Genomic DNA, 144,179 nt, shown 5'->3' with positions numbered 1-144,179 from the left:
CCAGCCTATTGGCTCAGGGTGTCTGACACTCCGAGGGAGAAATTGAAAAGTTTGATGGCCACAGGCAGGAATGACTTCCTATGTCGCTCAGTGTTGCATCTCGGTGGAATAACCGATAATAATAGGAAGGATCTCGAGGCTTTGGAGAGAGCACAGAAGAGGTTTACCAGGACACAGTCTGGATTGGAGAGCACGTGCTTTAACTAAAAGTTGGGCAGACTCAGGTTCTTTTCTCTGGAGTGGCGGAGCCTGAGGGAAGATTGGATAGAGTTTTGTAAGAAGGGCAAGTGCTTTCATACTGAGTGATGAGTGCTACTGTCTGGGATTGTAGTGGAGGCAGGTGAATAAGGACATTTTGAGAGACAATTTGTTAGGCACATGTGTTTGAGAGAATTAGAGGGATAAGAACATTGTGTAGGCAGAAGAGATTAGTTGGCCATTTGATTACTAATTTGGATGTTTCAGCATAACATTATGGACTGAAGGGCCTCTGTTCCTGAGCTGTACCTTCCTATGTTCCAAGTCAGAGTTCTAAATAGCTCACAAAAGCTACCAGAGTGAGTTAGTTAACAGAATAAGTGTAGCAATGGATTTTATCTGGATGGCAATTTAAAACGCTTACAGTGCGCGAGATTAACATTGCTGAATTTTAGCTCTGAAGATCTAGATACAGTTGATAATATTACAAGAGGAATCTGCAATGGTTCATTGATTCTGCTGAATTAAGTGCTGATGTACTTGCTTGGCATTATCGAATATCTCCATTAAATGTGCAGAAATCTTAATGATTATATTTTCATTGATGAACAGATAATTACATGATTGGTGAGTCAGGAACACTATTGATCCCTCTTTCTTGATGTCAGCAAATAACACTGAAAGATTTAACCCTGCGTTGCTTTCATACCCGTGCTCACCTGCCATCGCAGAAGGATGCAAAATATCTTTCATTACTACTTAAAAGAGGGCAGAGTTACTTTATTCGCAAGGCTTGTACTAAAGATAATGATTAGCTTTATTTTTTGTATGTATATTGAAACATACAGTGAACTGTACTGCATGCGTCAAAACAAATCAGCGAGGATTGTGCTGGGGCAGCCCGCAAGTGTCGCCATGCTTCTGACGCCACCATAGCGTGCCCACAACTCACTGATCCTAACCCATATGTCTTCGGACTGTGGGAGGAAACAGGGGCACCTGGAGGAAACCCACACAGTCATGGAGAAAATGTATAAACTCCTTGAAGACAGGAGTGGAATTGTGCCCTAATTTTACAGCTCTTAATCTATTTGCCATTTATATTTATCTTTCTATCAGAGCATGAAACAGATTGTTATTTCTAAGATATAAGTTAGCTGCAAAGCATTACCCTGAAGTATAAGAGTGAATTTGTCAGCAGGTTTTGACTAATGTACACTCAGTTAAAGTCTGTCCCAAGCCTTATGGGCCCATCAGGCCGGTGCTTATGCTGGTTGAGTGTACATGAGTGAGACTGAGTACAAGACTCCCCCACCAGATAGGATACAAGTCTATCGCGGTTAACCCCCAGCATTTTGTCGGTACCCATTTTTAGCTGGGTGCTCTGGAGCAATGTGTGAGCAGTAAGACACAACATGCTGCCTTGGTTGGGGCTCAAAATCATGACCTTCAGATCGCTAGTCCAACCCCTTAACCACTTGGCCACGTGTCACACTCATGTAAACTAAATGGACACTTTATTAGATACTTCCTCTATCTAGTAAAGTGGTCATTGAGGGTATGTTTGTGATCTTCTGCTGCTGTAGCCTATCCACTTCAAGGTTCAAAATGTTGTGCATTCCGAGATATTCTGCACAGCACTGTTGTAATGGGCGCTTATATGAGTTACTGACAATTTGAACCAGGTTGGCTATTCTCCTCTGACCTCTCTTGTCAACAAGGCATTTTCATCCACAGACATGCCCCTTCACTGGATACTTTTTTGTTTTTCGCACCATTTTGTGTAATCTCTGGAGATAGCTGTTTATGAAAATCTCTGCAGTTTCTGGCACCAACTATTATTTCTTTGTCAAAATCACTTAGATCACATTTCTTCCCCATTATGATGTTTGGTCTGAACAATATCTGAACCTCTTAATGATGCATTGAGTTGCTGCTACATGATTGGCTGATTAGATATTTGCATTAACAAGCAGGTGCACAGGTGTACCTGATAAAGAGCTCACTGAGTGTAAATGCAAGATGCTGTGAGGATGCTGGAATTAGTGATGACATTAGCAGGGCATCTTCGGGTTGTTTCATTTATTAATGAAAAAGACACTTTTCACTCACTGATTCAATGTACATGTGATTAATAAATAGATTTAATCTATGGTAGCAGGCTACAGTTCCATCTCTACCAAAGGAGGTGTAAGGTGCTCTTTCCTCTGCTAGCCTGCAGGTCACTCTAGGGTGGGGGTCGGCAACCCGCGGCTCCGGAGCCGCATGCGTCTCTTTCATCTCTGTGCTGCGGCTCCCCGTGGTTTGTTAGTTTTTGAAATGTAATTTGAAATTTGAAGATTATGGTGATCTTGCACAATCTAAATAAAACGTTGTGGCGACCCATTTCCTGACACATCCGAACTGGCTCAGAATTAGCCAGCGTTCAAGCTAAGGGAGATAGCCTACGGGGGTTGGTGAGTACGTGTCTTTTGGAGCATCCGCGCCCATGGGGGGTGGGTTGAGGGAGGCTTAAAAACAAGGCTGTTTAGTTTGAATAAAGTTATCTTTTTTTTTTGACTGCAGTTTACTGACTGCGTGTAGCACACCGCTACAACGTGTTTTTATCGCTGGCTGGCCAGAGGGGAGGTGCTGAAACACTTTGTCGCGTATCTGGAAGAAGTGAAAACTTTCCTGGGCAGCAAAGGGCTCACCTTTCCTGAGCTGGAACAGCCAGAGTGGCTGGAAAATCTACACTTCATGGTGGACATGACAGCGCACCTGAACACGCTGAACACAGCTCTTCAGGGGAAAGGACGTACAGCCCTACACATGTTGGAGGATGTTTTGGCATTCGAGCGCAAGTTGACAGTGCTTGCCAGAGATTTACAGAAAGGCACATTGTCTCACTTCCCCAATTTGAGAGAGTTCAAATAAGGTCACGACATGATAAATTCGGAGTATTTACATTCTGCAATCATCGCAATGCAAACATCGTTTGGAAAACGCTTCTGTGAGTTCAGAGAGGAAAAAAAACACATTATCCTTCCTGGTCACTCCCCTAAGCATCGCTCCATCCCTACTGAATACGACTGCATTGGCAGGTGTGAGTCAACCTGATCTTGAGATGGAACCGGCCGACATAGCCGACAAGGACATATGGGTGTCCAAGTTTAGACGCTTAATAGCAGACCTTGAAGATGTTGCCCGTCAGAAGGCCGTTCTTGCTCAGAATCACAAATGGAGTAATATTGAAAACCTCCTCTAACCGGACAAACTTGTGTTCAAAACATGGAATGCTATCCCCAACATTTATGTAAACATTAAAAAGTATGCGCTTGGAGTCCTGTCGATCTTTGTATCCACATATGTATGTGAGCAGGTGTCCTCCAACATGAACTTTATTAAAAACAAACATCGCGCACGCCTCACAGATGACAGCTTGCGATCCTGTGTAAAGATGAAGGTGACGTCATACAGCCCTAATGTGCAGACGCTGTGCGCTGAGGTCCAGGAGCAGAAATCCCATTAACCAAGTATGATAAATATTTTAATTGCCTATTATTTTAGGTATATATTCATATTTTTTCATTGTTCAGTGAAATAGTCCTTTTATTTTTCAGGTTGACAGCTGGCTGACGTTATTTTTGATTTGTTGCTGGCGAAAAATTTAAGTTCGGCGTTTTTCATAAATACAAGAAGGACTCAAATAGACATTGAGTATTTTACTTAATAGTAACCTTCAACCCAACGTCTTTTTGTCTTTTTTTTGGAGTTCAAAATGTTTTTGTTGCATGCAGAAATGTAATTTTGTTTTCTCTGCAGGAGTTCATCAATTTCATAAATGCAACACATTATAGTTTGTTTATACATAGCATAAAGGCAAAAAAAACGTTGTATGCAGTGTTATTTCATTTTAAATGTCAAACGGGTTTTGTGGCTCCCAGTGTTTTCTTTTCTGTGGGAAACGGGTCCAAATGGCTCTTTCAGTGGTAAAGGTTGCTGACCCCTGCCCTAGAGAAAAGTGTAGCACCTGCTTAGCTCCCTGATCAGGGTCACATGAAGCCATGGGATCTGGTGGTGAATGGTCATAGGAGTAGCTGTGGCACATCACAAGTCCTGTTTGTGCAGCCACTGACCCCAGGGAGGCAATCTCTGAAGAGTATTGATAATGGCTGGGGTCACCCATCTTGTAAAGATATTGCGCAGAAGAAGGCAATGACAAACCACTTCTGTAGAAAAATTTGCCTCAAACAATCATGGTCATGAAACCATGATCACCCACATCATATGACACAGCAGATAATGATGATGATAAATCTAATATAATCTAATCTTTTTAGCAATTATTTTTAAAAAGAAGCATTTTGGTTTGTCAAAATCCAGAAGGGTCTTGAAAGAAAATACATGGTTATGCTCCACACTACCCCTCCATCTCTATCCTGCTCACCCATAGTGCACAGTGTTGTGGTGTATTGGACAGTGAGGAAGTCTTTTCAAAGCTTGCAGAGGGATTTGGACCAGTTGGAGGAATGGGCTGAAAAATGGTAGATAGAGTTTAATGTGGACAAGTGTGAGGTATTGCACTTCGGAAGGTCAAACCAAGGTAGAACATACAAGGTAAATGGTAGGACACTGAGGAGTGCAGTAGAGCAGAGGGATCTGGGAAAACAGATACATAATTCCCTAAAAGTGGTGTCACAGGTGAATAGGGTCGTAAAGAGTGCTTCTGGTACATTGGCCTTTATAAATCAAAGTATTGAGTATAAGAGTTGGAATGTAATGGCGAGGTTATATAAGACATTGATGAGACCGAATTTGGAGTATTGTGTGCAGTTTTGGTCACCTAATTACAGGAAGGATATTAATAAGGTCAAAAGAGTGCAGAGAAGGTTTACAAGGATGTTGCCAGGACTTGAGAAACTGAGTTAAAGAGAAAGGTTGAATAGGTTAGGACTTTATTCCCTGGAGTGTAGGTGAATGAGGGGTGATTTGATAGAGGTGTATAAAATTATGATGGGTATAGAATGAATGCAAGTAGGCTTTTTCCACTGAGGCTACGGGAGAGAAAAAAAGAGGTCATAGGTTAAGGGTGAAGGGGTAAAGGTTTAAAGGGAACATTAGGGAGGGGCTTCTTCACACAGAGAGTGGTGGGAGTGTGGAATGAGCTGCCAGACGAAGCGGTGAATGCGGGCTCACTTTTGACATTTAAGAAAAACTTGGACAGGTATATGGATGGATGAGAGGGGTTTGGAGGGATATGACCCAGGTGCAGAAAAAAGTTTCGGGCCGAGACGTTGACTGCTCATTTCAATGGATGCTGCCCGATCTGCTGAGTTCATCCAGCTTTTGTACGTGTTGATCAGGTCAGTGGTGATTTTCAATCCCTAGAGAGATCATTTGTAGAATGCCAATGAGATGTCTTTTTGGAGTAGCTTGTGGTTGAACCCATTAGGGGATTCATTATTCTGGATTGGGTGTTATGTATTGAAACAGATTTGATTAGGGAGCTTAAGATAAAAGAACCATTAGGAATGTAAGCATTGACTATTATCTAAGAGGAGAGAAAATTCAAAAATCTGAGGTGCAAAGGGGCGTGAGAGTCCTCATGCAGGATTTCCTAAAGGTAAACTTGCAGGTTGAGTCAGCGGTGTGGAAGCGTTCATGTTAGCATTCATTTTAAGAGGACTAGAATGTCAGAGCAAAGGTATAATGCAGAAGCTTTATAAGCTTTATAAGGCACTGATGAGGCCTTTCTTGGAGTATTGTCAGCAGTTTAGTGATATTGTGGGGACTGTAGTACCAGAGAGCTTGACCAGAGACCAGAGGGACATCCATTTAGAATGGACATGAGGAGGAATTTCTTGAGCCAGGTGGTAGTGATTCTGTGGACTTATTGCCACAAATGGTTGTGGAGTCAGGTCACTGAGTTTATTTAAGGCGGGGGTTGATAGATTTTTGCTAAGTCAGGATGTGTAAAGTTATGGGGAGATACCAGGTGAAAGGAAAATAGATTAACCATGATCAAATGGTGGAGCAGACTTAATGGTCCAATTGGCCAAATTCAGCTCCAATGTATTACGGCCTTATAGTCTTGTGTTCTGGCAGCTTCACTCACCTCAACAATGACTTCACAACCTGTGGACTCCATTTTAATGATTGCACAACTCACTCCAAGTATTATATGATGGAGCTAGATAGCTACTTCTTCAAACTCATCTGCAGAAACAGATTAATTTCTACCTGTAATGTTTTTATTTGTCCTTTTCGAAGTGGATGGAGCTCTGTCAAGGACCCTGACCTAGAGCTATGTTCAATTTTCAGTTCTTTGTGGCAATGGGACTAACTCCTGGGGCTCACCAACAGGTCATTTCTTAATATTGCAAGGACACAACCTGGAAGATGACTTGCCTTTAGGGTCACGGGGCTTTGCAGCCCTGGGGACAGGTTGACTCTATGCCACCAACTGAAGCGATGCAGGAGAAAATGGAATATCAAGAACAGAGGTTCAGCTGTCGGGGGGGCTCTGTACATGGCGAATGGCTCCCTCTTTCTCTTGTCGGTGGAGGTGAGTTTGCTGCCAATTCTCGAGCGGGAGAATTCAGAAAAAAAGTGACGCAGCAGATTTTAACACCGTAAAACAGCGAGTGTTTTTTTTTGTATTGTTAGTTTCCACTCTCGCTGTATGACACCTGTGTGATACTTCTCTGTCCCTTCGTTAGGGAGAGAGAGCCTGAGGTGTGTGAAATTGTCAGGTGAACTGTTAGTTTTTGTTGTACAGCAATTCATTGCCTTTCTTGGGGGCTTTGTTATTGCTTGCCTGGTGGGTGGAAGGTGCTGACGTTTTTTTTTGCTGAAATAAATGGTGGGGATCTGAGGTAATTGCTCTGTTGCTGCTTGCGTGTGGGAGGGGGGAGTAGGGGGCTTTGGGGTTCTAGCAGTTTTACTGTCACTCAATCTTTTTGGTTCGCTTCTGTTTTTGTAGATGTCTGTGAACAAGAATTTCAGGTTGTATATCGTATACATTTTCTGATATTTAATGGAACTGTTGAACTACAAGACTATGCATTTATTTATGTGTTAGCTTGCTTGCTTATTTATTATTCACCTGTTCATTTATTAATTTTTGTATTTACACAGTGCGTCTTTTGTACATTGGCTGTTTGTCAGTCTTTGTGCATAGCTGTTCCTTGATTCTATTGTATTTCTTTGTTTCATTGTGAATGCCTGCAACGAATTTAATCTCAGGGTGGCATATGTGACATATAGGTGTTTTGATAATAAATTCACTTCGAACTTTTGAACTTTGAACAGCCCTCCAATACTGGATCACCACCACCGCCTGGACTACAGCAACAGATGAGGAGATCCAACATCATCTGCTTGACGGTAGCCCAGGGAGTGCAGCCAATTCTGGCTCAGCCTGTGCCCCCCACACACACACCTGAAGAATATATGTTCATGTCTTCCCACATGTTAACTTATTGCCCTACAATTGATTCCAGCAGTTTTTTTCAATGTCTTGTGTTAAACATTTCAACTGAAAAATCCCTGTCTGTTTCAGTGAAAAGAGCTTAAGTGTAATGTGTATAATATCCACACAGTCCCTTACATCCTTTGATAGTTATTCAGCACTTTGACACAACTGACTTATGAAAAGAGGCTTGGATCAACTGGATAGCCAGAGACTTTTTCTCAGGGCAGAAATGGTTCATATCTCGGGGGCATAATTTTTTCCGATTATTGGAGGGAAGTGTAGGGAGGAGATATCAGATCTAAGATCTTCACACAGAGTGTGGTAAGTATATGGAACATAGTGGCTCATATGAGGTGGCATCGTTTAAGATGATTGGATGGAGGTGGGGGTGATGTCCGAGGTAAGTTCTTTACACAGAGAATGATAGATGCATGGAACACCTTGCAAGGACTGCTGGAAGAACAAGTACATTAGGGGCATTTAGGAAAATCTTAGATATGCACATGGATAATAGAAAAATGGAGGGTTAAGTAGGAGAGAAGGGTTAAATTGATCTTAGAGTAGGTTAAAAGGTCAGGATATCATTGTGGGCTGAAGGGCTGTAAAGTTCTATGTTCTGTGTTCTACAATATGTTCTATATTCTATGTTCTATGTATTACATAGTACTTCACCAGTCTTTACATTATTATCTATTGCCCTATTCCATTTCCCTAAATACGTCAAATGAGTAATTCATCTTGTAATGTCAGCCAAAAAGTGAGGAACAATATCTTTTTCTTTGTTGAGTTTCATTTTTAAAGGCTCTACGTATAAGTAGCAATTAATGGCCACAGTCTCTCCCTGATGTAAACTCTATTTCTCATTTGCAGTAAGTAGGTCAAGTTAAAAACCTCATCTTTCTTTAACAGTTTGTTCTTCCATCATTAGAGCATCTAAACTCCGTAAAGCTTTCTCACTTGTCATAGCATCATAGACTCATATAGCACAGAGGAAGGTCCTTTGGCCCAATACATCCAAAGCCAAACCTTTTCTGATCTTCACTAATCCCATTTACCCATAGAAGGACAATGTTCATCTATGCCTTGCCTGTTTAAGTGTCCATTTAAGTGCCTCTTAAATGTCGCACTTGTATCATGTTCCACCATCTTCTCTAAAAAGCTCATTTCAGATATCACCCATACTCTGTTTTAAAAAAAAACTTGCCCTTCAGACCTGCAGATAGACTCTCCTATCAGATTCCTTCTTCTCCAGCCCTTTACCATTTCCACTTATCACTTCCCAGCTTCTTGCTTCACCCCCCTCCCCACCACCTATCTGGCTTCCCTTATCAGTTATTTTGTCCTCTTACCCTTTCCTCCCATCTTCTTATTTTGGAGTCTTCCATTTCAGCCCCGCTGAAGGGTCTTGGCACAAAACTTGACTGTTCATTAATTTCCATAGATGCTGCCTGACCTGCTGAGCTCCACTGGCATTTTGTGTGTCACTGGCACTGACTCTGGATTTCGAGGTAGCTGGACAATTATTTTTATTTACCTTTCAGACCATTTTCTTTCCACTTCAAACCTGTGCCCTCTCGTTTCTGTTTCCCCTACCAATATGAGTGGGTGGTGCATTGCAGATACATCTCACCAAAGAGGTTGATGGGTTCCTTCCCTCTGATACCCTGTAGGACACTCTTGGGAAAGGTGTAGCACCTGCTGAGCCCCTGATCAGGGTCACATGAAGCCGTGGCAGAAGGTGGTGGATGGTCGTACTAGCAGATGGTGCATATAACAATTCCTGGTTATATGACCATTGATGCCAGGCAGACTCTGAAGAGTATCGACAATGGCTGAGATCAGCCGTCTTGTAAAGACACTGCCCAGAAGAAGGCAATGGCAAATCACTTCTGTCGAAAAAATTGCCAAGCCAATCATGGTCATGAGAACATGATCACCTATGCCATACGACACAGCACATACGATAATGCTGATGATAACGAAGAGAAAATGATTTTGACTATCTTAAATCTATCTATACCTGTCATAATTTTATCTGTTTCTACCAGCTTATCCCTCACCTTCCTCCCCTCCAGGGAAAACAAGCCTACCACATCCAATATCTTCCCATAACTAAAGTCCTCCAATCAAGGCAACACCCTCAGCAACCTCTACAGTTAAGATTAAGATTAGTTTTACCTGTCATACGAACAGGACAAAACAGAGTGAAATTCATTGTTTGAGTCAACGACCAACACATTCCGGAAGATATGGTGGAGGAAGCCTATTGGTGATGCTCTGCTTCTGATGTCAACACAGCACACCCACAAATTACTAACCCCACCACGTACACGCTTTTAGAATGTGAGAGGAAACCAGAGCCTCGGGAGGAAATCCACGTGGACATGGAGAGAATGTACAGCCTCCTTACAGACAGTATCAGCAATTGAACTCCAATCTTCTGAAGGCTGGTGCTGCAAAGCATAATGCTAACCGTATCGCAATGCCACTGTACCATCTCTGCAGCACAATTGTGTTCTTTCTATTGTCTGGTAATCGGGCTGTAAAGTTTTAACGTAACATTCCAACTCGTATTCCATGACTCAACCTGTAAAGACAAGCATGCCACAGGACGTTTTCACCAACCTATCCACCTGTTTTGCCACTTTCAGGAAACTATAGATTTGAACCCCTAAGTCTCTCTGTTCTTCAACTTTCTTAGTGTTGAAGAACGACACAGTAACAAAACAAAAACAGCAGCGAAACAACCAACCACCCCACCTCCGCCATTTCATCTACCCAATTACTTCCACACACAGACAGGCCTCCAAACCCAGGACAGACTGCCCCTGGTCCTTTGACCATCATTCTTGACCCCGGACTCTGAGCTTCACAGACTTTGGGCCTCCTACCTCCAGTTCATGTCCTGGACTTGCAGACTCACAGACATTAGGCCTCAGACATTCCATCCAAGGGGCTTCAACACAGGCAGAGAACTTTCATCAGGACTACTAAATCATGTTCCTTCAAATTTTCTCCAATAGCTTCCCTTCAATTAACATAAAGGCTCACTAGCCTGTAGTGTCTGGGCTTATCACTATTCATAAGTTTTCCATTCTCACATCTTTTGGTAATTCACCTGTGGTTGACAAAGATACAAAGATTTCTGTCATGATCCCAGCTATGTTCTCCTTTCTTTCCTAAATCAACCTGGGAGAGACGGTCCATTGGTGGGAATTTATTTGTTCCTTGACACCTAACACCTCTACCTTCTTAATACTGACATGCTCAGTCCTGTCAACTTACCCTTCCATGGACTCATTATCCTTCCCACCCTTCTGCTTGCTGAATACAGATGAGAAGTATTCATGAATGACATTGACCACACTCCCTGGCTCCACACCTAGATTGAAACACAAGATTTCTGCAAACCTCCAATGCAGCCCAAGGATATGGTGGGGACAGCCTGCAGATGTCTCTATGCTTCTGGCATCTACGTAGCGTGCCCACAATATACTAACACTAACATCTATAAGTTTTTTTGTATGTCTGACTCATGGGGATGACTCTTGCCCTCTCTTATTAGCCATTACTGCCTTGGGAGAAAGGTACTGGTTGTCCACTCTGTCAATGCCTCTTATCATCCTATGCATTTCTATCAATTCACCTCTCATCCTCCCTAGCTCCAAGGAGAAAAGCCTTAGCACGATCAATCGTATCTCTTAGGACATGCACTCCATGTTTTCCTTTTTCAGATCAAGCCTTCAGAATCAGAATCAGACATTTTGCTGACGGACATTTGTTCCCAGTTGAATTTAACCAGTTCTTCTTCTGTACTATCAATTTTTGTTTTTCCCTTGTATAGGACTGACCCTTTCTAAAATGACCTTGCAACTACCTTGTACTTTACCGAACTCTGGTCACACTTGTACATGTGACAACAAACTTGAGTTTGACTTTGAGTTTGAGGTTGAAGAACCAACAACAATGACCAGACAGTGGACAAGAAACTCATCTGCTCTTACTCTCTCTCTGTCTCTCTCACAGAATGTAGTTGTCAAACATCATGTTTTTAAAAAGGGCAGGTCTGTGGCATAATAGTTATTGGTGCACAATACAAAGCAGAATTCAATCTGTGAAATAAAAACAGAAAATGTTGGAAACACCCAACCTATAAGGTAAAATCGGAGGTGTTAATGAGTTCACCATTGGGACCACTATCAGTTGAATCATAATCTCTCAATATCGGCACTACCACCTTCACTATGTTCTTCATTCTTGCCTTCTCTGTAAAATACTGCAACACATTCTTGATTACTAACTTTATAATTTTTTATTGAATTTTCAAATAGGTTACAGAAGGGAAAAAAATCATTTAAAAAATTTATCAACCCTTCCCCCCTCCCCTTAACCCCTCCCCCCTAACATATCCCTATAGAAAGAAACAAAAGAGAGAAGAAAAAAGAAAGAAAGAAAGAAAGAATGCCTGGATATTGGAAGATCCCCACATGCTCCATGGAGTTCATAATAGCTTTAGTATATATATTTATTTGTTTCCCCAGATAACCAATAATTTGATCTTTGGAGCACCTATATATTTAATCCTATCTTTTGTAAATAAGGGTGCCAAATTTTCAGAAATATTTCATATTTATCTCTTAAATTATAAGTAATTTTTTCAAGTGGAATGCAGCTAAAATTTTCATTCTTCCAATGATCTATACTTATATGAATCTGATTTCCAAGTAACTGCAATACCCTTTTTGGCTACTGGCAATGCAATTTTTATGAATTCTTTCTGATATTTATTCAGTTTGGATTTCGGTTTTATCCCTTCAATATCACCTAGTAACAATAATGTTGGATTATGTGGAAGTTGTGTTCCAATAATTTGTTCCAATAAAATTCTTAAGTTTGTCCAAAAAGGTTGAATTTTAAAACAAGACAAAGTAGAATGTAAAAAAGTACCAATTTCTTGATTACATCGGAAACATGAATCAGGTAAATTTGGGTTTAATTTATTTATTTTTTGTGTAACAACCTTTGTTGATCTATCTAAAACTGGGTCTAGACAAAAATTAAAATCTCCACCTATTAATATTTTGTCATGTGCATCAGCCAATTTCAAAAAGGCCTCTTGTATAAATTTTACATCATTTTTATTTGGTGCATAAATATTCATAAGAGTCCATAGTTCTGAAAAAAATTTGACAATGTATAATTACATATCTCCCCACAGAATCAATTAATACATTTTGTATTTTAATTGGTAAAGTTTTATTAACCAAAATTGCAACTCCCCTCGCCTTTGAATTAAATGAAGCTGCAATAACATTTCCGGCCAAATCTCTCTTTAATTTCTGATGTTCTATCTTTGTTAAGTGTGTTTCTTGTAAAAAAGCGATATCTATTTTCATTTTCTTAATGTATGTTAAAATTCTTTTTCTTTTCACCGGTCCAATAAGCCCATTAACATTAGAACTTTTAAAATTCAGTAAATTAGTCATTATTTTTAACAGGGTTACTCCAATCTACAGTAATACCAAACCTTTCAACTTTTGTAGTACCTGGGGGAATCTTATTAAAATTCTCCATGTTGCTATGTGTCTCCTCCCCCCCCCCCCGCCCCGATTGTCCAGGCAAAGAAAGAAAGATAAAAGAAAAATAGATTATAAAGAAAAAATACCCCCCACTAATGTTGTGAATAAAAAAAACACAACATTACCCCCCTCCATTGTACGGGTCATGGCAATCTCCATGATTACACATGTGAGTCCCGTAGCAATCAATCCAAAGTTCCCCCAGCTCCCCATAACATACAAAAGTATATATAAGGAAGGAAAAAATAATATCACTACTCTCGATTAATATTTCTCAAATTTTTACCTTTCTCCCCCTGTTTCATATAATTAAGAATATATTTAAATATTCTTCTGTCCTTAAACATCCATCAACTCCATTCACTGTCCCTGTCTTGGTCTTTAATCCATTTCACTTTTAAATCTTTGGCTGTGGTTAGCGAATATTTGGGAGTTCTTGTGTAAATTCTTCCGCATCCCGATAATCAGTAAAATCTCTTCTTTTTCCATCATCCAAAAAAATTATCAGGGTTGCCAGGTGGTGCAATATAAATTTATAACCTTTTTCCCATAAAACTTTTTTCGCTGGGTTAAATTCCTTCTTTCTCTTCAAAAGGTCATGACTTATATCAGGATAGAAAAGAACTATTTTCCCTTCTATCATCAATGGCCCATTTCTCTTTCTGGCACGTTGGGCAGCCTTTTTCAGGATCTTTTCTTTATCTTGATATCTTAAGCATTTTATCAAGATTGATCATGGGTTTTGTTCAATTTGAGGTCTTGGTCTTAAGGCTCTGTGAGCCCTTTCAATTTCAATTAACTGGGTTCCTTCTTCCATTTCCAAAATTTCCAGAATCCATTTTTGAAAAAAAATTATTGGATCCTCTCCCTTTATACCTTCTTTAAGTCCAACAATCATAATATATTATTTTGTCTGCTAAAATTTTCAAGTACATCCACTTTTTCCAACAACCGTTTTCTTTCTGATGTCCAGGCAGAAATATTATCTTCCATTTTATTCACTCTATCAATGGTGTCTCCAGTTGTTTCTTCCAAGTTTTTAATTTTCTTGTCCATTTTGTCCTGTTTCTTCAGCATTTTATCAAACATAATCTTCATATTGTTAATATCTTTTTTATTACTTTTAATGCTTTTAATTCATGCATTATTTGCACCAAAGTTTTTTTTAATATCTCCAATATCACCTCCAACTTCTTCCTGTCACTCTTCTTTGTTTGTCTCTTCATCTTCCTCTGATTTATCCAGAGAATCTGATTCCACCTCATATTCACTTTCACTTTCAGTTCCGATCATAGCTGGGATTTGTAGTTTGGGTTGCTCATGTTTGCGCATGCCCCTTCCTTCATGCATGCGCAATTCCTGTTGCTCTTTTTTTTTGGAAACGGTTGATGTTGCCGCAGTTTCCTGTTCTGTATCGCTGGAGGTAAAATGCACTTAAGCCCGAGGCTCTTTCATGGCGGCCGGCCTTGATTCTTTTCCAACTTGTGTTATCTTCAAAGTAGTAGTTTTCTTCGGCTTCTGTTTAGGAGGCATATCTTAAGACAATCCTGAGTAGTTTATAAGTAATTTTTAAAAGGTATTTACTAACTTTTCTTCACTTAAACATTGTTTTACTGTTTTTTTACAGGAGAGCTGGATTTCCACGTCTCGAACTTACGTCATCACGTGACATCACCCTGGTTTCTAACGTTATGAGTTCTGATAAAAATGCTCTGATCTGCAATGTTAAATCTGCTCCCTGCCTCGCCATGGATGTTGCCTTACTTGCTGAATATTTCATTGATTTTCTGTTTTTATTTTTATTTGGAGATACAGCATGTAACAGGCCATTCTGACCTAACAAGTCACACCACCCAGCAACCCACCTACTTAATGCTAGCCTAATCACAGGACAACTTAGAACCAATTAACCTACTAGCTGGTACGTCTTTGGAATGTGGGAGGGAACAGGAGCCCACGGAAGAAACCCATGCAGGGAGGGGGAGAAGGTACAAACTCTTTACAGAGGATGCTAGAAGTGAACTGCAACTTGAAGAATGCTCCAAGCTGTAATAGTGTCGCAGTAACCGCGACACTACCATGGCGCCAAGATTTCCTTTGGATTTCCAGCATCTGCAGATCTTTCTTGGTGTTTTTTTGTTCAATATTCATATATTCCTACTTCATACATTTAGCACACACAGCAGAGGGTAATGCAGCATCCTATAACCTAGTCATTATCACTTTTGCAAACGGCGGAAGCTTGCTGTGTCCAAATTGGCTGCTGCATTTCATATATTTATGTAGTAACTGGGCTGCAATAAATACTCTGTTATCTCTGTAAATCGCAGTTAAATATCATGATTTCAGAAGCTATATAAATACAATTCCTCCTCAAAGTAAATAGGATACGTTACAAAATCAAAAATTATAAGTAGACAGACAGCATATCTTTCCCTGGGTTGTATTATCTAATACCAAAGGGCATACATTTAAGATGATAGGGAGTAAGTTCAAAGGAGATGGAAGGGGTAAGTTTTATACTCAGAGAGTGGTGGGTCCCTAGAATATGCTGCTTCGGGTGATGGTGGAGAACATTGTTTCGGCAGAGGGTGTTAGTTTAGTTTGCCATTTCATTACTAATTTAATTGATTCAGTGCACCATTGTGGGCAGAAGGGCCTATGGCTGTGTTGCACTCTTCTGTGTTTTATGTTATCTGTTTGTTCATTGTGACAAGACAGCTCAGAAAAGGGAAAACATAAAGAATGGAGCATTCTTAGAAAGTTTACAAGTAAAGATCATTGTCAAGAAGCAGCAGCTTCTTTAAAGGTTTTGGTGCATAGTTTCAGTCTCTGTAACTCTTTTATTCTTTTCATTTCTTTGAGAATCTTGAGCTACAATGCGATGCAAGTCGTCCTGCAGAGCAAGTTTTGCACTCCAAAGAAAAAGAAAGAACATTTATCATTTATGCGTTGTTTTCACAAATTCTATCTCCCTGCTGCATTCTTGTCATTTATATCAAATTAGGTACAAGCTTTGCATTTTATTGTGTACATTTGGAATAACGTAATGTGACAGTCCCCCTCCAATTAGCTGAGTGTATTTTACATATTTGACAGCTTTGCATAGTTTGATTCAAACAGGAGGCATTCCAAGCATTTATCAACACCGTTGGGTTAAGATCTGTTGGGAAAAATCTCGAGTTCATTAAAGAAAATGGCTTCTTTCATTTTCATTAAGTGTTGCTGAGATGTTGTACTGGGGCACCAACTACTGTTTGTTAAAGCAGAAACTCTAACGACAGGCAGAGGCTATTAATCTCCAGAAGGTTTTCCACAGTGTGCTCGGTGTCTGTGTTCCTCTGCTGAGCACTGCGGGCATGCTTTGCTGGTGCAAGAATGTGTGGCGACGCTTGTGAGCATTGCGGACATGCTGTGTTAGTGCCAGCATGTGTGATGACACTTGCTGGCTGCCCTCAGCACATCCTTAGCTGTCATCGGTTGTTAATGCAAACAACGCATTTCAACCTTTGAATCCGTGTATGTGAGACAAGTAAACCTGAATCTGATCAGAGGTATAGGTTGAGTGGCCAATGCAATCTTAGCTTTCTTTTCAAGAGGACAGAAACATAAAACCAGAGATGTAATGTAAACTTAGAGCATTGTGAGTAAACCTTATCTAATAAAAGATGTGCTGACATTGCGGGGGGTTCAAATGAGATTCATGAAAATGATTCTGGGATTGAAAAGCTTATCATACGAAGAATGTTTGATGCGTCCGAGCCTATACTCAATGGAATTCAGAAAAATGAGCCATTGAAACCTATCAAATGTTGAAAAGCCTCAATAGAGTGGATGTGTAGAAGATGTTTCCTACAGTGGGGGAGTCTAAGATCAGAGGACACAGACTTAGAATAGAGGGATGTTCATTTGGAATGAAGATGAGCAACAATTTATTTAACCAGATGTGATGAATCTGTGGAATTTGTTGCCACAGGTGGCTGTGGACACCAAATCATTGGGTACATTTAAGGCGGAGGTTAAAAGATTCTTAATTAGTCGGGGTCTTATGGCTTTATGTATATATAAACTCACAGAACACTTAATTCACTGATTCTACAGATTTGCTGAGTATGCCCGCAGGAAAAGGACTCTCAGGGTTGTATGTAGTGACATGTATGTACTCTGAAAATAAATTTTACTTTGAACTTTGAACTTTGATCAATCCCATCATCCAAATCATTGACAAACAATGTAAAAAGAGGCTGACCCAACACTGACTGCTGTGGAACTCCACTAGTCACCCAAAGCAAACTAGAAAAAGCTCCCTTTATTCCCACTTCTTGACTCCTGCCCATCAGCAACAGCTTTTTCCATGCTGATATCTTTCCTGTAATACCATGTGTTCTTAACTTGTTAAGCAGCCTCTTGTGTGGCACCTTTTCAAAGGTCTTCTCAGATTCCAACTACACAATATCCATAATTCTATTTTGTCTATTGTGCTTATTCCTCAAAGAATTCCAATTGATTTGTCAGGCAAGATTTTCCTTTAAGGAAACTTTGCTGACTTTATCCTATTTTATCATAGGTCTCCAAGTACCCAGAGACCTCATCCTTAACAATTGACTCCAACATCTCCCCAGCTATGAGGTCAGGCTAATTGGTCTATAATTCCCTTTTTTCTACCTCGCTGTCTTTTTGAAGAATGAGGATTTGCAATTTTCCAGTCCTTTGGAACCCTGCCAGAATATAGTGATTCTTAAAAGGTCATTATCAATGCCATCACAATCTCCCCAACCACCTCTTTCAGACCTTTGGTTTGTAGTCCATTTGGTCCACTTGACTTATCTACCTTTACACCTTTCAGGGTCTCAAGCACTTTCTCCCTAGTAATGCAAATTGCACTCACCTCTGCCCCCAGCCCTCTCAAACTTCCAACATACTGGTAGTGTCTACAGTAAAGACAATCATTTCGGAAGACTTCCCCTGGGCTCAGTGTGTAAGTGTAATTAAAGCAAGGCAGTGCCTTTATTTCCTTATTATGAAGATTTAGCATGACATCTAAAACTTTGACAACCTTCTATTGATGTGTAAAGGACAGTATATTGACTGGCTGCATCTCAGCCTGATATGAAGGCTTAGCTTGAGGAGGGTTAAGGCACCGGTGACCCCTGTTTCCATCCAAGGGGTTAGTGTGGACATGGTGGAGGATTACAAATACCTGGGGATATGAATTGACAATAAACTGGACTGGTCAAAGAACACTGAGGCTGTCTACAAGAAGGGTCAGAGCCATCTCTATTTGCTGAGGAAACTGAGGTCCTTTAACATGATGCTGAGGATGTTCTACGAGTCTGTGGTGGTCAGTGCTATCATGTTTACTGTTGTGTGCTGGGGCAGCAGGCTGAGGGTAGCAGACACCAACAGAATCAACAAACTCATTTGTAAGGCCAGTGATGTTGTGGGGGTGGAACTAGACTCTCTGACGGTGATGTCTGAAAAGAGGATGCTGTCCATGCCATCTTGGACAATGACTCCCATCCACTCCATAATGTACTGGTTAGGCACAGGAGTACATTCAGCCGGAGACTCATTCCACCGAGATGTAACACTGAGCATCATAGGAAGTCATTCCTGCCTGTGGCCATCGAACTTTACAACTCCTCCCTCGGAGTGTCAGACACCCTGAGCCAATAGGCTGGTCCTGGACTTATTTTCACTTGGCATAATTTACCAATTATTATTATTTAATTATTTGTGGATTTATATTGCTATATTTCTACACTATTCTTGGTTGGTGCGAATGTAACGAAACCCAATTTCCCTCGGGATCATTAAAGTATGTCTGTCTGCCTGAAAACACCAATGCCCTTGATCAGAAAATCCTACAAAAAGTAGTGGTCGTGGCTCAATCATAGGGAAAGCCCTATCCTCCATTGAGCACATCTCAATAGCGTGTTGTTGCAGGAAAGCAGCATCCACCACCACCCGGTCATGGTTTCTTCTCACTGCTGCCATCAAGAAGAAAATACAGGAGTCTCAAGACTCATGGTACTGAGTTTAGGAACACTTATTACCCCACAGCCATCAGGTTCTTGATCCAAAGGAAATAACTTCACTCAACTTCACAAATCACTGAAATGTTCCCACAACCAATAGACTCACTTTCAATGACTCTGCATCTCATGTTCTCGACATTGATTCCGCTCCCTTGTACTAGCCAGCTCCACCCTGGGAAAATATATCTCTCCACTCAACTTATGTCTCCCATGTTGAACCTCACTTTGCCCACACAGAGCAGTTTCAGTCACCATATAATTAAAAGGATCTAGGAACACTGCATACAGTACAAAGAAGATTTAAAAAGATGATGCCAAAAATTTGAAGGAAAGAGTAATCTGCCCAGATCTCTTGGGAAAAGAAGGCATAGCAATAAATGAACAAAGGTCTTTAAAATTATGATCTTCTCTACAGAGTGAAGACAGAACTAATGGTTCCATCAGGGAAAAATCAAAACCACAAAGGCTGGAAATCTAAATGGTGGCTCTCTGACTTGAAACGTTGATTCTGCTTCTCTGCCCACAGTTGTTTGCCTAACCTGCTGAGTAAATGTAGCATTTTGTGATATTGTTTTGACTGTTTCTGTCACTTGTGGAAAAAGCATAATCAACGACTGACAACGTAAGCTGGTCATCAAGAAACCCAACCGGGAATTTAGAGGAAATATTTTTACCGAAAAAGATCAGTAAGAATGTCAAACATATTCCCATTAGAAAGGGATTGAAGTCTATGGTGCACATGCATTTAACGGAGACAGAGCAAGCATATGAGAGAGAGTGGAAATAAGGGCTACAATAATGGACGTAGGTAAGTGGAGTTAATATGAAACAGTTAGGATGAGTGACCTGCTTCAGCAGAAAACACCCTGCATAATTGTTTATCTCTTTCCATAAAGAATATTTTGACTCAGATCTGAAATTGTTAGTTGGCTCCAACCTCAATGGTTTTGAAAAGGAGTGAATCACAAACCTATACCAACCATGTGTGAAAGCCTGCACTCAGGCACAGACAGGCACCATGTCTGAATGTCCTGCTGCCCCCCTCCCTGCTTCCAACTCCCCAACTGCCAGACACATTCTCATCCTACACTGGGCACATTTCATCTTTCAGTGCTGCTGTTTCATATATTTATACTATTACTTGTTGTATTATATTGCTATACACAGGGAGAAGGTATAGGAGCCCAAAGGCACACACTCAATGATTTAGAAACAGCTACTTCCTCTCTGCCATCAGGTTCCAGAATGGACATTGAACCTATTGACACTACCTCACTGCTTCTTTTTTCTCTGCTTGGAACTATTTAACTTTTAAAGTTGTATATACATATATATTTACTGTAATTTACAGTTTTAATTATTATGTATTGCAACATACTGCTGCTGTAGGGCAACAAATTTTACAGCATATGCCAGTGATAGTGAATCTGATTCTGACACTTTAGCAAATAATTAGGTAATAGAAGTGCAATCACTGGAGCGGAGTGTAATGTTCTCCTCAGGGATGGTCTGTTGGTGGATACTCAGGTGGCTGTGAGGCCGATCCAGGATCCACATACTGTGGTGCAGTGTGGGAAAGAGTAAGTGAGATTAGTGGTTGGGTCTTCTGATTTTTCGGTATCTCCTTTCACAGCTGCTAGATCATCAAAGATAAAACTTTTCAAATTAAGCATTAGACCAAGATCTAATCTGCCTTCTTGCTCACAGAGTAAAATAGCACAGAAATATGCCCTTTGGTCTAACTTGACCGTGCTGACCAAGCTGTCTACTTGAGCTACTTGGCTCAAGTCTACTTGTTCTATAACTGATGTCGGACTCACCAGCCCTGGACTAGACATGACAATCCCCTTCATCAATGGTGTTACCCTTCCCTGGATATCCCAGGTTTGATGCACAACAATATGCCTAGATATGAACAGTAATTCACAGTCAGTCATTTTCATGGTGGAATAGATAAATGTCCAGAGACTCGGGGAGGGAAGGGAGAAGGTAATGGCAAGGATTTAGAGATTTAGGGTTCCCCCCCACCCCACCCCTATCAGGGACATATTCAAAAGATGGTTCCTCAAGAATGTGCATCCATCACTAAGGTCCCTCGTTATCCAATACATGCCGCTTCTCATTACCACCATCAGGGAGGAGGCATAGGAGCCTGAAGATCCATTTCAGTGTTGTAGATACAGCTTCTTTCTGTCTGTCATCAGATTTCTGAACAGTCCATGAACCCATGAACACTACCTTGTTCATCCTCCTTTGCATGATTTATTTTTTATTGTAACTTAAAGTAATTTATTTTGTTTGCATGGTACTACTGCCACCAAATAACAAGTTTCCTGGTGTATGTCAGTGATAAAAAACAAGATTCTGATTTTGATGCAGATTTAGATTTAGATTCTGATTCCGATTCTGATTTAGATTCTGTTGCTGATTTAGAATTTGATTCTGATTTAGATTCTGATTCTGAAAGTGTGACAAAAGAGCACCATGTTAGTTGAGTAGTAGGTGTGATGTTATTACAGCTCAGGGCATTGGAGTTCAGATTTCAATCCTGGTATCCTCTGTACAGAGTCTTTGAACGTCCTTCCTGTGGAATGCATGGGTTTCCTCTGGGTGGTTTGGTTTCTTCCCAGTCAAGAGACCTACTGGTCAGTAAGTTAATTGCTCATTGTAAATTGTCCCATGATTAGGCTAGGGTTAAATTGCTTGGTTGCTGTCAGAACAGCGCAAAGGTCTGCAAGGGCATATTCCAGGCTGTATCCTGTACCTCCATTTATAACAAATTAAAAAAAAAGCAGGACTTAAGTGTCAGAACTTTGGCTGCATCTTCAAGCATGCAACTTCACCAAGAAGGATAAGGAATTCAGACACACGGAAGCTCCAGGACTTGCCAAGTCTCATGCCCACCCCGCCCCGATTTGGAAATGTGTCACTGCTCCTTCGTCATCATTATATCAGATTCAGGATCAGAATTAGATTTAGTATCTGTGACATAGGTTGTGAAATTGGTTGCTTTGTGGCAGCAGTACAGTGCAATACAATAAAAAATATAAGTTACAATTGGAAATATCTTAAAAAATAAATAAGTAGTGTAAAAAAGAGTAAAATAACAAGATAGCTGTTTTTCCTGTATATTTATATACATTTTTCCAGCTCTGTTGAAAAGCTACTGGTGTTAATTCAATAATGCACACAAAATGCTGGTAGAACCCAGCAGGCCAGGCAGCAGCGATAGGGAGAAGCGCTGTCAACGTTTCGGGCCGAGACCCCGAAACGTCGACAGCGCTTCTCCCTATCAATGCTGCCTGGCCTGCTGGGTTCTACCAGCATTTTGTGTGTGTTGTTGTTTGAATTTCCGGCATCTGCAGATTTCCTCATGTTTGATGTTAATTCAGTTTCTCTAATCATATCTGTCTCTGTCCGGCACTTTGTGCATACATTTCAGACTTACACGCCTCCACGCAGTACTTCACTCTTAGAGGAACAGCACATCATATTTCATGTTGGCAGCCTCCAAGCTGATTGCGTGAACATCAATTTCTCTAACTTCAGGTCACTGTTTCCCTCTGTCCCTTCCCCCTCTTTTCCATCCTGGTCCAACTGGCCCATATCATCCCATCTCTTTTGCCTCTCCCACCCTCTCTATCTGCTTACCATCCACACACTCCTCTATCTCCATTTCTTTCTCATCATGACTGATCCAATTTTCCTCTCAGCCCCAATCTCTGCCTTCTCTCCCTATATCTCTTCATCCCCTGACCGGTCAAGAACCTATCAACCTCTGCTTTAAATATAGTCAATAACTTCGCCTACACAGCCGCTTGTGGCAATTATTTCTGCAGATTCATGACCCACCAGCTAAAGAAATTCTTCCATATCTCTGTTCTAAAGGGATGTCCCTAAATTCAGAGGTTATGCACTATGGTCCTCCACTATAAGAACAATCCTCTCCACATCCAGTCTATCTAGGTCTTTCAATATTCGACAGGTTTCAATGAGATCCACCCCTCATTCTTCCAAACCCCAATGACTAGAGGGTCAGAGCAATCAACCGCTCATCATACATCAACTTGTTCATTTAGGGAATCATTCTTGTGACCCTCCTCTGGACCCTCTCCAATGTCAGCAAATCTTTCCTTCGGTTAGGGGCCCAAAACTGCTCACAATTCTCCAAGTGGTATCTGACTAATGCCTTATAAATCCTAGTATCATACCTTTGATTTTATATTCTAATTCCACTGGAAATGAATGCGAATTTTGCATATACCATCTCCTTTTTCATTTCTACCTACCACCTCTTAAACACTAACATCATTCCCACTTTTCTCCCTTCTCACCTGCCCGTCAAACCCTCACCTGGATTCACCTATCACTTGCCAGCTCTTGTTCCACCTCTTCTACCCACCTTATACACTGCCAATGCAGATCAGCTGTCCATTTCCCTCCAAAAAGTCCACCTGGCCCACCGAGCTCCTTCAGCACTTTTTGTGTGTTGCTCCAGATTACCAGCATCTGTGGTCTCCTGTGTCTCAGCATTTCACTGTTGTCTCAGTTTGAAAATATTCATTTCTCATTTTGATACTTGGCAGCTAACTTAGTCGATGAGGCTTTGGGGTTCTGGGTGGATGAAGAGTAATTCTCCACTTGTAACTCCTCACAATACCGGAAGGAATAGCAGATTTTCATCCCAAGGGTTTGAACAGATTCAAAGCCAGATCTCCGAGGCAAGAATGTGTTAGTGTGTAATTGCTCACCCAATCTGCTTCCAAGCAAACTGACAGGTACACACAATTTTCCACTCTGGCATTTCATTTATCAGCCAACCTTCAGTATAAGTTCTCATAACAATTCCCATGGTCAAGGCAAGATATTTTCTCCTAAGCAGAGTGGATTAGACACGTTACATTGCCAGTTGTATTCTGCACGCTTTAGGCTGCTGCATAGTAAAGGAGCAATTAAACAAAATGTTAAATGTACATACAGTAATATTTCACAGTGGAATGTTCCAAATTCCATCTGAAATGATTCTGATAATCCACTATCAGTGCAGGTGGTGATAGGTTGTCCAAAACTATATGCAGGAATGGTCAAATGAGAATGTGAAAAAGGGGGTGGAGAGAGAAAAAAAAAGAGTGATGAGAAAGTGCAGGACAGAGTAGAAAAGACAAAGAGAGTGAAGGAGGAAGAGAAGAAAAAAACCAGTGAAAAAGAATGGAGGAAAAAGGAAGGAAATGGGGGCAAAGGTGAAGAGGATAGAGAGAATGGAAATGAAAGAAAATGACAGGAATGAGAGAGGGTGTAAATTAATGAGAGAGACAGGAAGAGAGAAACAGAGAGAGAGAGAGTGAGAGAGGGGGTGTTGAAGTGATGGTAAGACATGAATTCTCTTGTACACGAATTACTTGCTTGTGGAAATTTCCAGATCACTTCAAGTTTCAAGATTGTTAATTTCATTCTTCAGTACACGAGTGTAAAGGAGATTGAAATAATTGTTACTCTGGATCCGATGTAGTATTTAAAAGAAATCATAAGCATAAAGAACACAATAAGAAATGACAGATAAACACAACAAATAATATGATTGAAGTCTCCTGAAATTAGGAAGAGTGCACTTGGATGTAGAGAGCTGATGAGGGGAATAAAGGATCAGCCATGATTGTATGATGGAGCACACGAGGAGGGTCAAATGGCCTAAATCTGCTCCTATGTTTTATGGTTATGGTAAAGCTCTCCGATTTTGCAGTTCCCAGATTTATGTCACTGTATCAGTCACTGCAGAATTAAACAAGACCAAAGGATGATTTCCTGTTTCAGGAGTGAATGGCTTGGTTGAGTTTAACACTAATGAGATCTATTTAATAAAAACACAAAATGCTGGCAGAACTCAGCAGGCCAGACAGCATCTATCGGAGGAGGTAGTGACAATGTTTTGGGCCGAAACGCTTCATCAGGAGTGAAGTAACATGGGATGGTCGAGGGGGGATAAGAAGTGGGGGGAGGGATGAAGTAGAGAGCTGGGAAGTGATAGGCTGAAGGGAAATGGGCTGGGGGAACGTGGAGAATTATGGGAAATAAAAGAGAAAGAAAGGTAGGGCTGGGGGGAGATTATAGTGAGGGGGGAAAAAAGAGAGAGAAAGAGAACCAGACTAAAATAATAGATAGGGATGGGGGTAAGGGGGGGCAGGGGTATCAATGGAGGTCTGTGAGTTGAATGTTCATGCCGGCAGGAAGGAGGCTACCTAGGCGGGAGATAAGGTATTGCTCCCTTGACCTGCGTGTGGCCTCACCTTGACAGTAGAGGAGGCCATGGACAGACATGTTGGAGTGGGAGTGGTCTGTGGAATTGAAGTTTGTAGCCACAGGGAGATCCCGCCACTGCTGGAGGACTGAGCGCCGGTGTTCAACAAAACGGTCTCCCAGTCTGCGGCGGGTCTCCCCAATGTATAAATGGCCACATCGGGAGCACCGGATACAGTTTATCACCCCAGTGGTGCCTCACCTGAAAGGACTGTCTGGGGCCTGGGATGGTGGTGAGGGAAGAAGTGTGGGGGTAGGTATAGCACTTCTTCCATTTGCAGGGATGAGTGCCCGGAGGGAGGTCGGCGGGGAGGGATGGGGGGGGGGATGAATGGACAAGGGAGGGGCCAAAGGAGAAATTGTTAAGGGTGAGGACTAATTCCACGAGGCAGAGAAGAGTGGTGGTAGAAGGTGACTGGCTGGGTCTGGAATCAAGGAAGAAACAGAAAGCTTGGAGACCTTTCTGGTGGGGGATAGAAATATATAGGGACTGGACATCCATGGTGAAAATGAGACGGTGCAGGGAACTTCAAATCTTTGAGAAGATGTAAAGCATGGGAAGTATCATGGACATAGGTGGGAAGGGATTGAACAAGGGGAGATAAAACAGAGTTGAGATAGGCAGAAATGAGTTCAGTGGGGCAGGAACAAGCAGAGACAATGGGTCTGCCTGGATAGGCAGGTTTGTGAATCTTAGGTAGGAGGTAGAAACGAGAAGTGCAGGGTGTGGCAGCTATAAGTTTGGTGGCCGTGGATGGGAGATCTTCCGAGCTGATGAGATCGGAAATGGTTTGGGAGACAGTGGACTGGTGCTCCCTAGTGAGGTCGTTGTCCAGGAGTAGATAAGAGGAGGTGTCAGTGAGTTGTCGTCGTGCCTCCACTATGTACAGGTCAGTGCGCCAGACGACAACAGCACCCCCCCTTAGCAGCGGGTTTGATGGTAAGGTTGGGATGGTTGCGGAGGGAATGGAGAGCAGAGTGTTCAGAGCGGGTAAGGTTGGAATTGCAGCAAGGAGTGGTGAAGTTGAGACGGTTAATGTCCCGACGGCAATTAGAGATTAACAGATCCAGGGCCAGTAGAAGTCCTGGGCAGGGAGTCCATGGGGAGAAGGGTTGGAGACGGGAGAACGGGTCATCGGTGGGGGTGGGAGAGTCCCTACCAAAGAAGTGGGCTTGAAGACGGAGCCGGCGGAAGAAGAGTTCCACGTCCTGGCGCACGCGGAACTCACTGAGGTGAGGGCGAAGGGGGACAAAGGTGAGACATAGAAACAGAGACAGACAGAAAAAAGAAAGGATGAGACAAAGAGAAAAGGGAAGATAGCTTGCATACTCATGTACTAAGGAAAAAGGAAAGTATGCAATTATATGTGAGAAACAAGCAGAAAGACATAAAGATGAGAACAGATGCAGAGAGGACAAAAAGGGAAAATAAGGATCTCAGCAAGTGAGACATCATCAATGGAGAGGAATAAACAGTCTGTGTGTTGTGCTGAGACACTTCAACAGGACTGGAATGAAGGAATAAGAATAAGGGGTAGGCCATTTAGAATGGAGTTCAGGAAAAACTTCTTCATCCAGAGAGTTGTGGATCTATGGAATGCTCTGCCTCAGAAGTCAGTGGAGGTCAATTCTCTAGATGCTTTCAAGAAAGAGTCAGATAGAGCTCTTAAAGATGGAGAGAAGGCAGGAACGGGGTACTGATTGTGGATGATCAGCCATGATCACATTGACTGGCGGTGCTGGCTTGAAGAGTCGAATGGCCTACTCCTGCACCTACTGTCTGTTGTCTATTGAAAGACAGCAGATGCCAGAATAAGGTGGCGGTGTAGGAAGGAGCACAAGCAGGCAGGTAATAGGCGGATCACTTGAGGAGAGGTGGGTTGGTGAGGGTAGGGGAGATGAAGAGGGAAGTTCGGAAGAGATAGGTGGAAGAGATAAAGGAATGAAGAAGACGGAATGTAATAGGAGAGGCAGCTGGTCCATGGAAGAAAGGGAAGGAGGAAGAGAAATAGGTGGAACTGATGTGTAAGTGAGAAGATGAGAAGGGATGACAGGGAAACCAGAATGTGGAATGGGAAAAGAGAGAAGGGGAAAGGGTGGGAGTAATTACCAAAATGTAGAGAAATCAGTAATCATGCCATCAGATTGGAAGTTTCTCACAAAGAATATGAGGTGTTTCTCCTTCAACCTGAGATTGGCTTCTTCCCCCTTTCCTTCCAATCCAGATAAGGGTTTTGGTCCAAAACATTGACTGTTTATTCCTTTCCATAGATGCTGCCTGACTTGTTGGGTTCCTCCAGCATTTGCTGTGTGTTGCTCAGGATTTCGAGCATCTGCAGGATATTTTGTGTTTAGGAGGAGAAAAAATAAATGGGAATGGAGAGAAGGGGAAAGAAATTAAATGAAAGGAGAGTGAAATCATTCAATATTTGTGTGTTTACTTCTATTTTTCCATTGGATCAATTACCTTGGTTATACAGTAGGTATTAAAGTTACTTGAGTTAATTCACATTGCAGTGGATTTGCAAGAAATTTATGTTATTCTTCCAATCACTTTTCAGACATATGAGCAGCATTTGGCCTATCAAGTCTGCTCTGCTATTCTAACATGGCTGATGTCAACACCATTCACCTGCCTTCTCCCTATAAACTTTGATGCCCTTACTAATCAAGCACCCATCAACTCAGTTACTGAGCCTCCACAGCCATCTATGGCAATAAATTCCACAGATTCACTATGTTCCAGCTAAAGAAATCCCTACTCATTTCTGTTCCAAATAGACCTCCCTTTATTTTGAAGCAGAGCCCTTTGGCCGTCAACTGCCCCCACTATAGGAAACATCCTCACCGATGTTGTCCAAGGGAAGGGCACCAGGACCCATGCAGCTTGGCACCGGTTACGTCGCAGAGCAATGTGTTGTTAAGTGCCTTGCTCAAGGACACAAACATGCTGCCTCAGCTGAGGCTCGAACCAGTGACCTTCAGGTTACTAGTCTGATGCCTTGCCCACTAGGCCATGCGCCAACCTATCCATAGCATATCAGACACAAAAACAATCATACAAACGATGCATCTAAATGTATGTTTCAATGTTTCGATGTACCTGTGACAAAATAAAGTTAACCTTTTAATATTTTCAATAGTTAATACAGGTTTGTGGGCCGAAGGGTCTGATCCTGTGATGCTTCTCTCTCTCTATCATCCACAATAGAGAACACCTGCTAAATCTTTTTGCTCATTTTCTATTCAATGGAATTGGACAGAGAGTCAATAATACATGGGTAACACACACTACTAATGAACTAACCAACCAGAAGATAATAAATCCTCACTGGTAATTTGGAGAAACTTAGAGAGGTGACAGGATGGAGTGAGATGCAGTTTTGGGTCAGAATTATAATAGAGAGATACGCATTAGAGCATCTCCAGGGCACAGGGAGACGGACATAAGGGTGCCTAAATTTGTGACTTGTAGGAAAGCAATTTTATATTAATTCTGTCCCCAAACTGCATCTCACCCCATGCCACCAAGGTCTATTTTTTTTTTACGGACCTATTCAGTAGTTGCTGGCTGTGTCTGTCCCAGAATGTGACAGACTATTTTCAGTTAATGGAAAGCATGATTATAACTGTCTTAGACTCAGCTCGTGTGGGACCCTGACCTCTTGACAGAGAACGAAAGAGAAAGGAGAATTTCATTCTCTCAGTTTGGACTGACTTGAACTTGTGTCCCAAGGTACTGGGATTATGGGGAAAGCAATTATACTGCTCAATGCCCTGCAGGTTTTCAATTATTACCAGAATACTGGAGTAGTAGGAACTGTTAGGCATTCCTTAGCATGCTTCGAAGTCTTTAAGTGAACCTTACGACCGTTCAGTGTTTAGTGACCTTTTAGGGAACCAGAATCACAAGAGTTCCTGTAACTTTCACTGCATAAGGGAGAGATAGAAAATTTCATTGTCAAACTAAGCCAATTAAATTTGTACTGTGAAGTAGAAGAATTTAGAAACACACTACCCGAATCCATATCAGAATCCGGTTTATTATCACTGACATATGTTGTGAAATCTGTTGCTGCGGCAGCAGTACAGTGCAAGACATAAAAATTGCTATATTACAATAAGATCTGCTGTATATTTATATAGAAAAATAAATAAATAGTGCAGAAATAGAGCAAACTAATGAAATAGTGTTCATGGCTTCATTTTGGAGCAGTAATACAGAGCAATGCATTAAAAAATTACTATAATTATGGCAAGAAATATATAAAATACAAATAAATAGTGCAAAATGAGAGTAAAATAATGAGCTAGTGTTCATGGGTTATTCTGTTGTTTTGAGGCAGCAGTACAGTGCAAGGACATAAAATTATTAACTGTTGCAAAGATAAATAAATAGTCCAAACAAAAAGGATTAGCCAGGTACCATTTATAGGTTCATGGACCATTCAGAGACCTGATGGCAGAAGGGAAGAAACTGCTCCTAAATCATCAACTGTGAGTCTTCAGGCTCCTCTAAGATTCCTCTATGGTATAGAACAGCTGTGAATAACTAGGATCTTGTTAACAATTTATCGATGAAACAATATTGGTTCTGCACATCAGATTTAGGTGAATGCAGGAATCAACAAATGTTCACATTTCTGACTGAAACAGTGCATTTACATTCTATCTGAAAGCACTAAAGCAGAAAGCTGCACGGGCATACGTAGCTTCTTTAACATGAAACCTTAAATGGAAACTATTCTTCCTTCTCTCACCAAAATCAATGTTCAGGAGATAAGGGGTAGAATAAGGGGCATTAATATTGTCTTTGAACTACAATTAATCTTCACTCAGTACTCTAAAACAAAATAGGTCAACACAGAGTCACCCACCCTGGATATTCTCTTTTCTTGCTCCTCTCATTGGACGGAAGATACAAAAGCCTGAAGGCATGTACCACCAATTCATGGGTAGTTTCTATCTCATTTCCATAAGACACTTGAATAAACCTCTTCAATGATCAGGTCGACTCTTCACCTCACAATCTACCTTGTCATGTCCTCACACCTGTTGTCAGCCTACACTGCTCTTTCTCTGTAACTGTAACACTATATTCTGCAATCTGTTATTACTTTTCCCTCACACTGCCTCAATATACTGATGGGATGAAATGATTTGAATGGATAGCATGCAAAACAGTTTCTCACTGTGCCTCAGACATGTGACAATCATAAACCAATTTACTAATTTACCAATATTGACAGTGTCAGCAGAAATAAGTGTTAATATACACACAGTGGCCACTATTTTAGATATTCCTGTACACCGGCTTGTTATTGCAAATCTACTCAGTCAATTAAGTGGCAGCAATTAACTGCACATTTTCACACCAGCAGTCTTTAGAATTTACAAAGAATAGTGAGAAATGCAAGAAATATGAAACACCCTGGTTTCCTTGCTTAAGTCTAGGGAAGACAACCTCTGGCTCCTCCAAACTCGTGAGATTGAGGCACGCCTGATCTCACCCCAAACCACAGTTTGTGTGGATGCTGTGCCATTTGCTGCCCTGTTACAAATTAATGCCATGAAATAACCAGATGAGAGGAATTATATTTATGAGTTTTATCTAAAGAGTTAGTAAAGAATAACAAAAAGAGAAAGGCCCGCTCTAATTAAACAGTCAAACGTGCACAAGTTGGAGCTCATCTTGAACTTCTCTATCACTCTCACGTTGAGCCCTTGGTCAACGTAAAAGCACACGCCATCTTCCGAATGTCACCGGCAATCATCTCCAACAAAGAGGACTCCCACCAGATCGTATGCTATGGCTGGTTCTCCCCAGCGTCTTCTCTCTTCATTTCCTTGCAAACAAGAGCTCCAAGCCCAAATCCAGAGTGGATCGAATTGTAGGTACATTTTATTATTTACTTGCAAGGGAAATCTACCTCCACATTAGTCATTCAATGGCTTCAATCTTATAGCTCAAACCAACTACTTTAATGCTTTTTACAAAGAACATAACAATTGCAGAGTTACAGATATATTTCCACAGACACAAGGGACTAAGTTATGAAGAGAGGTTAAGTAAGTTGGGATTCCTTTCTGTCCTGAGTGGTTTTAATATGGAATGAACTGTCAGAGGAAGCATTTGAGCCTGGTTCATTAACGATATTTAATAGGTATATGTTGGAAAGGTTTGGAGGGATATGGGACTAAGTTATATGGGAATGGACCAATCGGTTTGAAGGGCCTTCTTTCATGGTATACAACTCCATAGCTCTACAATGCTATGGAAGGAACAATAATCAGGATGAAGGGAGGATCCATGTTTGAGAGATAATCTAACAACAGCTTCCGTAGTTGAAGTTCTTCCCTATTCATCTGTATGTTATGCTAAATAGGAGAAATTCTTTGATAAATGAATTTTGTCTCACTGGCCCTCTGTGAGTACAGTGTGAGCTTTAAGTGAGACATGGCCTCCTGCAGTTTGCCGATTTCATCATTACCAGAATGCCTATGGAACTCAACAAGTCTCAGTGGCTGGAAAATCAACACATTGGTATATTCTAGAGAAATTTATGGGAAACTCATCAAACACGATTTGAAGGAGCCAGACAGTTTTTAAAGGTCAAATTACAGCTGCACGGTTCTGTAGCAGTTAAGTGTATTGCTATTACAATACCAGCTCAACAAGTCAGGCAGCATCTATGGAGGGGAATAAGCATTACTAACTCACCTGCTGGGTACCTCCAGTGCTTTGTGTGTTTCACTGTAATTTTAACTCAAGGGATTTTAAGAGCCCTGTCAATCTATATCCTAACATACACATGAGAAATTCTTCATATGCTGGAAATTAAAATAATCATTTTAATTCCAGACCCATTCCTGTTTTGACTTGTCAGACCATGGCCTCCTCTTGTGCTAAGCTGAGGCCACAAATAGGGTGGAGGAGCAATAACTTATATTCCATCTGGGTATCCTCCATCCTTGTGGCAAGAATATCTATTTCTCCTTTGGCAGAAAGACATCCCCTCTCCCTCCTCTCTTCTTCTATTCCCCAAGCTCGGCCTCTTTCCTCTTCTCACATACTTATCACCTCCTCCTGAGTCCCCTCCTTCTTCCCCTTCTCTGACAAACTACTCTCCTCTCCTATCACATTCCTTCATCTTCAGCCCTTTACCTTTCCTATCCTCCTGGCTTCGCTATCACTTTCAAGCTATCCTCCTTCCCCTGCCCCACGACCCTTTTAATATGGCATCTTCCCCGCTCCCTTCAAGTTCTGAAGAAGGATCTTGGCCTGAAACGTTGACTGTTTATGCATTTCCATAGATGCTGCCTGATTTGGAGAGTTGCTCCAGCATTGTGTGTGCCCCACTTCCTAATATTGTGCTTGCTGAATATTTGGAAATAAATTTTAAAAGTGCCAGCATACAGAAAAAAATGAGAGACATCTCTCACTTCTAGCAACGGCATTCTGTTATTCAGTGACTAAAGCCTGCTTACCAATTAACTGATGAATACACTCTCGAGGACATATGTCAAGGACTGAAGTACTTGTTATTGCAGTATCTGTTTCCAAGCACTTGTATTCCAGACAGAAAGGCATAATCTGTTTTGAAGCTTAATCTTTCAACCAGATCTTTCTCTTTTTTTGGCACATTTTGAATGCTGAAAACTGCATTGTTTTCATCATTTGAAGAACACTGTACCTGGAGGAATAAAAGAAACTCCAGAACAATTAAAGAAAAAGAATCATCTTTGAGAGATGTTGTTTTGCAAATGACTACAGAGAGACACATTTAAAAATGCTGGAAAAACTCGGCAGGTCATTATCTATGGAGAGGAATAACCAGTCTATGTTTTGGGCCAAAACCATTCATCAGGATTGGAAAGGAAAAGGGAAGAAGCCAGAATTAGAAGGGTGGGGGTGCGCTGTATGGGAAGGGGAGGTGACAGGTGAAAAAATCTTCTCCTATGAGATTCCTTTTTTTTCAGCCCTTTACTTTTTCCACCCATTACTTCCCTCAACATTCTTCCCCCTTCCTTTCCAGTCTTGATGAAGGGTTTTGGCCCAAAACATTGACTTCTATCCTGATCTGCTGAGCTCTTCCAGCATTTTGTACGTGTTATCCTGGATTTCCAGCATCTGCAGAATCTCTTGTGTTTATGACCACAGAGAGATCTTTTGGGTCATAGAATCACAGACACAAAGCTGTCCATTAACCATTCAAGTTCATGTAGGAGGCAAGAAACCAGTTCAAGACACCTGTCCTGATTCAGATTCAGATTTACTTATCATATGATGTACGTCAACCTACAGTGAAATGCATTGCTTACATAAAGAGGCAACACACCCAAGAAAGTGCTGGGGGCAGGCTACAAGATTGGCAGATATCAGGCCTCCAACCTCCAGTTCCTAGCCTGGACTGCCTCAATTCTTTCTCTTTCATATAAATATTGAATATTTACAACATGAAAGGAGGCCTTTCAGCCCTTCGTGTCTAAGTCATTTAAAAAGAAGTTACCCAGCACAATTCCAACTTCGAGCCCTGGATCGGTAGCTGTGCAGGTCAAATACAACTTGTGTTTCTTCCACTTTCACAAGTGTAAGAGCGGAATAGACAAAGGCACAGGTACTTCAGCCCTGATGTTGTGCCAAACTAATTAAACCTGTAATTAAATGCTTTACTAAACTAGCTTAGGAGACTTAGGAATTTGAAAGATTTGCTATGTCACCAAAGACTTCAGCAATTTTCTGCAGGTATAGCATGGAGAACATTGCATCATCTTTTGGTACGGAGGAGCCACTGCACATGATTGGAAAAAGCTGCAGAAATGTGTAAACTCAGTCAGCTTCATCATGGACACTAACCTCCTCAACGGTAAGGACACCTTCAAATAATGATGACTCAGAAAGCCTGCATCCATCACTAAGGACCTCCATCACCCAATACATGCCCTCATCTCGTTGCTGCCATCAGAGAAGAGGTACAGGAGCCTGAATACAAACACAGGGAATGACTTCTTCCCCTCTGCCATCAGATTTATGAACAGACAATGAATCCATGAACAATAACTCACTATTATTGCTCTCTTTATGCACTACTAATTTTAAATATAGATATTTTTATTGTAATTTAAAGTATATTTATGTATTGCACTGCAATGCTGTTGCAAAACAAATTTTATAATTCATGCCTGTGATGATAAATCTGATTCTAATCTTTTCTGCTGAGCTGATGTCCATATCCCTCCATTCTCTGCATATGCACGTGCTTATCTCAGTGACTCTAAAACACCCCTATTCTATTCGCTTCCAGTCCCACCCCAAGCAACAAATTCCATTATTAAAGACCTTCACCATCCAACACATTTCCTCTTCCCATTACTACCATCCAGGAAGAGGTACAGGAGCCTGAAGCCAAACACTCAACATTTTAGGAATAGTTTCTTCTCTCCACCATCAGATTTCTGAACAGACCATGAACCCATGAGCACTACCTCACCACTATCTCTCTTTCTACACTAACTTATTTTTCATATTTCTTAATTGTAGCTTAGAGTAATTTTTCTTATGTATTGCATTGTACTGCTGCCACAAAACAACTCATTTCAGCACCTATGTCAGTGATAGTAAACCTATTTCTGATTCTGATTCCGGGCACTCACTATTTTCTCTGTGAAAAAAACTCGCTTTGCACATCAGGCCTTACTTCTTTGTACCTTAAGTGCAGGCCATGCCACCTAATATTAGACATTATGAACTTGGGAAAAAAAATACTGGTTGTCTTTCTATACCCCTCACTCCAGAGAAAACAATCCAAGTTTCTCCAACTTCTTGTTATAGCTCATACCCATTATTTCAGGCTGCATTCCGGTAAATCTCTTCTGCACCCTATCTGCAGCCTTCACATCCTTCCTTTAAAGGAACAACTAGAAATGAATGCATTACTCTAGAAGCAGCCTCACCAGAGATTTATAACTACTACCAGACTACTGTAACCTTGTCGTACAGATTTTTCTCATCGCCCATCAAATTCAGCAATTGCTTAAATCCATTCCCCAGTCTGTCAAACCCTTTAATAACTAAATATTCCCTCCTGTTCTTCTTAAGCCCATTACCCCTAATGGGGCCTAGGTTGCTGACTACCACTCGTCAGAGTCCTCTGTCCTTGGTTGGCCCTGTGGGTTCCACTTTCACCACACAACGTCACATACCTTCTAGGTGAAGATCCTTCCTCTCCTCAGAGTGAGGCCTTTGGAGCTTCAGTTGGGGTTCCTGTAGCTATGGCTTTATATGGGATGGGGTTGCTAGCACCATGCCTAACCCTTTTCCTTTCACAGCTGATCTTGTGACCATCCCAGACAGAGTTTCCTTCCAATTGCAGATTAAATATTAGCTTTATTTGTCACATGTACATTAAAGCATAGAAACATACAGTGGTATGAGCCATTTGTCCATCACCCTAGTCCCATTTACCTGCACCCACATCATAGCTCTCTGTACCCCTCCTATCCAGACTTTCTTTAAATGTTACAATTACACCTGATTCTACCACTTCCACTGGAAGCACGATCAAAACTTGCACTATCTTCTGAATAAAGAAGTTTCTCCTTAGCTCCCCTTAACTATTTAACCTCCAATTTAAATCTATGACCTCTTGACTCACACAAGATGAGGGAGAAAAACCTCATATTTTCACATATCTATAATCCTCTTCATTGTGTATACCTCTCTAAAACTTCTCCTCATTCTCCTGCACTCCAGAGAATAAAGTCCAAACCTATTCAACATAATCTGTACTGTATCAATCCACAACTCATTCTTCTTGGTCTCAAAGGGAATAATCCCAATTTCTCCTGTGTAATCCTGTAGGTAAAATTACCCATGGAATGTTGTGGTAAATCTTTTCTAATTTGCCTTCTGTGACTTTTATCTTCTTTCTAAATGGATACCATGCACCACTGGTGACTGAGCAGTCTTATTTTAAAAGGTTAACTTACCTTCCTTAGTACTGGACTTACGAAGCCTAGGATCTCATATTCTTTCTCATCGACCTCCTCAGCTTGAACTGCCAATTTTAAAGATTTATACACACATTCCTTTCTGTAGTTCACCTGCAATCAAACCTCTGAGTGCCTTGAAAATATTTGTTGTTCTGACAAACGACCCTGTTAATGTCTTCCTTTCTCAGGCATTGATGAACTTAGTGATGCCCATGTGAGAGGCGGTAAACTGAGCTTAAGAACAGGTCAAAGAACACTGAGGCTGTCTACAAGAAGGGTCAGAGCCGTCTCTACTTCCTGAGGAGATTGAGGTCCTTTAACATCTGCCAGATGATGCTGAGGATGTTCTACGAGTCTGTGGTTGCCAGTGCTATCATACAGACAGACAGACAGACAGACAGACATAGTTTATTGATCCCAAGGGAAATTAGGAAATCATGTTTGCTGTTGTGTGCTGGGGCAGCAGGCTGAGGGTAGCAGACACCAACAGAATCAACAAACTCATTCGTAAGGCCAGTGATGTTGTGGGGGTGGAACTGGACTCTCTGACGGTGGTGTCTGAAAAAAGGAAGCTGTCTAAGTTGCATACCATCTTGGACAATGTCTCCCATCCACTCCATAATGCACTGGTTAGATACAGGAGTACAATCAGCCAGAGACTCATTCCACCGAGATGTAACACTGAGTGTCATAGGAAGTTATTCCTGCCTGTGGCCATCGAACTTTACAACTCCTCCCTCGGAGTGTCAGACACCCTGAGCCAATAGGCTGGTCCTGGACTTATTTCCACTTGGCATAATTTACTTATTATTATTTAATTATTTATGGTTTTATATTGCTATATTTCTACACTATTCTTGATTGGTGCGACTGTAACAAAATGAAACCCAATTTCCCTCGGGGTCAATAAAGTATGTCTGTCTGTCTGCCTGTCTTATCTTTAACATCACACTCACTGAAAGGGAAAACACATCAGAGGCTAGGCAGCATACTATGTATGCCACACTACGTATTTAAGTTCATCATTCTAAATATGCATGTCTTCACAATTGTAAATTGATTCAATATGGTGACCAATTCAAATGCACTCTGTAGTCCAATAAATTTAGTAAATTGGTAAATTGATTTATTATTGACATGTGTACTGAGGTACAGTGAAATATGTTATTTTAAATTCCACATACACAGATGATTTAATCACAACAGTACATCAAACATAGGGATTGCCAAAGATCTGGAGGTAATCTACACTCAAAGTCACAAAATGCTGGTGGAACACAGCAGGAACGTCGGCAGTGCTTCTCCCTATAGATGCTGCCTGGCCTGCTGTGTTCCACCAGCATTTTGTGTGTGTTACTTGAATTTCCAGCATCTGCAGATTTCCTCGTGTTTGCCTTTCAAGGTTTGACATGTGTGTTCGGAGAGGCTTTCTGCACACCACTGATGTAATGTGTGGTTATTTGAGTTACTGTCGTCTTCCTGTCAGCTTTAACTAGTCTGGCCGTTCTCCTCTGATTTCTTTCATTAACAATGCATTTTAACCCACAAAACTGCTGCTCATTGATATGTAATGCCTTGGTTCATACCGTTATGCTGCCTGTATTTCATTTTGGCAGCTCTGTAAGAGCAGTTTGTTCTGTTTTCATGCTTGTTTGGGTTACTGTTGAAGATAGGAGAGAGGAGAAATGTGTGCCATCCAGTTAAGTTGGTCAGATTAAGGGAAGGTCCATAACTGAACGGTACAAGGCAAGTCCATTCTGTACCCCCATAAATTTCCACTGCTCTTGTTCCAGCTTAATGGCATCTTTGCTATAGCAAGGCGACCAAAACTGAGCACAATTTACACTGACTTGTACAACTGCAAAAAGATTAGCTTTATTTGTCACCTGTACATCAAAACATCAAAACATACAGTGAAATGAATTGTTTGAGCCAGTGACCAACACAGCCCGAGAATGTACAGGGAGCAGTCTACAAGTGTTGCCAAGCTTCCAGTACCGGCATAGCATTCCCAGAACTTACTAACCCGAAGCCATACACATTTGGAGGTAACCAGAGTGCCCAGAGGAAACTCATGCAGTCATGGGGAAACATAGACTCCTTACAGAGGGCAGTAGGGATTGAACCCGCACAACACGCTGGATGAACTCAGCAGGTCGGGCAGCATCCGTGGAAATGAACAGTCAACGTCCTGGGCCGAGACCCTTCATCAGGACTCGGCCCAAAACATTGACTGTTTGTTTCCACTGATGCTGCCCGACCTGCTTAGTCCCTCCAGCGTGTTGTGCATGTTGCTTTGACCACAGCATCTGCAGAGTATTTTGTGTTTAGGAATTGAACCCGGATTGCTAGCAATGTAAAGCATTATTCTAACCACTAGATTACCACGCCTCCCACAGCACTATGCTAACATGCGATGACAATGCTACCATATCATGCTGCCCACACAGCCCAATTTCCCGGCATCCTAACTTTTATACCTGCTCTCATTGATGATGGCTGTCATGACTGTGAACAAAGCCACAAAGCCACTAGAGAGACACAGCTGGTAGATATAAAAATCCTTATTCTGGACACAATCAAGCTGACAGCCTTTGGAGTCACTCGAGAGAAAGAGGTTCACTGACCCAACATCACAGCACATTTTAATATATTAAAGAACAAAGGTAACAGCACAATGTCTATAGTTACAAAGCTATCATAAAGCTTCTTACCAGTTACATGTAATTTTTCAAATGCATGGATGTTCTCACCAACGCACACAAAATGAGTGTTAATTACTGCGGTCTCTGAGCTGTGTTCATGTCGACATAAGATCTCAGTCAATGAGGTGTTGATTGTGTTCATGCACATGCAGACATCTCAGTCAACTGGGGTTACATCCACACTAGACCGGATAAATCCGTAAACAAAGCTTTTTCTCTTTGTTTTGATCCTCCGTCCACACTGAAACGGCGTTTTCCTCCCCTGAAAATGGAGCTTTTCTAAAACGCCCTCCAAAGTAAATTTGAAAACACCAGATTGGACAGAGTAACGTTGACGGGGTAACCGGATATTTTTAAAAACGCTGTCATGACATGCCTGAACAGATGGCAGCATTTCATTAGCAAACACGAGGAAATCTGCAGATGCTGGAAATTCAAACAACAACACACACAAAATGCTGGTAGAACACAGCAGGCTATAGGGAGAACGAAACGTCGACATTGTTTCTACCTATAGATGCTGCCTAGCCTGCTGTGTTCTACCAGCATTTTGTGTGTGTTGTTGAAGCATTTCATTGTTTTCTTGAACGCAACCCCCCACACAATCTAACAATCTCAGAACAGACGGCAATGAGATTGAAGCCAGAAGGGTTAGAAATGTACACACCAAATACTTTGACCCATAACTTACTGAATAAATATGTATACTCACTTTGCCCTGTTTTCTGTCCTATGAAGGTGGTTTACTCATTTATGCAAGTATTTCTCTGACAATAAATGTGTAACAGCCTACTGTAACATTATATGGAAATACAAGATAACACTGATGCAGACATGTTTTATACGTTTAACGAGGTGCTTTATTAATGCAACAGAGTTAGTCAGTTTTTCAATGTTTGTCATCAACTGGGTCATACTGTCCGTGAACTCCCTGTCAGTTGCCTCCATATGCTCCAGTATTTGTTTTTTTTAGTTTAAGTCCTCTTGTACAAGAGCCAACAACTGTCCGTTGTTTGGTAATTTCCTATTAAGTTTTTCTAGTCTGGAACTGCACAAATGCATACATTCACAGAGAGATTCAACACCAAACCAGTCGCTTGTTTTCTGTAGATGTGTCCTGCACATGCCCATTTGGAGGAGATTTGCCCAAATACCCATTTTAATATGGATGGAGGTATTTTCAAAAATGCTTGGTGTGGACGCCTATTGTTTTTACGCAAAACCGGTGTTGTCAAAATTATCCGGTCTAGTGTGGATGTAGCCTAGGTGTCTCCTGGTCTGCAATTTACTCTACGATGCAGCTTCAGGAAGACCATTGTTCCGAGCTGCAATTTAAATTCAATCTACAATCCACCTTCAGTTCTGAAGACTGGTTGCTAACAAAATTATTATCTGTTATATTGCATATCTCCAGAATATGACCTAACAACGGTCAGAGTGCCGAAACCCTTCCACACTATCCTATCTACCTGCAATTCATGGGTCGTCAGTTCTACAACACTCCCTCAGGGCCCTGCCTTTCAGTGTGAAAGCCTACCCTCATTTGACTTCCCAAAAATCAGAAACACACACTTATCCATTCCCCCTCCCCGCAAAAAAGCTAGTCAATCCCAGGAATATTGTTGACTAATAACTTAGAAGGGAATGGCTCGGCCTCAACACCTGTAATGATCCTTAAAGGCCCATCCAACTTTAAAAGCAGTGAGCCAGGTGAGAATATCGATAGTTCTTTCATTTCTCTCTGTTTCACAGTGTGTTGTCTGGCATACAAGCATAAAAAAGTGCAGTGGAAGCCGATCCAATAATAACTTGCTTAAGGAAATTGGATAAATAATTGATAAATAGCAGGAGCGATGGAGAAAGAAGTTATGGAATAGGACTAATTGGAAAGGTCTTAAAGTAGCAACACAGACACAGTGGACAAACTGCTGTTTTCTAACCATGACATTCCTGAAATTAGCCAGCTTCATTAGAGAGCAACAATCATTATGGTTAGAGTCTGAGGGGCAGCTATTAGAGAATCTAACAGCAGCTTTATTAGGAAAGGGTTTGAAAGATATACTGCAGAGGATGATACTTCCTCAGTAGAAAATTGTTAACAGGGGAGCAGGACTTCATGATTGGTAACAGAAGCAGAACGATGAAGATTAAAACAAATTTTTCATGCACAGCATATTGAATGCAATAGCATGGGTAGGTATTGAAGCAAACTCAATCACAACATTTAAGAGGGAGATAATTAAACACAAAGAGGGAAAGATTTAAAAAAATGTGTTAAAGAGTGGAGCAGGGAATTTAGGTGAAGTAGAGCTACTTTGAAACCCATAAAGACTTTATTCCACTCACACACACACACACACACACACACACACACACACACACACACACACACACACACACACACACACACACACACACACACACACACACACACACACACACACACACACACTTTATTTCAAACTTCAGAGCCATTCAGGTGGAGTTAAATCCTATAAGGCACATATGGTTTCGTTGAAAGCTTGGCAGACTAACAGTGGAATATTAAACAGGTGGACTCTTTGAAGAATGTCCCAAAGTGATTAACAGCTACTTCACCCTCCAAGTGATTGGTCCAAAACCTTCAGGTCTAATCAGTGAGGTATGCTTCACAGATCAAACCTGTGCTCAATATTACTCACTGGTCTAGATTAATTACTCTAACTGCATTCGGAGAGGAACTGGTTCCGATCTCTCTCTTTCAGTTATTTTAGCTGTGAGTTTCAAAGAATATCTTTGGCCATGGTGTCATTCCCCAGCATGCTTGAGGGATAGTCTTAACTGCAAACATGCTACTGTTACACACGAGGAAGTCTGCAGATGCTGCAATCCAAAGCAATACACACACAAAATGCTGAAGAACTCATCAGGTCAGCCAGCATCTGTGGAAATGAATAGAAAGTAAACAACTCAGGCCAAGACACTTCTTCGGAACTGAGAAGGAAGGGAGAAGATGACAGAATAAAAAGGTGGGTGGGGGGGGGGAAGAGGCTAGCTAGAATATGTGTGAAGCCAGGTGGATGGAAAAGCTCAAGAGATGGAGATGATGGAATCTGAAAGGAGATGAGAGAGGGCCTTTGGAGAAAGAGAAGGAGGAGTGGACCCGGGGGAAGTACTGGGCAGATAAGAAGCAAGAACGTCAGAGTGGAGAATAAAGGAAATGGGGAGGGGGGGGGTAAATTATCAGAAGCAGAAATCAATATTCATGCCATCATGTAAGAGGGTTCCCAGGCAGAATATAAGGTGTCACTCCTCCAGTCTGAGGGTTGCATCATCTTGACACAAGAGGAAGCCATGGACTGACATGTTGGAATTGGAATGGGAATCAGAATTAAAATGCTTGGCCACTGGGAAGTCCCACTTTTAGACCATAAGACCATAAAACTTAAGAGCAGGATTAAGGCATCTAGCCCATCATGTCTGCTCTGCCATTTCTTCATGGCTGATCCCTCATCCCATCCAACCTCCACACACTTGCCATCTCACCATGCCCCTTCATGCACTGATAATCAGGAATCTATCAAATTTCACTTCAAATATATCCACAGACTTGGCCTCATTCATAGTCTGTGGCAGAACATTCCAAAGAGTCACACTCCTTGGCTAAAAAAAATCCTCCTTCCTTATGTCCTAAAAGATTACCCTTCAATTTTAAGCTGTACCTTTAGTTCTGTATATCCCCACCAGAGGAAACACCCTTTCCACATCCACCTTATCTAGTCCTTTCAACATTTGTTAGGTTTCAATGAGATCCCATGCATTCTTCTAAATTCCATTGAATATAGAATTTAAGCTGCCAAATGCTCCTCAAATGTTAATCCCTTCACTTCTGGAATCATCATTGTGAAACTCTTCTGGACTCTCTCCAATAACAACACATCCTTTCTGAGACATGGGGCCCAAAACTGTTGACAATACGCCAAGTGCTGCCTGTCTAGTATCTTTTAAAAATTCCTCATTATCTCCTTGTTTTTATTTTCTATTCCCCTTGAAATAAATTACAGCATTGCATTTAACTTCTTTACCACACACTCAACCTGTAAATTAACTTTCTGGGAGCTTGCATAAGGAATTCTGAGTCCCTCTGCACCTCTAATGTTTGAATCTTCTCCCCACTTAGATAATAGTCTGCACTATTGATCCTTTTACCAAAATGCATTATCATACATTTCCCAACACTGTGTTCCATCTGCTACTTTTTTGCCCATTCTTCCAATTTGTTGAAGTCCTGCTGCAATCTCATTGCTTCCTCAGCAGTACCTATCCCCTCTAATTATTTTTGTACCATCCACAAATGTTTTTCCACAAAGCCATTAATTCCACTATCTAAATCATTGACAAACAATGAAAAGTAGTGGTCCCAAGACTGATCCCCAAGGAACACCACTAGACATTGGTAGCCATCCAAAAAAGGCCCCTTTTATTCCCACTTGCTGTCTTCTGCCTGTCAGCCATTCCTCTATCCATGCCAATGTATTCCCTGGAACATTAGAGGAATTTGCCTTGTTAAGCACCCTCATGTGTGGCACCTTATCAAATGCCTTCTGGAAATCTAAGTAAATGACATCTACAGCCTCTCTTTTGTCCACCTTGTTTGTTACTTTTTCAAAGAATTCCAACAGATTTGTCAGGCAAGATTTCCCTTCCCAGAAACCATGCTGACTTTGACTTATTTTTTTATTAATTTCCAAGTACCTCAAAAACTCATAATTAAAAATGGACTCCAACAGTTTTCCAACCACTGAGGTTAGGCTAACTGGCCTATAATGTCCTCTCTTTGGTTTTCCTCCCTTCTTAAATAGTGGAGTGACATTTGCAGTTCTCCAGTCCTCCGGGACCATAACAGAATCAAGTGATTCTTGAAAGATCATGACTAATGCATCCATTATCTCCTCTGCAAACTCTTTCAGTACTCTGGGATGTAGTCCATCTGTCCAGGAGATTTATTCACCTTCAGACCTTTCAGCTTGTCTAGCACTTTTTCCTTTGTAAAAACAATGGCACTCACTCCTGTTCCCTGACTCATGGGCCACTGGCATAAAGCTAGTGTCTACCACAGTAAAGACTAAAGCAAAGTACCCATTAAGTACATCTGACATTTCTTTGTCCCCCATTTATTACCTCACCAGTATCATTTTCCAATGGTCTATATCTGCTCTCACCTCCCTTTTATTCCTTATATAACTGAAAAAAAATCTTCTTGTATGCTGTTTTATATTATTGGCTAGTTTGTCCTTATATTTCATCTTTTCCCTTCTTATAGCTTTTTTAGTTGCCTTTTGTTGGATTTTAAAAACTTCTCACTCACTTGTGCTACATTATATAGCCTTTCCTTGGCTTTTATGCAGCTCTTAACTTCCCTTGTAAGCCATAGTTGCCTAGCCCTGCCATTTGAGAACTTCTTCTGTGGGACATATCAGAATATAATATCAATGATAAGACTCTTTGAGGATCAGCAAGATCTTGGGGTCAATGTCCATAAGACACTGAAAGCTTCTGTGCAGGTTGACAGTGTTGTTAAGAAGGTATATGGTGTGTTGACCTTCATCAACCATGGAACTGAGTTCAAGCTCAGTGAGGTAATGTTACAGCTATATAAGACCTTAGTTAGACCCCACTTGGAGTACTGTGTTCAGTTCTGGTCACTACATTACAGAAGCGAAGTGGACGCTATAGAGAGTGCAGAGGAGATTTACAAGGATATTGCCTGGATTGGAGAGCATGCCTTATGAGAATAGGTTGAGTGAACTTGGCCTTTTCTCCTTGGAGCGACGGAGGATGAGTGGTGATCTGGTAGAGGTGTATAAGATGATGAGAGGCGTCGATTGTGTGGAAAGTCAGAGGCTTTTTCCCAGGGCTGAAATAGCTAATATGAGGGGGCATAGTTTTAAAGTGCTTGGAAGTAGGTACAAGGGGGATTTTAGAGGTACGTTTTTCACACAGAGAGTGGTGGACGCATGGAATGCCAGTGAAGGTAGTAGAGGCAGATACAATAGGGTCTTTTAAGAGACTCTTAGATTAGTACATGGAGTTAGAAACATAGAGGACTATGTGGTAGGGACATTCTAGGTTGCTTCTAGAGTGGGTTACATGGTCGGCATAGCATTATGGGTCAAAGGGCCTGTGATATGCTGTAGATTTTCTATGTTCTATGTTCTATATCTATCCTGCACCTTGTGAACAATTTCCAGAAAATTCAGCCACCTCTGTTCTGCCATCATCCCTGCCATTACCCCCTATTAATCCACCTGGGCAATTACCTCACTCATGCCTCAGTAATTTCCTTTATTCTTTTACAGTACTAATATATGTGAGTTATGCGTCTCCCTCTCAAATTGCAGTATGAATACAATCATATTATGAGCACTGCCTCCTAAGGATTCCTTTACATGAAGCTCCCTAATAAGATTTTTGATTATTACACAACACCCAGTCTAAGATAGCCTTTCCCTGAGTAGGCTTTAACACAAACTGCTCTAAAAAGCTATCTCATAGGCATTCAACAAATTTCTTCTCTTGCAATCCAAACCAGCCTAGTTTTCCCAATCCCATTACATATTGAAGCCCCCATAATAATTGTGACATTACTTTTATTACATGCCCTTTCCAGCTCCCTTTGCAATCTCAACCCCACATCTTGGCTACTATTAAGAGGCCTATATATGATTCCCATTATGGTTTTTTCACCATTGCAGTTTCTTAACTCCACCCACAAGGATTCAACATTCTCTGACCCTTTGTCACCTCTTTCTAAAGATGTAATTCCATTTCTTACCAATAGAAGCATATCACCATCTATGTCTTCTTGTCTGTCCTTTCGCTACAAAGTATATCCTTTGATGTTAAATTCCAAACTATGGCCTTCTTTCAGCCACGACTCAGTGATGCCCACAACGTCAAGCTGACTAGTCTCTAATTGCACCATCTGATTCCAAATGATATGCGTATTTAAAAACAACACCTTTAGTCCTGGATTCTTCACTGTTAAGAATTTTCCCTCTGTGGTACAACTTAACTCGTTGCTTTGTCTGCAGATGTACCCAATCATTGGCTTGTCTCTCCTTATATTTATATTACATATTACATCATCTACTTGTAAACCTGCAAGCTCATCCTCAGCTCTATCATCCTGATTCCCATCCCCCTACCAATAATGAGAGAGTCTAAGACCAGAAGGCACAGCCTCAGAATAGAAGGATATCACTTTAGAACAGAAATGGAGAGGAATTCCTTTAGCATAATGGTGGAGTATCTGTGGAATTCATTGCCACAGACGGCTGGGAAACTCAAGTCATTGGATATATTTAAAGCAGATGTTGATAGATTCTTAATTAGTAAGTTGTCAAAGGTTACAGGAAGAAGGCAGTAGAGTGATAATAAATCAGCTATGATGGAATGGCGGAGCAGACTCAGTAAGTTGAATTGCCTAATTGTGCTCCTTTGTCTTATGGTCTTATTGGAATGAGGCACAATGAAAAACTTTGTTTTACATGCAGACAGATAATTTCATCTTATTAGTAGATTAAGGTAGTACAAGGGAAAACAATAACAGAATGCAGAATAAAGTGTTGCAATTACCAAGAAAGTGCATAACAGACAAACAGTGAGGTGAAAGGCCACAAAGAGGTAGACTGTGAAGCCACAAATCTATTTTATCTTTCAGTAAACTTATAACAGGAAAGTAGAAGCTGTTCTGAATCTGCTGGTACATGCCTTCAGGCTTTTGCTTCTTTTGCTTGATGGGAGGGGAGAGTTGATGAACAGAGAATGTCCAGGGTGGAGCGCATTATGTTAGTTGCTTTACCAAGGAAGCAAGAAGTGCAGTGAGAGTCCATAGAGAGGAAGCTGGTTTCTACATTGTGCTTAACTCTCTGCAGTTTCTCCTGCTTCCTGTGATCACTTCCAACCCTCTCATGATACCTTTTATTGGCCCACGATCCCCAATATCCACCCCTTCCCTTTTTCCCCAGCTTACCCATTCTCCCATTTCCTGCAACCCATCTCGAGTCCTGCATCTATTCCCTTTTCCCCGCTCCTATCCCAACTCCCAAACTCAGTCCCGATCTAACTTTTGGCAAGATGTTTGCTTCTGTTCCTGAACTTACCCAAACTTCTTCCCTCACTGTAAAGTATTGCTGAACCTACAGTAGACTCTGCCAATCTCTTAATTATTTGGATCACGTAGCAATCCTTTACCATTATCAGAGATGTGCTTTCTCTCTTGTTACTCCCATTAGTTTCCTTCAGGTTTATCCCTGACGCATTGAAGTTCACAATCACAATTGAGTTTGATCCCACAAATACCTCCCTGATTTGGGTATTGTGTCCAGTGTTCCTACTGAATGCATGCCCCAATCATTAGTTAATTTCCTGTAACAGCATTCAGCCTGATCCTCATCACGTCTTCCTCATTTACACCTTCTTTCTGCTTGCATGTCATCAATATGTTCTTTAAATTTATTCTTTTAACGGTGAAAGAGACATGCTTGGTCTGGTAAATTTTCCAACCTCCCTGATCATTACTCCTCCTGCTCAGTAGAATGCCACTGATGTCAGAACCTCCTTCACTGACAGTCCACTGGAGAAACCCAGTCATAATTCCAATTCTTGACATTCTTATTCAGTCTAAGAGCAGCAAATTCTTTTCTTCGATGAGTGGATTAAGAAATTTTAGCATCTGTTGTATTTTAGGGGTTGGGAATGGATGCAGACCGATTTAATATAATGCAAAGGATATAATCTTCATTAAAGTAGCAATTCTGCGGTACAAGAACATCCAATACGTGGATCCTTATCAAGGGAGTTGATCTGAAGCATTCGCAATTACTTTCCCCCCACCCAAGAGTCACTGTCATTATTTCCACTCTTCCCTTCTCCATCTGCCTATCACCCCTTGTCGGCTGGGTCCTCCTATCACCTTCCAGCTTTCTTGCTCCACCCACCCTTGTCTCACTTTTTCACACACGCTTTCACCCCTCTATCATTCAATACAGTTGAAAGGTCCTGATGAGAAACATCAACCATCCATTTCCCTCCACCTACGCTGCCCAACCTAGCGGGTACTACCAACAGATTGTTGTTCCAAGCTCTCGCATTTCCAGGAGCGCTTTTGGGAGGCGTATCTAAGAAGGTCTGTTCTGTCACTGGAGAAGGTGAAGAGAGAATGATCCCAAGAATGGAAGTTTATTGTACAAGGAGCATTTGATGGCCCTGGGACTGTATTTGTTAGAGCTTAGATGAATGAGAGGGGATCTCATTGAAAGGTCTCAGTAGAGTGGATATAGAAATACTGTTTCTAGTAGTGGGAGAGTCTAAAACCTGAGAACACAACTTCAGAATAGAAGAATGCCCCTTTAGAACAGAGCTGAAGAAGAGTTTCTTTAGCAAGAGGTCAGTGAATCTGTGGAACCACAGATGGTTGTAGAGGCCATGTCAAAGGTTATCTGGAGAAGGCAGGGGGATGGGGAAGACAGGAAAATGAATCAGCCGGGATCTAATGGTGGAACGGACTCGATTAGCTAAATATCCTAATTATGCTCCTCTGCCTTATGGTCTTAAGGTCTTGGGTCTGTATTGGGTGGTGGACAATCCTCTTTTAATTTCCCCAAACAGAAAAAAGGTTCCAAGCTCATTTCTCTCCTTTCCTGCCTTAAAATAAGACCGGGGCCGGTTTATAATTAATAGTGCTGGAATTTCCTCGCACTTCTTTAATTTGTTTTTACTTCCATTAAAGTAAAAAGTAAAGGAACTGCTATCTGATTTTATCTACGGAGGGTAACTGAAGGAGCGTGAGAGTTTGAGAAGCAGTAATCCCATCTAGGGCTCAGGGACCTTCACATATGCACACTGAGATCTCCTTTCAGTTGTGAGGGCAAGGTAAAGGTGTAGGTCTGTGAGTAGAGAATAAAACAAAAGGTCAGTGGTAATAGAAAATGCAGAGGGGGTTGCTGATTAAAGATCAGAGATATAAAGTAGCTAGTTAATAATGAAGATTTATTTTCGATATATCCTTTCAGTATACACATACTGGCCACTTTATTAGGTACACCTGTACACCTGCTCATTAATTCAAATATCTAAACAGCCAATCCTGTGACAGCAACTCAATGCATAAAAACATGCATCCATGGTCAAGAGGTTCAGTCGTCGTTCAGGCCAAGCACCATGATGGGGAAGAAAAGTGATCTCTGTGACTTCGGCATGGAATGATTATTAGTGCCAGACGGGATGGTTTGAGTTTCTCAGAAGCGTCTGATCTCCTGAGATTTTCACACACACAACAGTCTCTAGAGTTTACAGAGAATGGTGTGAAAAACAGAAAAAATACACCCAGTGAGTGGCAGTCCTGAGGATGAGAACACCCTGTTAGTGAGAGAGGTAGAGGTGATTGGCCAGACTAGTTCAAGCTGATAGCCAGGCGACGGTGAATCAGATAACCACATGTTACGGCAATGGGTGTGCAGAAGAGCATTTTTGAAAGGAAAACATGCTAAACCTTGAAGTGGATGGACCACAGTAGCAGAAACATACACTCTGTGGCCATTTTATTAGGTATAGGAGGTACTTTATAATGTGGCCACTGAGTATAGAAAATTCAAGTTATGCCTCTCAGAGCAAATGCATTCCCCCTGTTTTGTACATATAATGATTTGTTATAATAGTATGATGATTTATAATGTTATGCTTTATGATTACATATGGCACATTTGCTATTGCCTATTCTCCCACATTCCTACTAACTTCATCCCCACACCTACTGATTCCACCACTCACCCAGACACTGGAGGCAACTTAATGTTGTCCATTACCCTACCCAGGGGAAAGATGTCAACGAGCTTGAAAGGGTGCAGAGTGAATTTACAAGGATGTTGCAGGGCCTTATGAAACTGGGATATAGGGAAAGTCTGAACAGGTTAGAACTTTATTCCCTAGAGCAGAGGATGTTAACCTGGCTTAGGACAGAGGGTGATGGAGATGGGAGCTTATCAATTGACTGATCCACTGGGAGCTAAGGGCCCAAGAAGAGGAAAGAGGAAGATAATGAGGGGATTAGAATCATGAGCTTGGAGACCACTGAGTTAGAACATTGGGAATAGAAGACTGGGAGGGCAAAGAATTGGACTGGTTGAGTTAACCAAAGGTCTGCAGTGGAGTGGGAAACAAATGGTTGGATCTGTGATGTATTTGATGCAGTGCATGAAGTCAATCCCTTTACTACACTGCTAATGCTCTGCATTGCTGGTGGCAGGGTGCAGATACATCTCTACTAAAGGAGGTATAAGGAAGTCCTTTCCTCTGCTAGTCTGTGGATCACCCCTGGGCAAGATGTAACATCCTTGAGCAAGGATGTAGCACCTGCTTAGCTACCACCCCCCCCCCCTCAGTCAGGGTCACGTAAAGCCGGATGAACTGGGTGGTGGATGGATGTATGAGAAGCTGGTGTATATCACAAATCCTTGTGATGCCACCACAGGTGCCAGACAGCCAATCTCTGATGAGCATTAATAATGGCTGGGGTCACCTGTCTTGTAAAGACACTGCCCAGAAGAAGGCAATGGTAAGCTATTTCTGCAGAAAATTTGCCAAGAACAATCATGGTCATGAAAAGACTATGGTCACCCACGTTATACAACACAACACATAACAAATGAATGAACGAGTGCCTTTCAATGAAGTAGCATCAATGGTGCCCATTTCCATATTGAGAAGCACTAGGAATCAGTTTCAGTATCAGGTTTATTATCACGGACATATGTCGTGAAATTTGTTATTTTGCAGCTGCAATACAGTGCAATACATGCTGTAAGAAGTACTATAAGAAAAAATATAAAATAAGTAAGAGAGGAAAATAATGAGAAAGTGTGACCCAGTGACATTTGTCTCAAAGGCTGATGTCAATACATCTTTCAAAAGGGTGAATTCTTGCAAGGTATCAGATCCTGATGATATACCTGGTAGGGCTCTGAAAACCTGTGCTAACCAATTGGTGAGAGTGTTCAAAGATACCTTCAATCTTTCACTGCTGCGGTCAGAAGATCCCACCTGCTTCAAGGATGGCAATCATACCAGTGCCCAAGAAGGGCAAGGTGAGTTATCTCAATCAATATCACCCAGTTGCTTTGAAAGTGCTTTGAAAGATTGGTCATGGTTGAGTTAACTCTTACTTATAGAAGGACCTGGGCCTGTTTCAATTTGCTTACCGTCACAATAGGTCCACAGAGGATAAAATTTCACTGGCTCTCCACTCGGATTTAGACCACAGCAACACTGGCATTACTTCACATCCAGGGGTTTGAAAGCCCTCCAACCCCACCTCATCTGCACTCACTTTGGAAGACGGATCTGTTATCTCCCTTAATCCTCTCAGGTTGAGTATGAGGAGCAGAGCAGACGAAGTTCAGGCAAATCAGTAGGCGACAAAAAGTTGGCGCACAACATCAGAGGCAAGCTGCTCCTTGTGAGAGAAGAGGCAGAGGCAGTCAAAGAGTCTAGCAGCTTCATCGGTTTGGTCAATAAATAGCAAGCAGAGAACATTAGAACACTGTCCACACTGACAAACACAGGATCTTCCTGCTTGCTAATCAATAAGCTGTGGCAGATTCAGAAGGCTGTATTTCCCATTCACAAAGATGGAGAAGCTACAGGGAATGTATTATCACACTGACCCAAGATAAAGGTTTGCAGAATATCAATTACAGCAGTGACTGGCAAACAGCTGGATTTATCGCGCTTTTGTTCATTAACCTACTTGCAAACTCTCTGCATTAGGCTCCTTGAGCTTCATTGGGAAATGTCCGCAAGCCAGCTGAATATTTTATTCATACAGTTCAGTGAAGTTTGCATTCTCAGATAAAAGATATAAGTGGTGGGTAATGGGAAACTTTTCAATTTTTGATGACAAGTGTTAGTGAAGAGTGTCTGTACACGGAAGAATTGCCCACACAGACCATGAAACTTAATAACTCAAATGAACAGTGTGAAGACAGGAATGGGAATAAACTATTCAGTCTCTCAGTTTAATCATCCCGACACTTGCCTGTGTAAATTTTCACTGTATCTTGGTACAATGGACAATAATAAATTAATACCAATGTTACAATGAAATAATCCATCTCAATGTTAATACTTTATTTTGATGCTGCATTAAGGAGGAGGTACAGAAGCTTTAGGTCCCAGGGCAGAAGATTCAGGAACATTATTACCCTTCGACCATCAGGCTCCTGAACCAGCGTGGATAACTTCACTTATCTCAGCTCTGAACTGAATCCATACTTATGGATTCACTTTCAAGGGTTGGAGTGTTGAAGTTCATGAACACAGTGCTGTCCAATGGGGAAGGAGATGAGAAGGACTTGCTTTTTCAAAGATTGTGAACTCTACTTAGAGAGTTCTGAAAGTTGAATCTTGAAATATACTTAAGGTCAGGATTAAGATTTTTTTTCATGGAGTAAAGGGAGGATTAGGTTTATATGATACCTGCAGGAAAAAAGAGCTCTGGCCAGGATCACGTCAGTCATCATATTACAGAATGATGGAGAAGGTGCAAAATGGCCATATGGCCTGACTAGGTGACTAGGGACAGGCAAGGTGGGCACCTTTCATGGCCATTGCCTAAACTTGTTACATTTCCTTATGGTCGTATTTTTTAACTCTCTTTACTCTGTCATAATTCATTACTTAGAACACAGAACGGTAAAGCAAAGGAACAGGCCCTTTGGCTCAAAATGGTGTGCCAAACCAATTAAGTTCCAATAAAGAGTCTTGACCCAAAACAACGATCTTCTATTCATCTCTGTAGATACTGCCTGGTCTGATGAGTTCCTCCAGCATCTTGTGTGTATTACTTTGGATTTCCAGCATCTGCAGAATCTCTTTGAGCTTATGGCACCCAATCTCTTCAGCCACGGCAGCATAGCAGTTAGTGTGATGCAATCACAGCTCAGGGCATCTGAGTTCAGCGTTCAATTCTGAAGTTGTCTGTAAACAGTTTGCACACTCTTCCTGTGAACACGTGGGTTTCCTCTGGGTTCTCTGGTTTCCTCCCACAGTCCAATGATGTACAGGTTAGTAGGTCATTGAATATTGCACCCTGATTAGGCTAGGATTAGATAGATAGATTACTGGACAACACAACTCTTTGGGCCAGAAGTGCCTGTACTGCAATGTGTCCCTATATAAGTAAATACAAACACTTTGTAAATTCTCTGTACATTGATGTGCCTATCAAAGAGCCTCTTAAAAATATCTGCAGTTTGTATTTGCGTTCACCTCCATCCCCAACAATGCATTCCAGGCAACCTTACCTCACTTATTTTCTTTGAACTATATCCCTCTCAGATTAAGTGGACACTGTCAATTAGTAGACACAGGGCGCTGTAAAGAAAAGATTCTAGGTATCTACTCTATTTCTGTCTCTCATGACTTCATAAACATTTAGCAAGTCTCCCCTCAGCCTCCATTGCTCCAGGAAAGACAACCCCTGGCACAGTAGCATAGTAGATAGCACACCTCTTTACTGTACAGGTGACCCAAGTTCAATTCCTGCTGTTATCTGTAAGGAGTTCATACATCCTCTCTGTGACCACGTGGTTTTCCTCTGGATGCTCTGGTTTCTTCCCGCAGTCCAAAGATATACCGGTTAGTAGGGTAATTGTCCTATGGTTAGACTCGGATTAAATCTGTGGATAGCTGGGCAGTATGGCTCGAAGGGCCAGAAGGGCCCTGTATCTCAAGGAATAAATGAATAAATTTCCAATCTCTCCTTGTAACCCTTCTAACCAGCGCAAACCCGGTAAACCTCTTCTGAACCTTCTCCAAAGCCACCATAAACTTTTCTACAATGGGCTGACCAGAACTAAATGCAGTACCCCCAATGCAGCTTAACCAAAGTTTATGAAACTATATAAATCTTTATTTTTCCTCATATTGACCACATTGAACTACATATGCTTATAAACATTTATTTGATTAGCTTTAGATGAATCCAGAATCCGATCTTAAAATAAGCTTTTAAGATTTGATTGCAATGTCTCTCTCATCTCTTCCCTCCCATCAGGCAGAAGATACAAAAACCTGAAAGCGCATACCAACCAGTTCAGGACAGCTTATTGAGATCAGTTCTGACTCTTGATCTCACAATCTACCTCACCGTGATCTTGCAATTTATTGTTGACCTATACTTCACTTTCTCTGTAGCTTTTAAACTTTGTTACCGATGCAGAATAGAGTTTAAAATAAACTAAGTTCAATCCTAATACCAATGGCCAGTATTAGTGCACGTGTTTCGTAAATTTGCGTTAAAGTTCAAAGTAAGTTTCTCATCAAGGTCCATATATGTCACCATATGTAACCCCAAGATCAATTTTCTTGTGGGCATGTTCAATAAATCCACAGTAGAATAATAACCATAACAGAATCAGTGAAAAACCACACCAACTTGGACATTCAACCGTATGCAAAAGACAACAAACTGTGCAAATACAAAAAAAAAATTAATAATAAATAAATGCACAATACATATCGAGAATATAAGATCAAGAGTCCTTGAAAGTGACTTCATAGTTTGTGGGTACGTTTCAATGATGGGGCAAGTGATGTTATCCCCTTTGGTTCAAGAGCCTGAAGGTTGAGAGGTAATAACTGCTCCTGAACACGGTAGTGTGAGTCCTGAGGCTCCTGTACCTTCTTCTTGATGGAGGTAATAAGAAGAGAGCAATTCCTGGCTTGTGGAGGTTCCTGATGACAGATGCTGCTTTCCTGCAGCAACACTTGTGTAAATGTGCTCAGTGATAGGGAGGGCTTTACCTGTGATGGGCAAAAAGAGTTAAATTCTTCTTTAAATTTCATGAATAAAAGATAATGCCTGTAATGCTAGTTAACATATCAGCCATCAAAATCTATGCAATACAATATGAAAAAGAATCTGTGACTTTGTCAAGGGATGTCAAACACTACTACAGTTATGCTGAAGCATGGTAATTGCTGCTGGAATCTGCTTATCTATGTGAGCGTGTGTGCTTATCGCAGCAGTGAGGACCATTGACATCCTTTAGGATGTCGTGACTGGCGTGCGAGTTTGACTAAAGTGAGGGAGAGTTACACAGATCATCAGCCTCACTCTCTGGTCCTAGTCTGTCTGGATCCAGTGGCAAGTCGAGAGTCAAGACAACTGGAGATAGGTCAGGATGCACTGAATGACCAGGGTGATCTACATGTCTTGCTGTGCTCTTTGTGCTCCACAATGTTGTACTAGCCGGTGGTTTCCTCGGTGCAGTCCATCAAATCCAGTCTTCATATGCTGTGGATAGACAGGCCCAAAGTCACCAGGGCTTCAAAAAATAACCTGATGGCTAGTCTCACCAGGATCGGCTGACCTGTCAGTGCTATTGCCAGTGTTATAGCCACTCTCGCATGCAAAGAGCTTATTTGGAGCCTCATGTGAGAGGGGAGTGCCAGGTATACTTGTGGAGATACTTGTGACCATCAGTAAAACATCTATGGACAAAATAGGCCATTTCTCCAATAAACAGAGTTGGAAAATTTGTATGTATAGAAGTCATTTAATGACCTCAGTATATCTCAGAATACTTTCCAACCTACGAGGTACCTTTTGAATATCATTTCAATTGTATGACCACCAGCTGATGCACAGAAAGATCTTGCAAAAAGCCATGCCACTGATCCTGGAGAATCTGTTGGTCTATGTGCTTGTCTTAGGACGATGATGGGGTTTGCAGGACTAAGGAGAGGATGAATTTCTTTACTTAGAAGGTTGAAAATAATTAGTTTTCTTGTCCTATGTTCCTATGTGGATTCTCAGTTTTTGAAGAAATGTTTTGGGGGACAGGTACTGCAGAAATGTAAGAAATGTTTAAATGCCATAAAAGGTTTAAAGGGACAGGTATATGGCTAGGACAAGTTTGGAGGCATATAGGCCAAACACAGGCAAATAATACCAGCTTAGATTGGAATTTTGGTGAGTCTGGACTAATTGGATTGAAGGATCTATTTCAATGTTGTATGACTCTATGACAACGTGTTTTGCTTGATTAACGAAGATTCCATTTATGAATTCTTTATTAACTCTTCAATATAGATGTACTCAATTTCTGAATGTATGTTTCACTAAAGTGAATAATGCTTACTCCACCTCTGGGAATACATTGTACCTAAATTCCCATAATGCATTATGGTCACTCTTTACTTTCTTTTATGAAATTTCACTTAATAAAATGTTTTTGAGGAACAAAACAGTTTTGTCCTTTGAGGATCTACCCACGTTCGTGTCCAGTGAGGTCAATGGACATTTGGAAACTCATGGAAATTGGAAACATGAGGAAATCTGCAGATGCTGGAAATTGAAACAACACACACACACAAAATGCTCATGGAACACAGCAGGCCAGGCAGCATCTATAGGGAGAAGTGCTGTTGACGTTTCGTCCTGACGAAGGGTCTCAGCCAGAAATGTCGACAGCGCTTTTCCCTATAGATGCGGCCTGGCCTGCTGTGTTCCACCAGCATTTTGTGTTCATGGAAATTGGGCTTAGTTGAGAAAGCGTTGAGAGAAATTGATTAATCATGTTCTTACTGAAAAATGTTGAGCAGCTGAGATGGAACTGTTCTTTCAAAGCCATTTCTTAGACAATCCAGTCTGAGAAATTGATTGAAGGATTAAAATTGGGCAGCGTACTGTGGAGAACTTACTTCCTCTTTTCCTTAATAATATTATGAGATCTCTGATCCCCACAGAAAATCCTAAGTTTTACATCCTATCCAAAAGGTGGCATCCTCAGCAGGCTAGTGTTATGCGCCCAGATAAGCCAAGTGGGATCTGAACTCAACTGAATTGATTTGGAGGTTAAAGTACCAGCCAGCATAGCAGATTACAATCTTGAATGCTAAGCCTCTGGGACCAGTAATAAAATGCATGGTTCTGTTGAAAAGCTTGACCAATTTCCCATGTCGCCTTTCAATCTTTTTATTCCTGTTCCGTTCATAAACTAAAACAAGTGTTTTCACCCTATAATCCCTCCGGAATGCTTAAGACTGGGAACTTCACAATAGAATAGGAGGAAGGTACTTATCAACTAGTGACATGGGTTAATGAATTACTTATTGTTTTCATGTCTGTAGGGACAAAATATGGAAACCTAGTTAATTAACATCTTTACTAGGTTTTGCCACAGGGTCCTATATGATTTGCATGGATGGAAGTTACTTGAAACACTATATTTATGTGTGTTTACTTTTTAGATTATTTCAGTTGAAACATGGTTAAAAGTTCCAGAAATTACAGAATATTGATTTTTTACACTACAGACTATAATTCTTTTTCATGTATTCAACTTAGAACATATAGTAAATGCAGAAACTGGTGGGGACACTCAGCAGGTCAGGCAGCATCAAAGGAAGCGGGGAGGGAAACAACAATTTTGATGGAAGTCCACAAATATGAAACACTATTTTTCTCTCCACAGATGCAGCCTGCCATCCTGAGTATTCCCATCATTTTCTGTTTCTCCTTCAGATTTCCAGCATCTACAGTTTTTGTGTTTGTTTTTGAAATAAAACCAACCTACCTATAAATAATACTGGACAGCAAAGAGTTTACTTCCAGAATACTTTTGTGTGTACCTCATGGATTTTGGGCTGCTGATCATGCACCAATTTTTTTTTTGGAATCACCTATACTTGTTATTTCAATTCATAATTCAAGTCAATTAAAATGTTGCCCACAATGTATGCTAAAAGCTTGCCTATCTTGTACCGGTATGTCTGGACGTGCTTAGTTACAGCATGGCAGAACAGGTTTTACAAAGGCTATAAATTTTCATGAAGGATTTCAAAATTTGATTTAGACGTATCCCAGAATAACTGATGCCAAGATTAAAAAAGGTCTTTTGTGGGTTCCACAAATCAAACAGTCATGAATGACAGGCAAGTCGAAGAACTTCTAGTGGATCTGGATGGCATTCAAGGATGTTGTTGAAAGTTTTCTTGGCAACTACACGGCACTAAACTGCATGCAGTTAATTGACAACTTGCTTCAACATACAAAACCATGAAGAACAACATGTCACTAAATATTTATTTTCTACATTCCTATTTAGACTTCTTCCCTGCCAATCTTGGTACAGTCAGTGATAGGCATGGTTGAAGTTTTCACCAGGACATTGTAGTCATAAACAAATGATATCAGGACAATTAGAATATATCAATGCTGACTGATTATTGTTAGGCACTCATGGGAGAAGCCTCAGGCACTGAGTACAAATAAAACATTTTTAGCTTTATTGAACTATTGCCAAATGTCAACACTGTTATGCAATATAAAATAAAATAAAATAAAATAAAATAAAAGTTAATTTCTTGTTTCTCCAAATTCCTATGTGATACAAGTAGCCTGAAATGATAAGACCATATCGCCATTAGGCCATTTGGTCTATTAAGTCTGCTTTGCCATTTCATTATAGCTGAGCCAATTTTCCTCTCAGCCCCAATCTCCTGCCTTCTCCCCGTATCCCTCCATGTCCTGACCAATCAAGGATCTATCAACCTCTGCCTTACATATACATAAAGACTTGGCCTCCACATCTGCATGTAGCAAACTATTCCAGATTCACCAATTCACCACAATCTGGCTAAAGAAATTCCTAAATTCCTAAATAACTCCATTCTAAAAGAACACCCCTCAATTCTGAGGCTGTGTCTGCTAGTTTTACCCTCTCCAACCATATGAAACAACCTCTCCATATCCACTCCTTCAAGGCTTTTCGTCATTCAACAGGTTTGAATGAGCTCACTTCTCTTTCTTCTGAATTCAGGTGAATACAGGCCCAGAGCCATCAAACACTGTTCATATCATAAACCATTCAATCCTGGAATCATTTTCGTGAACCTCCTTTAAACCCTCTCCAGTTTCATGGGGAATTTGATCATACTGTGATTACTTCCCTTATGGGTTCTTTTACCTTAAGTTCTCTAATCAGCTCTGGTTCACTGCACAATACACAATCCAGAACAGCTGATCCCCTAGTAGGCTTAAACATGAGCTGCTCTAAAAAGCTGTCTCGTAGATACTCTAGAAGTCGTCCCATCTGGAATCCAGCACCAATCTGATTTTCTGAATCTACCCACATACTGAAATTCCCCATTACTATAGCAACTTTGGCCTTTTGGCATATATTTTCTATTTCCTATTGTAGGCCACCTCCTTACTTCTGTTTGAGGGTTTTGAATACAGCTCCCAGCAGGGTCTTTTTACCGTTACAGTTTGTTAGCTCTATCCACATGACGCTCTTCTGTTAGGTCATCCCCCCAACAGTATCCAAAGTGATATACCTGTTGTTGAGGGGGATGCCACAGGAGTATTCTGCTGCTTTACTCCTTTCTCCCTTCCTGACTGTCATTCACTTTCCTGTGTCCTGCTCCTTCAGTGTTATTACCTCTCTATATGTCCTATCTATCATCCACTTAATCTCCCAAATGATCCGGAGTTCATCCAGTTCCAGCTACGAATCCTTAGTGCAGATTGTTAGAAGCTGGCACTGGACGCACTTCTCAGAGTCATAGTCATTAAGGGCTCTGGAGGTCTCTCTGCCTTCCCACAACCCGCAAGAGGAACATTCAAATATCCTGCCTGGCATTGCTTATAGCCCAGCTGAACAGATGTAAAGATGGGAAGGGAAAAAACACTGAGTTTTCCTTTTCGTTTGCTTTCTCTGACTGAAGTCTCAAAGAGCTAAAGTCTCAAGATCGCCACTCTGACTCTGTCCGCTCAGGTGAAGCCCACTGCAATGACGACACTGCGACAACAGCCACTGCACTTGCCCCTGCTTTCCTTTAGTTTGCTCTTGCTAATCAATCCCAAACATGGATTGATCGCAGATCAAAGATCTTTCTCGCTGTTGTGACTCACTGCTGCCTTTAGTACTTGGGCATTGGACCTGATTGAAATTCCCTCCTTTCCAAACTACTGGTGTCCGGTTTGGCTGTTGGTCAAATCACATTTTTTTCTTTATATTGTGTTCAGCTTCAAATAGTCTGTCATAAATAAAAAAAAAATTCTGAGGAAGCTATGCTTTCAAATTTTTTTTGTCCAGTGTAATTTGAACTATTTAAGATACTGTGCCTTCAATCTTCTCTGTTCTGGATCTATGGAAAACCCACATCTTCATCAGCTGTTTGAACAGCAAACCTTCATGCAATGAAATATTGAAAATAATCAATCATGGTTCAATTGGAACGTGCAGCTGTTTGAAGAATATTGAACAGACCTCTTGTACAATAAGGTGGACTCCTGACCTCCCAATCTATCTCCTTATGCCCTTCACCTTATGGCACGGCACTTTCGTTGTGACTAATCCATCATTCTGCATTCTATTATTGTGTAGCTTGCACCTTTGGACAACCTTAATGCACTGATGTAATGAAGTGATCTACATGCATGGCATGGAAAACAAACCTTTTTTCTGTACCCTGGTACATAAAACAATGATAAACCAATTTACTGTTTTTACTTTATTTTTCTTTTGGATGGTTGTGCATTCAAGGCCCTCTCCAGAGGCCTGAAAAAAGCAGTATCGTACTGAGGAGGTGCTGCACTCGCCATGATTTAGCCTTTCTACTGAGATGCATAGAGAGATCTTGTGGAACATGTGCAGATCTTGGGAACTGTGTGGCGGGGGTGGATGACCCAACAGAGGAAAGCCATAATGATCCAGTCTCTGGCACTGAGTCTGCCTCTGGTTTAGGCCACTTAACTTAGAAAGGATGTGCTGAACTGGGTAGGGATTAAGGGAGATTCACAAACATGATTCCAGGATTGAATGGCTTGTCATATGAAAAGTTTTTGATGGCTCTGAGCTTGTATTCACTCAAATTCAGAAGGCTGACGGGTGAACTCATTGAAGTCTATCGAATGGAGAAAGGCTTTGATAGAGTCAATGTGGAGAGGGTGTTTCTTGTGGTGGGAGAGTCTAAGACCAGAGAATACAGCTTTAGAATAGAGGGGTGTCCTTTTAGAACAGAGATAAGGAGAGATTTCTTTAGCTAGAGAGTGGTGAATCTGTGGAATTCTTAGCCACAGGGAGCTGTGGAGGCCAAGTCTTTATGCTTATTTAAGACAGAAGTTGACAGATTCTTGATTGGTCAGGGCATGAAGGGATACAGGGAGATGGCAGAAGATTGGGGCTGAGAGGAAAATGGGATCATCTATGATGAAATGGCAGAGGACATGCAATGGGCCATATGCCATAATTTTGCTCCTATATCTTATGGACTTATGGTACCAGATATCTCTCCCTGAAAGTGGCAAACACACATGGACAGACTAGTAAAGAATTGTCAGTCAGGCCACTGAGCATCAAAGTTAAATTGTTAGGTTGTAGTTGTATAAAGATATTGCTTGGACTGAAATGCTTTAACTATAAGGTGAGTAGTGTTCATAGGTCCAATTCCCATTCAGAAATAGGATGGCAGAGGGGAAGAAGCTGTTCTTGAATCATTGAGTGTATGCCTTTAGGCTTCTGTACCTCCTTCCTGATGGTAGCACTGAGAAGAAGGCATAGCCTATGTGTTGGTGGTTCTTAATGATGGATACTGCCTTTTTGAGCCACCACCCCTTGAAGATGCTTTGGATACTATGGAGGCTGATGCTAATGATGGAGCTGACTAATTTAAAAACTCTCCCCAGCTTACTTCAATCCTGTGCAGTAGCCCCTGTTGTTCCAGATGGGGATGCAGCTAGTTGGAATGTTCTCTATGGTACAAAGGTAGAAACTTTTGAGTGTTTTTGGTGACATACCAAATCTCCTCAAAATCTTAATGAAATATAGCTGCTGTCTTGCTTTCTTTATAGCTGTAACAATATGTTGGCAGTAGGTTAGATCCTCAGAGATCTTGACACCCAGGAACTTGAAATTGCTCAGTCTTTCCACTACTGAAGCCTCTGTGAGGATTGGTGTGTGTTCTCTCATCTTACCCTTTCTGATGTCCACAATCAGCTCTTTGGTCTTACTGATGTTGAGTGCGACACCAATTAACTAGCTGATATATCTTGCTCCAGTATGTACTCTCATCATCTTCTGAGATTCCTACGACAATGGTTGTATTATCCTCAAATTTATAGATGGCATTTGAGCTGTGCCGAGCCACACAGTCACAGGAGTAGAGAGCAGTGTGCTAAGCGCATGTCCCTGAGCTCCCCCAGGGTTGATTGTCAGTGAGTTGGAGATGCCATCCGGACAGATTATAGTCTTCCAAGTTGGAAGTCGAGGATCCATTTGCAGAGGGATATACAGAAACCAAGATCTGTAGCTTTTTGATCAGGACTGTAGGAATGATGGTGTTAAATGCAGAGCTATAGCCATAAGTTATGTAGCTATAAAGAATTATTTGGTTGGCTGTTTGATAACTATTTTAATTGGTTTGGCATGACACTATTGACTGAAGGGCTTGGATGGTTTTCTCTGAAGCATGAGAGACTTGGAGAAGAGCTGACAGAAGTCTATAAAATTATGAGAGGCATAGACAGGGTAGACAGTCAGAGTCTGTCCCCCAGGGTGGAAATACCAAATACTCAAAGAAGAGCTTTAAGATGAGAGGAAGAAAGTTGATGGGGATTGGGGAGATGGTGGAAGCAGATATGGTAGCAATAGTTGAGACATTTAGACGTACGAAAAACAGGGATGTAGATCAACGCAGGCAGATGGAATCAGATCAACTTGGCATCATCGTTGGCAGAGACATGTTTGGCAGAAGGATCTGTTCTTCTCATGTAGTATTCTATGTTCAGTGTAAACCGAGGACCTTTCAGTTTCTTCAATTTAATGTAGAAAATAGAACAGTACAGGAACAGACCTTTCAGCCCACAATGTTGTGCCAAACCGATTAAAACAACAATCAACAGGCCAATTAAAATAATCTCTTATGCCTACACAATGTCCATATCCCTTCACTTTCCTGACATTCATGTACCTATCTAAACAACTCTTAAACTGACTGATGTATCTGCTTCTACCCCACCCCAGGCAGCAAAATCCAGGTACCCACCACTCTCTGTGTAAAAGACTTTCTCTCTTACATCTCCTTTAAAATTAACGTCTCTCACCTCAAATGGATGCCCTTTAGTATTAAACATTCAAACATAAATGGTCTAATTTTTCAGAGGAGTCGAAGGGTTACTCATTGGGGCCGCTGTTCCTACTAAGCTGTGTAGCCTCGTGGCCATGCAGTAACAGACATACTCCCACGCATGCAGCATTTTTTTCCTGCACAGCTGGAGTAAAGATAGATGAGAAAAAGTTTACTAAAGGTGAGAGATTTTCTTTATTATTCTGTATTTCATTATACCCTTCAATTAATAGATAAAATCAAAATATGTGATTTTTCAATTTTTATTCTAAATATTCATAGTATACATGTTACAAAATAAAACATTAAAAGTGCCGTGGTGTTTTTAGGCTGTGTGGACATTTCCTGCTCAAAGGAATGGCTGGTCCACACAGCTGTAAGAAAAATTTAGAGGGAACCTTGGTTATGGCTCCAAGAAAAGGATCTGTGTGTTCTTCAGCAAGTTGTTTGTTGCAACCTGAAATATATACAGTCTGTTTTGCTCTCTCTCACAGGTGCTGTCTGGCCTGTTGTGTGTTTTCATTTCAGAATTACACCATTGCAGGTTTTTATTGATTTTTATTTGTGGTCAAGGTCAAGGTCGATTTCATTGTCATATGCACATGCACAGTTGTAATGAAAAACTTCATTGCACCTGTGCACATAGCATCAATGTAAAATAATAGACCATGAAAACTTCCAAGGGGAAGAATATTTTATATAGGCATGATATGTGCCGAAGACTTTTGTAAGCTATTCCAAAAAGAACATAATTAGAACAAAAATTAAATCAATTTCAGTTTTAAAGTGGTCATTGTGTTCAGGGTTTTGGTGGGTGGCTCAGGAACTGAATGGTTGAAGGGAAGTAATTATTCTTGAATCTCTCAGTGTGGAACCTCAGGCTTGTATACCTCCTGCTAGATAGTAGCTATGAGAAGATGGCATGGCCTGGATGGTAGATTACTACAGTGTCTTGTGTGAAATTCATTGCACCCTTGCCCTCCCAACCCTGCCCAATACTAGTAAAAGCAAAACAATTTGCCGTCTATTGCTATCTAGGGACATTATGCACAGGCTTACAATTCTGTTCCCAACCTTCCATCTGTGGCAATGCTTCTGAAATACTTATTTAGTTCTGAAGCACTGTACAATGTCCTAAGGTCATGAAAAACACAGTATGGTTCCAAATCATCCGTTCTGTGATTAGTTTTTACTACTAAAACAAACAGCTGTCAACAAATATTACTTCTGGTTGTGAAGTAAATCTGAGACAGTTGAAGGGTTAAGGTGGATATTTTGCCTTCAGCTGAAGTGCATCTGCTCAGAGTTCTGCTTTCCCAAGCATTTGTCGTCTCTCTGCTGCCAGTCCAGATGACGGAGCCGTCAGTCTGGCAATTGCTCCGGTATCTTTGTTGAGGAGGAAGTCACTCTCGGGTCAAGCTGATGACCCAAAGAGTTTGGTACCTTCTGCACATCACGGAAACTCTGAACCAAACAGAGGAGAGGCAGATATTCACATTGAACTGGCTTCTGATTGCAAGCGGACTTCAGCTCCTGTTGCATCTTCCACTGGGATTAACACACAAAAATGGCCGGAGAAACTCACTGGATCAGGTAGCTCCTGCAGAGGAAAATGGACGGCTGATGTTTCTAAAAGACCATAAGATATAGGAGCAGACTTAGGCCATTCAGCTCTTTGAGAGTGCTCCGCATAAATCACGGCTGATTTATTATCCCTCTCAACTCCATTCTTCTGTCTCTTCCCTGTAATGTCTGACATCCTTACTCATCAAGAACCTATTAATCTTCACTTTAAATATACCCAAAGACTTGTCTTTCTCAGCCATGTTTGGCAATGAATTCCACAAATTCACCAACCTCTGGCTAGATTCATTGCGTCATAAAGCACTACAGCACAGAAACAGGCCTTTTGGCCCATCCAGTCCAAACTGAACTGTTATTCTGCATAGTCCCCTTGTGTATTTCACCATTCATCCTTTATTTATGGCAGCTATCTCTAATCTTCCCCCATACCTCAGTAGAAATAGCCTGCTTGCATTTTACCCTTTCTATACCACTTACTGAGTGAATGAGGAGAGGATGTTTTCTATAGTGGGGAAGTCCAGCTCTAAAGGGCACAGCCTCAGAATAGAGGGATCTCCCTTTAGAACAGAGATGGAGAGGAATTTCTTCAGCCAGAGGATAGTGAATCTCAGGAGGCTAAGTCATTGGTACATTTAAAGCGAAAGTCAATAAGTTCTTGATTAGTCAGGGTATCAAAGGTTACAGGGAAGAGGCAGGAGAATGAGGTTGAGGGGAATCAGATTCAGAATCAACTTTAATATCACCAGCATACAGCCTATCGTGAAATTTGTTGCTTTACATCAGCAATACATTGCAAAACATAATAATAACAACTATAAATTAAAATAAAAAAGTATATATAAAAATAATTTAAATAAGTAGAGCAAAAAGAGAGGGAGTAAACTGAGGAAGTGTTTATGGGTTCACTGTTCATTCAGAAATCTGATAGCAGAAAGGAAGAATCAATCCCTGAAACACTGTGTGTGTTCCTTTAGGATTCTGTAGCTCTCCCTGATGGTAGCAGTGAGAACAGAGCATGTTCTGGTTGATGAGGGTCCTTAATGATGGATGCCACCTTTTTGAGGCATCGCCTTCTGAAGGTCCTAGATGCTAAGGAGTCTAGCACCCATGATGGAGCTTACCACGTTCTACACCTTCTTCTGATCAGACAGTGATAAAACTAGTTAGAATGGTCTCCACAGTACGTTTGTAGAAACTTGTAACAGATAATAAATCAGACTGGATGGGTTAAATAGCCTAATTCCATTCATATGTCTTATGGTCTTATATAAAATGGCATAGAAATCCCTCCTTATTTCTGTTCTAAAGGGACGGCCTTCTATTCTGAGATTGTACCCTGTGGTCCTAGACTCTCAATTAGTGGAAACATCCTCTCGGCACCCTCTTTATTTCTGCCTTTCAGTCAGAGAGGTCGTGAGAATGCTTTTCCCCAAATTGGTAAATAAAGTTGTCTACATCTTTACCCACCCAAGGAAGTCATGTGGAGAGTGAGATGAAGCCTATACATATTGTGCTTTGCATTATCAGCATTATGTGCTGTGTCTTATGGCGTGTGTGATCATGGGCTTTGATCATGATTGTTCTTGGCAAATTTTTCTACAGAGGTGATTTGCCACTGTCTTCTTCTGGGCAGTGTCTTTACAAGATGGGTGATCCCAGCCATTATCAATACTCTTCAGAGATTGTCTGCCTGATGTCAGCGGTCATATAACCAGGACTTGTGATGTGCACCAGTTGCTCATTCGACCAGCCACCACCTGTTCCCGTGGCCTTATATGACCCGGATCAGGGGGACTAAGCAGGTGTTACACCTTGCCCAAGGGTGACTGGTAGGCTAGTGGAGGGAAGCAGAGCCTTATACCTCCTTTGGTAGAGACACATCTCCACCCTGCCAGCAGAAATGTAGGACCTCACTATAAGGAATTGACAAGACAGTCTTAATATGTTTGCATAAATTTCCTCCTCCAAGAGGACCATAACCTTGACGTGGTTTGAAGGCTTGTGTGCCTCAATGACCAGGAGAACTATATTGGCTGGATTCAGGGCCTTGTGGTTTGGCTCTTGGTAGAGTCTCCCAAACCAAACAAGGAAAAGGGTAGAGGCCAGACTTGGGTCCTCCAGGTTCGGGTGTTCAGCTCACGGCTAACAACCCCGACTGGTTAAAAAAAATTGTTCCAGAAGCAGCATTGAAGAATCCTTCTATATCTGTATGTGACTGTATGGACAGACAGTGATGGAGGCAGCACCACATATGAACTCTGGAAGCCCCCCAAGCTGTCATAACTCACTCTAACCGCTAAACTACCATGGCGCCCATGAAAGTGGAAATCACTAGATTTATTTCATTCTCTGACACGGCATTATTTTTCACTACAGCTCTTATAACAAGAAAATCACAAGGACTAATTTTGAATAATTTTTCTGGCTATATTTTCTTTCAACTGAATGAGGATAGAGGAACTGTATCACAATGCTTTAATGCTTTCATTATTAATGCAGCTCACACTAATTTCACCATATCTGCATAGAGCTGTTGTTTCATAATGCACTTTACCATGAAATGGTCTATTTTTAAATTGTCAAGAGGTTTTAAACTATGACAAAAAACTTGATAAAGCATTCCTTGCAGAAAAAAATAATAACTTTATTTCATATTATGAAGTTGGTATTAAAGAACTTACAAGGGAAAACCTGTAGATGCTGGAAATCCAAGCAACACAGACGAAATGCTGGAGGAACTCAGCATCAATGGAAAAGAGTATATGTCAACATTTCGGGCCGGGACATTAACTGAACTTTTTCCCATAAATGCTGCCTGGCTTGCTGAGTTCCTCCAGTACTTTGTGTGTGATTAAATAACATGCTAAGTCTTTGGCAGACTGTTGTATTGTGCACACCAGATTGCCTGATGTCCTTTTAATGGTGGTTTCCCAAGCTACTGAATCTCATAGGAGCTCGGACACCTTTGTAGACCTGAGCAGTGATTTGTTACAAAATAATTATTGAGTATATTCAATATTAAGTGCAACACTGATCCCATGAGTCTTAAGAATAGCCTTCAAGGTGTCCTGTACTCCTCAAGGTGGATCTCCACACGTGGAACCTAAGTGTAAATCCTTTGGAGAGCTACGCTCCAGATATTTGTAAAGAAAAATCTTTCAATGTGACGAACAATTCAATAAAAAGGAAGAAGGTGAATATGAGCTCTTCTCTTCCTCTCTCTGTCTTGGTATCTGATTCTCCCTCTCTCTGTCTCCCTCTTTTTCTTTGTGTCTATCTGATTATTTCTATCTCACTCTGTGTCAGTCTCTCTGTCTCCATCTGTCTGTCTGCCTCTTTCTTTCTCAGTTGCATGACTAGGTTACAGAAAAATAGGCCTGTGTTCTCTTGAGTGCAGTGGGCTAAGGGTTGAGCTCATGAAATTGGTTAAGATTAAAGTGTCTTTGATCGTGTCTCTTTTCTTTTTGCACTAAGTTCTCTGTGGGTTTTGCTTTTGCATAGCTTTTTTTTCACGGTAAGGTATAATTTGCTGCATAATTTATATTCTGTATTTTGCTGAATCTAGGTACCTGTGATGTTACCACAAAAATGCTTTTGTTCTACCTATATCTCACCATATTTAACCACAAGAGAATAAACTCAACATGAATGAATGGTGTGATACAGTACAATGAAAGGCTAGAATAAACTGGATGGCACAATGGTGTACTGGCCAGCAGTCCACGTTTAATTCCACTGCTCTCTGTAACGAGTTTATCATTTCTCCTTGTTTATTTCCTCTGGGTGCTCTGGTTTCCTCCAACATTAAAGAAGATGTATGGGTTAGTCACATGGGGGCAATTGGGTGGCTTGGGCTCAATGGGCTGAAGAGCCTTTCCCCATGCTATATATCTAAACAAATATACAGTTAAATAAATGACTTAATGAATGAATGAATGAATGAATGAATAAGTAGATGGATGATGTAAGAGGATTGAAAGGTCTACTGCAACACATAAAAAATGCTGAAGAACAACTCAGTTGGTCAGGCAGCATCTATGGCAAAGAACAAACAATCAATATTTCAGGATCAGAACTTTCTGTAAGACTGAGAAGGAAGGGGGAAGATGTCAGATCAAAAAGATGGGGCTGGGGTGTAGGGGAATAAGGTGATAGGTGAAGCCAGGTGGGCGAGAAAAAAAATGTGATAGGATGCCAAGATGAGGCCACCCTCAGGGTGGAGGATCAACCCTTTCCATCTGGATACCCTCCAACCTGGTGGCATGAATATTGATTTCTCCTTCCAGTAAAGTAACTCTACCCACCCTGCCCCTGCACACTATTCTGCACTCAGACCTTTCACTTCTCTCCTGCCTATTACTTCCCTGGATCCCCTCCTCCTTCCCTTTCTCCTGTGATCAGCTCTCCTCTCCAATTAGACTTTTCCTTCTATCAGCCTCTGCTCTAACTATATATAAAGACTTGGTCTCCACAACAGCCTGTGGCAAAGAATTCCACAGATTCACCACTCTCTGGCTAAAGAAATTTACTTTCATCTCCATTTTAAAAGGATGTTCCTCTATTCTGGGAGTACATTCTCAAGGTCTTAGACTCTTCCATCATAGGAAACACCCTCTCCACATTCACTGTATCAAGGCCTTTCACCATTTGATAGGTTTCAATGAGGTCACCCCTCATTCTTCTGAACTCTAGTGAACAGAGGCCAAGAATATCATGATCCTGATATCACTATTGGAAGGCAGTCTCAAAGGGCAACATCCATCGTCAAAGATTCCCACCATCCAGGCCATGCCATCTTCTTGCAGCTGCCATCTGTACAGGAGATAAAAAAGCCTGAAATCCCACATCAAAAACAGTCGCTTCCCTTTAACTGTTCACCACAATCCAAATCATTATGGTTTAGCAACATTATGACCACTTTGTCACTTTGCACTAAAATTGACTTTTTCTTTGTTCCAATTGTGTTCTTTCCTATAAAAAAAGTTTTAAATTTATGTTTAATTTATTGTTTTCTTATATTTACTTTGTGCCTATCATGCTGCTGGCAGTAGGGGCAGAAATGAACGTCCCCAACTCTGAAGGTGTTCAGGGTTTCCTTCCTTCTAGATCCCTCTTGTTTTACATTATTGTCGATCATGCAAGCCCTGGGTGGAAACTCAGGAATGCCATTGCACATGGATGTGGAAGGATTCTTCACTGCTGTTTCCCTAACAAATTTGTTTTACAAGTCACGGTTGTTGTCCCTGAGCTGAAATCCAAACTTAGTCTGGTCTCTACTTTTTGACCTGTTTGGCAAGGGTGACCCTACCAAAAACCAAAGAATAAAGCTCTGACTCCAGCCAACATAGGTCTCCAGGTCATTGAGGCACACAAGCCTCTGGACCACAGCAGGGTTGTAGTCCTCTTGGAGGATGGCTTTCTTGTGAATGCTGCTTATCTAATGGTACGTGCCTGTGGTGCTGCAGGTGAATGTTCTATTGCATCTGTACACACATGGACTTGACACAGACTCTGATACGGACTTTAATTTAGGCCATTACAGGTAGTGTAGACTGTCAGGACAAAGAGGTTCAGAAGCATTCCTGACGATCCAGGTTTGAGCCCTGTGCAATTTTCAACTACATGTTTCATTCAGACATCCAAATATACCATAGAAGCCATTGGGGTGACACATCCAGTGTTCCCACAGTGAGGTGCTAGGAATAAGTAGGGATCCTAAGCAATGCCTAATTCTTTTTTTTGTAATTTATTTTTTATTGAAGTTCATCATCAAACAAACATTTCCATAAGATGTATTTCAGATATTGTACATATATCATATAATCATATATATCACAATTCTCCACAAAGTATTTATCTGAGGTATACACTTACAGAAAAGAGTGGAAAGAAAAAAAAACAAGCCAAAGGAAAGAACTATGTACAAGTAGGGAGTGATCTTTTTTTTACAACAGATTCATTGATTTGTGAGAACAAAATCAGGCCTATGAGGCATTATGTAGTTAAACCATTTTTGCCAGTATGAATCAAATTGTTTCACCTTATGATTAACAGATGTTGTTATCTTCTCCATTTTGTAAATGTCCATTGTAATTTCCATCCTTGTATTTAAAGTTGGGCTCTCCTGTGATAACTATTTCCTAGTAATAGTCTTTTTACCAGCCACCAACAGTATATTCATTAAATATTTATCTCTTTTCAACCATTCTTGAGGTATATATCCAAAATATATGGTCTTACTCTCTAAGGGTATTTCACATTTAAAGATGTCTTGTAGGGCATTGTGTATCCCCCTCTATAAGCATCTTGTCTGCAACAAGGATTTCCTGTTGGCCAGCCATTTTAAATCCTCTGCCTATTCCAATTCAGACATGTTGGTCCATGGTCTCTCCTACAGCCACGATGAGGACACTCAGGTCAAAGGAGCAACACTTCATATTCCGTCTGGGTATACTCCAACCTGACTGCATAAACATTGATTTTTATAACTTACAGTAATTTCTCCACCCCCCCCATTCTCTTTCCTTCCATTCCCCATTCTGGCTCACCTCTTACCCCTTCTCTACTCCTCACCTGCCTATCACTTCCCCTGGTGTTCCTCCTCTTCCTTCTCCCATAGTCTAATCTTGCCTCCTATCAGATTTGTTCTTCTTCAAGCCTTTACCCTTTCCTCCTATCCCCTCCCAGCTTCTCACTTTAAAACCCCTTCCCCCACCTACCCACTTTTCCCCTCACCACCCTCTTATTCTGCTTTCTGCCCCTTTCCTGTCCAGTCCTGATGAAGAGTCTCAGCCTGAAAAAATAACAGTTTGCTCCACTCAATAGCTGCTGCTTGACCTGTTGAGTTCCTTTGGCATTTTGTGTGTGTTGTGCCTCATCCTTCTCTCCTTCTCAACCTAAACATTTAAGTCTTTTTTCTTTTGCTCTTCTTTTATCTTGGGATGTAAAGAAGAGACACAACCGTACACAGATTCAAATTTCAGATTCTTTATTGTATCACACGCACATCGAAACTGACAGTGAAGTGTGTTGTTTGCGTTAACAAGCAGCACGAGCTGATGATGCTCTGGGGGCAGCCTGCAAGTGTTTCCACACATTCCATGCACCAGCTTGGCACGTCCGCTGTGTTCACAGAACAACATAAAGAACAACAGCGAAACAGCTTACCTCCTTCAGCCCACCCACTCACGGATACACAGAGGCATTCACCCAGTTCCAGGACAGGCCACCTCTGTACCTCCAGCAGACTCACAGATTCACCGATCCGGTTTATTATCACCGGCATGTGATGTGAAACGAGCAGCAGCAGTTCAACGCAATACATAATATAGAAGAAAGAAAACTAAATAAAACAATTATAAATAAATCAGTTATAGTATATGCATATTGAATAGATTAAAAATCATGCAAAAAAACAGAAATAATTTATATTAAAAAAGTGAGTTAGTGTCCAAGGGTTCAATGTCCATTTAGGAATCAGATGGCAGAGGGGAAGAAGCTGTTCCTGAATCGCTGAGTGTGTGCCTTCAGGTTTCTGTACCTCCTACATGATGGTAACAGTGAGAAAAGGGCATGTCTTGTGTGCTGGGGGTCCTTAATAAGGATGCTGCCTTTCTGAGACACTGTTCCTTGAAGCTCGTAAGCTTTGTAAGCTTGTACCCAAGATGGAGCAAACTAAATTTACAACCCTTTGCAGCTTCTTTCAGTCCTGTGCAGTAGCTTCCCCTCCCAACCTCTATACCAGACAGTGATGCAGCCTGTCAGAATGCTCTCGAAGCTACATCTATAAGAGTTTAAGAATGTATTTGTTGACATGCCAGATCTCTTCAAACTCCTAATAAAGTATAGCTGCTGTCTTGCCTTCTTTATAACTGTATTGATATGTTGGGATCAAGTTAGATCCTCAGAGATATTGACACCCAGGAACTTGAAACTGCTCACTCTCTTCACTTCTGATCCCTCTATGAGAATTGGTATGTGTTCCTTCATCTTACCTTTCTGGAAGTCCACAATCAGCTCTTTCATCTTATGGATGAAAGAGCTGATTGTGGACTTAGTGCCAGGTTACAGAGGGAGGTACAGAGGCCCAGGATCTGCAACTTCTCAATCAGGATTGTGAGAATGATGGTATTAAATGCTGAGCTATAGTCAATAAACACCATCCTGACGTAGGTGTTTGTCTTGTCCAGCTGGTCTAAAGCCATGTGAAGAGCCATTGAGATTGCATCTGCCGTTGACCTATTGTAGTGATAGGCAAATTGCAACGGGTCCAGGTCCTTGTTGAGGCAGGAGTTCAGTCTAGTCATGGCCAACCTCCTTAAGCATTTCATCACTGTCAATGTGAGTGCTACCGGGTGAATGTCATTAAGGCAGCTCACATTATTCTTCTTAGGCACTGGTATAATTGTTGCCTTTTTGAAGCAAGTGGGAACTTCTGCCCATCGCAGTGAGAGGTTGGAAATGTCCTTGAATACTCCAGCCAATTGGTTGACACAGGTTTTCAAAGCCTTACCAGGTACTCCATCGGGACCTTCTGCCTTGCGACGGTTCACTCACTTTAAAGTCAGCCTACACTGGCATCTGAGACAGAGATCATAGGGTCATCAGGTGCAGCAGGGATTTTCACAGCTGTAGTTATATTCTCCCTTTCAAAGCGGGCATAGAAGATGTTGTGTTCATCTGGTAGTGAAGCATTGCTGCCATTCATGCTATTGGGTTTCACTTTGTAGGAAGTAATGTCTTGCAAACCCTGCCAGAGTTGTTGTACATCCGATATCACTTCCAACCTCATTCAATGTTGTCTCTTTGCCCTTGAAATAGCCCTCCACAAATCATACCTGGTTTTCTGGTACAGGCCTGGGTTGCCAGACTCGAATGCCACAGATATGGCCTTCAGCAGACAACGTATCTCCTGCTTCATCCACAGATGTTGAGCATTGTAACACAGATGCAAGTACCTGGCGTAAAAATAAATCAAGCTGCTAGACAAATTCAGCTCGTCACACAGCATCTATGAAGGCAAGGAGGTGGACAATCCTGCACGGGGATTGCATCAGTACAAGTGTGAGCATGAGTTGGGGGAGGTGGGAGATAGTCAGTATAAAAATGTGAGGGGGAGGAGTGTGACCGAGGCAGGTAGGGAATAGTGAACTTGCCTCATTGGTGCTGTCCTCCAGAGTTTGATTGGTGTAAGACAATAGACAATAGACAATTGGTGCAGAAGTAGACCATTCGGCCCCTCGAGTCTGCACCGCCATTCTGAGATCATGGCTGATCATTCACTATCAATACCTAGTCCCTGCCTTGTCCCCATATCCCTTGATTCCCCTATCCATCAGATATCTATCTAGCTCCTTCTTGAAAGCATCCAGAGAATTGGCCTCCACCGTCTTCCGAGGCAGTGCATTCCACACCTCCACAACTCTCTGGGAGAAGAAGCTCTTCCTCAACTCTGTTTTAAATAACTGACCTCTTATTCTCAATCCATGCCCTCTGGTACTGGACTCTCCCAACATCTGGAACATATTTCCTGCCTCAATCCTATCAAATCCTTTAATTATCTTAAACGTTTCAATCAGATCCCCTCTCAATCTCCTCAATTCCAGCGTGTACAAGCCCAATCTCTCCAATCTCTCTGCGTAAGACAGCCCTGCCATCCCAGGAATCAACCTAGTGAATCTACGCTGCACTTCCTCAATTGCCAGAATGTCCTTCCTTAAACCTGGAGACCAAAACTGTACGCAATATTCCAGGTGTGGTCTCACCAGGGCCCTGTACAAATGCAAAAGGACATCCTTGCTCTTGTACTCAATTCCCCTTGTAATAAAGGCCAACATTCCATTTGCCCTCTTCACTGCCTGTTGCACTTGCTCATTCACCTTCATTGACTGATGAACTAGGACTCCTAGGTCTCTTTGCATTTCTCCCTTACCTAACTCTACACCATTCAGACAATACTCTGCCCTCTTGTTCCTGCTTCCAAAGTGGATAACTTCACATTTATTCTCATTGAATGACATCTGCCAAATATCTGCCCACTCACCCAGCCTATCCAAGTATCCCTGTATTCTCCTAACGTCCTCTTCGCATGTCACAATGCCACCCAGTTTAGTATCGTCAGCAAACTTGCTGATATAGTTTTCAATGCCCTCATCTAAATCATTGACATAAATCGTAAAGAGCTGTGGTCCCAACACAGAGCCCCGCGGCACCCCACCAGCCACCTCCAGCCAGAATGAGAAACACCCACTCACCGCCACCCCCCGCCCTCCATCCGCCAACCAGTCCCCCATCCACGTCGAAACCCCGCCCCCAATGCCATGAGCTCCGACTTCACTCACCAACCCCCCATGCGGCACCCCATCGAATGCCCTCCGAAAATCCAGGCACACAACATCCACCAGCCCACTCTTGTCCAACATCCCTGCTACACCCTCAAAAAAACTCCAACAGATCAGTCAAGCATGACCTGCCCCTGGCAAATCCACGCTGGCTTGGCCCAATCCCACCACTGCCATCAAGACGCGCCACCACCTCGTCCCCAATAATGGACTCAAGCATCCTCCCCATGACCGACGTCAGGCCAACAGGGCGACAGCTCTCCGCCCCCTCCCTTCCTCCCCTCCCGAAAAGTGGGACAACACCAGTCACTCTCCAATCCTCAGGAACCAATCCCGAATCCAAGGAACACCAGAAAGCGATCACCAATGCATCTGCAATCCCCCGAGCCACCCCCTCCAGAACCCTCGGATCCCCCTGGACCCGGGGATTCACCAGCCCTCAGTCCTACCAGTCCACCCATCACAGTCTCCCTCCCAACGTCAATCTGTCTCAACTCCTCCGACATCCCACGACCCCGGCCCACCCACACACCCAGGAGACCGCCCGCGTCCCCCCCGGTGAAGACAGATCCAAAGTACGCACCAAATTCTGCTGCCACCTCCCTGCCTCCCACAACAACCTCCCCCAATTCACTCCTCAAGGGGCCAACATTGCTCCCAACCATCTTCCTTCTCTTCACATAGCCAAAAAACGCCTTTGCTATCCCCCCTCCCCACACTCCTGGCTAGACCGAACCCACACCTGACTCCTCCTCTCCGATTGGATTGCGTTCATCTGCAGCTGCACTAGTACGTGATGATCGGTCTGCAGCGGGCTTGTTCTTGCCAACAATGTCCCATGCACCATCAATCTACAGGACATGTCACTCAGGGACTTGGGCTCTATTCTTCTGTGTGTCTGTATGTTTACCACAGTGAGAATTATATGTGCTATATATGCCTTGTGAATCTTGGCCCCAGAGTAATGCTGTTTTGTTTGGCTGCATTAATGGGTATTCATGTACGCTTGAATGCAATTAAAGGATAAATATTGGGTCAGGCATCTCTGGATAGTTATCCACTACCCACAACGCCTCTCCACTAGAGTTCAAAACCCTGAGGTAGCAGAAACACTGTTGATAAAAGAGGGCATCTCTGATAGTGACCCTCTGGAGACAACAGGAATTTTATTCTCAAAACTCTGAAGCGGGATATGAACCTATGATCTGATTCAGGGATGAGAGTGTGTTAAACCAATCAATAGCTAACACTTTAGAATCAGATCCCATTATTTCTTTTAAGAGTAACTGCTGTCCTCCTGGGCTCTTTCTGATCCTGGCTAATACTGATTCAATGGGCCTGCTTAGCTTTATTCTCGTACTCCCTGTGAAATGAGTTCAGAGTGCCTCAAACTCATTTCCCGTCAGACCATTGTCCGATTGTGAGAGTCTTTCATCCCACCTGTCGAGACAAGACCTGAATTCTGCTTCCAGAGATGAAAGGACATTATTTTCTAATGAATCTAATCTCCTGCCAAGTGAGTTTTAATAGAATTGTGCAAGACTGGAAGATGTTGATGCATGCTTAAGATGGTTTGTCTGAGCAGAGAGCATTACTAACATGCACAATTGATAAATTATATGCAGTGGCCACTTTATTAGGTACACCTGTACACCTGCTCATTAATGTAAATATCTAATTAGCCAATCATGTGGCAGCAACTCAAAACATAACAGCATGCATATACAATCACAAGGTTCAGTTGCTGTTCAGACCAAACATCAGAATGGTGAAGAAATGTAATCCAAGTGACTTTGACTGTAGAATGATTGTTGATGCTATTCGGGGTGGTTTGAGAGTTCAGAAGCTGCTAATTTCCTGGGATTTTCATGTGCAGCAGTCCCGAGTGTTCACAGAGAATGGTGCCAAAACAAAACCATCCAGTTCTGCGAGCAAAAATGACTTGTTAATGAGAAAGGTCAGAGGAGAATGGCCAGACTAGTTCAAGCTGACAAGAAGGTGACAGTGACTCAAATAACCACACGTTACGACAGTGTTGTGCGGAAGCGCGTTTCTGAATGAACAACACGTCAAACCTTGCTGTGGATGGGCTCCCACAGTAGAAGACCAAAAACATACGCTCCATCAGCACTGTCTTAGGTACTGGAGGTACCTAATAAAGTGGCCACTAAGTGAAAATGCCTATCACTTCATTCAAGCCACAGCAAAGCCTTCCAGCAGTAGCAATATCCGCTGTTGCTCCTGGTGACAGCATGTCCCCCCCATTGCTGAATCAGACCCATACGCTTTGAAACTATTGAAAATAAACAAAGGCTTTTCTCCTCTCAAGCTTCATTACAATAAGCTCTTACTGCCTTGTCACTTAATGGTTTGCACAGACTGCAACTGGCATTTATTATAAGCCACCCATTCAAATTGGAATCTAAATTGATCTGGGGGCCTGGAATGAGGGCGGATAAACAGATCTTATCTTTGGTTTGAGTTTTAAATCAGCACAAGTGTTTTTATAATGTTTATAAAAAGTGGATTCCAAGAATCAGAATCAAAATCAGACGTAGCAATACTAAAAATAAATAAATAATGCAAAAGGACAGCAAAATAGTGAGCTCGTGTTCATGGACCATTCAGAAATCTGATGGTGCAAAACTGCATCAAACTGTGAATTATTGGTGAAATTTTGCTTTATTACTATAAATATTTCTTCATCTGTGCTTTAGATGTTATGTGAGTTCAGTCAAGAATTTTCTCTGTACTCAGTGGTAACATTAACAATCCAGTCACATTATAAACACAAGAGCTTCTTCAGATGTTAGAAATCCAGAGCATCACATACAAAATGTTGGAGGAACACTGCAAGTCAGGCAACATCTACGGAAATGGATACTCAGGACAAGCCTATGCAGAAAAAGAGAAGAAACCAAAATAAGAAGCATGGAGTAAATGAGGTTCTCGAGGAATATAAAGAATGTAAAAAAGAATCTTAAGAAAGAAATTAGAAAAGCTAAAAGAAGATATGAGGTTGCTTTGGCAAGTAAGATGAAAATAAATCCAAAGGATTTCTACAGTTATATTAATAGCAAAAGAGCAGTGAGGGATAAAATTGGTCCCTGAGACAATCAGAGTGGACAGCTATGTGCAGAACCAAAAGAGATAGGGGAGATTTTGAACAATTTCTTTTCTTTGCTATTCACTAAGGAGTAGGATATTGAATTGTGTAAGGTAAGGGAAACAGGTAGGGTAGTTATGGAAACTATGATGATTAAAGAAGAGGAAGTACTGGCACTTTTAAAGAATATAAAAGTGGATAAGTCTCTGGGTCTGTCTGATAGACAGGGTCTGATTAAGTTCTAGCATGGATAAAGCAGTGGCTGGTTGGCAGGAGGCAATGAGTGGGAATGAAAGGAACATTTTCTGGTTGGCGGCCAATGACTGTTGGTGTTCCACAGGGGTCTGTGTTGGGACCAATTCTTTTTATGTTATATGTTCAATGACTTGGATTATGGAACTGATGGCTTTGTTGCAAAGTTTGCAGATGATATGAAGATATAGTGTGTAAATTAATGGGAAGTATTCTTAGAGATGGTATATATAATTATCTGGATAGACATGGTCTGATTAGGAACAGTCAACATGGATTTGTGTGTGGAAGGTCATGTTTGACAAATCTTATTGAATTTTTTGAAGAGGTTATTATGGACTTCAGTAAGGCCTTTGACAAGGTTCCACACAGAAGGTTAGTTAGGAAGGTTCAATCATCAGGTATTAATATTGAAGTAGCAAAATGGATTCAACAGTGGGAGATGCCAGAGAGTAGTGGTGGATAACTGTTTGTCAGGTTGGAGGCCGGTGACTAGTGGTGTGCCTCAGAGATCTGTACTGGGTCAAATGTTGTTTGTCATATACATTAATAATTTGGATGATGGGGTGGTACTAATTGTATTAGTAAGTATGCAGATGATACTAAGATAGGTGGCACTGTGGATAATGAAGTAGGTTTTCAAAGCTTGCAGAGAGATTTAGGCCAGTTAGAAGAGTGGGCTGAAAGATGGCAGATGGAGTTTAATGCTGATAAGTGTGAGGTGCTACATTTTGGTAGGACTAATCAAAATAGGACATACATGGTAAATGGTAGGGCATTGAGGAATGCAGTAGGACAGAGTGATCTAGGAATAATGGTGCATAGTTCCCTGAAGGTGGAAACTCATGTGGATAGGGTGGTGAAGAAATCTTTTGGTATGCTGGCCTTTATAAATCAGAGTATTGGGTATAGGAGTTGGGATGTAATGTTAAAATTGTACAAGGCATTGGTGAGGCCAGATTTGGTGTATTGTGTGCAGTTCTGGTCACCGAATTATAGGAAAAATGTCAACAAAATAGAGAGAGTACAGAGAAGATTTACTAGAATGTTACCTGGGTTTCAGCACCTAAATTACAAAGAAAGGTTGAACAAGTTAGGTTTTTATTCTTTGGAGCGTAGAAGGTTGAGGGGGGGACTTTAAAATTATGATGGGGGATAGATAGAGTTGACATGGATAGGCTTTTTCCATTGAGAGAAGGGAGATTCAAACAAGAGGACATGAGTTGAGAGTTACGGGGTAACACGAGGGGGAATTTCTTTACTCAGAGAGTGGTAGCTGTGTGGAGTGAGCCTCCAGTGGAAGTGTTAGAGGCACGTTCGATTTTGCCATTTAAAAGAATTGGATAGGTATATGGACAGGAAAGGAATGGAGGCTTATGGTCTGAGTGCAGGTAGGTGGGACTAGGTGAGAGTAAGCGTTCGGCACAGACTAGAATGGTCAAGATGGCCTGTTTCCATGCTGTAATTGTTATATGGTTATAAGAAGGTGGCTGGTGGGGAAGTTGTACAATCTAGAAAGTGCAGCAAGGTGCGTGGGGGGTGCCGATGAGAAGCTGGGTGGTGATAGTTAGACATGGTGAAAGGCTGAAGAGGAAGAAATGTTATACAAGAGCAGAATGGACCTTGGGTGAAAGGGAAAGGGCGTGGCACCAGTAGGGATGTGATAGACACATGAGAAGAAGAGAAGCAGTAAGAGGGGTTCAGAGTGAGGAATTGAAGAAGGAAAATTCTGGAAGGTGGAGAATTTCACATTCATGCCATCACGTTTGTGGCTTCTTTTTGTCTGAACAATCATTCCACATTTGTCACCGACCTCCGCAAAGCCTGTGTCTGTAAGTTTGTGCCTTCAAGAAGGTACCAGGCATACCCCAATCAAAAATCATGGATGAACCAGGCCACTCAGAGTCTGATGAGGGCTAGATTGATGGCATTCAACATCGGTGATCCAGAACTGTACAATAAACCAGGTGTGTCCTACAGAAGGCTTCCTTAAGAGTGACAAAACAGTTCTGATTGAGGTTGGACACAGAATCAGTTGTATGCAAGCTCTGCCAGAGTTTACAGTCCATTAATTCTTACAGTGCAAAACCTAGCATCATGAATGGCAGTGATGCTTCACTCCCAGATGAGCTCAATGCTTTTTATGCTCACTTTAAAAGGGAGAGCAAGAAATACCCTGAAAAGAATATTTTCCATTGTGAAGAATATCTTGGATTATGCTTCAGATACAATGAAGATGAAATCTTGATCTCTCAGTCTACCTCATCGTGGTCCTTACACGAACTGAGAGTTCATGAAAGTGAGTCCGCAGCCACATAGCTAGTTCAGCACTGAAGCCATTCCAGGAGCCTGATGCCTACATTCTACAGCCATTGATAGAATTGTATTTCTTTGTTCTACAGTGAATGCCTGCAACAAAATGAACCTAAAGTTAGTATATGGTAACATATATGCACTTTGATAAGAAGTTTTACTTTGACTGTGATGTATCAGACACCAACAGCACACCTGAAATGTGTTCCATGCACTTACCACTCTGTGTAAACAACTTACCTGTGACATCTCCCCTAAATTTTCATCCACTCACCTTAAAAGGATATGCTCTAGGAGTAGCAATTGACAACCTGGGGAAAAAAGGGGGCTGGCTGTTTTCTCTATCTATTCCTCTCATCAGCTGGAAGACCTCTCATCTTCCTTCACTCCAAAGAGAAAAATGCTAGCTCGCGCAACCTTTCCACATAAGTCATGTTCCTTAATCTGGGCAGCATCCTGGCAAATCTCCTTTGTATCCTCTCTAAATCTTCCATATCCTTCTTATAATGAAGGGAACTGAATGAGCTATCACAACGCTATTAGTTTCAGATCCCCAGAAACCCTGCAAGCTAGCTACTCTTCCACCACATGTGTGGTGTCTAAAATTCCCCTGTCCTGCATATTTCCCAGTCTCTAGCCTCATAAAATATTTTGCTTAGAAGCATGCTCTTTGGTCTGTTAAGATCCTGCCACCAACCATCCACTCGTACTAATTCTATTATATTTTTCAAAAATTTCCATAAACTTCAACCAAAATTTACCACTCTGCTACATTTTTCTGGAAAACAATTTTCTGTGACCAATTACACAGTCTCGCCTCACATCTCCGAGGGTTATTGATGGTGCATCAATTTTATTGGCTGGAAGTTTTAAAACATGGAGAGTATTTTACATCCGGAAAAATTAGACTTGGACCCTCAAGCTCCAGAAGCAGCTCTTGCCTTTGAACTCTGGCTTGCAAGCTTCCAATCATACTTGGAAGTGATTCTTGTGACTGAGCCTGCCACAATGCACAAAATCCTCCTTTCTAGAATCAGTCCAAAAGTATTCTCCCTTATCAGGGACCTGCTGACCTACCAAGGGGCACTGGACGCCCTCAGAAGACAATGCCTGTGGCCGGTGAACATTGTCTATGCAAGACATCGCTTAGCGACGCGGCAGTAGCGGGCCGGCGAGTCGAGCGGGGAGTTTCTCCGAGCCCTACAGACAGTTGTACAGGCCTGCGACTGCAGGGGACTGACGGCGGAACAGCATGCGGAGCTCCTGGTACGAGATGCTTTCGTTACAGGGATCAGGTCAGTGTATGTGCGCCAGAGGCTGCTGGAAAATGCCGATCGTATCTTACGCTCGACGATCGAGACGGCCAACACGCTGGAGGCTGCTCTGCAAAACGCTGACGCTGTCCAGCCGCGCGATCCACCGCCGGTTCCGTGGACGCTGCAGACCCTGCCACCCGCAAGCAAATTGACCTCAGCTGCTGCCAGTCGCGAGTCCATGAGCTCCCTGAAACCGACCACAGCTGCTGCCATTCGCAAGTCCGCGCAGTGTTACTTCTGCAGACTTGAAAAGCACCCCCGAAAACGCTGCCTGGCCCGAGAAGCTACCTGCTCCAGCTGCGGAAAGAAGGGCCATTTAGCCAAGGTCTGTAAGTCTAAACTACGAGCGGGGTCGGGCAGCGCTGCGTGTGAGACGTGGGGGCCGCCATCTTGGTTGCCGCCATGTTGCCTGCCCGCCTTGTGCGAGACATGGGGGTGGCCATCTTTGTTAGCACCACCTCGCCCCGCCCTCGACCCACGGGTGCTTACCGGGCACCAAGACGGCGATTCAACTCTGACCTCCGTAACCCTCGACCAAAGTGCCCCACAGCAGCTTCCAAGGTCAATGATGGACATCCTGGAGGAGGGGCACAGGACTAGCTGCCTGTTTGACATGGGTAGCACTGAGAGTTTTATTGACCCAGACACAGTGCAACACTGTGGACTCGTGACACGGCCGGTAAGCCAGAGGGTCACCTTGGCTTCTGGGTCGCATTCCACAGACATCCGGGTGGGTTGTGTAGCGACATTGGTGGTGCAGGGCACAGAATATCAGAACTTTGTGCTACTGGTCATGCCTCAACTGTGCGCGCCTGTGCTATTGGGGCTGGACTTCCAGAGCCACCTCAAAAGTGTGGCTATGGCATATGACGGGCCCCTCCCACCGCTCACTGTCAGGAATCCTCAGTTTTGTGGGACTTTGTCATATACCCCACTACTGAACACACACTCACACCGACCCACACATCCCACCCAGCACCATGCCGACTGCCGCGCTACTGACATCACTTGCAGCCTCTCCACCCTCAAGATCCCTCCCCCACCGCTATTCACCAACCTGACCCCCGACTGTAAACCTGTGGAAACTAAAAGCAGGAGGTACAGCGCAGGGGACAGGACCGTCATTCAGTGGGAGGTGCAGCGGCTGCTCAGGGAAGGGATCATTGAGCCAAGCTCAAGTCCTTAGAGAGCCCAAGTGGTTGTTGTTCGGACCGGGCAGAAAAATAGGATGGTCGTGGACTATAGCCAGACCATCAATAGGTTCATGCAGCTTGACGCGTACCCCCGACCCCGCATCGCGAATATGGTCAATCAGATAGCTCAGTACAAGGTGTACTCGACCATAGATCTGAAATCCGCTTACCACCAGCTCCCCATCCACCCAGAGGACTGCCCCTACACCGCCTTCAAGGTGGGCAGCAGGCTCTATTACTTCCTGCGCATCCCCTTCGGTGTCACGAATGGTGTCTCTGACTTCCAGAGGGAAATGGACCGGATGGTGGACCAGTGCCAACTGAAGGCCACGTTTACCTATCTGGATAACATCACCAGCTGTGGTCACTACTGGCCAGATCACAACACCAACCTCCAACGATTTTTCCAAGTGGCCAAAGCCCTGAACCTTACTTATAACAGGGACAAGTGTGTGTTCGGAACCACCCGGCTCACTATCCTTGGGTATGTTGTGGAGAATGGAGTCATTGGCCCTGATCCAGACCGTATGGGCCCCCTGTTAGAACTCCTTCTTCCCACCACCCTCAGACGGTGCCTGGGTGTCTTTTCCTATTACGCCCAATGGGTCCTTCATTACTCAGACAAGGCCCGCCCCCTGGTCAAGTCCACAACATTCCCCCTCTCTGCCGAGGCCCACGCGGCCTTCAGCCACATTAAAGAGGACATTCCAAAGCAACGATGCATGCAGTGGACGAGACCATTCCCTTCCAAGTAGAGAGTGACGCCTCTGACTTCGGCTGGCTGCTACCCTCAATCAGGCAGGCAGGCCAGTAGCATTCTTCTCTCATACCCTTCAAGGCCCTGAAATTCGGCACTCCACGGTGGAGAAAGAAGCCCAGGCCATAGTGGAAGCTATTAGGCACAGGAGGCACTATCTCGCCGGCAAAAGTTTCACCTTGCTGACCGAACAAAGCTCAGTTGCGTTCATGTTTAGCAACCAACAGCGGAGCAAAATCAAAAATGATAAAATTTTGCGGTGGAGAATAGAACTCTCCACCTACAACTATGATATCCTGTACCGGCCTGGAAGGCTCAATGAGCCCTCTAATGCCCTATCCCGGGGAGCGTGTGCCAGCGCGCAGCTCGTCTAGCTATACACCCTCCATGCAGATCTTTGTCACCCAATTTTACTATTTCGTGAAAGCACAGAACCTGCCTTACTCCCTTGAGGACATCAGGATGATGACCAGGGACTGCCAAGTCTGCGCTGAGTGCAAACCTCACTTCTACCGTCCTGACAAGGCGCAACTTATCAAGGCCACCCATCCCTTTGAGCGACTGAGTGTTGACTTTAAGGGCCCCCTTCCCTCCACTGACCACAATGACTACTGTCTCAACATTATCGATGAGTACTCGCGGTTCCCCTTTGCCATCCCCTGCCCCGACACCACTGCCATGTCTGTCATAAAAGCCCTGCACCAGCTCTTCACTCTGTTCGGATATCCCTGCTATATCCACAGTGATTGAGGGTCCTCCTTTATGAGTGAAGAACTGCGCCAGTACCTGCGGGGTAGGGGCATTGCTACTAGTCAGACCACGAGTAATAATCCCTGGGGAAATGGACAGGTGGAGAGGGAGAATGCCACAGTGTGGAAGGCCACACTTTTAGCCCGGCAATCAAAGGGGTTGCCGGTCTCTCGATGGCAGGAGGTCCTCCTTGAGGCACTCCACTCTATCTGCTCTCTGTTATGTACATCCACTAATGCCACCCCTCATGAGCGCCTCTTTTCTTTTCCCAGGAAGTCTGCCACTGGGACCACCACGGTTTGGCTGACGTCCCCAGGGCCAGTGCTGCTCCGGACACATGTGAGGAGCAATAAATACTCTCTGCTGGTCGAGAGTGTTCACCTACTACATGCGAACCCCCAGTATGCCTACGTGGTCTTACCTGATGGGTGGGAGGACACGGTCTCCGTCCGTGACCTGGCACCCACAGGAGCAGCAGACCACTACCCTGAATACTCCACGGTAACAATGAACCCTGTACCCGAGGTGACACCGCGCACACCAAGCCCTACACAGACTCCTCATGACATTCCCATACCGGGTGCCTCGTACACGCATATACCAGGTGCCTTGCACACACATGAGGGATCTCTGACGCCTAGTGGGCTGACACCTCCAGTCAGGCCGGAACCAGCACAACCACTGTCTCCGGTGCAAGCACCACTGGCACCTGTGCAATCACAGCCAGTGCTACGTAGACCGCAGCGACAGGTTCGACCATCTGATAGACTTAACCTGTAAATATACTTGTCAGAAACCACCCCATGGGGACTCACTTTTAAAACAAAGTTGGGGTGAATGTGGTGAACTACATATACCTGTCTGGACACGCCCCCCCCACCCCCCCCCACCCCCGCTGACTGCCCCTGTGGCTCCAACCACAGACCCCGGTATAAAGGTGATTGGAGGCACAGCCCCGTCCTCAGTCTCCAGGATGTTGTGTGATGGTCACTTGCTGCTTGTACTTTCTTCCAGCCAATAAAAGCCTATATCTCGCCTCACATCTCCGAGAGTTATTGATGGTGCATCAGGGAGGAAACATACTTTGCAAAGTACACAGAAGAACTTTGTACTGCCCTCATTGAGGTGTTGCGACATCAACTAGACAGTCAGCCAAACTGAATTCAGAACTGACATTGGTGCCAGGGTATAGTGTCCTAGCCCCTTGGTTTTATTACAGACTCAATGGCATGATACAGTGAATAAAGAGTGAAACTGAGAAACAACAAAATACAGGGCAATCATCACATTGTTCTATTCACACAAGTAAATATATATAGATAAGTAAGAAATTAAAGTTCCCTGCTGGTAAATATTATAAGATTCCAACAAGTAAATACTACAGGTAAATGCTATGTGCAAACCATTAGTATCTAGGTTAGTGTCTAATAATCTCAAAATTAACATTTTATTTCAGCAAAATCTTATTGATACATTCAGATTAACTTCTAAATGATATAACATCAATTTACAAGCAATGCTTCTGCTAGGGAAACAACAAGATGGTTTTAGATAGAAACTTCTTTTGCTCTCAACATAAACCTCTGGCAAACACAAAATACTCTGCAGATGCTGGGGTCAAAGCAACATGCATAACACGCTAGAGGAACTCAGCAGGTCAGGCAGCATCCGTGGAAACAAACAGTCAACGTTGACTGTTCGTTTCCGTGGTTGATGCCCGACCTGCTGAGTTCCTATAAACCTCTAGCCACTGCCAGCCAATGAGCTTCAATGCATACAACTTCCTGGCTGCTCAGGAAGTGATCTTATACAAGTATGAAATTGCTTATTAAAATAAAAGCTGAATGTGCTTAAAGTCAAAACAAGTTTTACCAGGATGGTGTCTGGATTAGAGGACATGTGTGCTATAAGGAAAGGTTGGGCAAACTAGGGTTGTTTTCTCTGGAGTGGTGGAGGCTGAGGAGAGATCTGTTATAAAATTCTGAGAGGCGTAGATAGATAGCTGGTGTCTTTTTTTTCCCAGGGTTGAATGCCTTGTTCTCGAGGGCATTCACTTGTGGTAAGGAGGGAAAGGCAAATGAAATGTGTGGGGTAAGATTTTTACACCGAGAGTGGTAGATGCATGGGTGGAGAAGAAGTTGATAAAATAGAGGTGTTCAAAAAGTTCTTAGGCATGTGAGGATACAAAGAACTGAAAGGATATGGACTACGTTCAAGTAAAACTGGTTGAATTAGCTGTCATCAGCTTAATTAATTCAGCACAACATCATGGGCCAAACTGCCAGTATGGTGGGATAAAATGTAAAGCCAATTGATGGGTGAACATCCTGAGCAGATGCTATGCTTAACTCAGAGAGGGTAGTTCAAATGAAACTTTTGGAAACATGAATTACGGAACATGGTTAAATATGCTATGCTAAATGTACTACATCATGGAACAAGTTCATCGCGCTGTACTCTGCCGGTACACGGTTATGGTGGCAACATGTGGGGACGGAATTCTTGTGTGTACAAAGGGCGAGGTTTCATATCACACTAGAAGATGTGTAATTCAGAGCAAATATAACCGCTTCACATTTATCAAAAGGCTTCCCCATCAAATTGTGCCCCAAGTAGTTTCAAAATTCAAAGTTTAAAGTAAATTTATTAGTGAAGTACATATATGTCACCATATACAACCCTGAAATTCATATTTTGAAGACATACTCAGTAATAGAATAATAACCATAATAAAATCAATGAAAGCCCGCACCAACTTGGGTATTCAGTCAGTGTGCAAAAGGCAACAAACTGATCAAGTACACTAAGAAAATAATAGTAATACTAAATTAATTACCTGGATGGTGGGGGTCTTGATGAAGGATGCCGTTCTCCTGTGACAGTACTCCATGTCCATGTGCTTTGTGGCGGGGATGGTTTTACCTGTGAATACATAAAAAATAGTGCCCAATATCTGCCAAAACACAGTCAAAACTCAGAACTCAGCACATCTAGCAGCATCGACAGACAGGAATAAACAGGCAACATTTTGGTCCAAGAGCTTTAGTCTTTGGTCTATCCCATCAATAGTTCATAACATAACCAAAGGTCAAGAACTTAAGAAGGGAAAGTTTTGGAGACATTGTGTTTGCAGTAAATCTGACCTCGGTGGTATAGAGGGTCTTGAGAGAAGAATATTGATTTGATGTTTGTCTTAAGCCGGGGTACTAGGTGTTCATTCATTTGCAGATGAGTTATGTTCCCAGAAAATGTTCTGTGAAGTGAAATATCTTAAAGTAAAAAGGCTGGACAGACTACACTGTGGGTGTTTGGTACAGTTTATTATTATGTGGTGGGGAGTGGGGGAGAAAGACAAAGTGTTTAATAAAATTTCCTAAGTTGAGGAAACATACCATGAAAAGTTAATGCTCTTACCGTTAAAATTGGTAAATAAAGCATCTGTAAATCAAGTAAAAGTTATTTTATTGCTATAGGCATTCATCCACAGGGTATAAATACCGTAAAAATTAGCTTTTTGCAGCAGCAGCTCAGTACATTACAAACATAATGTAACATAAACTTAAATTAACATAAATTATGCAGAATTTACATGACAAATGTAACAAAACTAAAACAAATAGAGGGAAAGAAAAAAAACTATATATTCTGAGGAACTATTTCACTATGACCAACATGTATGCAAGTTTCAACATCTTCCTTCCCATAAGAGACCAAACCAAGCACTTCCTCAATTACAGGATAATTTCTTTCACTGCTGTAAGAATTAGTACATAACTTACACTGATGTGAAGGAACATCTTTCCATTCCAAGAATATTTTGCAAGGATGTTGCCTGGATTGGAGAGCATGCCTTATGAACATAGGTTGAGTGAACTTGGCCTTTTCTCCTTGGAGTGACGGAGGCTGAGAGGTGACCTGATAGAAGTGTACAAGATGATGAGAAGCACTGATTGTGTGGATAGTCAGAGGCTTTTTCCCAGGGCTGAAATGGTTGCCACAAGAGGACACAGGTTTAAGGTGCTGGGAAGTAGGTACAGAGGAGATGTCAGGGGTAAGTTTTTTATTCACAGAGTGGTGAGTGCATGGAATGGTCTGCTGGCAACAATGGTGGAAGTGGATATGATGGGGTTTTTTGAGAGGCTTTTAGATAGATACATGGAGCTTAGTAAAACAGAGGTCTATAGGTAAGCCTAGTAATTTCTAAGGTAGGGACATGTTCGGCACAACTTTGTGGGGTGAAGGGCCTGTTTTGTGTTGTAGGTTCTCTATGTTTCTATTAATTTTCAGAAAATATCTTTCAATGGTTTACAATAACAACATTTTTGGTATTAAGTTGTGAATGAATAATAAAGAAAATACATTCAGGTTTGGAACCTGTTTACTTCAATAATAGTTTGTTGCATATGTTGTATCTCTCTACCTCTCCGTTTGCTCATTATTCCTCTCTCACTCTCCCCCACCATTTCTCTTTTTTTGTCTTTTTCTCCTCTCTCTCTTCTTTCTCTTTCTCTCTCTTTCCCACTCTCTTTCTCTCACTATCACCACACCTTATTCAATTTCTCTCTTATTCTACTTCCATCTGACCCTAATTCTCACAAAGTTTTTTTCTTCAGTAATTCTCTTTGCGCTTTCTTGACTGCCCTTTCTATATCTCTTTTTACACTGCTTTTTCTTTGTCCAGCTTTTCTTTATGATTGTTTCATCTCTAACTGGCCATGAGCAGATTGGGCAGTTATGAGTCAATCTGACAGTGGTCAATCTGACGCCACGTGTAGACCTGACTAAGTAAGAATGACAGATTTCTTTCTCAGGTGAAGATTAATGAGCTGTGTTTCATGGTCACTATTACCAGACCATGCGTTATTATTACTGATATTCTTTATGATGCTCCATGCATCATTATCTGCATCCATCACTTCAGCTTTTTAACTTAGTGACTGCACACCCCACTTCTCTCTCATAAACATATACACACACACACCCCTACATACACTCACTCACACACTTACACACACACGTGCTCACTTACACATACACTCACACTCACACACACAATTGTATTCTCCACCTCTATACCTTCTCCCTTTTCATTCAGATTTAACAATGGCTGCTCAATGTGGTCATACTATGTACATTGTGCCCATTTATTTAGCTCATTTAAGACTAAGCCAATGCTGACAACAATGTTGAATTATTCACTTCAGATGATTTTCATTTTTATCCATTGCAGAGATATTAAACAAACTTCAATGTTTATCTCATCGGTATTGCAAAACCAAGTCACATGACAGCTATGGCTTACTTTCCAACCAAATTTACCTCTCAATTCTACGCAAAAGCTTCACTATTAATATTCTACCTTCAAATTTCTGACACACGTTTCATATTTTTTTAAAGAAAAACAAAATACAGCATTCTGAGCAGAAATTAAATAACATGCATTTTATTTCAATGTTTAAAGAAGGGGAGGATTTAATAAAGTTAATTATTAAATTGAATAATTATACACTAAGTATAAGGAATAAAGTAGATGTGCTTGAGGCTCAGTTGGAAATTGGCAAATACGATGTTGTGGGAATAACAGAGACATGGCTTCAAGCGGACCGGGCCTGGGAAATGGATATTCAAGGATATACATCTTATCAAAAGGACAGACTGACTGGCAGAAGGGGTAGGGTGGCTCTGTTAGTGAGGAATGGTTAGTGAGGAATGATATTCAGTCCTTTGCGAGGGGGGACATAGAATCTGGGGACGTAGAGTCAGTATGGATAGAACTGAGAAATTCTAAGGGTAAGGGTAGGGTGTAAGTTGAATGAAGAGTTAAAATTGGCATGTCCCAAAGGTAATGATACAGTTGTCATGGGGGATTTCAACATGCAGGTAGACTGGGAGAATCAGAATGGTACTGGACCCCAAGAAAGGGACTTTGTGGAGTGCCTCCGAGATGGATTTTTAGAACAGCTTGTATTGGAGCCTACCAGGGAGAAGGCAATTCTAGATTTAGTGTTGTGCAATGAACCAGATTTGACCAGGGACCTCGAGGTAAAGGAACCATTAGGATGTAGTGACCATAATATGATATGTTTTAACCTACAATTTGAGAAGGAGAAGGGAAAAATGGATGTGTCAGTATTACAGTTGAACAAAGGGAACTATGGAGCTATGAGGGAGGAGCTGGCCAAAGTTCAATGGAACAATACCCTAGCAGGGAAGACAGTGGAACAAAAATGGCAGATATTTCTGGGATAATGCAGAAGGTGCAGGATCGGTTCATTCCAAAGAAGAAAAAAGATCCTAAGGGGAGTAAGGGGTGGCCATAGCTGATGAGGGAAGTAAAGGGCAGTATAAAAACAAAAGAGAAGAAGTTTAACATAGCAAAGATGAGCGGGAAACTGGAGGACTGGGAAACTTTTAAAGAGCAACAGAAGATAACAAAAAAGGCAATACGCCAAGAAAAAATGAGGTACGAAGGTAAACTAGCCAAGAATATAAAGGAGGATAGTAAAAGCTTCTTTAGGTATGTGAATAGCAAAAAAAAATAGTTAAGACCAAATTGGGCCATTGAAGACAGAAACGGGTGAATTTATTATGGGGAACAAGGAAATGGCAGACGAGTTGAACCGGTACTTTGGATCTGTCTTCACTAGGGAAGACACAAACCATCTCCCAGATGTAATAGTGGCCAAAAAAACTGGGGTAAAGGATGAACTGAAGGAAATTTATATTAGGCAAGAAATGGTGTTGGATAGACTATAGAATCTGAAGGCTAATAAGTCCCCGGGACCTGATGGTTTGCATCCCAGGGTACTTAAAGAGGTGGCTCTAGAAATTGTGGATGCATTGGTAATCATTTTCCAATGTTCTATAGATTCATTAACAGTTCGTGCTGATTGGAGGGTAGCTAATGTTGTCCCACTTTTCAAGAAAGGAGGGAGAGAGAAAACAGGGAATTATAGACCAGTTAGCCTGATGTCAGTGGTGGGAAAGATGCTGGAGTCAATTATAAAAGAGGAAATTACGACACATTTGGATAGCAGTAGAAGGATCAGTCCGAGTCAGCATGGATTTATAAAGGGAAAATCATGCTTAACTAATCTTCTGGAGTTTTTTGAGGATGTAACTATGAAAATGGACAAGGGAGAGCCAGTGGATATAGTGTACCTGGAGTTTTGATAAAGTCCCATGTAGGAGATTAGTGGGCAAAATTAGGGCACATGGTATTGGGGGCAGAGTACTGACATGGATTGAAAATTGGCTGGCTGACAGGAAACAAAGAGTAGTGATTAACAGGTCCCTTTTGGAATGGCAGGCTGTGACCAGTCGGGTACCGCAAGGTTCGGTGCTGGGACCTCAGCTATTTACAATATACATTAATGATTTAGATGAAGGGATTAAAAGTAACATTAGCAAATTTGCTGATGACACAAAGCTGGGTCGCAGTGCGAAATGTCAGGAGGATGTTATGAGAATGCAGGGTGACTTGGACAGGTTGGGTGAGTGGGCATATATGGCAGATGCAGTTTAATGTGGATAAATGTGAGGTTATCCACTTTGGCAGCAAGAACAGGAAGGCAGATTACTATCTAAATGGAGTCAAGTTAGGAAAAGGGGAAGTACAAAGAGATCTAGGTGTTCTTGTACATCAGTCAATGAAAGCAAGCATGCAGGTACAGCAGGCAGTGAAGAAAGCTAATGGCATGCTGGCCTTTATAACAAGAGGAATTGAGTATAGGAGTAAAGAGGTCCTTCTGCAGCTGTACAGGGCCCTGGTGAGACCCCACCTGGAGTATTGTGTGCAGTTTTGGTCTCCAAATTTGAGGAAGGACATCCTTGCTATTGAGGGAGTGCAGTGTAGGTTCACAAGGTTAATTCCCGGAATGGTGGACTGTCATATGTTGAAAGATTGGAGCGACTGGGCTTGTATACACTGGAATTTAGAAGGATGAGAGGGGATCTGATTGAAACATATAAGATTATTAAGGGATTGGACACGCTGGAGGCAGGAAGCATATTCCCGCTGATGGGTGAGTCCAGAACTAGAGGCCACAGTTTAAGAATAAGGGGTAGGCCATTTAGAACAGAGATGCGGAAAAACTTTTTCACCCAGAGAGTGGTGGATATGTGGAATGCTCTGCCCCAGAAGGCAGTGGAGGCCAAGTCTCTGGATGCATTCAAGAGAGAGTTAGATAGAGCTCTTATAGATAGCGGGGTCAAGGGATATGGGGAGAGGACAGGAACGGGGTACTGATTGTGTATGATCAGTCATGATCACAGTGAATGGCGGTGCTAGCTAGAAGGGCCAAATGGCCTACTCCTGCACCTATTGTCTATTGTCTATTACATTTACAGTAGCAAATGTAAAGGCAATCCCTTTCTGTGATAAGAACATAACAAGGTACAGTAAGCTCATATATGCTCTGGCACAGCAGGATCACGGCCAACATTTTACCTCAGTGGATCTTCAAGATAGTCTAATGCCACTTCCAGGGCACACGTGTAAAGGAGAACAAAATAATTGTTAATCCGGATGCAATGCAGCATATAAAAACACACAATAATTTTAAAAAATCACAATTAAATATAAATACTTAAGATAGCTTATTAACTGATTACATGCTCATTAAGAGACGCTGGGCACAGGAGTGTTTGTACATAAGGTGACTGACAGGAAATGATAAAGTAGTGGTGGTGGAGGGTGTGGAGGTGTGAGTTAGAGGGTGGAGGTTTTGATCAGCCATACAACTTGGGGAAAGTAACTGTTTTGGAGTTTGGTGACTCTAGTGTGCATGCTACATAGCCTCCTCACTGATAGGAGTGTGAGAAGCAGGGTGACAATTCTCTGGCACCTTTCTCTATATAGGTCCTTGATGGCAGGTAGGCTGGTGCCAGTGATGTGTTGGACAGTTTTGTCTACCCATCGTAAAGCCTCACTATCTGCCGCAGTGCAGTTTCTGTACCGTGCAGTGAAGTAGCAATAGGATGCTCTCGGCTGTGCATCTGTAAAATGGATGTTCATATTCCAGCTCTCCTCAGCCTTCTCAGAGAGTAAAGGAATTCGTGGGGTATCTTGATTGTGTAGGATACATTCTGGGAACATGAGAGGTTGTGTGATATGTGCACTCCCAGCAGTTTGAAGCTGCTTACAGTTTCCACAGCTGTAAAGAGGGGTGTGAGTGGTGCAAACTCTCCTGAAGCTGATCACCAGCTCCTTGATCTTGTTGACATTGAGGAAAAAGTTATTTTCCTGACACCAGGCCTCGAGCACTTCCACCTGCTCTCTGTAGGCCATCTCATTATTGTTGGTGATGAGCCCCACCATGGTTGTGTTATTGTCGAACTTGACAATGTGATTATTTGGGTGTTAGGCCATGTGGTCATGTGTGAGCAGAGCCTTCAGCAAAGGGTTCAGCACACAGCACTGAAGTGCCACCATGTTGAGGGTGGTGGGGAGGGAATAGCGATTGTACATCCTGACTGTCCGAGGTCTGTTAGTTATTCCTGCAAAAACATCATATCAATGATATCCAAATATCCATTGAACTTTGTCATGAACCTATTCAGTGACTGAACCTTCACAAGGCTCCAGGGGAGACAATTACAAAGATTTATAACCCATTGTTTTCAACTGATGTGCATTTTTCTCAAGCAAATTACAATGGAAAGCATTCTGACTGGCAGCATCACCAGCTAGTATAGAGCCACCAATGCACAGGTTTTAGAAAAAGCTCCAGAAATTCTAGACTCAGCCAGCTCCATCATGGACACTAGTCTCCCCACAATTGAGAGCATCTTCTAAAGTTGCTGTGCTGCTGACTCACAACCGCACTACCAGATTCAGCTCAAACCGCATCATCAAATTTGCTGATAACACTACAGCGGCTGTCCTCATCAGCAACAATGATGTGTCGGCATACAAAAAGGAGGGGGAGAAGCCTGTCGAATGGTTGAGAACAAGATCTTGAGTCTCAACGTGGGCAAGACAAAAGAAATCATTGTGCACTTCATAAAGGTGCAGGTTGACCTCTCTCCATTGTACATCAATGGTTCTGCTCTGCATGGAGAGAGTGAAGGGCACAAAGTTCCTTGGTACACACATAAAGGATGATCTAACTTGGACCCACCACACCTCCTCACTAGTCAAGAAGGTACAATAGCGTTTGTATTCCTGAGGAGATTGAGGAATGCAAGGCTTTCCACACCCATTCTAACAATTTTCTACAAAAGCAAGGAAAGTGTCCTGTATGCCTGCATCATTGTGTGGTAAAGAAGCTGCAAAGCATCAGGTGGCAAGATCCTACAGAAGTCGGTAAAAACTGCCAAGAGGATCATCTCCTTCCTCCCTATTTGTGATATTTACTGGGGGAATTGCAGATGAAGGGCCAAAAGCACCATTGAGGATCCCTTCCACCCATTCCATAATCTCTTTCAGCCGCTACCATCACGACGTAAGTACAGATACATCAGGACTAGATCTGCCCAACAGGAGAATAGCTTTTCCCTTCAGGCTGTGAGACTAATGAATATCATGCCACCTCTGTGGTCTTGTCACTAGTATAGTGAGCTGTTTACTATACTGTTTACTGTTTACCTATGTTGCACTTTATGCATTTTGAATTATATTTTATTAACTTACTTATAGTATAATATTTTGGGTTTATGTCCTGTATCTGATATATGTTGTTTGTGTGAATTGTGGTCCGTGGGTATGTTGTTTCATTTATTTGTAATTGTACAGTCAGATGACAACGTCAGAGTTCAAAGAAGGTTCACAAAATGATTCTAGGATTGAAAGGCTTATCAAATGAGGAGTGTTTGATGGCTCTGGGCCAATACTTATTTAGAATTTAGAAGCGTGGGGGTGGGAATGGATCTCATAGAAATCTATTTTGAATATTGAAATGCCTTGACAGAATGGATGTGGAGAGGATGTTTCCTATAGTGAGCTTCTTCTTCTCTCTCATCAGATTTCTGAATGGTCAGTTTTCCTCTTTTGGGCTGTTTATTTATTTTTGTAACTTTACGAACATCAGAAGCCTGGACTGAATCCAGGACACCGAAGCTGTGAGGGAGCAGCTCTGTCCGTTCTGACACTACGATACTGAATAATGCAGAGAAGCCTCAACACCACTTTGAAACATCGCCTCATGACCTCACAATCTACCTCATTATGGCCTTCCACCTCATTGGCTACCTGCAATACTAATTCACTAATTTAAAAACATAACCATTGGATCCTTAAAATCTGCCTGAGAGGCAGCTGAGAGCTCTGTTCAGTCACGTCCAAAATTGTCACTTTCTCTGTAACTTTAAAACTTTATTCTGCACTCTGTTATTGTTTTTCTTTGTACTGCCTCAGGGCACTGCTGTGAGGAAATAGCTGTCTAGATGACATGCAAAACAAAGTCTTTCACAAACACGAGGAATTCGGCTGGTGCTGGAAATCCAAAGTATCACACAGAGAATGATGGGGGAAGTCAAAAGGTCAGGCAGCATCTATGGGAAAGAGTAAACATTTTGGGCTGAGACCCTTCTTCAGTACTGGAAAGGAAGGGGGAAGACGCCAGAATGAAAAGGTAGGGGTAGGCGAAAGCAGCTAGCTGGAAGGTGATAGGTGAAACCAGGTGGATGGAAAAGGTTAGGGGATGGAGAAGAAGGAGTCTGATAAGAAAGGAGATGAGAAAAGGAAGGAGGAGGGAGCCTGGGGGGAAGTAATAGGCAGGTGAGGAGAAGTCAGAGTGGGGAACAAAGGAAGGGTGAGGGACATTGCTTACAAGAAGGAGAACTGGATATTCATTCCATTAGGCTGGAGACCCTTCACCTTAATAGCAGCTTCATCTTAATGCAAGAGGAGGCCATGGAATGGAAATAGAATTCAAAATTAAAACATTAGACTACCAGGAAGCCCTTTGACACAGGAAGAGCTTTTCATTGTATGCTTGGATGTACATGTGACAAATAAAGCAAATCTTAATCTTTATAAACTGATTTCCTCATTTAAAAATAGTGCATTGGGACCCTTAAAATCCTCCTGAAAGGCAGGTGAGGACCCTTTTCAGTCATATCCAAAGATTATGCTCTTCTCTCAGTACCACACCTTATTGTTAGCATGGAATTATTTGTATTGCTTTAGTAATGTGATTCACACTGGGTTTTTTTTTGGGATATACATTAAAAAACCAAAAAAAACCAGAAGGAACACTTCAAGTGCAAGTTTCCACTTGTCATGTTATAACAGAGTGAAAATGCATTCCTGGTGAATTGATTTATGTAGACCAATGAGTTTTTGGTCTCCTGAAGTGAAAATGTTTTCATTTATTGAGTTACTTTTATAGAGAATTGTTTTTCCTTTCCTTTTAAAGTTGTCTTGGTGCTTCTCCTTAAACTATTTTGACTGGTTTCCTCTTAAGCAATAGGTCTGAATCGAGGACTTTACTGATTAAATCTTTGTTCTGCTAATGTATTCAAAGAAACCAATGGGGAGCCAAGCCTTCTAATAACTTGGGTTGGGGTTAGGATGTTCAGTTGCACGGTTTAATTAACTACTTAATATTGCATTTTCATTCCTTGAATATATCACTTAACATGAGCATTCACAGCTGTCAGCTCAGCCCCATGATCACAACTGCTAAAACGTGTTGAACATGGAAGCGCAGTGGGGAGAGTTCCCCCAGCATCAATTCAAAGTAAAGAAGGAGAGCACTTACTGCTGCACAGCCAGTATTTATCTTTCAATCAACTGAAAGATAGATCAGATGGAAATGCTTTGAGACAAGAAATTCATTCCCCCGGTCTACCTTGTACTGTGGCCTGGGTGAACACAAATCACATCAACAGCTATAAGACTGTTGGAGTACCCTACAAGACTATCTTTATTAAGGTTAGCTGCCATTGGCATATATACATCAAAACATAAGGGAAAATGCGTCATTTGTGTCAATTCTTCTAAACACCAGTTAGTACAGGCTCAGAGCCATCAAATACTCCTCATATGTTAATCCTTTCATTTCCAGGATCTTTCTCATGAACATTCAATGGATTCTGACCAATGCACTCATATCCTTTCTTAGATAAGGGGCCCGGAACTGCTCACAATACTCTAAGTGCAGTGTAACCAATAGCCTTTTAAGGCTTCTGGTAAAAAATGACTGCTTTTTTGGCATATTCAAATATTGAAAAATAAATCAAATGAAAGACTAGACATAGTTACCTAAGTATCTAAGATTTAAAATTTTAATAGTTTTTAAGATTAATATCACTTAATGCCTTTGCCTTTCATTCTGTCAGGATAGGAAACAGTTTCTTCCTTCAGGTTTCTTAGCTCCCTGCTGCATTTCATACAAACTTCCACTGGTTAATCTGTTCTGTACCTTACAATATTTAATTTATTTATGTGTAATCCATCTGCAGATTTCATCCTTACTTTCATTAGTTATTATATATGTTATTTGTGATGGTGGCTGTTTCTTCACTTATGAAGATCAGGAGCGAATATTTCCATTGCTGTAGGACTTTTCTTTCTGCCTGCTGCATACCGAGTTTATACCGAGGATCAGTGTGCGCGGACTAATTCCATTCTTCAGGTTATGGGATGTTCCACAATGGCACAGTGAGCTGCAATAGCTGCAAGGCTGTATGTTGAGTTTTGGAGTTTTTCTTCACCCAGACAGACTGCCTGTCAAGGCTAATGAGTCCCATCTACCCAGGTTTGGAATCAAAGTTGTCCTTCTCCCGGGCTGGCTGCCAACCGATGCTGGCGATCCCAGCCTGCCCACCCTGTTATACCACTGGAAACTCGGTCGCACCATGACATGGCAAGCTCAGTAAGAAAGGGATGCTATGTGAAGGTGTTGCTGTGGGCACAGTAGTGTAGGAGAGGCCATATGCGACTGGCTTCCTGCATGGTAAGCCAGACAGAGGTCCTGCGGCGATCACTACACCTGGAAAGGAGAGGCTAGGGAAGATGCTTCACCTTCTTTAAGTGAGCAGGATGCCCAGCCCAGGACTCACCCATCCCCATATTATGTGTACTACAGTGCATTACACCCTGGTTCAGAAAAATGTTGTCTTGTTTAATGGCATACATGTATATAGTTAAATGACAATAAACTTGATTTAACTTGAAACACACAATGGAGTGCATCGTGTGCTGGATATTCACTTCTTGGGCCTCTTGCTCATGTTTGCTTATTTCACAACAACTGCCAATTGTAAGAACATAAATAATTGTAATGAAACTTCCAACTAGGATGCATTGTTTAACTTCTGGAGATTAAAGAGAGTCAGTCTTCAGTCCTTAAAATGTAAATGGAAAGCAGTAATCAACTTCAAGTGAGAACATGGCTTTTCAAATGCTCTGTAGAAGCAAATGCTAGCTCACTGTACTTGGTTTATTGACGTTCAGAATAAGATAATGGGTTATTTAATTTGGCTTGTTTCAAAATAGATAAGCTGACTCTATGTTACTTAGGTCAAAGAAACTTACAGACAAGATGATAATATCATTTAATGTATCAAAGAACAGGTGTGTTTGAGGTTGGAAGGTTCATGTACTCAGAGAAGTTAGCTGAGCAGCATTAGTTGAGGTCTATGTCCCCAAGATGCTTTTAGAGTGTTTGTGTAAGATGGGTATCTGAGGAAATATCATACATGTGTGATGTCACCCAGGTGGTAGAAAAAGGGCTGTTCAGTCTTATCAGGAACGGGGTAAGGAACATCAAGAAAACTGTACGAAACACAGGGTGAACAAGAATCGATTACTCTGTTTTGATTTCTGCCACTGATGACTTGCTCATCACCATCATTGGTATATCATTTTAATCGATACAAGTTGTACCTAAGTTTCGGAAATCCTTTACACTTTGTGTTTTGGAAGTGGTCAGCAATTTGGATCTGGTTAAGATAGAAAACCTCTGCTAGTTTTAAATGTATTTAAGAATGTTGTTTGGATTTAAATGCATATCACTGAGAATAAATTAACAGTGTTTTAAAATGCATTCTTAGCTGGAAGTATCTTCTTCTTGGTCGAGAGAGAGCACCCGCTGCTCAAATTGTGAGAATTGGCAGCTAAACAGGGACGGGAACTAGTCTTTGAAGATTAGGTAGTTACAGAATAATCTCCTTTTAGTGAGAGTACTGATGGCTATTTATATCCAATAGGGCTTAACGTCTTTGTTTGGATTTAAGACTTTGAGGTCAGTGAACTCAATAAATCATTGTTACTTTCATCAATTATAACCATGATAATTGTGCTGGGAGCAGCCTGCAATTATTGTCACACTTCTGATGCCAACATAGCATGCCCATAACTCTCCAAACCTAAATCATATATCTTTGGAATGTGGGAGGAAGCCGGAGCACACCAGGAAGGCCATGCGATCGTAGAGAGAACGTGCAATCTGGTTACACTCAGTGGCGGGATTTGAACGGTGACTGGTAATCGCTTACATTACCAATTGATACACTAACTGCTACATTACTGTACCACCATAACCAAGAGCTAATAATGTTCTTATGGATCACGTGTTCAGTTTTCAAGGGGACTTGTTCAGCTGTAACAAAGATACAATATTTGGCACTCTGCAATTGTCAATGCTCTGTTGTAGTTCTTATAGTTCACCACAGATCCCTCTCACTATGTTATACTTGTAAACCAAACTTTTAAAAGACAATTTCATCAAGTAGTTGAGACAATTTGTTGGACGTTTTGTCATTGTGCAAGGTTTGATGAAACTAGCATGAGCAAAAATCTGATTTTAATAACCTCAGTTCCAGCTAAAAAACTCCCCTCCCCCATTTGAAACATCTTCTGTATATCTACTCTATCTAGTCATTTTTAATATTCAATATGTTTCAAGGAGATCCCTCCTTATTCTTCTAAACTCCGGCGAGTAAAAGCCAGAGCCATCTGAAACTCCTCATAACCCTTCATTCTCAGCATAATTTTTGTGACCTCCTTTGGACCTTCTCCAATGCGAGGACATTGTTTCTTAGATAAAGGGCCCAAATTGCTCACAACACTCCAAGTGTGGTCTGACAAATGCCTTATAAGGCCTAAGGTAATAAAAGCTGACCTTGTTGGAAACATTCACTTGATGAAAGATAACTGAAGTGAAAGACTGGACATAGTGACATTAATATCAAAGATTAAAGATTTTAACTCTTTTTTTCAGATTAAACATTTTTATCACATATGCATCAAAACATGCGCTGAGATACATCTTTTCCATTAACTCAGTGAGGACTGTTTTGGGGGCAGCCCAGAAATATCACCAAGCTTCTGGTGCCAACATAGCATGCCCAGAACTCACTAATCCTAACTGTATGTCTTTGGAATGTGGCAGGAACCTGGAGCACCCAGAAGAATCCTACATGGTCAGACGGAGAATGTACAGACTCCTCAGACAGCGGTGGTAATCAAACCCCAGTCTTGCTGCAAGTGCTGTGAAACATTGTACTAACCACTATACTAGCGTGCTACCCTCGAAATAAAAGGCTGGGATGTTCTTCTCTGACACAGTGTACGCTCGCAAGACTGGTCCCAGGTGCAGCTGAACGGCAGGCTCTCTCTGACATGGTGAGTGCTGCCAACGTCTCGACCCAAGTGCAGGGGAACGGTGGACTTCCTATGAAGAGACAGAAACAAGAGGGTAGTCAAAGGAATACCAACAGATCATCGGAGGCACGACCTAGCGACACCACAAGACAAATCGTTCTCCACAAGCACACAGGTGAATTCCACTTACAGAGCACAACAAGATTCCCTTTAACTAATCATAGAATCTGGGAAAGGTGTGCCAATCACATTGAAATTGACAAAATTAAGCCAAAAGCACCTGGGTTTAATGGCTCTAATGATTAGTAAATGCAAGTGCTCGAGAAACCCTGAAGCCAAATGCTCTAGAGGCCTGCATGACTTGTGACACTACTCAGTTTTGTGAATAGTATCTTCAGTGACCCACCCATGAGAGATTGAATGGGGACTATGATGTCCAAGGACATCCAAACTTGGAACCTGTCCACAATGGATTAGCAAGTGGATTCACCTCTGGAAAAGGATCTGAAGTCGGTTGACAATGTTTTGGTGAATGTGCATAATCTGAAAGACATCAAAAGTGCTTGTCCAATATTCTCTACCTATAATAGGTAATAGAATCAATCTATGAACTGGAAGGATTTGTAACCATGCTGTACCTCTAAATAAGTAAACTAGTTAGAGCTGGTTCAAATACTGATCCAATACTGTTCTTTGACTATGGATAAGTGAAATACTTTTCTCCAAACTCTTGGAGCTGTTGATTGCTAATCACTCAATGTATTCTGATAGCAGATTATCTTCAACAGTTTTTGCATTCTCCCCATGCACCAGATGGTGCCGTACGCTCAAAACGACTCACACCAAGGTCTCTTACTCCAAAGCTTTTTTTCTCAAAGCTGTGAAGCTGAGATTCTCCTTATCATTTCCTAGTTTCCTCCACCTCCCACACCTTCAGGTGGGGGAGGAGGGATGCAGATAGATCATGCCTGGTAACACTTCAAAGTTAGATCACCATATACAACACAGATTCATTTTCTTATGGGCATTCACAGTAGAAGCAAGAAACACGATAGAATCAATGAAGGATCACACACAACAGGACAGACTAACAACCAATGTGCGAAGGACAACAAACTGTACAAATACAAAAACAAAAATAACAATAATAAACAAATAAGTTATAAATATTGAGAACCTGAGATGAAGAATCCTCTAAAGTGAGTTCATGGGTTATGGGAACAGTTCAGTTATGGGGCGAGCGAAGTGAAGTGGACTTATCCGTCTGCCTCAGGGGCCTGATGGTTGAGGGGTAATAACTATTCCAGAAGCTGGTGAGGTGGGACCTAAGGCTCCTTTACCTCATTCCTGACAGCAGCAGCAAGAAAAGAGCAGGCCTGTTTGGCAACATGGTCCATCCCTCTTCACTTAGAGTCTTTGATTCACAGAATGCTGCATCGCCCCTTTGGCCCATCTACCTGCACCTGGACCACATCCCTCCAAACTCTTTCCATCCAAGTACTTATCCAAACTTCTTTTCAATATTATAATTGACCCCACAGCCACCACTGGCAGCTCATTCCACACTTGCACCACCCTCTGAGTGAAGACATTTCTGCTCGGATTCCCTTTAAATATTTCACCTTTCACTCTAAAATTGTGGCCTCTAGTTTTACTCTCACCCAACCTGAGGCAAAAAAGTCTCCATGTATTCTCTCTATCTGTATCCTTTATAATCTATGCCCCTTTTTAAGAATTCCTCTCGTTCTTCTGCACTCCAGGGAATAAAGTCCTAACCTATTCGACCTTTCCCTATAAATCTGGTCTTCAATTCCCAGCAGCACCCTTGTAAAATTTCTCTGCACTCTCTCAAGTTTAATGATGTCTCCCCTGTGGGTTTGTGACCAGAACTGCATTTATCAGATTTTCTCCTTTACTCTAATCTTTATTACACATTGAGGTAGACACAGTTTGTTTTTAAATAGGAGAAAGTCTGCAATGCTGGAAATCTCAGGCAGCAGCTATGGAAATTAATAAACAGTTGACAATTGGCCCAAAAACTTTCTTCAGGACTGAGAAGGAAGGGGGAAGATGCCAGAATAAAAAGGTGAAGGAGGCTAGCTAAAAGGTGATGAGTGAAGCCAGTTGCACGACAGAAGTGAAGGGTTGGAAAGAAAGAATCTGACAGGAGAAGAGAGTAGGCCATTGGGAAAGGGGAGGAGGAGGTGACTGGCAGATGAGAAGCGGTAAGAGGTCAGGATGGGTAATAGAAGAAGAGTAGAGAGCAAGGGATTTTTTTACTGGAAGGAGAAATCAATATTCATGCCATCAGGCTAGAGGCCACCCAAACAGAATATAAGTTGTTGCTCTTCCACCCTGAGGGTGGTCTCACCTTGGTACAAGAAGAGGCCATGGGCCTATATGTCAAAATGGGAATAGGAATGGGGATTAAAATATTTGGCTGCCTGGAAGTTCTGTTTGTGGTGGATGCTGCAGTTGTGCTTGATGAAGGGGTCCCCCAATTTCCAACGTGTCTCATCGATGTAGAGGAGGCTGCATCTGGACTGATCAGCATAGATGACCCCAGCAGATCGGCAGGTGAAGGGTTTCCTCAGCCAGAAGGACTGGGGCTATGAATGGTGAGGCAGGAAGTGAATAGACAGGTATAGCACTTTGCAGAGATAAGTGTCAGGAGGGAGATTGAACTGCACTCTTTGGGAGTGAAATCTTTTGCAGTAGAGCTGCAGGTAGTGTGTTATTGCACACCTCCAGAAGCCTCCAGTGCTGTCTGTGTGGAGTTTGCATGTACTTCCTGTGGCCATGCTAGTTTCCGTTACATGCTCCAGTTTCTTCACACATCAGAAAGACGTGCTGGTTGCTAAGTTAAATCTGGCACTGTATCATGGTAGGTGGCTGCAAGGGTATCTCTGCGAGTTAAGTGGACAGAGTAAAACAATAAGATACCAGGAGAGTAAGCAGGAGAATGGGATTGTTCTGAGAACTGGCACAGACTTCACAACCTGAATAACTCCTGCATTCCCAATACTTGAGGACCTGCATTTAAAGTGAGGGAGGACAGCTTAAATGAGATAAGTGGGTGTAACTTTGTTACACAAGGAATTGTTGCTGTCTAGAATCTGCTGCCAGGGGTAGTGGTGGAAGCAGATGCCATAAGACCACAAGTCAGGAGCAGAATTAGTCCATTCATCCCATTGACACTGCTCCAACGCTCTCTACTCTGTGTTGACAAATACAGTACTGTGCAAGGGTCTTAGTCTCCTTGGCTATATGTACATATGAGCCCAAGAATTTTGCACAATCCTTTACGTACTTTAATAATAAATTTTACTTTGAAATTTGAATGTTGTTGCTTGTGAGAGCTTGCTGTGCACAATTTGGCTCTTGCATTGTGTGCACCAGTCACCCGTCTTACAATTATTCCTCATTTTCTCACGCCTGTATGGATGCAGACTTCTACACTGATTATCTAAATGTTCACACATTGCTAATTGTAGGAAATCTCATTCCTTCTGCTGAACATCCATCAGCTGCCAAATTCTTTGTTGTAGCAAAGCAATTTACAAAGCCCAAAGGTTGTGAAATGTGTTATTAAGCACATTTCCCTCCATTTATTTTGCTTTACTTCAGCCTCTGCTCCATCATGCACAGTGCAGATTGTCTTTCACCAGGATCTCACAATGAGAAAATTATATTAAACTAAAGGGAATCATGGTTAGCTTATAGTTATGCGAGTTGCAATGCTCTATATAAAATATCTTGCAAATATAAAGCCTTTCATTATTTCTAATTATCTGTCATGGTGATACTTCCATTTGCATACTATTTAACAAGATACATTAGCAGTTATGACAAGCACCTGCAGTTGGATTGCTTCGTCTGACTGGTATTGAGCATTATAGCAAAATATTGTCTTTCTGGTGGGAAGGAGAAAAAAATATAGCAATGTGTGGTTGAACAGTCTGTTCACGCAGGGAGGCTTTCAGTGACACCACGCTTCCAGCACCAACATAGTATGCCCACTACTTACTAACCCTAACCATACACCTTTGGAGTGTGGCTGAAACCGAAGGGCCTAGAAGAAGCCCCCACAGTAACAGACAATGCACAATCTCCTTACGGACAGCAATTGGAATCGAAACCCAGTCAGTGATTGCTGGCGCAGTCAGAACATCATACTAACCACAACACTACCATGCTACTCTAATTCAGATTTCAGCATCAGCAGTCTCTTGTCTCCAAGAAAAAAACTGAGCAAAGTAAATTTATTATCAAATTACATAAATCACCGTATGCTACCCTGAGATTCATTTTCTTGTGGGCATTCATTATTAATAAAAAGAAATGCTCTATACAAGTTTTAACCAATATTGTTGAAGACATAAAAGTAGTCAGGACCACTTTTCTTCTACAGAATCTCACCATGAGACAACAAACTGTGCAGATACAAATATAACTAAATAGCAATAAATTACAAGATAAAGGGGACTTAAAGAGAGTTCATTGGTTGTGGGAACATCTCAATGGATGGGCAAGTATATGTAGTATTCCCCTTTTGTTCAAGACCCCACAACCATCAGGCACTTGAACAAAAAGGGATAACTAAGTTTGTCCATCCACTGAGATATTCTTACAACCAATGATATTACTTTAGGACTCTCTATCTTGTTCTTTCATGCTCTTGTTATTGCTTGCTATTTAGTTCTATTTGTATTTACACACTTGGTTGTCTTTTGCTGTCTGGTTGATCTATCATTGATCCTGTTATAGTTACTATTCTATAAACTTGCTGAGTATGCCCGCAGGAAAACAAATCTCAGGGTTGTATGTGGTGACATATATGTACTCTAATAATAACATTTACTTTGAACTTGGAATTCTACCTGTGAGAGCAGAGGGGTGTCAGATTAAAAGGCTTTCCACAAGGTGCTACCTCAGACAGAGTAGCTCTTCTGCCATCTTTTACAGATTCTATGTTGACATAGGTATCCATTTGCTGACTTTACAATGAGAACATTGCATGTTACCAATGAAAAGCATGGTTAGCTTATCATTATATTCATCATTATGCTGGCAGCAATGCAACTGGAAAGTACAGTACATTGAACATAGAGCAGTACAGCATAGAAACAAGCCCTTCCACTCACTATGTTGTCCCCGCCTCTTTATAAATCCTCTTTCATCTGCTTTGTGAATGCTATTTGATATTTTATTAAATAACTTTTGAGAGTCTGTCCATATATCTGCGACACGATTACTGTGTCAGGTTATTCAACTTCCTTTTAAGAATCTGTGCAGTTTTGTCCCACTCTTCTGGGACTGCACGCAATTGGAAAGGTACTCAAGGAAATCTCCCCTATACAATGCTCCATCAGAGCTGCGGAAACTTTTAATCAGACCCGGCATTCAGACCCTGGATCAAATATACCCTCAGGCACTGCTGTGTTACAATATGTACAGTTGTGCCCCAAAGATTTGTAAGCTGAAGCTGCTAAATTAGAATTAATCAATTGTACTTTTAACCAGAGAGGAGAATCAAGATCTACATCTATAGAGGCAGAGAATCTTATAATTGGGAGATATATGACATGACCTAAATGTGAAATCAGAAGGCATAGAATATTAAACCAGCAAGTTTGGAACTTTAAAGGAGTTTTCTCCTTTTGCAGTGAATTCAGAAGTTTATACAAGTCACATTGAACTAATGGTCTATGTTTCTCCGAGAATTGTCTCTGTCTCATGGTGAAGAGACCTGTTAGTTCCTGAGATCCTGAGCGTGATTCAGTCTGGAGCTCAGCTCCTGGTATGGTCACCAGTAAAGTCAAGGGCTATTTCCAGACAAAGAGCAATCCAGCCAAGACCTCAATGATGGAGCTGGTGGAAGATGATGACGCATCACAACGGCAATGGAGGCGAAGGAAAGCTACAGCTGTGAAGGTTCACCATTCGTCTTGCATTCCATGTCACTGGACCCTAATCCTGATCTGGTAAGGACTGTGTGGTGGATGCCTACCCATCAGCCTCCCTATGTTCAACAGAGTCACACACGAAATAACCCCTTAGAAGAACAATCCCTCTTATAACAATTAACTTCCAATGAATCATAATGGTTGAGGATCAGAAATAGTGAGCCTCTTTCTGTCAAGTATGTAAAGATGAGAGCAATAGAAAGGATACGAGAGACTCTAACCAATCCGTGTCTGATAGGACTTCACTAGACATGGTGGGTTGAGTAGGCTGCATCTGTTCATGAATTACTTGGGGCTGCGTTGGGTGTGAGTCTGCCTTCCAGATGGTGAATAAGATGCAGACAGAGGAAGCAGGTAGTACAGAGAGAGAGAACTAGGCAGATACTGGGGTGGGGGGGGGGTGGGGGGAGACTGTCCAGTGTGGTAACTTCTACTTTAGAAAAAAGGACCACTCGACAAGTTCATGGCCAAAGGAACATCTTTACCTGGGACAGCAAATGATGTTTACAATACAGAGGCTTTCAGGTAACTCGTGCGGCATGGGTGGTGGAACTATATACAACACACACCAGAATGATAAGTCCTGCCAACCCCAGAACCAGCCCCTTGTTATCAACAGCTTCCAGATTAGTATTAATTTACTTTTAATAATACTCACATTACAACATCCAGTATACAGAGAGTTCAAAGTAAATTTATGTATTTATTTATTATAAACTTTTTTTATTGTATTTCAAGTAGTTACAAAATAAAGTATGGAAAAAAATGTATATTACCCATCCCCCCCTCCCCTTAACCTCTCCGCCCTAGCATTCCTATAGAAAAAAAAGAGGAAGAAAGAAAGAAGTAAATTTATTAAACAAACTACATGTATGTCGCCATATACTATTCTGAGAGCAACTTCCTTGCGGATATTTGTAGTAAATACAAGTAACAAAATAGATTCAATGACAGATCACACCCAACAGGACAGACATACAGCCAGTGTAAAAAAGACAATAAACTGTGCAAACACAAAAAGTAAGAACATCCGCAGAAAAAAATAATTTCAGGGTTGTATATGGTGACATGTATGTACTCTGATAATAAATTTTACTTTGAACATTGAACTTTTACAAACTATATATATAAAATATTAACATCATGCAACTCTCAACTAATCACCACTCACTTAGATAATCTTAATATATGTACAGAAGAGCGGGGAGGATGCCGTAAGAATTGAAAGGACTGAAAGGACAACTGATAATAGATTCTGTAATTCTAAATCAAGCCCGGAGGAAAACCAGAAATCTTTCATGCTGTTATATTGATTACCAAATAGGATATGATTCTGTCACCATGGTTAATGGAAGTTCTTAATACATATAAGCTATGGTTAATGGAAGTTCTTAATACATATAAGCTATACACAATACATGTGAATTTTCTACATCTGATAAAGCATTGGCATACAATAATCATTTTATCAATTAACAACCAAACTAGAACAACCACCATTATCAAAATAAAACAAAGCATTTGTTGGTGCAGCTCTCTAAGCCCACTATGGTTTTTTCTAGCTTTAAACCCACATTCTAAATTACTGAATTGGATGAAAACATGTTATCAAATCCGAAATAACCTTGACTCACCTTCTATAAATGGACAGTTCAAAGTTATACACTCCTTCATCAGTAAAGCTAAAGCAATTAATTCAGCTGTTAGAACAATTTTCAAAAAATATAAACATGAACTTTGGACTAGATAAGTGCAGAACATTAAACATAAAGAAAGGTGCAATAGATCGAGTAGAATACAAAACAGAGGAGCAGGATGCAATACAACTGATGGATGGATATAAAACATACAGTATATTCATTTACTTCCTGAGGAGACTGATGTCCCTTGGAGTATGCATGCCTCTCCTTCACATGTTCTACCAGTCTGTTATCATCAGTACAATCTTCTATGAGGTAGTGTGCCGGGCAAAGGCATCAACATTGGTGATGCCAACAGGCTCAATAAGCTGATCAGAAAGGCTGGTTCTGTTATTGGAGTCAAACTGGACACACTGGAGGCTGTGGTAGAACAATGGACCCCTTGGAAAATCCTGGCAATTTTGGGCAATGTTTCTTACCCTCTGCATGCCACCTTGGTTGAACAGAGGAAAACCTTTAGTGATAGACTGAGACAACTGTACTGCTCCAAAGATTGCTATACAAGGTCATTCTTATCCTCTGCCATTAAGCTCTACAATGAGTCAATCTATAGCCAAGGAAGTGATGACCCCCTCCTGGGAAGGTGTACAAGATAATGAGAGGCATTGGTCATGTAGATAGTCAGAGGCTTTATCCTAGGGCTGAAATGGCTAGCACGAGATGGCACAGTTTTAAGGTGCTTCGAAGTAGGTACAGAGGAGATGCCAGGGTAAGTTTTTACGCTGAATGTGTTGAGTGCATGGAATGGGCTGCCGGTGGTGGTGGTGGAAGTGGATACGATAGGGTATTTTAAGAGACTCCTGGATAGGTGCATGGAGCTTAGAAAAATAGAGGGCTATGGGTAACCCTAGGTAGTTTTAAGGTAAGGACATGTTCGGCACAGCTTTGTGGGTCAAAGGGCTGTAGGTTGTGCTGTAGGTTTCCTATGTTTCTATGTCTATGTTTCATGTTAGAATGTTTCAGATAACTTATTTTTATTCTTTCTTACTTCTCTTCTAATATCTTTATATTTGAATATCTGTACACTTGAAATGCTACTGTGACACTAATTTCTTTGGGATCAATAAAGTATCTATTTAATCTAATCTAATTGATAAGTATCTGGGATATCAATATGCAAAAAAAATAGATCATAGTGTAATAAAGGGAAAACTTTTGACAGAATTTACTTCAAGGCTTGAGAAAATCTACCAAACAGAGCTCAATAATAAAGATATAACAAAGGCAATAAACACTTTCACTATATCCATATTTACATATTCTTTTGGCTTAATATCTTGGTCTGAAACTGATCTGGAAATTTTACAAAGAAAAATAAGAAATGAAATGACAAATTTTAGAAAACACCATGTACACTCAAATGCACTTAGATTAAAACTACTGAGGACCGAAGGAGTAACAGGAATAACAGACATAAGAAACTTCTACGGATAAATTTTCATCAATGAAAACAGGATTCAGCACATCACACAAGCAAATGCAATTCTGATAAGAAGAACACACAACTACTCTTAAAAGAAAGCACAACCCAGAAAAATGAAGAAGTTATCACAGCAGATGAGTTAAACAGTGGAAGAGCCTAACTCTCTATGGAAGACATTGCCATGACCTGAGCAGACTTGATGTTGACAATGAAGTGTTAAATGCCTGGCTCAGTGTTGGAGGACTCTTGCCAGAAATAGAATGCAACACAGGACCAGGTGGTTACACAAAAAATTATCAAATATATATAATAAAAGACCATCAAATTCAAGATGAAAAATGCCAAGAGAAACCAGTAACAACCCAACAGATTACAGGAACCTGCAGCAGTTTAACTCAATCTGATTTCTTACAAAGACTCAATCAAGTGGCAAACATCATTCACCAAAATCTTGCTTTAAAATAGAAACTCATAAAATGCACCATATCTTACTATAAATACAAGCCTGATCCAGTTTTAGAATCAGATTTCTACAAATTATATTATGACAAATTCATTATTACAGATAGAACAATCCCTAATAACTGCAGGATATGATAATACAGGATAAACAAGCAGGAACAACTTACTTAATAGATATAAACATTCCAAACACATACAACATACAGAAATTAATATGTGAAAAATACCACATATATGCTAAATTAAAAGAGGAAATTGAAAGATTATGGAACATGAACAGGGTATACATCATCCCAATAGTAATTCCCATGGTTTGTCCATCGTCATCGACACCATGATGGTGTCAAAACTAGTGCATGATTTGGATTTAAATGAGGGAGAGTTGTGTAGCGTCAGCCTCATTCTCTCTTCCCAATTCCCATCTGGATCTAGGAACAAGACAAGAGTCGAGATGGCTGGAGAGGGTCCAGGTGCAGTGGATGACCAGAACATCTTCTGAGGCTTGTCATGCTCTACACATTCCACAACACTTGCGGAGACCATCTTCTTGTCCGTTGGACCTTCCATTGGTCTTATCCGCTCAATCCACTGGAGTCTGTCTACACATACTGGGGTAGACAACTCCCTATCTCACCGAGGGTTTGAGACTCATCGGCTACCCTCACCTGGTTTAGCTGGCTTGTCAAAGCCATTGCCTGGGGTGTGGCCGTTGTTGCATGCAAACAGCTACAAGGAGCCACAGGTGAGAGCTGAATGCCAGGTGGGAACAAAAGGTGGGCAAACTAGCTGAAAAGGACCCAACATGCTCCCCCATCAGAGGTGCTACCCCTCCCTGACACCCCATACACCTCCCCAATAGTAATATCCACAACTGGTATCATCCCAAAATCACAACACAATAGCAATAAACAATTGAGACTACACGGCAATATAATATGTAAATCTTCAGAAAACCTTTAGAATTCTAAACTCTACCAGGATAGTCTGAAAGTTCCTAGCAATTGAGAAATGAGTGTACTTGGCTATGCCCATACCTTAGGTTTTACCAGCTTGAACTGAGAAGTAATAAAAATATAATAATAAATAAGCAATTAATATTGTGAACATGAGATGAAAGTTCCTTGAAAGTGAGTCAATATTCATGGGAACAGTTCATTGTTAGAGTGAGTGAAGTTACCCCCTTGGTTCAAGAGCCTGATGGTTGAGGATTAATAACTGTTCCTGAACCTGCTTGTGTGAGCCCTGAGGCTTCTGTTCCTCCTTCCTGATGGAAGCAGTGAGAAGAAAGCATGGCCTGCATGATGTGGGCCCTCGTTGATGGATGCTGTTTTCCTGTTAAAGTAAAAGAAAACAGAACACTGCAGAGCAAATTAGTCACAGTGTTACTACATTGAGGTAGTACTTGGGGTTTTGTGCTGGTTGTTTAAGCACCAAACAGTTGAAGAATAATTATCAATAATTAAGAATAATTGAAGCAGTTGCTGTTCTTAAACCTGGTGGTGTGAGGCTTCAGGCTTCTGCATCTCCTGCCCATTGGTAGCTGCAAGAAGGTGGCATAGCCAAGATGTTAGCGATGCCATTGATGATAGATATCACATTCTTCAGGCAGTGCTACAGAGTTCAAAGTTTCTAAGTAGATTTATTATCAAAGTACTATACTACCCTGATATTCATGTTCTTGCACGTATTCACAGTAGAACAAAAGAATACAAAAGAATAAATGAAAAATGTATTGGAAGTAGATAAAGATATTTGAAGTTCTCTTTCCCACTTATTCTTAATTGTATCATAAGTACCTAAGCGTATTTTCAAATTAAATCATAAATAAATGCTCTTAAGCTCTTCTGATATAGATTTAAACTTATTTTTTTTTCTGTAACTTCAATTTGATGCGAAATTGGAAAGGTAACTGAAGTAGCATTCAGGAAGTTTCTAATCTGTAAATATCTGAAGAAGTGTCATTTAGGCAAATTATATTTATTAGACAACTGTTCAAAAGACATGAGACAATTATTCATGAATAAATCACAAAAACATATTATTCCCTTTGTTTTCCATAAAAGAAAAGCTTGATTAATTCTAGATGGTTGAAAGAAAAAAATTATATATAATAGAACTTGACAGGATAGCTTTATTCAATCCAAAAAATTTACAAAATTGAAAACATATTCCTATTGTATGCTTAATTATTGGATTTATCATTTGTTTATTCAATTTAGTACGTGCAAAGGGAAGCGCTGCTCCTAAAATAGAAGCCAGTGAGAACCTCTGTACAGACTCCCGCTCGAGGTTCATCCATTGTCGACATTGAATTTCATCCAACTCTTGTGTCCAAAACATTAAATATCAAATATTAATTGCTCAATAATAAAATTTAAGATTCGGCAAAGCCAAACTGCCTTCCTTTTTTGATTTCTGTAGATATTTCTTACTTAACCTGGGATTTCTATTCTGCTATATATATATGAAGAAATTTTCAAATCAATAATATCAAAAAAAAAGATTTAGGGATAAAAATTGATACCGCCTGAAATAGATACAGAAATTTAGGTAAAATAATAATTGTAATAGCATTAATTTGACCAATCAAAGATAAGGACACTAGGGACTATTTAGTAAACCGTTGTTTAACATGATCAAATAAGGGTAAAAGATTAATTTTAAATAGATCCTTACGTTTCTTAGTAATCTTAACACCCAAATAAAGTAATCAGTAACCAATCTAAATGGTGATTGTATATAAAGTGGAACTTGAATATTTAACGGGAAAAGCACACACTTATTAAGATTCAATTTATAACCAGAAAAACTACTAAACTGAGCAAATAGTGTTATTACTGCAGGAATGGATTTCTCTGGGTTGGAGATATATAGCCGCAGGTCAAAGAGAAGGAAAGAGAACTTCAAATATCTTTATCTACAGAGAAATGGGAGAAAATTTTTCAACTAGTTAATACTTCTTCAATGTGTGCCAGACACGCTTTGATACAATTTAAGGTGGTTCATAGGGCTCATATGTCCAAGGATAAGTTAGCTCATTTTTATTGCCATATAAATCCTGTTTGTGATAGATGTAATTCTGAAGTAGCTTCCTTCACACATATGTTCTGGTCTTGTCCTCTCCGAGGAAAATATTGGAAAGATATTTTTGATATTATTTCAGTAGTTCTGCATGTTAATTTACAACCTCATCCTATTATTGCAATTTTTGGACTACCAGTGATAGACTCCAGTCAGTTATCCTCATTAGCTTGTTGTTTAATTGCATTTGTTACATTAACAGCCAGAAGATCCATTTTACCTAAATGGAAAGATTCCGATCCCCATACCACATTTCAATGGTTTTCTCAAATGATAGCATTTTTAAACTTGGAAAAAAAATAGGAGCGGTACTATAGATCCCTCAGTTAAATTTGAAGAAACTTGGAGCCATTTATTCAATATTTTCATATGACGTAAGTTGACCCTTTCTGAACCCTTTAGTAATTTTTTGCTCAGGTATAGAGGAGCGGAGTTAACAACAAATTATAATTTTAGCTGATGAAATATGGCTGCCCAATCTTTATTTTTTTTTAGTTCAGGGTTTTTTTTTCTCTCTTTATAAAATATCTTTTTCATGGTTAGTTACAAAGAGATTGGGAGGCTAAACTATATTTGTTACTTGGAATCTGTGTTTGCAAATGTTAACTGTTATTAATGTAATCCCAATCTCTTTGTATCATAATCATTATTGTTATGTTTACTAATTTGAAACTTAATAAAAAGATTGAAAAAGAAAAAGAATCAATGAAAAACAATATATAAGCAAAGACTGGCAACCAACCAATGGACAAAAGAATCCAAACTGTTCAAATGCAAATAATAAGTAAATAAATTAATAACTAAACAAATGGATGGATAAATAAATAGATAAATAGATAGATAAATAGATAGATAGATAGATAGATAGATAGATAGATAGATAGATAGATAGATAGATAGATAGATAGATAAAGAAATAAATATTGAGAACATGATTTGTAGAGTCCTTGAAAGTGAGTCCATAGCTTGTGGAATCAGATCAGTATTGAGGTGAGTGAACCCCTCTCCCCACTACTTTCAAATCTCTTACTATCTTTCCTTCTGGTTAGTCCTGACTAAGGGTCTCGGCCTGAAACGTCAACAGCGCTTCTCTGTATAGATGCTGCCTAGCCTGCTGTGTTCTACCAGCATTTTGTGTGTGTTGTTGTGTGGAGGGATTGGTGACTATGTATTGACCTGATCCTATTGCCTTCTGTAACTTCTTGTGTTCCTGTACATTTGAACTACCTTGCCCGACAGGAGTTGACAGGAACGTAGGAACTATAAGTGAGATGGATGTGTGTTTAGTGCAATTGGTTGGTTAATATTTTGCCAGGGACCCCATTTCCACACTGTACCTCCTCACAGCTCTGTGGTTCCAATCAAGTTCAACACTTTCATGCACCGAGACTAAATCTGAGTTCTGAATCAAACACCATGGCTTCTGCTGCAGTGCATGTGGAATTCAGCAGTGGAGCACAGCCTAGCTCAAGTTCCCTAACATTACACAGAGGAATAGCCCCTCAGTTTCTGCACCATTCAGATCTGGCACTGAATCTGTGACCCAAATTGTTCCTAAGCCTATAGATTCAGAAGCAATTGTGGAGGTAAAGTGATATTTTTAATTAGTCTGTTCTGGTTTAATATTTTTAATTATTTCTGAACATTTTAATTAACTTCTTTATATTTGTATTTGTAAGATAGTCTTAATTATTTAATCTAAGTTTGATTAATGTAATTCTAATACTTTTGGAAGTTTCTGAATTGCAAAGCAATTTAAAGTTTGTAATAATTTTCACAGTGGCAAAACTCTGTCCTCCTGCTTTGTTTTCTGTTGGTGGTGTATTGGTGACTGTGTATAAGACCCACTTATATCCTGCACCTCAGTGACCAATTCAAAGGTGTGGAGGACCAACAAAAATGGCCTGCTGCATTTAAAGCAGAATCAGATTTATTATCACTACTTAGATGAGGAGAAACATATTGTTTCTCAACAAGCACAGAAGGGTGTTGGTAAAGGTGAGGGTGAAGTGCTGCAAGAGGGGTGTGGGGCAGATGGCAGAGAAGGAGTGCCATGGTTAGTGGGTGATGCAAATACAGACTCACCCAGCCCTGAGACACCAGGCGAGGTCATTTGATTCCAATCAATTGGCTTATTGATCATTACAGATTGTTTCTCTGATGCTTTCCACTCCTTCCCCTCTCCCTTTCCCTTTTCCCATTTTCCCAACCATAATTCCCCTCTCCCTGCCTTCTTCCCACTCTTAGTCTGTAATATATGGATCTATATATTTATTTATTTTAGAGCAATGACTTCCTTAGTACTACGTATATACTGATATCTTACCTATGCACATTGTTCTGCCTCTCTCTCTCTCTCTCACTGCAGTGTTAATACACCAGTTGAAGCCATCTCCCACATGCGTGCTTTTATTGAATTGATATGTGGGTGCTCAGATACAACAAACTGGTGACGAGGATGGGTGAACAAAAGAGAGCCCCCACATTTACCTTCTGAATCACAGCAAGCAGGCAGAGGAGTAAGTCACCGTTTTTTTGGGAAAAAAATTCAGATTTCTTTTTCAAACTACTTAGGATAAAAGAGGCACAATTGTGCAGGCGCGTGACCTCAGAGCGCGGAAGATTTAAAACGAACACCGCCATATCCAGCAGGCAGCATCAGAGTAGGCAGCGGAATGAACGGGTACAGAGTGATAGGGCTTTGGCTCAACAGGCTTAGGCGGAAACGGGAAGAGGCTTCCTGCGACGGTTGAGTCTTACAATTAAGTGGTAGGTTACAGGTTTGTTTATTTAGAGCTAACAGTAGCGTTAGAGGTATGCATTTAGGATTAGTGTTGTGCCTGGAGTGCCAGATGTGGGGACCTTGGGAGACTCTCAGCCTCCCCCAGGAATACATCTGCTCAGATACAATTAGATGAAGCTCCTTAGGGATCGTGTGAGGGATCTGGAGCAACAACTTGATGACCTTCAGCTTATTAGAGAAAGTGAGGAGGTAATCGATAGTACCTATAGAGAAATAGTTGACAGCACCTCTGTGACAATCCCCCCTCAGGAATCGATTTATAGTTTTAGATACTGTTGGAGAGGTTGACCAGACAGAAGAAGACCACAACGAACGGGACCCTGGCACTCTGCCCAGTGCCGTGATCAAGCGAGCAATGAGAAATGCCATCGTTATAGGGAATTCCATTGTGAGGGGAACAGACAAGAGATTCTGCGAGCCGGAGAAGGATACCCGGATGGGGTGTTGCCTCCCTGGTGCGAGGGTACGAGATATCTTGGATTGGGTCCAGAGTATTCTCAGGAGAGAGGGCGAGCAACCAGAAGTCTTGGTACATGTTGGTACCAATGACATAGACAGAAAAAGAGAGGAGGTCCTAAAGGAAGATTACTGGGAGCTAGGAAGAAAATTAAAAAGCCGGACCTCCACAGTAATAATCTCAGGATTACTGCCTGCGCCACGTGCTAATGATTGTAAGAATAGCAGAATTAAGCAGATGAATGTGTGGCTAAGTAACTGGTGCAGGGGGCAGTGCTTCAAATTCTTAGATCACTGGGATCTATTTTGGGAAAGGCTTGACGTATACAGAAATGATGGGTTACACCTGAATTCAAAGGCTACTAATATCCTGGCGGGATTATTTAATATGGCTGTTAGGGAGGGTTTAAACTGAGTAGGCAAGGGGAAGGAAATCAGAGTGTTAGGATCAAGGAAGAGGAAAATAGAAATAAGTCAAGGAAATCCTGCTGTTCAGGAGGATTTAAACTAATGTGGCAGCAGGAGGGGAACAAGTGCAGAGAGACAGAGGGGTGTAAAATGAGGGTAGAAGCAAAAAGTAGTAAGTTGAAAAGTAAAAGTGGCAGGCAGGCAAATCCAGGGCAAAAATCAAAAAAGGCCACTTTTCAACATAATTGTATAAGGGCTAAGAGTGTTGTACAAACTAGCCTGAAGGTTTTGTGTATCAATGCGAGGAGCATTCATAACAAGGTGGATGAATTGAATGTGCAGATAGTTATTAATGAATATGATATAGTTGGGATCACAGAGACATGGCTGCAGGGTGACCAAGGATGGGAGCTCAACATCCAGTGATATTCAATATTCAGGAGGGATAGAGAGGAAAGAAAAGGAGGTGGGGTAGCATTGCTGGTTAGAGAGGAGATTAACACAATAGAAAAGAAGGTCATTAGCCTGGAGGATGTGGAATCGATATGGGTAGAGCTGCATAACACTAAGGGCAGAAAACATTGGTGGTAGTTGTGTACAGGTCACCTAACAGTAGTAGTGAGGTTGGGGATGGCATTAAACAGGAAATTAGAAATGCGTGCAATAAAGGAACAGTAGTCATAATGGGTGACTTCAATCTACATATAGATTGGGTGAACCAAATTGGTAAGGGTGCTGAGGAAGAGGATTTCTTAGAACGTATGAGGGATGGTTTTCTGAACCAACATGTAGAGGAACCAACTTGAGAGCAGGCCATTCTAAAGAGTGGGTATTGAGCAATGAGGAACGGTTAGTTAGCAATCTTGTCGTGCGAGGCCCCTTGGGTAAGAGTGACCATAATATGGTGGAATTCTTCATTAAGATGGAGAGTGACATAGTTAATACAGAAACAAAGGTTCTGAACTTAAAGAAGGGTAACTTTGAAGGTATGAGACGTGAATTAGCTAAGATAGACTGGCAAATGATACTTAAAGGGTTGACAGTGGATATGCAATAGCAAACATTTAAAGATTGCATGGATGAACTACAACAATTGTTCATCCCAATTTGGCAAAATAATAAACCAGGGAAGGTAGTGCACCCATGGCTGACAAGGGAAATTAGGGATAGTATCAAGTTCAAAGAAGAAACATACAAATTAACCAGAAAAAGCAGCACACCTGAGGACTGGGAGAAATTCAGGGTCCAGAGGAGGATAAAGGGCTTAATTAGGAAAGGGAAAAAAGATTATGAGAGAAAGCTGGCAGGGAACATAAAAACTGACTGTAAAAGCTTTTATAGATATGTGAAAAGAAAAAAGATTGGTTAAGACAAAAGCAGGTCCCTTACAGTCAGAAACAGGTGAATTGATCATGGGGAACAAGGACATGGCAGACCAATTGAATAACTACTTTGGTTCTGTCTTCACTAAGGAGGACAGAAATAATCTTCCAGAAATAGTAGGGGACCGAGGGTCTAGTGAGATGGAGGGACTGAGGGAAATACATGTTAGTAGGGAAGTGGTGTTAGGTAAATTGAAGGGATTAAAGGTAGATAAATCCCCAGCGCCGGATGGTCTACATTCCAGAGTGCTTAAGGAAGTAGCCCAAGAAATAGTGGATGCATTAGTGATAATTTTTAAAAACTCTTTAGATACTGGATTAGTTCCTGAGGATATGATTGAAACATATAAGGTTATTAAGGGATTGGACACACTGGAGGCAGGAAGCATGGTCCCGCTGATGGGTGAGTCCAGAACTAGAGGCCACAGTTTAAGAATAAGGGGTAGGTCATTTAGAACAGAGATGCAGAAAAACTTTTTAACCCAGAGAAATGGTGGATATGTGAAATGCTCTGCCCCAGAATGCTGTGAAGGCCAAGTCTCTGGAAGCATTCAAGAGAGAGTTAGATAGAGCTCTTATAGATAGCGGGGTCAAGGGATATGGGGAGAGGGCAGGAATGTGGTACTGATTGTGTACGATCAGCCATAATACAGTGAATGGTGGTGCTGGCTAAAAGGGCTGAATGGCCTACTCCTGCACCTACTGTCTATTGTCTATTGTCTATTGATTGGAGGGTGGCTAATGTAACCCCAATTTTTTAAAAAGGAGGGAGAGAGAAACTGGGGAATTATAGACCGGTTAGCCTGACATCGGTGGTGGGGAAAATGCTAGAGTCAGTTATCAAAGATGAGATAACAGCACATTTGGAAAGCAGTGAAATCATCGACAAATTCAGCATGGATTTGTGAAAGGAAAATCATGACTGACGAATCCTAAAGAATTGTTTTAGGATGTAACTAGTAGAGTGGATAGGGGAGAATCAGTGGATTTGGTATATTTGGATTTTCAAAAGGCTTTTGACAAGGTCCCACACAGGAGATTAGTGTGCAACCTTAAAGCACAAGATAATTGGTATTGATGTGGATAAAAAATTGGTTAGTAGACAGGAAGCAAAAAGTGGGAGTAAATGGAACCTTTTCAGAATGGCAGGCAGTGACTAGTGGGGTACCGAAAGGCTCAGTGCTGGGACCCCAGTTGTTTACAATATATATTAATGATTTAGATGAGGGAATTAAACGCAGCATCTCCAAGTTTGCGGATGACACGAAGCTGGGTGGTGGTGTTAGCTGTGAGGAGGATGCTAAGGGGATGCAGGCTAACTTGGATATGTTAGGTGAGTGGGCAAATTCATGGCAGATGCAATTTAATGTGGATAAATGTGAGGTTATCCACTTTGGTGGCAAGAACAGAAAAACAGATTATTGTCTGAATGGTGGCCGATTAGGAAAAGGAGAGGTGCAACGAGACCTGGGTGTCATTGTACACCAGTCACTGAAAGTGGGCATGCAGGTACAGCAGGCAGTGAAAAAGGCAAATGGTATGTTGGTATTCATAGCAAGAGGATTCATGTACAGGAGTAGGGAGGTTCTACTGCAGTTGTACAAGGCCTTGGTGAGACCACACCTGGAATATTGTGTGCAGTTCTGAGGAAAGACAGTCTTGCCATAGAGGGAGTACAAAGAAGGTTCACCAGATTGATTCCTGGGATGGCAGGACTTTCATATGAAGAAAGGCTGGATCGACTGGGCTTATACTCACTAGAATTTAAAAGATTGAGGGGGGATCTTATTGAAACGCATAAAATTCTAAAGGGATTATACAGGCCAGATGCAGGAAGATTGTTCTTGATGTTGGGGAAGTCCAGAATGAGGGGTCACAGTTTAAGGATAAAGGGGAATCCTTTTAGCATCGAGATGAGGAGAAACTTCTTCACACAGAGAGTGGTGAATCTGTGGAATTCTCTGCCACAGGAAACAATTGAGGCCAGTTCATTGGCTGTATTTAAGAGGGAGATAGATATGGTCCGTGTGGCTAAAGGGATTGGGGGTATGGAAAGAAAGCAGGTACAGGGTTCTGAGTTGGATGATCAGCCATGATCACACTGAATGGCAGTGCAGGCTTGAAGGGCTGAATGGCCTACTCCTGCACCTATTTTCTGTTTTTATGTTTCTATTAATGGGTGCTTGGACTTAACAGTCTGTTACACAACTTAGTAACCAGCAAGCAAGCCGTTTGACTAAATTGCTAAAATTTTACAAAATCACTTGAACTGTAAACCATTGGTTTATAAAAGGATGAAAGCATTTGCTGATACGTTGCAGAACTGCACAGAGTTTTCCAGGACTGTGACTTTAGAAATGACTTTCTGATGCATTAATGGACAGGCTTTATGTGGCATGCATAGTCAAAGCACTCAAAAGAACGTAAGAACATAAGAAATAGGCGCTGGATTAGACTATCTGGCCCATCCAGCCTGCCCCGCCATTCAATAAGATCATGGCAGATCTGTCTGTAAACTCAGCTCCATCTATCTGCCTTTTCCCTATAACCCTTAATTCCCTTACTATGTAAAAATCTCTCTAACTGTATCTTAAATACATTTAGTTGAAGAAGCCTCAACTGCTTTCCTGGGCAGAGAATTCCACAGATTCACCACTCTCTGGGAAAAATAGTTTCTCCTCATCTGTCCTAAATCTTCTCCCCTGAATCTTGAGGCAATGTCCCCTAAGAAGGCTATTGTCTAAAAAAGACCATGTAACCAAATAACAATTACAGCATGGAAACAGGCCATCTTGGCCCTTCTAGTCTGTGCTGAACGCTTACTCTCAGCTAGTCCCACTGACCCGCACTCAGCCCATAACACTCCATTCCTTTCCTGTCCATATACCTATCCAATTTTACCTTAAATAACAATACCAAACCTGCCTCTACCACTTCTACTGGAAGCTCGTTCCACACAACTACCACTCTCTGAGTAAAGAAATTCTGCCTTGTGTTACCCTTAAAATTTTGCCCCCTAACTCTCAACTCATGTCCTCTTGTTTGAATCTCCCCTACTCTCAATGGAAAAAGCCTATCTAGGTCCACTCTATCTATCCCGCTCATAATTTTAAATAGCTCTATCAAGTCCCCCCGCAACCTTCTACGCTCCAAAGAATAAAGACCTAACTTGTTCAATCTTTCCTTGTAATTTACGTGCTGAAACCCAGGTAACATTCTAGTAAATCTTCTCTGTACTCTCTCTATTTTGTTGACATCTTTCCTATAATTTGGTGACCAAAACTGTACACAATACTCCGAATTCGACCTTACCAATGCCTTGTACAATTTTAACATTACATCCCAACTCCTATACTCAATGCTCTAATTTATAAAGGCCAACATACCAAAAGCTTTCTTCACCACCCTATCCACATGAGCTTCCACCTTCAGGGACCTGACCTTAGAATGGGCCTGGACCATTGCAATATCTTTAGAAGCTCTAGCAGAACTACAGAAAAAGGGTTTAGAAAGTGAAATACACAGAATGTCCTTGAATGGTGCAAAAAGCCAAAAGTGTTATTGATGTGGCAAATCCTTCCATGATGCAAATGACTGTTATTATAAAGAAAAAGCTTGCAGAAAGGGTTGCAGACAAGGTCACATAGAGAGAATGCACAAGGCAGACAAACAGCACAACCAAAGAGGATAACCACACAAATGGAAAGTTTCAAACACAAAACTAAGCAAATGCATAAAGATGCCAAATGTGAAACAAAATCAGAAAATACGGAGCCTGACAAAGGTGAGCTGTCATGCCTAGAATGCCACACTGAATGAGATCACAAAATATCTGAATCACAAGAGATTGTCACAATAGAAAATGGAGCTGGATGTATGGTCAGCTTTGTCTATAATTCCAGAGACTGACTACAACAGATTGTTTTCTAAGATACCATTCGAGAAGACCTCAGTGACGATACAGACCTACACAGGTGAAAACATGTCTTCCAAAGGCAAACTGTAAGTGAATGTGAGCTACCAAGGCCAAGCACAGCAGTTAGAACTTTATGTGTCAAAAAGTGGCCAGCACTTTCAGATGTGAATGGTTGAAAAAAATCCAACTAGGCTGGGACGCAATCAAAACTCTCAAGGTGTTATCAACAGGCAACTGAAGCCTAAATGGTAGCACTAATCAGAGACGGTCACAGCTGCTTACTGCTAATGAGAAGGTGTTTCAGAAGGGGATCGGTAAACTCATGGGCATGAAGGCCATGATTGAATTGAATGAAGCAGCAACATCAAGATTCCATAATGCATGTCCAGTACCTTAACACTCTGTCCTACGGTGGAGGCTAAACTGCAGAGATTGGAGGCATCTGGAATTCTGTCCAAGGTTGAGTGGAGTGGTTGAGTCATACTCATTGTCCCAGTGATCAAGAAAGGGAAAGCCAAAGCCGTTTGCAAATGTGAGGATTTCAAAATGAGCATTGGCCAGGTGCTACATACTGTGCAATGGTCCCTGCCATGAATAAAAGGACATTTTGGCATCTTTGGCTGGTGAGGAGAGGTTTTCAAAGGTTGGCTTGTCACAAGCCTATCTGCAAATGAAGATTGAGGAGTCAAGCATGAAGTTCCTCACAATCAACACTCACAAGTTCCAGTATAATAGTCTCATCTTCGGTGTTGAATCAGCTGCAGCAATTGGTAAAGAGCAACGGACCATGTGCTCCAAGATATCCCAGGAATACTATGTTACCTTAATGACATCATTGTGACTGGCAAGAATAATAAAGAGCATCTCCAAAACCTTGGTAAAGTGCATACCAGTCTGAGTGAGTATGGACTGCGTGCAAAGAGAGAAAAATCTGAAATTTTTCAAGAATGAAATCGCATATCGTGGACATGTCATTGACAAGCATGGCTTACATAAGTTATGAAAGAAAGCTGAAGCAGTGCTACAGGCACCCAAACTGGAAAATGTGTCACAACTCGGGTCATACTCGAGCTTTGTAAACTACTACCCTTGGTTTCTCCCAAACATTACTGCAGTGTTTCAGACAGGAGCAAAGTGGGAATGGTCAGAAAGATGTGAAAAAGCATTCAAGGAAACAAAGAGACTAATAACATCCGATGAACTGCTCACCCATTATGACCCACCACTGCCCATTAGACTGGCATGCAATGCATCCCCTTATGGCATTGGAGCTGTGTTGGCACACATTATGAAAGATGGATTTAAACATCTGATTGTATTTGCTTCAAGATCACTGATGAGTGCAGAATGCAACTTCACACAGATCAACCGAGAGACCTTTAGTCTAGTATGGGGAATTAAGAAGTTCCACCTCTAGCTCTACGAAACAAGCTTACACTAGCAACAGATCACCAGACCTTTGTGTCTCTTTTCAATCCCAGGAAGGGAACTCCAGTGATGACCACTACCCGGTTACAACATTGGGCACTATTCCTCAGAGCTCACTCTTATAATAGAGTTCAAGAGCACCAAACAACACAGCAATTCTGATGGGTTGTCACGTCTTCCACTAGTGACAACTGAAGAAGAAATCTTCATACTGTGACCCAGCAGGAGTGTTCCACACTACATTGGTGAACCAGTTGACGGCAACTAATTCCGAAACACAAAGAGGAACAAGGAATGACCCAACATTGTCAAAAGTCCATGACATCACCATGCAAGGATGGCCAGCTCATGGTAACTTTATGTTTCCAGAGTTCTCAGTGAGACAAGACCAACTGTCAATATGTCAAAGAATGCTGGTGTGTGGATCTCGTGTTGTGGTTCCCTCTAAACTGCGCCCCATGGTGTTAGAGAATCTGCATGAAGGACACCTGGGTACAGTCAAGATGAAGAGTTTCACACGGAGCTACATGTGGTGGCTGGCAACAGATAAACAGATTGGACGTTAACGCCTAAACAACAAGGTCATGCTTTTCTTTAGTTTAGGTAACTTTAGCTTCAACAACCCCCTTCAATACCTGAAGGCCGCCACCTTTATATCCATAATTCATCTACCTCCACATACGTGCATGCACATGACAGGGAGTGTGTGCATGCATACTAAGTACTTGCATTGTTCCAATTTACAGAACTCAACAATTTCCCATCCTTTATATATATATATAAAAAAATTTAATTTGAAACAAATTTAAAGACAATTCAAATGTCTATTAGGATATGGGAATTAGTTCTAAACCAGGGGTGGGCAAACTTTTTGACTTGTGGGCCACAAAGGGTTCTAAAATTTGACAGTGGGGCCGAACTAGGAGCAGATGGACGGAGTGTTTTGGTAATACACCTCATAAGAGAAAATAAAATATCATGGGATATGTAGAAAGCATGTGCTTTAATTTCAATTGAAAATGAACAAATGCATTACAACAAAATATCTGTCTTTGAAGTCCCATGGTATTTAGCTATTTATTGAAATGACTTTTAAAACACTGAAAATTAAATGAATAAAATACAGCTTTTTTTAATAGTAACAGTTATTATTTTAAAGCACTGAAAATTCTGTTATCCTTCAAGATATTATCATCATCACTCTCCTCCTGACTGTCTTTATTTCAAAAACGGTAGGAGATGCAGGTCCTCTTGTCCTGCTCCTTCTTATTCAATTGTCCCCTGTGCCAAAACTCAACAACGACCCGCACAATGACAGAACAGTGAGAGCACGCTAGTATACGGAGCTCTGTGCTCGCAAATCCCCGCAGGCTATCTCCCTTAGCCGGAACGCTGGCTAATTGTGAGCCGGTTCGGATGTGCCAGGAAATGGGTCGCCACAAGGTCACAAAGTAAAGCACAAATGTGGAGTAATACGCTGCACCTCAACAAAGGTCAATGTATATAGAGTGCGTCATCTATTGGGAAAACGCCAGAATTGTGGGGAAAAAACGTTAACAAGGTTTATTAATATAATTTCATCAAGTTCTGCGGGCCGGATTAAAAAGCTTAACGGGCTGCATATGGCCCACGGGCCGTAGTTTGCCCATGCCTGTTCTAAGCCCTGAAGTTAATACAGTTCTTAAGGTACCAAATGCTTTTAAAAAGATACCAAAACTCAACAACAACCCGCACAATGACAGAACAGTGAGAGCACGCTAGTATACGGAGCTCTGTGCTCGCAAATCCCCGCAGGCTATCTCCCTTAGCCGGAACGCTGGCTAATTGTGAGCCGGTTCGGATGTGCCAGGAAATGGGTCGCCACAAGGTCACAAAGTAAAGCGCAAATGTGGAGTAATACGCTGCACCTCAACAAAGGTCAATGTATATAGAGTGCGTCATCTATTGGGAAAACGCCAGAATTGCGGGGAAAAAACGTTAACAAGGTTTATAAATATAATTTCATCAAGTTCTGCGGGCCGGATTAAAAAGCTTAATGGGCCGCATATGGCCCACGGGCCGTAGTTTGCCCATGCCTGTTCTAAACCCTGAAGTTAATACAGTTCTTAAGGTACCAAATGCTTTTAAAAAGATACCAAAACTCAACAATTATACCAGTGCCTAAGAAGAATAATATGAGCTGCCTTAATGATTATCGTCCGGTAGCTCTCACATCTATAGTGATGAAATGTTTTGAGAGGTTGGGCATGACTAGACTGAACTCCTGCCTCAGAAAAAACCTGGACCCAATGCAATTTGCCTATTGCCACAATAGGTCAACAGCATATACTGTACAATCTCAATGGCTCTTCACATGGCTTTGGACCAGCTGGACAACACAAACACCTATGTCAGGATGCTGTTCATCGACTATAGCTTTGCATTTAATACCATCATTCCCACAATCCTGCTTGAAAGGTTGCTGAACCTGGGCCTCTGTATCTCCCTCTGCAATAGGATCCTCAAATTCTTAACTGAAAGACCACAATCTGTGCGGATTGGTGATAACATCGCCTCCTCGCTGAAGATCAACACTGGTGCACCTCACGGGTGTGTGCTTAGCCCACTGCTCTACTCTCTATATACCCATGACTGTGTGGCTAGGCATAGCTCAAATACCATTTATAAATTTGCTGACAATACAACCATTGCTAATAGAATCTCAGGTGGTGACGAGAGGGCGTACAGGAGTGAGATGTGCCAACTAGTGGTGTGGTGCTCCAGGAGCAGCCTGGCACTCAACGTCAGTAAGACAAAAAAGCTGATTGTGGGTAAGACGAAGGAACACATACCAATCGTCATAGAGGGATCAGAAGTGGAGAGACTGAGCAGCTTCAAGTTCCTGGGTGTCATGATCTCTGAGGATCTGATCTGGTCCCAACACTTCAATGTAGCTATAAAGGAGGCAAGACAGCGGCTATACTTTATTAGGAGTTTGAAGAGATTTGGTACGTCAACAAATATACTCAGAAACTTCTATAGATGTACCTTGGAGAGCATTCTGACAGGCTGCATCACTGTCAGGTATGTGGGGGGTGGGGGGCTACTGCACAAGACTGAAAGAAGCTGCATGGGATTAACTTTTGTAACTTTAGTTGGCTTTATCTTGGGTACTAGCCTACAGAGTATTCAGGACATCTTCAAGGAGTTGTGTCTCAGAAAGGCAGATTCCAGTATTAAGGACCTCCAGCATCCAGGGCATGCCGTTTTCTCACTGTTACCATCAGGTAGGAAGTACAGAAGCCTGAAGGCACACACTCAGTGATTCAGGAACAGCTTCTTCCCCTCTGCCATCCGATTCCTAAATGGACATTGAACTCCTGGACACTACCTCACTTCTTTAATATGTAGTATTTCTGGATTTTGCCCAATTTTTAATCTATTCAATATACATATATTGTAATTGATTTAGTTATTTACTTATTATTATTATTATTATTATTATTATTATTATTATTATTATTATTATTATTATTATTATTATTATTATTATTATTATTATTATTATTATTATTATTATTATTGTTATTATTATTATTATTTTATTTTATTTTGTGTGTTTTTCTATATTATGTATTGCATTGTACTGCTTCTACTAAGTTGACAAATTTCATGCCACATGCCGGTGATAATAAACCTGATTCTGATACACTAAGTAGCACAAGAGCTGAAGCTCTCCACAAGAGCTGGAGCTTCCTTTTTTATGAGACAGTCAGCTAGTTGTTCCTTTGTAGTTGGCCATAATACGTGATGAATTTTGTTTGCTTGGACAAGTTCTTTGATGCTGCTTATCTCCAGATGAAGCCTCTTCTCTGTAACTGACTTGGGGGATTTGATGGCATCAACCAAAAAATAGTTGACTGTGATACAAGTTATTTGTAGAATGTCTTTTTTTGTGTCACTGTGGAAAAGCTCAGATTAGAGTGTGGTCAGAAAAATAGCATTGTCAATGCCATCATTAACAGGATTTCTCCTGACAAAGTACTGCCTACAACTCTTTGGATCCTTTTTGATTGCCAATAGAGAAGTGAAAATCTTCCCTCTTCACTCAGCAGTACAATAAAATGACCCCCTTGAGTACCTCCGTCAGGAAGATCTCCAGATGAGGCATCACTGAAGACAACAGATTGAATTCTGTGCACTATTTTGTTTCCTTCACATAAATTTTGTACTGTGGCATTTTTTGTGCTGGATGCCAAGTGGCAGGCATCAAAGATGATGTCAGGTTTGCTCTGCCTTGCCACCCATAGAATCTGACCTATCGTTGACCTAAGTTGCTCCGCTCCAGCTTCACTAAGGGGTGAATTTTGTTGTGTGCCATGTGAAGATTCCATGCAGATCGTTTGAAGATCCCAGATGTAGTCCATCAAAAGCAAGGATGTCTATCCCTACATAGCAGAATTTCTCATGTTCCTCCTGTCCAACCTGTAAGACTGACTTTTGCTGAGGGGTAACTGTTGTGGCAACGTTTAGTGAGCATCCACGTATGAAGTTATATACATGGCAGGCATGTATTCCAATCACATGAGATCCTGAATCTTGCCAGTAAAAAAACAGTTGGATCCATTTATGACATTTGTCCACCAGTTTTCAACATTATTTCCTTGACCTTTATATACCCGTTGAGTGATGCATCTGCTAGAACATACACATGCTTTTTGAGTTTCCACAGTGCTCTTTTGCTTCTGGTTTCAGGTGAGGTTTTAAAGTCAATGTCAGCTCCATTCCCTGTAAGAATGCAGATTTTATCTTCATGCCATGGTGTTCCCAATGCTTTTGATACATCACTGAGAGAAGTAATCAGAGAGACTCTGATGCACAAGTTGGTGAGTCTTTTTGGAGTTCTTCTATTTTCAGTTCCTCAAAATTGCTCACCACCAGGTGTGCTTTTGGCATAATTTCCGTTGGGATTTCTTTCAGGGTGCACATCCACTGTGTAGACACTGTATTTTGACCAGTGTCTCAGGTTTCGAAAAACATTCCATTATTTCTCCAATTTCCGGTTTCATCCTGTTTTCCAGGTTTAGTTACGAGGACATCTTCATCTTGACATTTCTCAGATGATTTCTCATGATCTATAGTTGATTCAATATGAAGTCTGTCTACACATGATACCTTGACTGACCCTTCAGTGCCAGCAACTTTGACTGGTTCTAGGTATTTCAAGTTGTACAAACTTTTGTTTCTCCTGCTGCCTTTGCCTGCCTGTCCAAAGACTTCAGCTTTGTATGAGATGCCAGTGTTTTGGTCTACAAATCTTACAGACTGACCTGTTTTAAGACTTAAACCTTCATGTTCTCTTTGCAATTGTGATAATTTCTGTTCAAGCAAGTCTGTAGAGTTCTCAACTGCACTCTCTTCTGCACCATCTGTGCAACTGCTGAGCAGGTCCTTAGGACCTTTTGCACCTTTTGGTCCTCTGGCTGCACTCTCCTCATCCCTGTCTGTGCTATATTACCGTGTGCCAGCTAAGTGCTTTTAATTTTTTTGTCATTTTCCATGGAGTTTTGATGGTTTTCAGTTTGTGCTTTACATAGGCTGGAATGATTCTCTCTCACATATGTACCTCCATGTCTCACGCGTACTACAACTCCATCCTGACCAATGACAAATCTAGGACCTTTCCATTCTGTCTAGTCTGCTCTTTTGTAATGGACTTTGTCCCCTGTATCGTAATTGTCATTAATAGGATAGATCTGTGTCCTCAGTGCTCTTTGACTTCTCTCTGAACAGCCTGCTTCAGTGAAAGCTTTCCTTAATGTTTGCAACGCTGAGACACGTTTCCCAACCACTCACTCCTTGTAGTGCCCTCTAGAGCAGGTAGTGTGTCAACCAGTATGGAGGGAAGGTTTGGATTCTGGCTGAACACCAATTGATATGGGCTATAGCGATGTACATTGTGCATGGTATTCTTTGCCATTAGGCCTAGTCCAGGGCTGTTCCAATCACAGCCATTACTATTCCTTACCTTCAGCATTATTTCAGTAAGCGTTTGTGTCACTCCAGAAGTCCATTGCTCCAAGCACTGTATGCCATTGTTGTCTTTGTTTCAATGTTAAAGTTCTCTGCCATATCTCTGAATTCATTATTTTTAAATGCACCACTATTATCACTGAATACTTTCTGAGGTGGGCCATGCACACCTATCCAGGAGTGGATGAAGTTATTTACTATCTCTGGGGTCTCTTTGTATCTGTGATGCTAACTGAACTGAAGCATGTGAACTCGTCAATGATGTGGAGGTACCACAAGTAGGTCTACGGCTACTGTTTCATTGTATTCAGATGCGAGTGGCAGACCAACTTTGGGCTTGAGCTTGGGCTTGGGCTTTACAAACTTTTGGCATGTCTCATAGCTGTCAATTATTTGCTGTAGAATGGAAAAATAATTTGCATCTTTGTTTCCTGATCTTCTGAGTGGATTCTGATGTCTATCAATTGAAGTGTGTCCAAACTGCTTGTGAAGTTTGAGCAACACTTCCATTTCTCATCTACGTTCAAGTTTTGTGTGTGTATGTGTGAGTGTGAGAGTCAGTTAATACTACATGCTCATATTGGTTCTCAGTGGTGTCTTTATCTGGAATGTCCAGAACTGGTGAGCTCGAGAGACTCTCCATATCATAAACTGTTTCTGCTTTCTTTAGGGATGATTTACTCAAGAGTAATGGAATGTTTGCTGGTACCACCTCCATTTTAATGTAACATTTTGTCACCCTATTTTTGCAGGTATTTACACGCTTTTGATGCAATGTACAATTTTTCCATCTCCAAGTTTGCATGTTTTGTTACTAGGTGTAACTGTGTTCACCAGTTTCTGCACTTCATTCTGGTTTGGTTCACTTACATAGCTTTCAAACCATTTTGCTCCACACAATGTGCATGTGTATGCTGTATCGATAACAGCAGATCCTCGAGATTCTACCATCAAAATCTCTGCCTCAGATGTCTCTGTATTGGTAAGTGATTCTTTTGCAAACAAAGTGATATGGCACTCTTCCACATCTTCAGATTTGTTATTTTCTTCAGTTAGCCTAGCTTGTCCAGTTCTCTGCAGACATTTTCTAGCCCAGTGATAAATACTTTGACATACCACATACTTTGATCTCTTATCATACTTATTTATAGGATTTGTGCCAGGTAAAGGTACCCTTGTCTGGTCCCTCTGGGATCTACACTTGCTACACTCTTGTCTCTACTCAGTGAAGTATGCCATTTCCTGACTCAAACTAATTCCGACGGTTGTCTTAGCTTGCTTTGCTGCAAAAAATCCTCTTCAGTGCTGATTTAATAGATGCAATTGTAAGTTTTGTGCATAAAGCTAGTGCTGGCTGTCTGTCCTTTATGTCTAAATATGCAGTATCCAACAATTTAAAAGCTAATACAGTGTCAGGAAGTTCCATTTTGAATATAAGCATGCGAGTGAACTGTTCAAAATCAATAATGTAATCAGCCATGTTTTTAGAATTGTCTCCTTAAATTTTGTTCAAGTCTGAATTCACCTCATAAATCCAATCCTTTTTCTTCCTTCAAGAAAAACAGAGTGAAGTATATTTATTAGTGTATTCATATCATCATCTTAGTTCAAGTCTTCCACCGAAATTCCCATCTCAGTCTCCCTCGCTCTTCCCAAAAGCAACAATGCAATACCCAAGGCTTCTCCAGTTCCATAATATGAGTACATACTCCAATTTCACTTTTTCAGTTTTCATAAGGCTTCCTCTCATCAAATGCTGGCGAGATCCTATAATTGGAAACCATCCTCTGCTACCATTGTTAATGCCCAAACACATTCTTTCCTTTGTTTAAACAACTTTACTTTCAATGTCTCTGTTCAATACCTAAGAGCAACCACCTTTATAGCCAATGATTCCTCTCCTTCCACATGACTGCACATGCATAACAGGAGGAGCGTGCATGTGTACTAAATACTTGTATAGTCCTAATAAATAGAATTCTACATGAAGACTTGGCCAAGAGCTGTTCAGGATGCCAAAAAATTCAAAATGCTCCCCTCTAGGTACCACTACAGCCATGGGAGTGGCTGTCTTCACCATGCTAGAGTACATATTGACTTTGCTGGGCCATTCATGGACTCCATGTTCCTGATTGCTCTGGATGCTCATTTGAAGTGGCTGGAGGTTATACAAATGAAGTCAACCACCTCAGTATAGACTATCTCTGCTCTGAGGAGTTTTTTTTCACCAAAAATTGCTTACCAGGACATATTGTAAGTGAGAACAGAACACAATACAAATCAGAGGAATTCTGACTGTTCATGAAGAAAAATGGCATCAGACATTTCAAATCAGCTCCTCACTACACAGCATTGAATGGATTAACTGAAAAATTTATCCTAACCTTCCAGAGGTCCATTAAAGTGATGGACAAGGACTACTGCACAAAGTGGACAACTTCTATTTTGTGTATGCAATGACAAAACAAAAAACCTGCGAATCTGTCCATGAACAGGAATCTGAGATGCTGCACAGACCTCCGAGACTAACAAGGGTTAGACTAACTCGCTCTGATCTTGCATCTTATTGTTCTTTACCTGCACTGCAATTTCTCTGTAGCTGCTACACTTTACTCGGCATTATTATTGTTCGACCTCAATGCATTGTGCAATAATTTGTTCTGTATGAACAGTATGAGTGGCAAGTACCTGTGACAATAATAAACCAACACCAATATCAATACCAATACCCTCCTGGTATTTGATATTTCAACCCTGGGAGAGTTTCTGACTGTCAACTTCATCTTTAGCTCTCATTTCCCCTGTCAACCTCTTATGTCTCACCATTACTTCCAGTAAGATGGTGACGTGTTTGGATGTCCCGGCCTCTCGGGGGCCAACCAAAGGTGTTTTCTTTTTCTTTTTTAAATGACTTTTTTTACAATAGCAAGAGAATATTGGACTCCAGGAACTTTGGGCACTGCAGGTCTACCATATCAGTGAGTTGCTTGTTGGTGGAGTTGCTGGACTGGGTGTAGACCATGTTGCTGCTGGCTACAGTAAGGTGTGAAGGCAGCATGCAACGTTATCGTGGATGATTGTCTTGGACATTACTCTTGTGATCACAAGACCCTGTCAAACACTGATAGTGTAAAACACTGTAGGCTTGTAACCCTTGTTTGGTGCTGTGACAGTCGGCGGGGAAGCTGAGTGGCCTTGGTTGTAGTGAGAACTAGGTTTCTCGCTACAACTAAATTGCTGCTTCCCTTCTACTGCAGTCCGGGAGGGAAGGGCGTGACATCTGTTCTCAGATGGAGACCGGCCTTCCTTGTCAGTGTTGTGCCCCATTGGTGGAATGACAGGCCGGATTGAGTGTGTCTGCATACTGCTGGGATCTGTACCATCAACTTGTGGTACATATAGCTATGTATATGCTATATATTTTTTTTGCATGACTATGCTTTCTTTCATTCGCTATTTTGAATGAGCTGCATATGTTTTGCACTTTGCCCCTGAGGAACACTGCTTCATTTGGCTGGATTCATGTATGGTTGAGTGATAATTAAACTTGAATTTAATTTGATTTTGATTTGATAAGTTTATGGTTTCTGCTCTGTGAATCCCCAACTATGAGAAAACAAACACTTTTTATCTACACATCTATCCATATCATAATTGGCTACATCTCTATCAGGTCTCTTCCCTGCTTCTTCCTACTCTAGGAATTATCTTTACAGTCAAATAATTTCTACTTGAAAATTCAAGTTTACATCAGTTTAACATATCTTCTGAAAAACAACAACCTCAGTAGTACCTTGTTCTCTTGGTGCTTTGATTAATTCACTTTGATTTTGCAATCAAGTCTCTGAGTAGGATTTGTTCTGAAACCTCATGACTTCACAATATATGCACAAATGATTCTGCACTTGCTGGAAATTCATATTAACACCCATAGAGGAACTGAGCAAGTCAGGCAGCATCTATGGAGACAATAAAAGTCGACAGTCTTGATAAAGGATCATGATGTTATTTGTCAATCTTTGCATGTAGAGTTTCATTGATTCTATTAAATTTTTTAGATCTACTGTGAATGTCTGCAAGAAAATGAATCTCAGGGTAGTATACAATGACATTAACAGGATGTGCAAAAGACTTCGGCAAATATATACAAAGCTAGGATGCATAAGACTTTGGTACAGTACCGTAGCAATTTAATGCATTGCACTGTACAGCTCTGCAAAAGAAAAACTAATTTCATGACATCTGAGTGATGATAAACCTGATTCTGATATGAGTCCCTGTTGTGGATTGAGAGTGGGAAGTGGGCTGGGAGAATGGAATCATGTTTAGGGAAAGGGGAAGGGAGTGGGAAGCACCAGAGATCCATTCTGAAACAATTAATAAACATTTGTTTGGAATCAAATTACCTTGCCAGCTGTCTTGGGGCTGGGCACATCTGCACCTGTTCCATTCCCTGCACCTAGCACTCCTTCTCTGCCACCTGTTCTGCACCCCTCCTGTGGCGCACCACCCTCACCATTCCCAGTACCCTTAGCTCTTGCCAAATGTATAAACTCCCTCTTTGCTCTACATTCACAAATATAGTACTATGCAAAAGTCTTTGGCACTAGTATTGAATATACTGTATGTGCCAAAGTCTTTTGCACAGTACTGTACGTACTTGGGGAATGAATTTACTTAGAATTTTTATTAAGGCTCTCAGCCTGAAACATGAACTGTTTATTCCCCTCCAAAGATGCTGTCTGAACAGAATTTTGTGTATGTGTTATTTAGCAGCAGTGTCAAAATAGCCACAACTGCATGTTTCATCTTATATTTCTGATCGCTAAGTTATGATATACAATTTAGCACATTACCGATTGAGTTCCTAATAAAAATGACAACTTTGTCCAAGTTAGTATGGTTAAGATGTTCTGGGGCAAATGTAGCTCACACAGAGGCTTCACGTTCCATTAGTTTCTGTCAAGATACATACAGCTCAATTTCTCATCAAGTATGTGAGCAAAGAAAGAAAGAGTATTAGGAATGTGAAGCCTCACAATGCATCATTGCAAAAGATTATGATACTTCACCCATTTAGTGTTCACTGGCTCAGAATCAAATCTATCTAACAATGCTCTTGTAAAGTACCTCAGCACATCATATTATGTTAAAAATCCCATATAATGAGTCGCTATTTGTACTCTTTGCTAGTTAGCAGCATTCCACAAACGATAATGAGGTCAACAACAAGCAGAGACTTCTTTCTTTGGAATGAAGGAGGTTCAGTGGTGACTTGATAGAGGTGCATAGGATGATTGAGGCATAGATAGAGTGGGGAGTCAGTGCTTTTTTTCCCAGCTGAGGACGTCCATTTAAGGAGAGCGGAGGAACGTTTTTGGCAGATGTCAGATGCAGGCTTTTTTTACACAGCATGGTAGATACCTGGACCACACTGTCATGGGTGTGGTGGAAGCTGATACATTAAGGACATTAAGAAACTTTTAGATAAGCACATGGATGAAAGGAAAATGGAGGGTTATATGCTATGTAGGAGAGGAGGGTTAGATTCTTAGGTTAAGAGGTTGGCACAATATTGTGGGCCAAAGGTCCACTATACAGTACTATGTTCTATGTTACATGTTCTGTGAGAGATTCTGATGCCAGGAAGTTTGGATCAGAGAGGAATGCTGGTGAAAGAACAGGAGAACAAGGATCTCTTCTTAATGGTCCATGAGATTTTTAGCTCAACTGTAACATCTCATGATGAGATACATCATGTGTGGCATGGTAGTCTAGTGGTTTACAATACAGGCGACCTGGGTTCAATTCCTCCAGGTGCTCCAGTTTTCTTCCACAGTCCAAAGACGTACCAGTTAAGTGGTCATTTTAAATTCTCACATGGTTAGACTAGGATTAAATCAGGGGATTTCTTTGCGACATGGTTTGAAGGGCCAGAAGAATCTATAACACACTGAATCAATCACGATGCTCACATGATGGTGTACTCTGGCTGTAATATAGGCTGGATCGTGTGGAAGTTCTTTGGTTAATTGTCTGGAATAACTTGGCTTCCATTTGGAAGGTGGATTTAAAATTTATGACCTATAGTAAGCAAATGTATCCAATTAATTATTTTTCACCGGTCCAGGAAAAAAAACAGCCCTAGTTTGTCCAACTGCTCCCTAACTTTAAACTATTCAGTTATTTTGTGCTCTTTGCTGGGCAGCACAGTATTGTAGCAGTTAATGTAATGCTCAACAGTGCCGGCTATAAGATTGGGGTTCAATATCCCCCACTGTCTGTAAGGTGTTGGTATGTACTTCCCATCGTCACTTGGGTTTCCTCCAGATGCTCCAATTTCCTCCCACATTCTAGACAGGTTAGGGATAATAAATTGTGAGCATGCTATGCCAGTGCTGGAAGCATAGCCACACTTGCGGGCTTCGCCCAGCACATTACACATGCAAAATAATGCATTTCACTGTATGTTTTGATGTACAGTACTGTGTAAAAGTCTTAGGTATATATATAGGAAGGTATATGTATTGGGGAAAATGAGATCCAGCCACACACCACCCCCACCTCCCGTACACGCAGGTGCTGTGAGAATCAAGTTTATGCCTCGCGCACGCACACAATATCAAATTCACACCAGATACCATTATGAAATACACTTTAAAGATTTTACTAAAACTAAAAGAGTACTATGCAATACAATATATATGAAAGAAAAGAAAAAGCAAAAGGCGCCAACTTATCAAAGTTCAGTCAGTTTAGTGTACATCGTTGGAGCTCAACCATCAAACCATTTGACCCCTCGTCACTTTCCTCCGACCTCCACGTCCTCGCACCTGGGACCACCCGGGTGGTCAACCGAGCAGTGCAGCGCACGTCCACCTTCCTCGGCGTCTCCTTCCCGACTCTCCTGAAAACCCGCGAAACCCCCAAGCTCCCAGCCTCACAAGACAAAATAACATTCCCCATTGGTTAACAAATGAATACAATCCCCATATCAGCAAGTCTAAAGCTAAACAACTGCGAGAGAAACACTTATCAAACAAAGAAGCATTTCTACTCTTAACAAACCAAAGAAGCCATTTTGAGTAACAAACACAGGACATTGTACATATATATATATATATATATACACACACACACACACACACACACATATATATATATATATATATATATATATATATATATATATATAGTTAGGGTGCCTAAGACTTTTGCACAATACTGTATAATCTATCTTTCAAATTACTAAATAACACCTAATGCTACTGAGTTAATACGAAACTAAGTACTCTTATTTCTGCAACACACACATACTGCTGGTGGAACGCAGCAGACCAGGCAGCATCTGTAAGAAGAATCTATACTCTTATTTCTGTTTCCCAAACACCTTCCTATTTTAACTAATATAAAGTACTGGGCTTAAGCCTTAAGAACCCAAGCTTTATATGTGCCTTAAGACTTTTGCAGAGTACTGTACATGTGACAAGAAAGATTCATCTTAATTGTTATATTTATTATTAGCATGTATACTGTTTACTTTGTGACCTTCACATGAGCAAGGGGTTCCCTTGCACCCTGGTGTTCATAACAATAGACCAATCTGAATCTGAATCTAAGGCTGATGAAAGAGAAAGGCTTCTTACAGCCTTTCATTAGAAGGTGATGGCAGTGCAAATTCCACTAATTTAACCAGTCTTCTCTCTCCTGGATAGTTCTTCATTGAAATTAACTTCAAATCACACTCATTTTACCATATGTCCCTAGTTGCCATGGTGTGCTTGAAGATGGGAATACATTTCAAAGGATAAAAGCAATCTTAGGGACTGAAAATGATCCAGAGAGCCACAACACCAAAACAGAATGAGTGTAGCTGCCTTATAGAACATAACTCTTCAGTAAATTTTACTGGGTCAAGTTAACTTTACCACAGTACAGGAATGGTTAAACCTTCTTCAAATATGTCTCAGAATAAACAAAAAGTGAAACAATAATTCATCAGCACAATCACTCAGCTAGTCCTGTCAAATAGTAAGTAATTAGTTTAATTGGTGATTTAGCACTTTTAGTCTAATGCATAATGTGCAAACTTAACTATAATAAAAATGCAGGTTTATAATATTAAGTGTAAAGCTTCACAAATGTTTATAAAAAGTCTCTTAAAAGCATCCAAAAAAACTGATTGATGCACCGGCCTGTCTTTGCTCCCAGGTTTCTATTATTCTAAGTTTTAATAATTTAATCTTTCCAAACAGATTCCAGCCTGTGACTCAGTGGCCACTTTATTAGATACACTTGTACACCTACTTGATAACGCAAATATCCAGTCAATCCTGTGGTCAGCAGCTCAATACAGAAAAGTATGCAGGCATGATCAAGAGGTTCAGTTGTTGTTCAGAAAGGGAAAGAAATATGACTTTGACGTTGGAATTATTGTTGGTGCCAGACAGAGTAGTTTGAGTATCTCAGAAACTGCTGATTCCCTGGGATTTTCAGGCACAATCATCTCTAGAGTTTGCAGAGGAATGGTGCTGAACGCAAAAATAAATCCAGTGATCAGCAGTTCTATGGGCAAAAATATCGTTTTGTATTCTTGATATCTATTGCCATTTATTAATATTTGCATTTTCACACCATTATCTTCTGCACTCTGGTTGGGCAGTCTTTCGTTGATTCTGTTATAGTCACTATTTTAGAGATATATTGAGTATGCCCACAAGAAAATGACTCTCAAGTTTGTATATAGTGACATATATGGACATTGATAATAAATTTAATTTGAACTTTGAATGGTGTTAATGAGAGAGGTCAGAGGAGAATAACCAAACTAATTCAAGCAGACAGGAAGTGACAGTAACTCAGCCACACATTACAACTGGGGTTCGCAGAAGAGCAGCTCTGAACTCACAGCACTTTGAACCTTGAAGTGGATGAGCTACAGCAACAGGAGACCGTTCCACACCTGTACCTAATAAAGTTACCACTGAGAGTATCATTCCACACGTGTTGTCCAATCCTTCAATTTGATTTTGCTTTAATCCTAGTATTCATCATATTACGCATTCAGTGTTCAAATCCTTTGTTTGATCCCATGCACTGGCCCCTGATTAAATCAACATTATTTCTCAATAGATGGAACCTATACTTTTTTATTGAACATGTCAATCAAACATTTATAATTTCTGTCCTTTCTATATTTTACCTTCTGATTATCAGAACTTTCCTGATTAAGATGATAATTGAAATCCGTTTCAATTAATTTATCATCACAGATGCTCCCTGCTCACAATCATAGGCAGATGTCTGTATTTAACAGGAGACGCAGGTCAGTAGTTGAGTAACCCTGGCTGATTCTCATTGTCAGAAAGAGGTAGAGGTCAATCATTCTTAGGCTAAGCTTGCTTCGTGCCAGAGTTTTGTTTTTGATTCAAACATTAATTTAGTTTTCACGTTCCCACTTGATACACACTCTGAGAGTCAGAATCTTCACTACCATTTACGAACTAATTCCACATGCATGTCAGAGATGAAAATTAATATGTTGATGACTTTTTGACAGAGATGGCCCAGCTGGAATGAGAGTTCGTTATAAAGTAAATCTATTTCAGGCAATTCAAACAAATTGTACCATTTATAACTAATTATCTACACAGAAGCTCAAACTCTGGCAAGAGTTGTGAAATTACTAATTAGTTCTTTGCTTGTCATTAAAAAAATATAATTGTTACTGGAGTGTAGATAACAAAGCACACACAATTAAGTTACTTCAAAAGAAGTATATTTTAAGAAGAGCTGACACAGAGACAACAGGATGTAATGGTGAGGCTTTATAAGGCATTTGTCAGACTGCATTTGAAATGTTGTGAGCAGTTTCGGGGATGCTTATCTGAGAAAGGATGTACTGGCGTTGCAGAGGGTCCAGAGAAGGTTTATTAGAATGATTCTGAGAATGAGGGGGTTAATGTATGAGAAGCATTTGATGGCTCTGGGCCTGTTCTTGGAAGATTTCAAATGAATCGGGGGGGGGGGGGTGTGTTGGGCATCTCATTGAAATCTATAAAATATTGAAAGGCTTAGATAGAGCGGATGTGGAGGTGAGTATTTCCTACAGTGCGGGGAGCCTTGGACCAGAGGGCACAGCCTCAGAATAGAGGGACGTTGTTTTAGAACAGAGGTGAGGGTGAATTTTTTTAGGTGGAAGATGGTGAATCTGTGGAATTCATTGCCGCAGATGGATGTGGAGGCCAAGTCATTGAGTATATTTAAAGTGGAGGTTAATAGATTGCTGATTAGAAAGTTGGAGGGGAGATGTCAAGAAAATGTTTCTTAATACAGGGTGATCTGCATTGTTAAAACCATTGGATTTGAAGGTGGCGAAAGCAGAACAATTCAAAGATTTCTGGAGAGAATACTCCTGAATGGGGTGGCACAGTAGCATAACTATTAGAATGCCAACAGCCCAGGTTCAATTCCCATCTGTCAGCAGCTTGACTGCATGGGTCTCCTCCAAGTGCACTGGTTCCCTCCCACATTCCAAAGACGTACCAGGTCACCTGGGTGTAATTGGCTAATGCAGGCTCAATAAGCCTATTTCTGAATAGTAAATAAACAAACAAATAAATATGTAATATAGGAAAGCAATTTTCAATGCAGCCTGGAGGAGTAGAGAAATTTCAGTTTAAAGTGAAGGAACCATCAACCAGCAGATGTTCAATGGACTGAATGCTATCTTTGTCAGAGTGATGTTTATTTAATTCTATGCTGATAAATGTTTATCAGGATACAAGGATGAGCTCCAGTCAGCTTGAGAAATATCATGAAAGGCTTTTTGTAAATCCAAACCCTTTTCCACTCCAACTTACCTCACCATCTTCAAATTATGAGGAGTTATTTCTTTGAAGCATAGAACTTGGAGAGATTTATTTCAGTAACATTGCATGGTGCTAATTACAGAACTCAGGCAGGCACTCACTGCATCCTTCAGAAGTACCACCCTGTAATTAGTTCCTGCGAGTTGCTGCAAGCTTAATTAAAGAGACTGTCTTTGGATCTCAGTGATCAGAGATGGTGGATCAGCAAGATAGTAAGACAGCTGTAGTTTACTCTGGATTACAAGAAATCCCATTAAGGGTTCAAATTTGGGAAGCAAGTTATCTAGCTGCCTTTGGGAGCGAGCTTTCAATCATTAGATCATCCTTTCACTCTCAGCAACAGTGGAGATGGCCCTGACTCAAAGTTCAAAGTTTGAAGTTTATTTATTATCAAAATACATTATAGCACCATATACTTCCTTGGAATTCATTTTCTTGCAGGCATTCACAGTAGAACAAAGAAATACAATAGAATCAATGGAAAACTACACATAAAGTGTGACTAACAACCAATGTGCAAAAGAAGACAAATTGTGCAAATACATAAAAAGTAAATAATAATAATAAGTAAATATACTGAGAATGGGAATTGTAGAGTCCTTGTAACTGTCCATTGTTTCTGTTCAGTGATCAGCTCAGTGTTCAGGTGAGTCAAGTTATTCAAGTTGGATGATGGGTATAAACCTGCTAGCTCCTGGACCTTCTTCCTGAAGGCTTGCATGGTGCTGGGTCCTCGATGGATGATGCATTCTTATGGGAATACTCTTTGAAGATGTGCCAATCAGACCTTTTTTTATTCCTGATTCATTCTGGGCTATATCTGGTCTCGTTGTGAAATTGGTCAACTCAACGCCAGATGTTGTGATGTTTGATGACAGCTATCACATTAATTCTTATACAGATTTGCGCTGATCTGCTTGTTCTTAAAACTCTGGAATTGTCAACATACAGTCCCATCACAAAAGAAGGCCATTTGGCACTATATTCCAATGTTGGCTTCTTGAAAGGACATTTATAGTTTGTTGGAGGAACTCAAGAGGTCAAGTAGAATTAGTTATGACTGACTATAACTGAGCCACAAAGAAGCTGTAACTGGTGAATAGAAATGTTTTTTATTCACACAACAAACCTCCAGGTGATAAAGAGTCCAGGAGAATCCAAGAGAATCTCACTCTCTTGTCAAGATGTTTTAAACTTCTTTAAGAATAAATGGTTATCTACAGTTTCATTTGCTATGATCACCAACTTACCTTTACAATTTGGAATATAGTAAGATAAATTTACAGAACTACAGATTTACAATGGTATAACATCCCAACTAGCAGAACCTCCTTGAATTTTCAATGCTGATGTCTGTTTCAAAAGCCTCTTTGGGTACAAGCTCCAGACATCTAAAATATACCCATCTTGTTACAGCACTGAAGAACAGCTCCATGAATACACTGTACAACTAATCAGAAAGTTCCTCCAAGAGGAGCACATCCTTGTCGTGGTTTGGAGGCTTGCATACCTCAATGATCTGGAGAGCTATGTTGGCTGCTTTGGCTCTTGATAGGATCACCATTCCAAGTAGGTCAAAGTGTAGAGGCCAGACTAAGAGTGGTACATTGGTCCTCCACGTTCATAGGTTCAGATCAAATCAGGGCTAACAAACCTGACTGGTAAAACAAAATTATTATGGAAACAGCAATGAAGAATCCTTCTACATCTGAGTACCACAGTATTCCTGAATCTCCAGACGAGACTCGCATGACTGACAGTAGTGAAAACCAAGAGGAAGCTACTGGCGTGATGAAGGAAGCCTTGAACACCATCAGAGCTTGAAGACCTTCAATATTGCCCTAAATGCCAGCCGCATAACAGGCAGTAACACTAACCATAAGGTTAAGTGGCAAAGGAGATCTGTCTGGAACTGGGCCTTATGTGGCAGAGATACATCTTCAACAATGTGCTAACACCAGGAACATTCATCTGTTGTCTTCTGAATAGTTTCAATGGGATAGAAACAGAGTGTCCCACACACAATAATTGGTTTCATCAGACACAAAATATCATTTGGAAATTAAATTGTTATAGGTATTTCCTGAGGTCTGGTTCTTATTTTAGATCATCTGTTATTATGCTATCTATAATTTCATAACCACAGAATGATCCCTCACTGCATCTATAGAGGGCTATACACTGTTGATGCTTTGGGCTGAGACACTTCATCACAACTGGAAAGGAAGGGGGCAGAAGTCAGAAAAAGAATATGATGGGATGGGGAGGAGGAGGAGGAAGAGCAGAACAAGCTGGCAGATGAGAGTGACAGTTGGATGGCCTGCCCATCACCTCCATTAGGTTCCACTCCTCCTTCCCTTTATTCCATGGGCCATTCCTCATTTGTTCACGCTTTCATTCTCGGGATCATACGTGTGAGCTTATGCTGGACTCTCCGCAATGCCAGCACTTAGATAATGTGTCCAAAACGTCTCTCAATACTCCAAGTGTGGTCTGACCAATACCTTATATAGTCTCAGCTAATTAATGATAGTGTTGTTGGCAACACTCAATTACTGAAAAATAAATTAAAGACTGGACATAACGACCTTAGTATCTCAGATTCAAGATTTTCAGGTTTTTTTAAAAACAGCTTTATTTGTCACATGTACAATGAAACCAATAATTAAATG

The sequence above is a fragment of the Hypanus sabinus genome, chromosome 17, assembly GCF_030144855.1.
Source record: "Hypanus sabinus isolate sHypSab1 chromosome 17, sHypSab1.hap1, whole genome shotgun sequence".
NCBI classification, from domain to species: Eukaryota; Metazoa; Chordata; class Chondrichthyes; order Myliobatiformes; family Dasyatidae; genus Hypanus; species Hypanus sabinus.
This window is presented reverse-complemented; position numbering follows the sequence as displayed.